The sequence below is a fragment of the Alligator mississippiensis genome, chromosome 1 (assembly GCF_030867095.1).
Source record: "Alligator mississippiensis isolate rAllMis1 chromosome 1, rAllMis1, whole genome shotgun sequence".
Classification (NCBI taxonomy): domain Eukaryota; kingdom Metazoa; phylum Chordata; order Crocodylia; family Alligatoridae; genus Alligator; species Alligator mississippiensis.
The window spans coordinates 200,209,095-200,353,273 of NC_081824.1; the positions used below are offsets into that span (position 1 = coordinate 200,209,095).

The 144,179-nt window shown below is 43.8% G+C and overlaps 1 protein-coding gene across 1 annotated transcript; it reads left to right on the forward strand.

Annotated features, from left to right (window-relative positions):
• The first annotated feature begins 14,253 nt into the window (after positions 1–14,253).
• On the forward strand, positions 14,254–104,630 carry MSH2 (mutS homolog 2). The gene is made up of 16 exons (XM_006273923.4): positions 14,254–14,508; positions 19,078–19,232; positions 20,218–20,496; positions 20,834–20,980; positions 23,106–23,255; positions 28,301–28,434; positions 57,957–58,156; positions 73,833–73,942; positions 85,050–85,173; positions 86,456–86,606; positions 88,667–88,764; positions 91,882–92,127; positions 93,518–93,722; positions 94,290–94,537; positions 99,732–99,904; positions 104,227–104,630. Exons 1-16 carry the CDS (start codon positions 14,286–14,288, stop codon positions 104,395–104,397), a joined length of 2,814 nt encoding a protein of 937 aa, XP_006273985.1. The 5' UTR covers positions 14,254–14,285; the 3' UTR covers positions 104,398–104,630.
• Positions 104,631–144,179: the final 39,549 nt, after the last annotated feature.

Sequence of the window (144,179 nt, forward strand, 5' to 3'; positions counted from 1 at the left end):
TTTTGTATTGATTTGATGTTGTTTGAAGACTATTGAAGAGGGGACAAGAAATCTAGCTTGCAGAGCTGAAACTCCTGAAGATAGAAAATAGAATATTAGAAAAAATTACGTGTTAAAATTGGTTTTGGTGAGGAAGCAGTAGTCTCCACATGTTGTGTTTTTGGGGTTGTTTGTTTGTTTGTTTGTTTGTTTTTTTGCTTTGACCTCTGTTCTTAGCAGAACCAGAGGGCTGTTTTAAATGCCAAATTTAGTGCTCTGTTGCCAGTTTTGGCTATAGAATTAGTGTAAATATTGATTAAAGAATGGGAGAAGGGTATACTTATTCTGGGACAAATTTACTTTGTTCTGCAAAGGCTTGTCCAGATTAAATAAAATCTAGAAGCAGCTGAATGATGAACCAGGTGGACACAACACAGCACACTAGTTAACTTTCTCTCTACTTAAGATTTGTAAGTCTTAGTGGAACATTAATCGGTACATATACTGCTCACATAAAGGCTCTGCTGAAGCACTAGGCAGATAAGCCTTACGAGAGCAGTGACTGATACACAAACTACTTAAGATGGAATGTGCACAGGCCGTGCTCCAGTTGGGTGGCAGAGGGAAGGAACAGTGGCAGCAGACTGGGTCAGGACCACTGGCCCACTTGGCATTTGAACAGGTTTGCTGACTTGTTCCTTTGAAACTTGTGACCATTGGTGTAAAACACAAGATGACAGTGACGTGGGAAGGCTGATTCCTACAGGAAGTTGAAAGATCTTGCAATGGTATGTTAAGTACAAGGAACAGAATGTGTAATGGAGGTGTATGATGTAAATGGAAGTTGTGATCTAAGTATAAAAAGGGAATTAGCCATCCTTGATCTTGGTACTAGGCTGGAGAGGATATCTTATGTGAGTTGTCCTTACACCGTGGCACAAGTATCCAGGGCTAACACCGAGCCTGTGGCCATTCTTTCTATAATGAGGTCCTAAAAGGAACATGTGCATCTGCAGCAGTAATGGCATGGAAAGCGCTTCAATGTAGTGCACAGGGAATTATGCTGATCACATGTATGGAGAATAAGTAAGATTAATTTTTTCTCTCTTTTTTTTTTTAAGTGGTCATTAATGAAAAGCAAGGATTTTTGTGGGCGATATCTTTTATTGGACTAACTGCTTGGTTGTGGAGGGACTTTAGCCTGTGAATAAAGTGCTTTCTTCCTTCAGTTTTCTTTAGTGAAAATGCTTCCAAATACAGAAAAATCTGGTTAATTAGTTGATGCACTGAATCTGTGCCAGAGTCCTACTGATCTAACAACATACTCTGGCTAATTTGTCTCTTTTTTTAAAACATAATTAGTACAAACATACATGCATCTACATCACAATAGGCAGGCAAGGTTTTTTGAGTGATATCTTTTATCAGACCAACTATGATGTTGTGTTTCTTGCATAGGCCTAGAAAGTATATGTCACTGTTGAGGATAGCTTCTTTTTTCTTCATGTTGTGAAGTTTCCAAGTTACTAGGTTTTTGGTTGTAGCTGTGTTGGTCTAAGGACATAGGCAGGCAAGGTTCTTTGAGTGATATCTTTTATTAGGCCAACTGCATCACAATAGAATTTGCTCTTGATAAGTAGTTGTCTTAAAGGGTACTAGTGCATATTTTCCATAGCAAATTAGAATGCATGCCATTTGCACTGAATCTTTGTAATACACTTCATTATACTTATCAAATTATTCTTTTGTCTCAATATGCTAAACAAAATACAATTTGCAGAAAGTTTTAAATAACTTACTACTGATAATTACAGAAGTGCTAAACTTAGTCTGAAGTCAAGCAGAAGGTAGGGCAGAGTGGCACCTTGGGGCACATCCAATGGAGAGTGCATGTAGAGTTTGCGGTGCCACAAACTACATACACTAAACATGCAGGCATTTGCTGTGCTACTAATATGTAGCATGACAGGCTTTTTTGACACGAGGAGATCCCAGTGTAAAAATAAAACAAAACAAAAAAACAGTTCCAAAAAAAATAAAAGGCGAGGGTAGCAGATGTGGTGGCTGAGCGCACCACCTGAAACCAGAGCCTGGCTGGTCGGAGCCATGCTCCAGCTGCCGACTAGGCTCCATGAGCTCGGCTTATGGTTGCTGGAGCCCTGGAAGCCCCCCAGGTAAGACTGCTGAGGCCAGCACAGGTGCTAGCCCCAGCCACCCCGTCCCCATCCAAGGTACCTTGCCGCATGCCAGAGCACGCGTCCAAAGGCATTCCCTGTGGACAAGTAGCAGTGGCACAACTATGTATTGCTGTTATTTGTCTCCTGGGAAACGCATGTGCACACTCACCTGGATGCACTGAACATGGAGGGTGCCCTTGGAGGCTGTTTCAGACAGACACGAGCAATCAGGGCTCATGGTGGAGGTGACCAACAAGATCTTTCCAATGAAAATTTCTTTAATTGCAAGCTTTCAAGCACAGACACCCTTTATCGGGCATCGGAGAAAGACTGAAAAAGTTCTCCTGGATACAAATTCCCGGTGGGCATGAGCTTTCACAGGCAAAAAAAGCTTTGTCAGATGCTACATCCTCCATCTGACTAAGTAGGCTGTTGCTTATGAAAGCTTATGCTTCTCTGAACTAATTTGTCTCTATCTTGCTACCTTGCCCTACTTTCTTTGTGAAAAATTCATAGCTATTAGACCACAATATAATGCAAATAGTGAGAGGGAATAAAGTGTGTAGTGAAAGCTGAACCATAGTTACAAGTTCATTACAATTCTCCACACACGAGTTTTAAATCTGAAAATTGTTCAAAAACTTGAAGTGGAAAATGCCGAAATGTGATCATGCCATAACCACGGCCCCATTTTTTGAGTATTTCATGGTGAATCAATGACGATAAATTATTATAGCGTGGCTATCATTTCAATAATATAGTTTGGTAACTATTTTTCATTGGAACATCTTGGTTTTTATTTGTACCCTTTTTGTAAGAAATGTAATATACTCTGGGTCTTGTCCTTTAGCCATGTAGACATTCATGTGTTGATTTTATTTTTTTAAGATTGCTTGAGTGAAGGGGATGGTCAACAAAGCATCTTAGAACTTTTTAGCTGTAATAGAAAGTGTGATGTGATCAAATACACCATTAATTTAATAAATCTGTAGAAGAATGCACACATACTTTTAAGCTGTGCAAGAGACTCTCCTACTAAATTACTCTCTTAGGGAATAATTTCCTAATCTAGGATGTTTAGGAGCAGCAGTTCAAAATGTATCTATTCTACCATTTAATTAATTTCACTTCTGCTGACTAAGGCCGGGAACTTCAGCCAAGAAAACATTCTTTGCACTTTTAAAATAATTTAAGCTTATGCAAAGTTACTACTGCAGGGCCAGTATCAGTGATGTAAGAAATCAGTTGGGAGCCTGGGGCAGCTGTGATCATGGAGACAGCAGTGGCTTCCAGCTACCACCATGCCTCAAGTGTGATGATGTGGCTAAGGCAGCAACTGCTATTTTTCCAGCCCCCTTCAACTGGTGCCCAGGGCTGCTACCTCCATCACCCCACCTTATTGATGCTACTTCCCAGAATTCATGTTTCTAACATTACAGACCTCAAAACTATCCACTGCCTTTCAGACTGATTACCTTAGTTTTGGTTATCATATTTCTAATCACAAAAAGCCATGCTTCTCTTCCAGGGCCAAAAATATTAGGATTCCTGGTCACTAGTGTTCTATTACTAGCTAATGAATAGTTGCATAGCCTACTGGGAAAGTATGTGACCGATTTTGTTTTTTTGTTTTTTTTCCCCTCCAGTGCCTCTTTCTCTGTGGGGCTAGCTAGCAGTCACTCCATAATGCAAGCAGTAATAGGATCTATGATAGAATTTGAACTCTTTGCCCTTCAGATGCTTATTGGTAATCTGTGTGGAGAGGTACAATTCTTGTAGTGAGAAGATTATACAACAATTTAAGAAACCACGATGACTTGAAAATTGTGAAACACCAAAATATATTTCTTATATCAGTTCTTCACACATTTTGCTTATGTGATCTACTGCTCATGCTCAGTACATTATGTGCACTTCTCTGTGCCCAATCCATAGAGGCTATAACAGGAGTTTCTCTTCAGCAGAAAAAGCACGTACTATTCTATGTAGGTCATTGGTTCACCCTCTAGCATTGGATTAGATGGCACCAATTGCACTTGCAGGTGTCCCATATTAACGTTGATGAAAGTTGAGAGAGATGTTTCTGACGAACAAAGATGGGAGGTCTAGAGGAAATGGCAGTGCCATACACACACCTGCTGGTATAGAACAAGTCTGTGTACCCTGCCATTGCTCCAGCTATTCCTTGCAGTATCCAATATCCAGAAGTCCACAAAAGGCTTTGGGAAGTGAGGGACTCTACATACAGATGCTTCCCAACTACCACATGTTATGGCTTCTTTGCAAAGCAGAGAGGGCTGCTGCAAGTATACTTTGTTTGGTAATTTAAATAGAAACTAACTGTTATAAGGAATATACTGAAGCACATCCTCTTGCACTCTTCAGAAAGGCTCCTGTAATTTAGAGGAGCTTCAGTCAAGCTATCCCTCTCTAATCCCAGGCAAATCCACTTCCTTTCTCCTAATTCTGCAGACAATCCACTGTGATATTTCAAAACTAAATAAAAATAGAAAAGTCGTAAATTGTAACTATAGTGGTAGTTAAGGGTGTGACAGGATATCCTCTATCCATTCAATACCTTTAAAGAGTGGAAACAAGTTAAGGGTTAAACATTGATTTTTAACCAACAAATTGCCTACAGCACTGTACCACTGACAATATACTCCAACACTTCATGAGGCTTTCCATTCCATCACCAACACATGCCAAAAAGCAGCATGCACCTCAGCTTCATTAAACATGTCCTCTGTTGCAAGACCTGAGAAAAATGTCCAAATGTACAAAATGAGTGGTGATCAGGAGTATTGATCTCTTCATAACACGATATAAAAGGTTATGAAGCAACAAGGTTTGGCATTCTTTTAAGTTTCAAAGTGAATGGTTTTTGCTGCTAAATTTAGTTTTTGTTTGCTAATAGTCTAAACTCATACTGCAATAAGACAAACCTTCAGTGACACACAGAAGTCTGCTTTTCTTTATTTTCTTAGGGCTTGTTTACATGAATTTTCTTGTGCAGCTTTAACTCTTTTGGTTTAACTTGTTGGTGTGCATGCAGTTTTATGGGTAGAAAAGCACTACAGTGAGTAGATGATAGAAACTATACCAATAAACCTATACTAGTGAAAACACTTGTATGCCACTATCCCTGCATCTATAGTAATTGGCTTATGCCAAACAAATAGAAGCACTCTGACCTGAAGGCCTTTCAGAGTAAATATATTTTCAAAGTATTTCTAACAGAATGACCTTGGCATACAATAATAAGGAAGCCTGTAATAGGGTGTACAAGACAGCACAAATTAGTGGGTGAAAAGAACAGAAAGAGCTGGCTATGGTGTGAAGGAAGGAGACAGGAAGAGTAATAGAGTGCTTTAAAGGGAAGAAAAGGATACCCTACTATGTACAAAAAAGATAGAATTCAACAGAGACCATTAATGATACGATGTAGTCACAGTGGCAAGGAAGTAAGATAATACAGCTATTTGGTCCTACTGGCTAAGGCAGGCAGTTTGAGAATGGATCAAGATTATAGAAATACATGAAAGATGGTAGTAAGGGTATTTTTTGTAAATGAGAAAGCAGTGGCAAGGTCTTCTGTACAACAGGACAGGAATTATATCAGAACTATCATCTGGATTGTGAACTTGCATAACAGGCTTTACTATGGTAGAAGCTGGAAAGGGCAAACTGAAAATGTATGAGGTAAATTTAGTAATGAATGAGTAAGACTGCTACCATGCAGAGAATACTGAGAGAAACAAGGGGAGGTTAAAGCACCCCTATGGTGCTGAACCTGTGGTCAGAAAGGTGAGGAAAGCCAAAAAAAGCATAATTCTTGAGGAAGAATATATGAAGACATCACAGAGGTCAAACAGAATTAGGCTAGCAGAGACAGTATTAATTCTGCCCCCTGCACACTGAATGAGCCAGAAAAAGTAGCCTATAAGCATGTAATTAAGATCGTATTATAATTCACGTGTATCAGGGGACAGAACAGTTTGCATGGGCAAATGTAAATCTGTCATTTCCTTAATTTTGATTAGCATTTCTGCAGCAAAAATAAGTCTCTTGACAAATGCATGGCATAGTTGCAACAATTACTGACCCTTTACCTAATTTTGTAGGAGGTATGAAAACCAGACCAGCATCCTGAGAGGGGCAAAAGATGTGTCATTTTCAGGCCAACCAAGGGCAGAGGAGGGGCGTGGATCACTCATAAAAGAGCAAGCAACAATGAAAACTGTGGACCTCCGCTCCCCACTTGCCAAGAACTGTGAACCCCAGAAAACTTCTGAAAGTCTGGCTACAGGGAGACACTCTGTCCTTAGGACTGCGTAAAACATTCAAAGTTTCTATAGTGTCTTAACTTAGGCTAGGTTTTTTGTTTTTTTCTTTGTCTTATTTTGTTGTGTCTTGACTTTGGTAAAGCTTTCTGTTGTTTCCTTGTCTTATGCTTAAAATTGTAAATTGCTGTACTGAATAAACACTGCCTTCAGAGAACAGACTATTCTTGTCCAAGCCATTTTTATGACTTCAGTACCGCCACCTAAATTCTATCACTAAGTTTAGGTAACAAGTGCATTAACATTTTCAGCCATCACTTTCCATTGACATCTGGTTTGTATTTAAAACACGTATGTTCACTCTTGTAGAAAAAAACCCAAATAATTTTTTATTTTCAGTAACAATACATAACATTTATACAATATTTCTTGTTAAAAACTCTCATGATTTTCCATACAGACACAAGAGGAAGCCTCTGAGTCACTATTTACTAAGGATTTTTGCTTCTTAAGTACAAAATGAAACAGGTTAAAGATGTTCATGAAAAAACCTTCAGGGTTAGGCATGGTGAGCTCAGTAAGATAAATAATGTAGATCATGGTTTATTCATTTCTGCTTTTTTACATATACCACCCTGATCACCACCCCCTGAAGTGGTATTGGACTCTGGACTGCTTGACATATACCTTTAAAAAAAGCATAATTTATCTGAGAGAATAAAAATAGTCCTAGCAATTCAGTCAGCCCAAGCTTATAGCTCTTACTGACAACTCTGTCTTCTGTCTAACTCCTTAGAACAGTGATTCTCAACCAGGGCATGATAGGAAATCCTGGGGTGCCTTGAGATCCTTTCAAGGGTGCTGCTGGGTACTACACGGGATGCGGGAGCGGCGAGAGAGACGCGCGGGTGAAAGCTCGCTGTGCCCCCGCTCCCCCGAAGCCCCCCAGAAACCCTCCAGCAGCCGCGGAGCCCCCCGCTGACCCCCAGCGCAGCCGGGGTAAGCGGGGCCTGTGGAGAGAAGGGGCTAACCCCCTTAGTGTGTATGTGGGAGGCGGCAGCTGAGTGGAGCCGGGCCGGGTCAAGCCCCGCCCAGGCCCCTACTTCGCCCAGCTCCCCAGGCAGCCACGCGACCGGAGCCGCACGAACAGGCTGCACAAACAGGCCTGCTTCTCTGCCGGCGCGTGAGTTAGCGCGGAGTTCGCGCAGGAGGGCGTGCGGGAGGGCGCCAGACCCTGCCTGCGCACCCCCCAGGGTAGACAGTCCCAGCCGTAGCCAGCCTACCAGAGGCATGACACGGATGGGCACGTGCCGCACCCCGAGGGTCCCCTCGGGCTCTGCGGCCCCCCCCTCTGGCACCTCAGAGACAGCCACCCAGACGGAGCCCCTGGTTCCAGGCTCCACGCAGACGGAGCCCCTGGCTCTCGGCTGCGGGGGCTGCCTGTCCCTTTTTCAGGCTCTGGGGCCTGGGAGCATGGCGACCTCCCCTTGCGGGGTCTGCTCCCTTTTGGGGTCTCTGTCGCGCCAGCTGGAGGAGCTCAGGCCACAGTCCACAGACTGCGTGCCATCAGGGACTGCGAGCAGGAGATAGACTCCTACTGCCAGGCCCTTCTCCCCCGGGAGGCAGAGGGTAGATCATAGTCTCCCTCCAGGCCAGAGGAGGACTCTGGGACCTCCTGCTGTGTCCAGCCAGGGGCATGGACCAAGGTGGTCAAGGGCCCTAAGGCCCGCCACACCAAGGCCCCTCCCCCGCCAGAACTGAGCAACAGGTATGCACCTCTTGCTGCCCCAGCAGAGCCTGCTGAGTTGCCGGCCCCCACAGGCAACATGGGCCTAACTGCAACTCCCGCCCCTGCTCTCCCCAAGACAAAACGTAAGGTGTTTGTTGTGGGAGACTCCCTCCTGAGGGGGACGGAGGGGCCAATCTGCCACCCTGACCCCTTAGCCCGGCAAGTCTGGTGCTTCCCAGGGGCCCGCATCCGGGACATCGCGGAGAGGATCCCCAAGCTCCTCAAACCCACAGACCACTATCCCATGCTCCTTATTCATGTGGGCACCAATGACACGGCTCAGAGCACTCCCAGCCAGGTCATGAGGCGCTACAGGGATTTGGGAGCGGGGCTTAAGGGTCTGGGGGCACAGGTGGTGTTCTCGTCGATCCTCCCAGTCTCAGGCTATGGGCTGAGAAGGGACAGGAGGAACTATGTGGTCAACCAAAGACTGCGGCGCTGGTGTCGTCAGGAAGGCTTTGGTTTTCATGACCACAGCCCGCTCTTTGGCGAGAGAGGCAGCGAGCTGCTGGGAAGAGATGGTCTCCACCTCTCTCCCCTAGGGAGGAGGCTCTTCTCAGCCAGACTGGCTGACCTGCTCCACCGGGCTTTAAACTAAGCCCGCTGGGGGACGGGGGGAGTACCGCCACTGCTGGCCCGCTGAACAATCCTTGCAAAGCCAGTGGATCACGGCACTCAAGGGAGCCCACCCCGGCCCCAGCCCTGGTAAAATCTGTGGGCAAGGAAGGAGCCCCCCAGGGGGCACTTGCCTGCCTGTACACAAATGCCAGGAGCTTGGGGAATAAGCAGGAGGAGCTCATCCTCCTGCTCAGTGCAAGCAATTACGATGTCATAGGGATCACGGAGACCTGGTGGGACTCCACCCATGACTGGACCACGGGGATAGATGGCTATACCCTGTACAGGAGGGATCGTGTAGAGAAAAGGGGCGGGGGTGTAGCTCTCTATGTTAAGGAAAGCTACGCGTCCCTGCAAGTCGATATTGGCGACCAGAGTGGACGGCTGGAGACCCTCTGGGTTAAAATCCATGGGGAACACGGCACAGGGGACACAATGGTGGGAGTCTATTACAGACCTCCCACCCAAAGTCCTGAGCTAGACCAGGAGTTTGCCCAGGAACTGGCTGAGGCAGCTTGCTCCAGGACCATGGTTGTCATGGGTGACTTCAATTACCTAGACATCTCGTGGGAGGATCGCTCAGCAAAATCTGAGCGGTCGCAGAGCTTCCTCTCGTGCGTGGATGACCTCTACCTGACTCAAGAAGTCTATGGGCCAATGAGAGGCAAAGCGCTGCTCGACCTGGTGCTGGCTACTGGGGAGGACCTAGTCGGCGACCTAGTGATCGATGGGAAGCTGGGTGACAGCGACCACGAGCTGATCACCTTCACCATCCGCCGAAAAGCTGGCAAGTCAGTCAGCAACACGGAAGTCCTTGACTTCAGGAAAGCCGACTTTGACAAGCTCAGGAGGCTTGTCAGTGAGGCCCTAAGGGACTGTGACCACAGGGAGAGGGGAGTTCAAGAAGAGTGGTTGCTCCTCAAGGGAGCGATCCTCAATGCACAAACTAAGTCTATTCCATCTCGGAGGAAAGGCAGCAAGAGGGCACAGCAGCCCCCCTGGCTCTCCAGGGACCTAGCAGACCTCCTGAGGCTAAAAAGAAAGGCCTACAAAGGATGGAGGATGGGAGTCACCTCCAAGGAGGATTATTCTGCACTGGTCCGGTCCTGTAGGGAGCAGACCAGGAAAGCCAAGGCTGCAACTGAACTCCAGCTAGCTTTGAGCATCAAGGACAATAAAAAGTCCTTTTTCAGATATGTGGGGAGCCGGAGGAAAAGCAGGGGCAACGCTGGACCCCTGCTGAACCAGATGGGGCAACTGACAACTGACGCCCAGGAAAAAGCCAACCTATTAAATAGGTACTTTGTGTCCGTCTTTCATCAGCCCCATGGGACGCCTGTGCCCGCTACAGGGCCGGGAAGTCCGGGTGAGGGTGATCCCCTGCCCTCCATTAATGCTGACTTTGTGAAGGAACATCTTGAGAAGCTGGATACCTTCAAGTCAGCCAGCCCTGACAATCTTCACCCCAGGGTACTCAAGGAGCTGGCGAGCATCATAGCCCAGCCTCTAGCGCGGATCTTTGAAAACTCTTGGCGCTCTGGTGTAGTGCCCGAAGACTGGAAGAAGGCCAACGTGGTGCCTATCTTCAAGAAAGGGAGGAAAGTGGATCCGGCTAACTATAGGCCCATCAGCCTGAATTCTATCCCGGGGAAGATCTTAGAAAAGTTTATTAAAGAGGCCATCCTTAATGGACTGGCCGACGCCAACATCTTAAGGGATAGCCAGCACGGGTTTGTTGCGGGTACGTCTTGCTTGACCAATCTCATTTCCTTCTACGACCAGGTGACCTATCACCTGGACAAGGGAGATGAGATTGATGTCATATATCTTGACTTCAAAAAAGCCTTCGATCTGGTGTCCCATGATCGTCTCTTGGAGAAACTGGCCAATTGTTGCCTTGGGTCCTCCACGATCCACTGGCTGGAAAATTGGCTCCGGGGTCGGACCCAGAGGGTAGTAATTGATGGAAGTCACTCATCGTGGTGTCCTGTGACCAGTGGGGTCCCCCAGGGCTCTGTCCTTGGACCCATACTGTTCAACATCTTCATTAATGATGTGGACACTGGAGTCAGAAGCGGACTGGCCAAGTTCGCTGATGACACCAAACTTTGGGGCAAAGCATCCACACCAGAAGACAGGCGGATGATCCAGGCTGACCTGGACAGGCTCAGCAAGTGGGCGGATGAGAATCTGATGGTGTTCAACGCCGATAAATGCAAGGTTCTCCACCTTGGGAAAAAAAACCCGCAGCATCCTTATAGGCTCGGCAGTGCTATGTTGGTTAGCACTATGGAAGAAAGAGACTTGGGGGTCATCATTGACCACAAGATGAACATGAGCCTGCAATGCGATGCTGCGGCTAGTAAAGCGACCAAAACGCTGGCTTGCATCCATAGATGCTTCTCAAGCAAATCCCGGGACGTCATTCTCCCCCTGTACTCAGCCTTAGTGAGGCCGCAGCTGGAGTACTGCGTCCAGTTTTGGGCTCCACAATTCAAAAAGGATGTGGAGAAGCTTGAGAGAGTCCAGAGAAGAGCCACGCGCATGATCAGAGGTCAGGGAAGCAGACCCTACGATGACAGGCTGAGAGCCCTGGGGCTCTTTAGCCTGGAAAAGCGCAGGCTCAGGGGTGATCTGATGGCCACCTACAAGTTTATCAGGGGTGACCACCAGTATCTGGGGGAACGTTTGTTCACCAGAGCGCCCCAAGGGATGACGAGGACGAATGGTCACAAACTACTACAAGATCGTTTCAGGCTGGACATAAGGAAGAATTTCTTTACTGTCCGAGCCCCCAAGGTCTGGAACAGCCTGCCACCGGAGGTCGTTCAAGCTCCTTCATTGAACACCTTCAAGATGAAACTGGATGCTTATCTTGCTGGGATCCTATGACCCCAGCTGACGTCCTGCCCTTTGGGCGGGGGGCTGGACTCGATGATCTTCCGAGGTCCCTTCCAGCCCTAATGTCTATGAAATCTATGAAATACACAATGTTAGCATTTTTAGGTGGGCAAAAAATGATTCACAAGATAATCCCAGAGGTTTTGAATAGGAATCTGTTGTGTTAAAAACACCAAGTGAAAACTAAGAGCTGGCTTTTTTGAGGGGTGCTTTGAGTGAGGTGCCCCAAGTCTAAAAAGGTTGAGAAGCACTGCTACAAAGGAGCATCTCTAGCTATACTGTGAAACCTGTGGCCGGGGTGGTTTTCGGTTGCTCGCCACCCCCCTGTGCCACCGCTAGCTTCACATCTGGCCGCTCACCACCTCACTCTCCTGCCGCTGGCTTCTTTGGCTGCTTGCCACCCTCCCCCACCCCGGCTTCCACAGGGCAGGGGCCCCAAAACTATTTCTTGCAGGGGGCCCCAAAAAATTGTGGGCCAGCCCTGTCTCTGGCACACACATGACCATGTATATTTGAAGGAAGGAACAACTATCTAAGTCAGGGAGAAAGCTTACTTTTACAAGGCAAATGCCCATAGTCACTTATGTGCAAGAACTGACATCCATGACAAATGTATGCATTGATATAGTGCAGGTAACATTCTTTATGGGGACTGTTGCTGTGTAGGGTAAAGTGCATTCTACACTGAACTGGCAACAGCAAAGCCACTCCGTAGCTGGGGAAAACAAACCAGCAATTTATGACTGCTCTCAGTTTGGAGTCAAGGTGAAGACAGCCTGTGCCTGGTACTCTTCCTTCCCTGGTGCCTCCATAGAGAGGTGACCAGCTGTGGTTATGCCAGCTGTCCTTCTGGAGCAGTGGTTCTCAACTTTTTTAGACTCTGACTATCCATCCCTGGGCTTAAGGCGTCCCTCAGAAAACATCAGCTCTTCACTGCTGCTGGCTTCTCAGCTATGGAAAAATAATGGAGCTGTTTTTCCCTTGCAAAGAACTGATTCCTGTTTGAAATCTCTGGGCCTGTCATGTGAATGGTGCTGGCACGCACAACAGTGCTGCTGTGGCAGGGCACCCTTCAAAAGCTCTCAAGGACCCCCAGGGAGCTGCACAGCACCACAAGGTTAATTGTGAGGGTGCCCATCCTCCCCTCAGTGCTAGTATGGGGAAGCACCCAGGCCCTGCATCACTGCTCTGAGGGCTGCCCCCCATACCACCTCCTGCAACCAGTGTTGCCAGGTCTCAAATATGAAGTTTTGGTATCGGAAGCTCAAAATTATTGTATTTGCTGAAAAACTATGATATGCTGAAAAAGAAATATGCAGATAAATATGCAAGTGAGAATGCAAATAAACCATTTTCTTTTTACTTTGTATTGCTCACTGTAACTTGCCAGTGAGTGAGAACTGGGTCACCACAATTGAAGTATTTCTTTATTTTGAGAAAAGCAGTCATAAGAAAGTGTTGATAAGAAACCCAAGAGTCAGTTATGCTTACCTGCAGGGGAAATACCATGATTATGATGATAGCAGGGGAAGTACTTTAACTGAAATAATACAATTAAAATGGCACTGTGTAGTACAGGGTTGCACCCTTGTCTTTTTGTAGACAGGACTCCCTATGACAGCCTCATAGTTAGCTTCCCAGTGGCCAGCTTGCAGTGGGAGAATCTGAGTTACACGCTGACTTTTATGGAAGTGGGGGACTCCTCCTTAGCTTGCCTCTGAAGCCTTACAGCTGAGGGCAAACCAAACTCAGGGGCATCTGAACCCCAAGCCTCCAGGTGTGGGCCTGCACATAGGATGCCGGCCAAAGGATTTGGAAACATCTAAGGCCCCAAGCAGGGGTGGAGGATGTTTGCCGGTAATAGGGCCACATTTGGTTCTTGAATGACTCACAGATTTAGCAGATTTGACTTGGAACATGAAACCATTTCCTTAAAAACAACCGCCTCCCACCCAAAAAAAAGTCAGTCAAGGTTTCCTGAGCGTGACTACGCGGCATCAATCACCTGCTTCAAAATTATCGTATATTTTGAGCATTTTTTCTATTATTCACCATGCATCCTTCAAGGGCGAAAACTATGGTACAAATACGTTAATTACTGTACACCTGGCAACACCGCCTACAACACTAGGACGAGACACGTGCTCTTGCGGGGGTGGACAGCCTCAGAGCGCCGGCTCTGCGAGTCGCTGGATCACGCCCGCCCCGCTTAGCTCGGCCACGATCTGCAGCGCGCGGGCCACACGGGGACACTGCAGGTCCTCCTCGCACCATGTGCGCGTGCGCAGAAAAGAGCGCGGAGGAGAAGCATGCACCCCTCCCTCCTAAGCTCAACCTGCAGTAGCCTCACCACAGGGTTCCTACGGCGCACGAGACGGCCCAATCTCCTTCGAGCTCGGCACCAGCTCAGCACCCAGTTCACCCCCCGCCCCCCAGCTGCAACTTCTGAGGGGGGGGCGGGGCCAGAACGCGGTGACGCGAGCGGCCGGCGAGCGCGGAGATTGGCTGTGGGGCGCGGCGGTGGCGGGAGTTTGCGGCATGGCGGCAGCGGAGCCTCCGCGGGATGCGCCGTGGCCCGAGGGCGCGGGGGCCGAGGCCGCGTTCGTGCGCGCGGTGCTGGCGCTGCCCGCCAAGCCCGACACCACCGTGCGCTTCCTGGAGCGCGGCGACTACTACACAGCGCATGGCACCGACGCGCAGCTGGCTGCCCGCCGCCTCTTCCGCACCCGCGCCGTCATCCGCCACCTGCCCGGCGCGCCCGGTACGGACACGGGCTGGCGGAGCTCGGGCCTCTCCCCCTGCTTCTGCTGGGGGTAGGAGGGGGGCAGCCCGCCCAAGGCTGGGGGGGGCAAGGGGCGGGCCACGGGGCCTGGGAGAAAGGCGGCACTCTGCCGGACTCGGGGGTGATGGCGGGGCAGGGGGAGGGCGGGAGGCGCCGCGGCCTGAAAGCACCTGTGTGCACTAGCTGCATCCCACTGTGTGTGCGTGCGCGTGTACAGATACATACATACACAGAGACACCTCCCCCACACGCCCACACAGAGCTACACCCCCCTTGCCCATAGGAAAAAAAAGCAAGCTTTTGTGAACTGCACCCACCCAACCACAAAAAACAAGTTTTTGTGAGCTGTGCTTCCCACACCTGCACAGAAAGAAAGCAGTCTTTAGTGAACTGCACATCCCCCCCACATGCACACCCAAAAAGAAAGTGAGCTTTTATGAAGCGCGCACATGCACACGCACATGCTCTGTCCTGAACTACACTCCCCCCATTAAAGCTTTTGTGAACTACACCCACATGTGAACACCCCTCCACACACACCACATGTGCACACCCCTACACACACACAAGGAAAAGTCTTTGTGACCTCTTAAGTTTACTTCATCTGAAGCCAGGCCTTGCAGTTCTGGAGCTGAGGCCAAAGCTGTTCTTCAGCTGCAACAGTGTTTCTCAGCCAGGGTGTCCTGACACCATGGGTTGTCTTGAGACTCTCTAAAGCGTGGTGCAGTGGGGTGCCATGCCGCGTTACCATTGCATTGTGAATCTGAGTCACAAGATAATCCTAGAGATTTGAAATAGGAATCCATAGTGTCAAATGCATTCTGGCCTGTCGTGGTCTTCTTGAGCTCTTGGCAATACTAGAGCTACTCTATTAGTGTTCTGCACTTGGAAACCAAGTGAAGGCTAATAGCTGGCATTTTCCCAGTCTATTGAGGGGTGCCTCAAATGTAAAAAGATTGAGAACTGCTCAGCTATAGAGTTTTACGTAACTGGTTGTACCTCTGTTCTCCTCCTGGCAGCTTGGCATCCAGGCTGAGAGATCACATTCGATAATTGAGGAGTATAAATTTAGGTACCCAAACTAGAATTTGGAACCAAGCCCCTGTCTAACCTAGTCATATCATCTGAAGAGCAATTCAGCCCTTGGTATTAATTTATTGTGCAGCCAAACAATTTTACACTGCAAAACTATACTGTTAGTGTACTTCTGACAATACTTCTGAGAATAATTAAGCAACATGCTTTGAAGCAAAGATGAATTTTCATCAGTTTATGAAAATTATTATGTGATGTGGTTGCCTTTGATAACAGACCACTGGACTTACAGGGTGCTCCCATTCCTATGTTTTGTGTAATTCCAGGTAGCTGTTTAGCATCTCTAACTGTAAATTCCTGTTTGTAAATCTTATTAGGCTGTCTGCCACAGCAATGGTATGTACTGCTGCAGGATATATGAGTTATATATTGCATAAGGGATTTTTTTTTTCCAAACGGGGAACCTCCCTGTTTATTTCTCTGCGTGGGAGGGAAATGATTTTAGACTTCAGAGCCAAGAAGCTTAATAAGAAAACTTCATTGTGAGAGGCAAACCTATTAAGTTTTGCCTGAAATAGAGAGAGAGATTATGTTCCCTGAAGTTAATCTCAGTGATCCTTCATTGCAATGAATATTTTTCTATGCATTTATATCAAGAGGAAAACTTTGCATGATTGTACATGGCTAAATGGTGGGATTTCTTTTTCATGTTTACTTTCATCAAGCTTCCTCTTGAAGGATGAAGACTTTTACAAAGCATAAACATGTGCATTTATATTCTTCCTGATACCTGGATTTTAATGACGACGCCTGAGGTTTGAGTCGCTAGTTACCAGTTTTAGTTTTAAGATAATAATAATAAAATAATTTTTTTTAACTTATTCTCTTGCATATAACCCACATCTTCTTCCTTCCGCCCTGTAACCAGCTGGGGAAAATTGGGGGTACTTATTACATGTGAGGAAAGGGGATCTCCACAGGTGCTCTGGGAGCTGTGGCAGTTAATGCTTCCCTGAAATTTCCAGGCCTGGGGGGAGTTTCTCTCCCCTAATGTACACTGGATTGGGTTGGTGAGCAGGGTTGGTATGTGGCCATACTTGGCGTGAAGGGTTCAACCTGGCACATGGTCCTGGACCTGGTTTGCTAAGTCTGGCTCCACGTGCTGGCTCTGGAGCCCTTTGCTGGGTTGGTCCCAATACACGAAGTCTAGGACTACATGCCACATCTGGAGCTATGTAGTCTGGCTCCAGAGCTGTGTGCTGGGTCTGACCTTGTATGTTGCTTCTGGGGCTATATGCCAAGCTTGGGACTGTGGTGATCCTGGGACTGCGTGTTGGCTCTGGAGCCACGCACCAGGTCTTACTCCATGCACTGCTGCCTGCCTATGCTGAGTCAGGGACCAGCTGGCTCTAGAGCCCTGTGCTGGGCCTGACCCATACTCTGCTCCTGGTTTTAGGCTTGGCCCATGGCCCCTGGCAGCAGTGCACGGGTTCAGATCCAGCACATGGCTTCAGAGCAATTGCACAGCTCCAGACCCAGTGTGCAGTCCCAGACTTGGTGCGCTCGGTCTGACCCAGCACATAGCTCTGAGGCCAGCATATGGGGTCAGATTCGGTATGCAGCCCTGGACCTGGCATGCTGGATGGGTCCGTGAGCCCAACTGGTGTGCAGGGCTGGCAGCAGGCTTGGGTCCCTAGTTGCTGCAGCCACTCAGTTACCCTGAATGAAGATTTTTTTTTTCCTTCAGACTCTCCTTCCCTTCAAAATCAAGGTGTGTACTATATACATGAGTGTGCTGTCTGCCATAAAATATGCTATTTGTAACATTTAAAAGGAGGTCAGGTATAAAAACATAAGCCCAAAATAAACAAAAAAGAACAACATAAAGAACAAACTATGTATTCATCATGTATCCCAGGTAGCATGTCCTCCTGATCTCATTTTTAAGGCAATGAATTACTAGTACTTGTGCTGCATCAGGTAATTCTGCATTGGCAGAGGAAGAAATTGCTGGTGTGGCATTCATCTACTACTTTGCCTGTCATGTAACTCACTCATATCATCTATTGGTAGCATTTTGAGTGAAGAAAATAAGTAAACAGCAATCCAGATCAGACTACAATTTGTGTGAGAGATTTGTAGGGTAATTTTAAAAAGACCAGACGTGCTGTTTTAACATCTTTATTAAATAAAATGGAGGGGGCAAGCCTCAATTCCTTAACTGTATAGAGGCAACATTAGGAATGTTTTCAGCTATACATGAAAATTGGTTTTAATATAAACTTCTTTTAGATTATGACTGTGTGTGTCCTTGTAGATGATGGGGAAATGTCTCATCATGCAAAGGGAATGGCATTACTTCCTTCGGTGAACAGGCTTTTGTGGTGTTACACAGGTTTTTCTCAAGTTAGCGTGTGCCCTACAACTCTTTCTTTTTATAACTGAATACAAGTCACAATTGCAACCATGTCTTGAATGAAATGGCAACCTTTTTTTTTAAAATAAAAATTCACAGATTAAGATGGATTCTCCTTGGTAGGCCTGCCCGGAGGGAAAGACTGTGGGTTTTTTCCATTATTCTTCAGAAAATCTATTGCGGAGTTTGAAAAAACAAACTAAAAAATTGGAGGGTCAAGTCTATATCAAGGGTCAGGGGGAAAGTAGATTGATCTTGCTTATAGTGAGGATATAGATGCATAGTATGTTTACTACAAAGTAACTGATTCTTCTGAGGAAGTGGAATGGGTGCAGGGTGCATAGCCTTAAGTCAGTCCACTGTGGGGTAAATTTACTCAAAAAGTAAGTTATATTGCTTTGCTTCCCAAATGAAATTCATTGTAGGGTAACTGCTCTGTACAGGCCAGCTTTCATGCTATAATTGTACAGGCAACCCCCGCTTCACGGTGTTTTGCTTAGCGCTATTTTGCTATAACACTTATTTGAAATTGATACCTGATTTCACTTAGTGCTCAGCAAGTTTCAGTATAACGCTTGTGGTTGCCATCTTGGGTCATTCAAAATGATTGCGGTCGCCATCTTGGGTTGTCAAATACTTTCGGTTTTGCTTAACGCTCATTTCACTTAAGGCTTGGTTTTTCAGGAACCAATTAAGAGCACTAATTGCGGGTTGCCTGTACCTGCTTCAGGAACTTGGCTTGGGAGGGTTGAACATGTGTCCTCCTGGCGTAAGATCAGCAGTAAATGACTTTGTAGCGTTTGTTGCTTGTCTTCACTTTTAGTGAGACTTAAAATTAACTTTATTTTTATTTGGGTAAGTTCTTGTGTTTTGTTTAGTGTTTACTGTTTTTAATGCTTACCAATGGAGTTCTGTGGGTGTTTTGTTTTGGTTTTTGCTTTCTGGGATTTTATATGCTTGCTTCACTGCTTACCAAAATAATGACCTTTAGTGTATGTTAAATTTCTTTTTTAGTGCATTCATTTAGAATGTAGGTAAAAATATTAATTATGGTTTAGCTTACAAATTTTTCCTTGTTCTTTCTCTTTCTTTTGTAGGGAATCAGAAACTTGAGAGTGTTGTACTTAGTAAAATGAACTTTGAATCGTTTGTCAGAGATCTACTTTTGGTTTGTCACTACAGAGTTGAAGTTTATAAGAATAGGGCGGGCAGCAAATCTACCAAAGAGAATGACTGGTATTTGGCATACAAGGTATGCTTTTCTATCTCCATTTATAAACACAAAGTAGGGAAAATAAGGGTATTTGCTATATTTCTGTTCACTGTTTCAGACTTTTTTACAGTCTTTCAGGCCTTAAATTGGTAGCATTAATGTAGGTGGTATGTATCTTGACTTACGTTCCAGCACCTCTTGCTTTGTTATAGCATGCTGTGGGGCAGCTCTATGGCAACTGACTTTAGAAATAGTAATAGATTTCCACAAGTGCAAATGGCTTGAAAAGTAAAACTGCTGTCCAGTTTATGTACAGGCAGTATATAATCTACTTATTTGTTGAATATTTAGCAAGTTTGTCCATGCACACTTACATTCTTTACTTTGCATAGCATAAATTGTAGGCTGACCATACGGAAAATCCAGGACCCATCTCCCCACAACACTCTCACAAGTTGACAGGGGTGGGGCTGCATGCCTGCAAGGTGCTCTACCCCACTTCAACTCCTAGTCAGACTATGCCCCACACCCCTGCATTCCAGGACACCTATTACAATTCTCAACAGACAGCTGGGACCAGCGTCTGAAATCTGGGAGTGTCCCAGCTAAAATAGGACATATGTTCATGCTAATAAATCTCCACGCTACCTCAGCTACAATGTTCAATAAAAGAGTTAATGCTGACCCTGAAGACTAGACATCATACATAAGTGCTAATGCTCCCGTGACAGAAATGGGGGGCAAGCAAGTTTATGCATCTTAAGTGGTATGTTAGTTTGTAGCTTGGGAAACCAACTGAGTGGACATGCACAGTATTAGATACAAACTCACAACCATATTTCTTGCTTTTATTTCTGTTTTACTCTAAGACTGAGATGTCTCTAGATCTATGGTTTTTTTTCAGTCCTGTAAAGGATCCCAATTTAATCTACTGTACTTGAAAGTAGAACAAGAAGTCAGGTGTTCTGTAAATACTTCAGAAGAAATTGTGTTTTCTTTCCTAAGTTTTTTCTTTCTCAAACAGGGCTCCCCGGGTAACCTTGCGCAGTTTGAGGAAATTCTGTTTGGTAATAATGACATGTCAACTGCCATTGGAGTTGTGGGTGTGAAGTTGTCCGCTGCTGAGGGGCAAAGAATAATTGGAGTTGGGTATGTTGACACAACACTGAGAAAGCTGGGTGTCTGCGAGTTTCCGGATAACGACCAGTTCTCAAACCTGGAAGCTTTGCTAGTTCAGATTGGTCCCAAGGAATGTGTGTTTCCAGGAGGAGAGACAGTCGGAGACATGGGAAAAGTGCGACAGGTAAGTGGTGTGAATATGTGGACCACTTGGCTTATGGGAAAGGGAAAAGCTTTGTCAGATTTGTGAATGTCATCACAAACTCAGTGTCATCAATAACTAAGGCAAGTGCAAAATTAGTAACTTGAGGAATTATTTGTTGGTGTGTATGTTGTGTCACATTATCAAGAAAAGCCACTATAAAATCAAGGAGCTGTTTGTTTTGCATTTTTGTTTTTCCTATGAGCTAACAATTTGAGCTGCACATTTCAAATTGATTTTGACAGTGCATTGAGTAATGCACTTTCATCCTCTGAGAATTGAGAGCAACTAACCTTTACAACTTTTCAATGCATGGCAGATCATTCAGAGAGGAGGAATCCTGATTACTGATAGAAAAAAGGCTGAATTCACAACAAAAGATATTGTTCAAGACCTTAATCGCTTACTGAAATCAAAGAAGGAAGAACAGGTGACTAGTGCAGCATTGCCAGAGATGGAAAAGCAGGTAAGATGTAAGAGCTGCAGCTCTTGATATACACACTTGTTTTAAAAGTCAGACTATGCCCGGTGTTAAAAGATTTCCAGAGTGCTCAGGGCACTAGTTGTAGTACTGTTTGCTTTTGGCTGAAACTTTACTAAAGATCTTGGATCAGTTCTTTAATGCATCCTGCCCTGATTCCCTGTTGCATGAAATCTAGCTGAAAGTCTGTCATAACATTTGGAGCCCACAATGGAGTTGGCACTGGCTGCCTTGATAGATTTTCCCTTGATCATTTCAAAGAAACTGGCAGGCTACAGGGAAAGGTTTCTAGTTGCAGGAGCTAGAATCTTCATATGAGTTTGAATTAAGAGTTGAAATTTTGCCCAGTGGAGTCATAGTGAGGCTCTGCACAAGCAGGGGATGACTGACAAGGAGTCTGTGCCCCCCCTATTGCTGGAGGCTCGCAGGCAGCCCTGTCACCCTTACTACTTGGCAGCAAGGGTAAAGGGGCTGCCTGCAATTCAAGAACTTTAAGGCTAGGGACAGACATTTAAGAAGCCTGAGCCTGAATTGATTCAGTCTTTCCAGGTTAGTCTAACCTGGCTAGGCTGACCTGGTTTGTAACAGCACAGACATCCCAGACATGCAGGCACATGCCTGCAGTGGCTCAGGCTAGAAGCTGGGAGGGGAGGGGGGGTGCTAGAGCATCCCTCCTGTCCCTTCTACAGCACTTACCTGGTGGGGGGGCATGGTCAGACCCCAGCAGGATGATTTGATTAGCTCAGCAGGGAAATGATAACAGAGTTTTTCATCCCCTAACTCAGTGTTTATCACCTCATTGAGAAAACAACAGAGGGATATTACCAGCTACCTGTTGATTCTGCCTGTTGATTCAGCAGGGACCCTAGCCAGCATGTGGGCTGCTAGCTAATACACAGACACCTCTCAGCAAGGTAGGTGGGGGTGGGAATTCCTGCTTCGCAGGATGTGGTGAGGGAGAGCAGCAGCCTGCAGTCTGTGCTGGAGCGCAGCCAGGGAGCAGAGGGGAGGGGTCAGCCCTGCTGTGCTGCAGAGAGCCCCACCCAGCCCAGAGAGCATGCCAGGATGCTGGGGATGTCTGATTTATTTTAAACCAACAAGGGATTTGGGACAGACATTGCATAAATTGGTTTGACCCAAATCAGTTAAGTCTGATACTACATTCAACCAGGTTTATCTCAAACCCGTTTCAGCTATTTTCAAACTGTTTTATGTGCGCTGAATGTCTGTTCTGTTACAGTTTTAAACCAGTTTCTGATCACTTAAACCAGTTTGTGTAATACCTGTCCCTAGCCTAGAGGACGGCTGAAGCTTGAACTGGCTCTTGAAACGGGGAGAAAGAGCCAGGTGCAGGGAAGTCTGTCAGGGAACTTCTTTACTCTTTTATTTCTTGTGTTTAGGTGGAGATCAACTGGAACTTGTTCTAACTGGAGACAAACCAAAAAGCCCTCCTCCAAAAATGAAATGAAATTAAACCATCCTTTTGTTTTAGTACATAAGTGCCCCATCCATGCTTAAATATTTGGTATGTTGTGACTTCTTAAGTTTCCAGAAATAACTTTTTAAGGAGCTTCTAAGACTTAAAAATAAAAATAAGGCCTGTTCTTCTCTAGATTAGCTGATTTTCAGTTCTGCAAAAAATCCCAATTTAATCTACTGTACTTGACAGTAGAACAAGAAGTCAGGTACTTCAGAAAAACGTTGGTTCCTTTCCTAAGTTTTACTTTCCCAAACAGGGCTCCTTGGTACAGGTTCAGTGCTGTACATCACATGAAGCAATTGCTAAGACATTCTGAATTTCTATGCAAAGATAAAATCTTAACAAAGAAGCTGAGTCCAACAGTGGTGTAGTAGAACAGCTGCTATGCATGGGGCAGCACTGGCTGCTGCAACATTGATTGTCGGGGTCAGCCACTGCTGTGATGATAGCTGTTTTTGCAGCATCCACAGCTGTGGCCCTGGTTGCTCCTCTTCATTTATGCTACTGGCTTTTTAAGGCAACACAACTCTTAGAAGCTGATCTTGGGTATTTTTAATTTTTCAAATGATTTTGCTCAGTGCTTGACTCAAGTGGTAGTTCCTCAATTCCAATTTGCTTTAATTTTTTTAGGTTGCCATTTCATCCCTGTCGGCTGTTATCAAGTATTTGGAGCTGTTGTCAGATGAATCCAACTTTGGACAATTTGAGCTGGCTACTTTCGACCTCAGCCAGTATATGATACTGGATAATGCAGCTGTCCGAGCCCTTAACCTTTTTCAGGTAAAAACATGTGCTCTGCTTGCTTCCAGTTCTTTTCTCATATATGTGCTCGCTACTGGATAGGCACCCTGGCCGTATAAACCCATCCCAGAAATCCTGTGCGTGATGTACCTTCTGTTTCATTTTTACTGTGTGATTTTTGTAGGAGTGAAATAGGGAAAACCCCCTCAAAAGTAACTCTCAGGAGTTTATTAGTCTAGCAAGAAGGCTACAGATACAGGGGTTCTTTGGATGTCCCCAGTATGCAGGATCCCAGGGGGGTCCAGTAACAGAAGCTAGCACAATGTGGAAAAGGAATCTTTATCTTACCCGTCCCTCCTCCCCATATGTACTCTGTTTAACGGACAGCACCAGAGGAGTCCCTAGCTGCAGTGGCTGCATTTATTTGCAGTAGGTATCCTATATTGCGTGTGAGTATGCAGAGGAAAAAGATGCTTGTGATGTACCTCATTCCTTTGAATATAAGATTAACTTGTTTAAACAAAGTATTTCTGCAAAAAATGGCCTGCATTTTTAATATTAGAGTTTTAAAAAAATAAAAAGTTTTTATTCACCAGAGGGGATTTGGCCTTCTAAATGGCTTTTGACTACTGCTACTTCCCTTCCCCCTCCCCAAAGTGAGTCTTAAATATGGGTCCCTCTTAAATTCAAGTCCATCTTGTATTGGAAGGAATATAGTATGATACTCTTCGTGACCAGGCAGTGATAGACTGCCTGATGCAGCAGGCAGTGACAAGTTGCAGATTCCTCATAAATTTTTCCTAAAGAATTGATTAATGTATATAAGTAACTGTGGTCAAGTTTGCCTTCTTTTTTTAAATAAATATCTAAAAAGTTAAGTGTGTTAGACTGCAACTTAAGCTTGCTCTGTGTCTTTTTCCCGCCCCTCGGTGTTTATGCAGTGGTATGTAAAGGAAAGTGTACATTGGTTTAAACCAAGTGTTTATTAATTTCTTCTTTTCTATTTTCCTGTTACTGGTTCCTGTTTGGTGGCTCAGTATAAGGAATTCTATACACAGGTGTTTCAGGCCCTGTGAAAGAAGCCCGGTGAATAGAGCACCCATTCCTTCCAGCCCTCAAATAGCTCCCTGTACATGTAAGATTCTAGGGATTAATCAGTTTGCGTTTGGTACCCAGGCTTGTCAACCAAGAGAAACCTGACTATCCTGTTCTCCTCTTCTGGTTCTGTGCCAGTGTCATGAGAGGGTGACCCTCCTTGCCTTGACTCTTCCAGCTTTGCAGGAATTCTCTGAAATGCTACCAGCTCTACTATTCCCTTCCACTGTATTCCAGAGGGGGGAGCATTTACATGATCTACAAACTCTTATAGCATTTAGATTTTAACTAGGAACTAATGATCTGGAGGATTCTTCCTCACTCTAGTTGAAGTGAGTATGACATAAGTGAGTAAGATTCCAAATGTAGTTCTGAATACTGAAAGGTAGCTTAGTAAACCAGCACCCTATTCTTGGCTGAAAGAATATCGATTGTCCTACTATTTAGCCCTGTTAGCATTTCAGAGCTAAGTCACTTCTTGGAGAGCAAGATGGATTCTGTTGGCTTGCAGTATCAGAGCTTAGTTAACACTAATTGCAATTAGAATATTGTATGAGCCAGAAGGAATGCACCTTGTTGAGCTTCCCCGTTGAGTTTGGATAACTCGGAGAAACTGGTTCTTTGCCTGCAAACAGAACAGACTTGATTCAGAAGCCATTGGGAGATGACACTTGGGGCTTTTCTATATGAAAAATGTCATAAAAAATTATGTTTAAAATAATATTTTGAACTGACAAACCTGGAATCTTGTAAATGATGCACTTTTCCTGAAGCTAAGGGTAAAGCAATTAAACAGCAGAATGGAGGCCTGGACAGCTCTGCTTTTCTCAACTTTCTTATGTCAGGGAGGAATTCTGAGCCTTTATTGGGATCTCTGTGGGCACTGCGCATTAAAGCAGAGCATAAAAAAACCCTGCTAATATGCTAATACACAGTAGAATAGGCTACTGTCCATTGTCACCTAAAAAGCTTGCACTACTGCTCATTAGCGCAGCCTAATGGGCATTTATTTAGTACCTCATATTGGAGGTACCAAATTGAATGCATGTTAATAAAAGTTTGTTAATGCATGTGTAGCTGTGCCCTGTGCAAATCTTTGTCATGATTTACTGCTACACTTGCTGCAATATAGCAACTTTAGCTAGGATTGACAGGAGTTGCCAGGTTTGGGTTAAGTAGGTGAAGTGAACTGGAAATAACTCTTTCCAAGCCTGTTTTTTTTGGTTGGTGCAATAACATACATTTGCAGCGGTGTCATAAGGCTCTCCCTACTTTGTCCTTTGGTGCTCTTGCCAGCCTAGGAACAAAGGATCTACCACATGGTAGCAAATTATACTCTTGCTTATGTGTGGCCCAACCCAGGCCTTTTCCTCCTGCCTATTTTACTCTGCAATTGAGTCAGTCACTCCGTGAAGTAGGTAGTTTCTGGGTTGGTGTAGGTGATGGATGTGGTTCCAGTTTTAGTACATGCTGCCTGAGCTACTAAACAGGAATGAGCAGTTGGTAAGTGGCAGAATCAACATTGCACAGGAAGGAGGTATGAAAACTAGGTATCTCTTCAACCATATGTCAGTTGACTAAGTACTTTTTAAGATCTTTAATTAAATATGATAGAGTAAACATTTTGTATACAAAGTGCCAGTGTCTGCTGTAACATTTGAAGGGTAAACTGTTACACAAAAGGCTTTATGCAGCTGGTGTGACTAATCTGAAATAGCATTGCATCTTAGGTTTCTCAGAGCCTGGTAATTCATAGACATGCAAAGCACTGGGCTGTTGAATGCTGCATATTGTACTTTTTGACAAGATTTTCCAGTCATTTAATCCAGCAGTCTACCTGAATTCTTCTTCTCCTTATTGTATAATAATTCCTTATCCATGTTTTTTGTTATTGAATTTGCATCTTTTAATGGGTGTCTGCTGCTTAATTGTAGATTTTCTTGGCTGAAAGGTTTTGTATTATTGATTTCCTGCATTTTCCTTTTTAAATTGTATCAGGGCAGTGCTGTAGAAGCCTTTTTGTGTTTAAACTAAATCTTAACATTTCTTGCTTGCTGAATCTTAAACAATGTGCTAAAATATAAAACTTTTGGGTGTATGTGACATGATGACTGTGGTTAATTGAATCAGCATTCAATTAGATCAATACTGCAGTTAGAGCAGAACATGTAGCACTTATGGTACCATCAAGATAAGCTTGTAAAATTCAGCAGAAAAATAATATGTAAGCCTTGTGACATTCAGATGCTCTACCAAGTTGCTGTGTTATATGTAGATCCCCTATGTCAGGGCTGTTCCACCTCTGGCTGGTGGCTGGAGCTGCACCACATGGGCACCCTGGCCTGGGCCCCCTCCTCCTCCTCCTCCTTCCCCCTCCCCTCCCCTCATGCAACACCACCTGTCTTCCGGCCAGGTGCACTGCCCTGGCAGCTTGGCTCCTTCCTGTATTGTGTGTGCCAGAGGAGCAAAGGGGAGCCTGGAGACCCCAGCTGTCACCACAGCAGGAACAATGAGGAGGGTGGTGGCCTGGCAGGAGCTCTTAAGAGCTACTGGTGAGCTGCCAGCTTCACAGGCCTGCTCTGTTTCATGTCCCTACAAATGACAGACTACCAAGGTGTCTAGGTAGATAAGCTGTGTCTACTTGATAAATTGACCAGGCACCGATACCCTCAAGGATGTTGCACTGCTTTACATGGGCTGCCTCCTAACTGGAAGAAGGGTAGCCATATCCAGACAACACTGTGGGATGGGCGGACTAGTGTAGAGACAGGCTCATTGGTGTTGGCACTGGATTTAGGACCTAGATACCTTGTTCTGGGGGGACCCAAAACCCTTAGACTGACCACAACCTTTCCATTTGATAATAGGCAAATTTATTGATACACAGTGATGACAGAAAAGAGTAATACAAGCAATTCTATAGCTACCAATCCTAGGGCTGTCATCAGAGTCAAGTTACAGCTGGCTGGGGCACAAGCTTCACTCCGAGGTTCTCTCTTGAATGTCAGGTGTCAACAGCTTGGAGATCAGATGCCGAGACCCACCCCTCCCCCAGTGGGGTGGATAAGATGGGCTGATGGTATGCCTTCTGTTCCTGTGCCTCAGGTTCTCCTTTCGGGGACAGGGACACTTCATTGCTCTAAAGTCTTTGCTTTTGTATTCTTTTCCTCTCCTGATGACTCTTCATCTGTGGCTATTGCTGATAGGTCTTTCTGTGGTCGTCATATTGTCCACGTTCTGTTCCATCAGCATATTCCTTTGTTACACAAGCCCATCACATGCACACATCTTAATTTGGTCTTTCCTGGCCTTTTCCTAATTTGGTCTGTTCCTCCAAAACTGGAACTCTCAGGCCTCCTGCTCTGGGGCCTTGTGAGCTGGTGCCGCCTTATCTCATGTTATGGAACAGTGTGGTACATGCCCACAGTTTCCCAGGCTATGTGTCTGTTGTTGGCCTTGTGCTTGCCTGGGTTAGATACCCTGTCTGACTCGAAGGCTGTGAAAACTGTGTGAGAGACAACCCAGCCTTTAGAAATCAATTAACCCTTGCTGCTGTACTGAACCATTGTTCTAATACATATACATTTACCTACAAGCCAATTCCCAAAAACAAAACTCTATATACCATTTTCTAGCCATCAGTTAGCCTGCTTGAAGCAGTTACGTTACATCCAGTTTGAAGAAGCCCTCCCTATAGCAGTGTTATGTGCTATATTGCCCCACTACCTGGAACAGTAAGCTTACTGTGTAGATATGCTCATAGCTGATTGTAACACAGTGGCAGTTCTTCAGGAAAATGAATACTGGAAGAAATCAACCTAGTGCCCTCCTTGACCCATTCTGACTTCCTTATTAGAAGTGTACTTGCCTTAATGTTATCCTGATTCATCCGGCTTGATGTCAAATTGAGCTAAACAGAATAACAAGAATCAGCACTGCTTACAGCGTAACAGGATTTTCAACACCTTGCTATTACTCTCTTTTTCCAGGGTTCCTCTGAAAATGCCAACAGTACACAGTCTTTGGTTGGGTTGTTAAATAAATGCAGAACTCCTCAAGGACAACGACTGGTCAGTCAGTGGATCAAGCAGCCACTTATGGACAAGAACAGAATAGAAGAAAGGTAAGCACTTGTTGGTATCCCTGTTAGCACTTTACTTCAAGTCTCTCTGTTCTTGCTAGAAATCTGCTCTGTTTTAGCAAAACAAGGCTTGTATGAAACAAACAGCTTTGTGATGTGTATGTGCTTTGTTAGAAGTACTTAAAGGATTGGTTGGAGTTTTCTCTAGATGGTAGCGTAACTTTTTTAAACACTAACTCATCCTATATTGTATTTTCAGTTAGGAGCTTTTATCTCCTGCATTCATTTACTAGTTGTAAATAGACTAATGTACTCGGGTAGGCTGCTGTTGTTTTAAACCTTAGCAATTCTAATCCTTGGTAAGGGGGTGGGGGACACAAGTAAGGTTAGTATTTTAAGCCTTCTAGGTAACAGCCACTTTTTGTTTCATATCTAAGATTAAAATATGCAAGATGAGGTACTTCTAGCATCCTGGTCTGTCCTGACTACTTCCAGTGCCAAATACAGAAATTTGGGCCCTCCTCTTTTCTTCCCCATTCTCTCCAAGATTACTTTGTTCATCTAGACTGCGGGTTGCCAGCCAATGGCCTGGATTACCATTTGGCATGCAAAACAGGGAGAGTGGCAGCCAGGTCTAGAGTGCAGTGCTGGCGAAGGGAGTGGCAGCCTGCCTTCAGAGCGAGCTGTCTTATTTTAGCTCGTGGCTCCAAAAGGTTGCCGATGACCCCTAATCTAGACTGCTCTCCAGAAATGCGTTCTGTTTTAAAATTCATTTTGGAGGGATTTGTGCAACTGGGACTCAGCATCATCTTAGTTACAGGCTCATTATGCAGCTCAAATGCAATCCTTTGTATTTCTCTATTGCTGTAGTAGCTGAATGCTTTGAATACATGAAAGTTGTTATTGGAGCTTGTTGATGCGTCCTCAGTTTAATTTTTTTAAATTTACCTATGTGCTCTTACTGGTAAATGTAGACCCTTCAAATGTGGTGAATATTCAAATTCATTTGAAGAAAGTAGGTGGAAATTAAGTTGTAAATGATGGCTATATCCAGTTGCTGCAATTTACATAGCCTACAGATGTTGGCAAATATCCAGTTCATTTATGTGGCTTCATTGTAAGATAGGTAGCATTTGTTTGACCTACCTCTTATCTTACTTGAATGAACAACTCCGTCACCATGGTCCATGGCAAAGGGAGACAACGTTACTGGTGGAACGGAGTCAAAGCATAGTAAAACCTTCAAAGCTCAGACAATTTGGGACTCTAAGATTAGGCTTCTCTGCTCTGTCCTTGTAGATCAGTCTCTGAACCCTGCTTTGCTGAATTTCCTGGCAGCATTCTTTGTGCGTTTCTGGTAGTACTCATATTTGAAAATGATTATATAACTTAAAAAAAAATCAGGAAATTCTTAGATAAAAACTACATTAAGTTGGAGTGTGACAGAAGGTATTGATGTTGACCTCCATTCTGTAATGACATTTTTGGATGGGAGAACATTACAATTAAATTAAATTAAATTTGGGACTGGTAACAAAAAATTGCCATTAACATAAACTTTGCATGATTGTATAGCATTGCTACAGAGTAGTTGAGGTTGTCAGGGTATCTTAAATAGGTATTTCCATACCTTCACTTTTTTGAATTTCTCAAACGTTTACCTTACCTCTGATGGTTTTGCTCATATTTTAATGTCTTGTTTTGAGGTAAAGTTTATTCAGCATCATCCTTGCAATGTGTGTAATTATATGCTCTTTCAGTGTTTAATACCATTTTAACTTGGCTTGTCTTGGGGCTGTTTTTATACTTGACTGCTTTTTAAGATGCAAAGAATAATTTCAAGACACAAGGCTCTTGAAGGATGTGAGATGTGTTGGTAAACTACCAAAGATGTACATGACTGCTTTTTGGTATAAATTGGGGATATTGAATGTAGGGCTCACAATGCTGTTCCATTCAGCTTGTTTGGGCTACTGATGAGCCAGGGAATTTGGGTATGTAGCTAGTGGGGAGGCAGGGCCTTCTACAGAAGGGGTCCTTTATCTTCGTTGAACAGGGCCCTTAGTAGCATGGGTCATGCAAGGACTGTGGTCCCTGACTGCTCCTACCAATGCTGTCCCTGTTGCTTGCTTCATGGATCTGGACATTCCTGTGACCCGAATCCAGCCTGGTACACAGGGTGAATTTGATACCCGTGGTATAAATTAACAGAGTTGATTGAATTTTATTAGTAGATGTTAATCTACTAATAAAATGCTGAGTAGAATTTTATTAGTAGATAACTTGCACACACAAGTTATCCAGGAATCCTAAGAATTGAATTCAAACGCTAGGAGTTTCTTCACTGACAGTTAAGTCAGCTCTGGGATGACACCTTGTTGCATTCAGTTGATACTACAAGTAGAATTGAGGGAGGGGTTAGGTTGAATCTTAATGCAGTGGACTTTGGATAGAGCGCTAGTGGAGAGAACGTTTTGATTTTTTTGTTGAGGTTCTGTGGAACCACGGCCCTTTTTACTTCTTCCAAATGATATGTTCAAAAAGACAGTGTGTTCCTCATCACCTTGATGAGACACTATCTCATTATTAACTTGAAGAATGCCATACGCAGAATTACTGTTGTCATTTCAAAGCAGTGCCAAGTTCTGTGTTACCAAAAATCTGGGACCATTCAGTCTTTAGAAACACAAGGTTACAGTTTGTCTATGATTAGGACCTTTTTTGTGAGTTTAGACCCAGAATTAAGGGAAAATTAGAATTCCCTTAAGGATTACCATTTTTGTGCACCAAATCAAGATGCAATTGTACTTCCCAGTGATCCTCTATTCCCTATTAGCCGGTAAGGTATTACTATTACTCAAGTCAGATAAGCAATCCATTTATTGATTATACCCTAAAGCACAAGAATGAGCACTTCGGTGTCTCTGAAAAACAGAATATAGCAGCTTTCTGAAAAGCAGAATATAGATTCTCACGTATCCTGCTGGGGAGATACAAGAGGGATACAGGAGGGAAGAGGCATGCAGACTGGCATCAGGTTGTTTTGAATTTGCAATGGTCTCCCCCAAATCCTGCTTGTTTACATTCAGTATTTATATGTGGCTTATTTTAACAAATATTCTCTACTTGCCATGTCCTGTTTCTTTTACTTCGCTGGCTGAGGTGATTGTGACATCTGCAGTGGTATACTTTGCAATGGTTTGGGGCTATATTCAGTTAACAAAGACACCTTTTCGTTTCAACAGGAGTCTAGCTGACTGCATACAATTAAATTGTTATCAACAGGCAAAGTATCAGTTGTTACTTTTAGTGACTATTAAAGTGCTTTCAGGGGGGAGGGGAAAAAAAAGGAAATTATTTGCGTTTGGCCTAGCCTAACATTAGTGGCCTTGGCAAACAGATTCTTATTCTACTTTCCTTTCCTATCCCGTATGACTTAAATGCAAGCTTATTAATTACTGACTAAGTTTAGTGGTTATTGATAACATACCAGCTTAAGCCAGGGCTGTCCAACTGGTGACCCATGGGCTGCATGTGGTCTGCAAGGGGTTAACACGGTTCACTTGGACCACGAGCTGCTGCCCTTTGTTCCAGCTGTAGCAGCAACAACAGCCAGGGTCTTGGGACACCCCTCCCTTCACTGGTTTCTGTTGTCTGACCCACCCTCAGGGAGCTTGGCACAGTGTAGCTGGTGGTGCCAGGTAAGTCAGCAGCTTCCAGTGTTGGTACAGTACAATGCCATAGCCCAGAGGGACCTGCAGGTGAGGCAGGGTACTACTCCCATGTGGGGGCAGTGTTGGGGGTTTCTGCTCATGTGTGCGATGCCACTTGTCCACTCATTTGTGTGCATGGTGCAGCCAGGTGCGGGGTGCCCGTCCACGCATGTGCATAGTGTACAGCTTGGAGGGCTTGTGGGTATAGCTTGGAGGGCTTGTGGTCCCTGAGGTGTGCAGTCTGTGGGGTGTGCGTCCTCGGAAGTTGAGCCACCCTGAGTTTTGCTAGGTTCATAATCTGCACCAGTCAGTGTTGTCTGTCAGTCATTGACAATGTCTGCAGCATATAGATGCTGTCTGTGTTCTGCTTGTTTGGTGTGAGTGCTGTTATATAATACACAATAGCTTTCATATCAGTTTTGTATTTTGGGAGTGGTACAAGTTTTTTTATAGCACTGCCAGCTGGAAGAATGCATGACCTTTTCTTAATGTTTATTCCCGCAGTGCAGTGTATTCAGAAATGGATGTCTGGTCATATTGCAGAAATGGAGCTTCAAAATCTTGTTCAACTGTTGTAAGACCTGCAGGTGGTGCAAGTCATCCTTCAGAACAAAATGGATGGAGATGCTCTGTTGGTTCAGAGTTCTTAAGGAAATAAATTATTTTACCAATAGAGTATTGTTCAGTTATACTTGCGTGCCCACGTGTGTTTCAAGCCCTTAAAGCTAAATACTGAAATAGTAGGAACAGTGCAAATTAATGCATACGTTAATTTGTAATTTCTCTGGAACATAAGTTACCTGGTCACTTGCTGCAACAGCTTTGACTGAATTTGAGGAAGTCCAGGTTCTCTTTAACAACTGGGCTCTGCCTACTGTTTTCTATTTTCCTTTTATATATAAGAAAACCAGCTATAGCTGTACAAAAAATGCTTGCAGCAGAGTTGGAAGCCCAGTGAAGGATGTTTGTGTTTCATGTTTTATAAACAACGCCATTTTGACACTAAACTCTTCCTTTTATAGCTGCTTATTTATAAAGAATAGCCAATGCACATTTTAATCAATTGGTACCAACTTTACAAACTACAGTAATATACTGTAAGAAGTGTTTGCTATTTTTACACGACAGATGTTTTGAAAGCCTGAGAAACTAGAAATGTTGCTGCCTGAAAAGTAGACCTTGCTGTGTTATGCTGCAGGGTGTGACCTCTCCTTTAGGATGTATCTGGTTAGTTCCCTGCATTGGTGGTTCATCCAGGTTCTTCTGGAAAAGTCTCACTTTCTAGTGCACAGAAAGGTTGAGACTCCAAATAACCCATTCATTCTTACAAACCTTTATAATCATGTTGTGGCTTTTGGAGCATCTAGGAGCTCAGCTGTGCTTGGAACTCCAGGCTCATAACAGAACTGTCCTGACCCAGAAAAATTTATGATCGCAGTATACTGTAGGACTGCACAGTTTTACCATTAATCATCTGCTTGTGTTGTTTTGATGTTCAGATTTTGCTTTGGTAGCTACGCGACTTGTCTGGGTTAGGGAAATTAATCCCATTCCGAGCAGCCTTGCAGACACAAGTCTGACAGCTAGATGTTAGAATCTTTTATTTATCTGGGGGGCTGGGATGATTAAGTAAAAGAGAGGATATAATTCCACTGATTGCTGATGTGCTAATGAATGTGACAGGAGTTTATCTAGAGTAGACTAAAACTAGTTTAAATAAAACAGGCACATAGGTCATAGGTAACCCCAATTCTTTTATTAAATTGTTGCAGAGTAGATTTGGATTTAACTTTGAACAGCAGGGCAACATACTAACTAGTTCCTGCAAAATGTTGGCTGTTAAGATTTATAATTTCTATTGCTGTGGTTAGTAGGGTAACAGTGCTTTGGATAGGTGTCCATCTCGCAATTTAGAAGGTGGACTATGTGAAGCTTAATTTAGGCAAGTATTGGTCTGCATTTTCACTAAAGGGAAAATAATCCTGTTTAGGATTGGATTAACTTAATGCTTTTTAAAAGTTAAACCATGAGAGAAGTGCTGAAAGTACACTTAATGACTGCAAAGAAGTTTGGAGATGTAGATTAGTTTCGTTGTCAGGGATGATCACTCCTATGGGTCAAGTAAGGGGTAGTACTTGAGTCTGTTGATGGCTAAGAAGGCTGATCCTGGAGCCACAGACTCTATGGCAGATGCCACAGGGGGTGGTTAAAGGGAGGTTTGGACCACATATTTCTTGGTCTTGTTTCCTTTCCTTTTGCTTTGGCATTTTTCTGCCTCCAGAGCAAGGCGTTTTTCCTCAAAGTAAGATGTACCTTCTCTCAGAAGGCATTGCCATGTAGTCCTGTCTTCAGTTAGTTCTTCTCAGTTTGTGATGTCAATGCTACACTTCTTTGTGTTCACCTTGAAGGTGTCCTTGCAGAGTTTCCTTTGGCGTCTGCATGTCCTTTATCTTTGGCTGATTTGGGAGTATAGCAGTTGTTTTTGGTAAATATACATCAGGCATGCACACTGGATGCCCTGTCTACTGCAGCTGGTGTTGAATAATCAATGCTTCCATACTGGTAGTGTTAGCATCAATAAGAAAACTGGCATTTGTGCGATTATCCTCCCACTTTGCCAAAAATCTTCTGGAAGTAGCGCTGGTGAAGGTGCTGCAGGCTTTTCAGATGGTCCCTGTAGGTCACCTAAGCTTCACAAGCTGTAGGGAATAGTTGTGGTTACCACAGCCTTGTATAAGAGGACCTTTGTTCGAGTCCTCATGTTGTGATAATTGAACACACAATGATACAGTCTTCCAAAGGTAGAGCTGGTACATCGGATCCTATACTGGATCTCCTTGTCGATGTTGGTCTTCTTTGAGAGATGGCTGCTAAGGTATGCAAAGTGTTCAGCATTTTCCAGCTCCTGTCCATCAATGAGGATCTTTGCTGGAGGAGTTGACTGGCCTGGAGTAGGCTGGTGAGACGCTTGTTTTTCTGATGTTAAGGGTCAGTCCTAGGCACTGGTATGCTTGAGGAGAAGCAGTTAATGGCCATTTGTAGGTCCTCCTTAGCATGTGCAAAAGCAGAACAATCATTGGCATACTGATCTCAGTGTTGTTTTCATCAAACTAGTCCTGATGGTGTTGGGGGATAAAGCCAATTGATTTCATGCAAGCCTCATGGATGGTCCCTTTTAGAGCTTGCCAATCTTCCTTAACACAAGCGTTATCATTTTCATTCCTAAAATTGTCGAGTTTCATATTGGGATGTGTTTGGAGGACTTTGGTGTCTAGGGGTCTGAAGGCATTTGATGTTGTACTGTCTTCGGACTGATTTGGGTTGCTTTCGATATTGCGATCCTGATGGACATGACTGATCTCACTAAACAATGATCAGTCCAGTAGTCATCAGCTCCTCTTGCGACATGCATGATGTGGACATCTTTTAGAACACGTGCTCTTACGATGACTTTTGTCAAGGAAGTGACAAAGGAGGTGCCCTTGTTTTGAGCAGGATTATTGCCATATTGTTTTGTACCTGTCATGTTGTCTGAAGCTAGTAATGACAAGATCACGTGCTGCACATTTCCTGAGTAAAAGGATGCCATTAGAATTGACCTTACCCACTCCTTCCTTCTCATTGGGCCCCACCACATGGTAAAGTCCCAGCCAACTCTCGCATTGAAGTCTCTGGATGATCTTGTCCTCTTTTGGGATGAAAGTCAGGATTTAATCAAAGTCAGCAGAAAACAGTTTCATTTGTTCTTCCTGGGCAGTGAGTGTTGGGCCTAGGCAGTAAGTGTTGGGGCATATACACTGATGATGGTAGCAAATGAATTATTGGTCAGTTAGAGGTAGAGAGTCATAAGGCGCTTGTTATTGCCAATAAGGTGCTTATTATTGCCAATAGGGAGTTCAGTCATTCGGTTGATAATCTGGTTCTTAATGGCGAAACCAACACCATGTATTCGCCTGTTTCTCTTATTTTAGAGTGGTGGTTGCAAGACATCACTCTTTTCAGAAGCATGACTCATAATTGGCTCAGAGGATAAATTACTATAAATAAATATGAAACAAGCTGTCAGTCAACTGACAGACATGGGGTGGGTGTTTTGTAATTAGTCTCTACTTTTAAAGGACTTATGAAACATGTCCAGACCCAGTCAATGGTAAAGATTGAGCTGGCTCTTTCTTTAGATAGGTGGATTCATTGCAGCTGCTTAGTGGCTTATAATTGCTGGTAGAGGTATATGAAACTCCCAAGTCATCGTTTCAGAGATTCAAGTCTTTTGCTGTTTGCATTCTGAGGTTGAGATTTGAACAAACGTGTACCAAAACTGAAACTTACCTGAAACACTCAAATTTTGCCTGACTTCAGGCTTTGTCACATTTTTACACTTGAAGCACAAGTAAGAAATAACATGAAAACATTGCTCTTTTCTTTCTTCAGATTTTAGTGGTTGCAAGCATAAGTTTTTGGCTTATGATTTTGTTTCTGATCATTTGGGAGAAATAATAGATTTTTTCATCACTGTCTTGAATAATAAGACTCCCCAGTCAGCCTTCAAAAGCTGAATGACTTAACTGTATGATTGAATGGAAGCTTGTAAGTGGTGAACGTGCATGATTGCTTTGTCATTGTGGAGATTATGATGTTCTGGATTCATTCACTTAATTTAAAGGAGCAGGAGTCTTGCACGGGGTTTATTAGATTAGAGCATCTGTTCTTTTTAATATGCATGGGCAAACACTATGATAGGTCAGAATATGAAATGACAACTAAAAATAACAATAGAGCAATGTCAGATAATTTTAGGGCCTATATTTAGATTGTCTTTAATTTTTATAAATCCTGCTACAATGGAAATGCGATTGTTTTAATATTTTTACCTACACATTCTCCTGTTGTATTAGCAATATAAATATTGGAGCATCATACCAGGGCAGAGAAACCAGAACCTGAATCTCTAGTTTGTTTTAAAATCATGCCAACTTAATGAAGTCTAAGGAGTGACAATCAAGAGAACACCAGTATCAATGGAGATAAGTGAAGTTTAGCTTTTTAGAGTTAGGGTTTGATAATATAAGGTGCTCTGTTACTAATGCAGTTGGCTGTTAAGTGTGTTGTAGAAATGTTTTTCTATAAGCTGTTTTTTAGTGGCATGAAAAATCCGCAGTTATGCATCCGTATGCCTGGATTTCTGAAGCACTTTAGCAGTTAACTTAATTTGCTTAGCACTGGTTGATATTTTGTATGTTGGGAACCAGCTTCAACCGGTTTGGAATTTGTTTTTTGTAAAGGGTGCGGTAGTTTCAGTAGGCCTAATAACAAATCGGCAAATCAATGATTGCTACTCGGCTGCTGGCTCTGTTTGCTTCATTTTAATTATGGAGGATAGCTCCCCCCCTCCAAACAAAAAAAACCCAAACCCCCAAAACCCAGTGAAAGTCTTTAGTGTCCTTTGTTAACATATGAAAGACATTGGGTTTTTAAATAGTTGATAAGATTCAATTACTATGCAGTTTTGTCTGTGAAAAAAAATTTTTTTTTGATGTTCAGGAAAGAAAAACAAAGGAAAGTCTCTCATTCGGGTGTTCCTGTCATCTTTAACAAATAACTGTCTTCCCTCCAGGAATTTGCATTTACAGTTAAGTTTCATGTATGTAAACTACTTGGTTTGAATGGTCAGGATTCAGTCTGAAACGAGGCATTTGATCAGATGCCTGTAGTATGCCACTGGTCTGTCTGCGTGATATTTGGTATTAATTCCCACAACAGTTGGTACCAGTTTGCAATTGTCTACATTAAACAAGAATTCAGGTCCATGTAACAGCTTTCTGTATTGTTGCTCAGAGGATATTGGAGTTGACCTAAATTTCAGTGGGAGTTCATAAATATCTTCAACAATGGAGATGCCTCTACTTTGTGTTCTATTGAGAACAAATTGTATGTTTTCCATGTATATTTTGTGTCTAAGTCTTCTAAAATAGGAAAATATGCCCCTTTACATCCTGAAACCTTGTTGGGTTGTAATTCAATCAATATATTCATTCTTTACGTCAGTCTTTTGTCCCATGCACCGAGCTCGTTCAGTTACTGGTGGATTTGAATTCGAGCAACTAACATTTTACACAGGGTTGTCAATGCAGCCCACTCTTACAGAAAGCTAGACAACTAATGCATTTATAATCTACAGTCTTTTATCATTTACTGAAGTTATTTTTGTAGTTTGAAAACCTAGATAACAACTTATTAAAAAAAAATCCCAAACCAAAAAACCCTCTTCTTTCTCTACTCTTAGAGAGAGTAATTTTGTTAGTTAATTTAAGATCTTTATTTCCATAAACTCCAGCCACTTATTCCTCATAAAATGGTTTCCCAAATGTAGAAGGCAACTTTTAGATTAACTAAATCAGAGATGCATAGCACAAGCTTTCATAAGCAGCAGCTTACTTCATCAGATTCTGCGAAGGGGTGGCATCTGAAATAAGCAGCTATTTATGAAAGCTTAAGTCAGGGATGTCCAGTTGGTGGTCTGCACGTGGTTAATGTGCAGCCCCAAGCTCTCACATGGCTGCTACTCCCCTCTATCACGCCATCTGCAATGGCAGCTGGAGTCTTTAGGCTTTTCCTTCTCTTCTTTGGGAGGAATCAAGTTTGCATACCTGTGCGGGGCAATAGAGGGGGGTGGCAATGCTCAGCGCAATAGTGGGGGGTGGGTGGAGGGATACTAGGTGGAGAAGGATATTAGAACAAATTACCTCGACTGGGCCTCTGGCTTGCAAAGCTGGCGTTCTTCAACAGCATTCCAGCAACGAGGAGCTGCCAGGTGGCAGGGAAAAGCCACTGTTGTTGGTGTGGTGGCAGCTGCTGTGTCAGAGTTCAAACCCACAGCCTGCACCTGTCCCGAGTACAGATCTGGGGGGTTTGGGTCCCCACTTCCTCCCCAGGAGTGCATGCGGTGGTGGGGAGCCAGCCTGCCTGAGCCCGCAGAAGGGGGGAGTGGGAACAGGGAGCTGTGGACCCAGGTCCATATCCTTGGCAGCTGAGGGCCCCCTCTGGCAGGGCTGGGGAAGCAGGGGCTGTGGGTAGGGGGGTGAGAGGCACCAGCAAGGCTGTGGGGGCTCTGGGTGGGGAATGAGGGGCACCAGTAGGGCTGGGGGGAGCTATGAGGGGGGTCATTTTAATCATGGAATTCTATGTTTTTTTAGCAGAGAATTTGGTATTTTTTATCACAGGAAACCAGGATCCCTGGTTATCAGTGACTGGTCTCAAAGTGGGAAGGTAGGTCTACAAGGGTTTGTTCAGGTCACTATTTTCATCAGTGATTTGGATGATGGAATTCAGTAAAAAAAAAATAAGTGTAGAGTGGTGCCCTTCAGGAAAGGAGAAATTAAATGCAAAAACACAAAGTGGGGACTAATCTGGGTAGGCAACAGTACTGTAGAAAAGGATATGACAATGATAGTGGACTGCAAATTAAGTGAGTCAGAAATATGGTGGTGTTTTGGGGACATATTGAGAGGAATGTTGTATTTAAGGTGAGAGAGAATTATTCTGCCCTTCCTGGCAGTGGTGGGTCCTCAGTTGTGCTGTGTCCAGTTGTAATTAACACACTTTTTAAGAGAGATGCAAACAAAATGGAAAGTATAGAAGGGTTTGACAAGGATAAAAGGTCTGGAGAAACATGGCAGAACCAATGTATGGGTTTTGGTTTTAGTCTAGAAACAAGAAGAGGGTGGAGGATTGAAGTATTCCAACTTGTAAAAGGTTGCCATAAAGAGGATGGTGATCCATTGTCTCTATATCTGTTGACAGTAGGACAAGACGTAAACTTTAATTTGCAATATGAGGAAGAGAAGGTTTTAGTATTGGGAAGAACTTTCTAAGGATAAGGATAACTAAGCATCTATTTCTTGTAACCCGGGGGTTACAAGAAATAATGGCCACAAGCTAGCAGAGAGCAGATTTAGATTGGACATTAGGAAGAACTTCTTCACAGTTCGAGTGGCCAAGGTCTGGAACGGGCTCCCAAGGGAGGTGGTGCTCTCACCTACCCTGGGGGTCTTCAAGAGGAGGTTGGATATGTATCTAGCTGGGGTCATCTAGACCCAGCACTCTTTCCTGCCTATGCAGGGGGTCAGACTCGATGATCTATTGAGGTCCCTTCTGACCCTAACATCTATGAATCTATAAGCAGTGAAACAAGTTGCTTAAGGAGGCTATGATGCCTCGTGTTGGGAGGTATATACATGGACAATTCAAACCAACATTTGTCAGGGATGGTTCAAATTAGGATTAGCCAATCTGTGGTATGTGTGCCAGAAGTGGACCAGGGAACCGCTGTGTGTCACATGAGCCCCTGGCACTCAGTAAAAGGAGGTGATGCAGTGGAACTGGGTGGTGGCTTGAGCCTCCAGCCATGTGGAGAAGAGGCAGGATGCAGCTGTGAGAGTTGTCAGGTGCCACTGGTAATAGTCAGCGTAACCCTTTCCTGGCCCTGAAGCCACTGCTGAATTCAGGACTTTAGATCTTTGCTCACTAGGAAAAAAACAAACCCTCCCCCTGCCCCAACCCTCCCTTCATTAAAAAACACGAAATTATGATGATTGCAGATCCTGGGGAGAGTTAACTTGGCTCTTGGTGAGCTCAGCAACTTTGGTGAAGGAACAGTTGGGGACTGTTTAGAAAAGCTGGATGTGTACAAGTCCATGGGGCCAGATGCAGTGAATCTGAGGGAGCTGGCTGATGTGATTGCAGAGCTGCTGGCCATTATCTTTGAAAACTTGTGGCAATCGGGGTAGGTCCCACATAACTGAAAAAGGGCAAACAGTGTCCTTAAGAAAGGGAAGAAGGAGAATCCAGGGAACTACAGACCAGTCAGCCTCACCTCAGTCCCCAGAAAAATCATGGGGCAGGTCCTCAAAGAATCCATTTCTAAGCACTTGGAGGAGAAGGTGATTAGGAACAGTTGGCATGGATTCACCAAGGGCACGTCATGCTTAACCAACCTGATTGCCTGCTATGATGAGATGACTGGCTCTGTGATATGGGGAAAGCACTGGACATAATATATCTTGACTTTAATAAGATTTTTGATATGGTCTCCCACAGCTTTCTTGCAAACAAGCTGAGGATGTATGGGTTGGATGAATGGACTGTAAGGTGGATAGAAGGCTTGCTGGATTGTCACGCTCAACAGGTAGTAATTAATGGCTCAATGTCTAGCTGGCAGCTGGTATCAAGTGGAGTGCCCCAGGGGTCGGTCCTGGGGCCGGTTTTGTTCAATACTGTATCTTCATTAACGATCTGGAAGATGGGATGAATTGCGTCCTCAGCAAGTTTTTAGATGACAGCAAGCTGGAGGGGTGTAGTAGATACACTGGAGAGTAGGGCTAGGATTCAGAGTGACCTCTGTAGAAAAGGACCTGGGCGTTACACTGGACAATAAGCTGGATATGAGTAAACAGTATGCCCTTGTTGCCAAGAAGGCTTACAGCATACTGGGCTTCATTAGTAGGAGAGTTCCCAGCTGATCAAGGGAAGTAACTATTCCTCTCTATTCTGAATTGGTGAGGCCACAACTGGAGTACTGTTTCCAGTTTTGGGCACCCCACTATAGAAAGGATGTGGAAAAGTTGGAGAGAGTCCAGTGGAGAGCAACAAAAATGGTTCAGAAGCTGGGGCACATGATTTAGGAGAGGCTGAGGGAACTGGGTTTATTTAGTCTGCAGAAGAGAAGACTGAGGGGGTATTTGATAGCAGCCTTTAATTACCTGAAAGGTGATTCCAAAGTGGATGGAGGAAGACTGTTCTCAGTGGTGGCTGATGACAGAACAAGGAGCAATGGTTTCAAGTTGCAGCAAGGGAAGTTTAGGTTGTATATTAGGAAAAACTTTCTCACTAGGAGGGTGGTGAAGCACTGGAACAAGTTACCTAGAAAGGTGGTGGAATCTCCATCCTAGCGGTTTTTAAAGCAAGGCTCGACAAAGCCCTGGCTGGGATGATCTAGCTGGGGATGGTCCTGCTTTGAGCAAGAGGTTGGACTAGACCTCCTGAGGTCCCTTCCAACCCTAATTTTCTATGATTCTGTGATTGATAGTGACACCTCTCTTACAACAGTGTCTTGCCCATGTTCCGTGTGGCTTCAAGCATCCTACTTGCCTCCATATTGGTGGACCACAAAGTATACTCTGTTACAGGGTTGGGCAGTTTTTTGGGCCTGAGGGCCACATAGGCATTTTTGGGGAGCTGTTGCAGGCTGGTCAGCAGCAACTCCTTCCTACTGCCTCAACAGCCCAGAGCCCACATGTCTTGCAGCTCCTCCCCACCTTCAGGACCCAGCAGCAGCCAAGTGCATGGCCCTGGCCTGCTCCGCCCCCTGCTCTGGACTTGCCCCAGACAGAGTGGACCAGCTAGGACCCACACACACAGCCCTGACCCCAGTCCGCCCTGTGCTCGTTTTGGACCGGACCACCCATGATGAGCAGTGGCAGCAGCTGGGCAGAAACTGGTGCTGGGTGCGGAGGAGAAGTGACCACCTCCTCCTTGCTGCTGCTGGACCCTTCTTGCTGCAGCCGGCGCCCAGGCTCCCATGTAACTCCTCTACTGCCACCGACCGCTACCCTGCTGGGTGGCTTGGAGGCGGCGCTGATGGTGATGGTGTCGGTGGTGGAGAGGAGCCACAGACCAGCCTAGGTGTAGGTTTCAGGTGGCTGCAGCAAGAAGGGCCTAGCGGCAGCGAGAGGAAGGTGGCCACTTATCCCCTGCGCCTAGCAGCAGCTTCTGCCCAGCTGCCACTGCTCATCATGGGCAGGTGGGTTTGGAGTGGGTGCAGGGTGGCTCAGGGCCAGGGCTGTGCACACAGGTCCCGGCTGATCTGGACCTGGTCTGCTCTGCTTTGGGTGGTTCTAGAGCAGATGCGGGGCAGGCCGAGCCAGGGCCAGTACAAGAGCAATGGCTGTGCATGCAGGTCACTGCCAGTCTCCATGGGGCCAGGGCCAGTGGTGGTAGCAGCTGGAAGGAGCCACCATTGCCTGGGCTGCCTAGAAATGGAGTCCAGCCACGGAGCTGCCCCAGTTTTGCTGTACACCTGGGGGTGGTGTGACGTGCCATGGGCTGGACAGCACCTGGGCCAGGTGGGACCAAGGTACCCGCCATGAGCTGGACAAAGTCCCTCTGTGGGCTGTATTTTGCCCACCCCTGCTCTATTAATTATGCCTAGTGGTTGGGGATCAGAGCAGCACTTGTGGATGTATGGGGCTTAATTTGTGGCATACATACCAAAAAGGTTGGCCACCGTTGGTTTAGATACTTTCTGTCACAACCCAAGGGTGTGATTTTTGTTTGTGTGTGCTTCGGCACTGCTGAATCATTTCCCACCACTCGGAGCTTTCTTTGCAGGGTGCATTTCTTAGCTGCAGAAAAGAGATGCACGTTACAAGGAGTTCCCGCCATTTGTATTCAAATTTGTGCCCCACTATTGGCCAGTTCTAAATTATTCCTACGTGGCGGCTAGTGATTGGTTTGCTAGCCGTATAAAAGGCTTGAGTGGTTTCCGCCCAAGTTGGAGGACTCCACAAACATCAGGAGGAGGAGACTTCACGTCTCGTGAAGATCTCTAAGCGCTGCGGAGCCTATTGGACCCAGTGTGAATATCAAGAAGGCTACAGGGGTCTGATCAGCCTCTCGCCTCTCCCCGTCGCCGCCTGATCCCTCGACGTACCCTTCCCTGCACGCAAAGTTCCACGGAGCCTAGCAAACTTCGTGTGAGTGAATCCAGAGCTCTGTCCGAGTCCTTAAACTGGGACTTAAGCGAAGTTTTCCTGGAAGTTTTCCAGCCTGCACCGCGACCATCTGCGGTGTGAGTAAACAATCTTAAATCAACCATTAAGCGTCCATGCCTAATTCTAGCGTGCCGCCTGCCTTCCCTGACCCAGCGTGTCCAGGTTGCTGGCCATAGCCCGCCGCACGAAAAAAGACCTCAGACTGCTCCCGGCCCACACACTTTCTACACTTTATTGTTAGCGATTTCTTGAGGTCCCTTGTGGCCCTATAGGTTTATGACTATTGCACCAGGATAGTAGACTCTTTCTCTTGGTTTTAGCAATAGGTGGACTAGTTTTGAATACCAAAAGCTTCTTTGGCTAAATCCTTCATTGTTTGAAAAACTTGCTTTCTTATTGGCCAGTGTGGAAGAAAATCTGAGGCAAGTGATAATATGGGATTACCTTAATCCTTTTGCTCCTGTTCAGATGGTGTCTGCATAGTCACAAATATGAAAAAAATTGCTGTTAAAAAGATGCCATCGACAGTACTAAAATTTTGTTCTTTACACTTAGTGATCTGAGCAGTAAAATATAAATGCTTACTCTCGCTTACTGTCTTTGACTTTATAAATTAGTAAACATGAGCTGTTCAGATTATTGTGGAAGTTGGATCTCCAAATTGGTATGCTTAGCTAAATTAGGTACATGAATTGCCTCAGTGTGCACAAGTACTTTATGGATCTCTGCGCAGTGGAATTCAGTATTTTAATTGATTCTTAAACTATATTGCTGGGCTAACAGATTTATTTCTGAAGATATAGCTTGAAGTGTTGACTTTTATGGTATGAAATGCTTTTAGTGGTCTCTCCTAATTTGAGACAGCTCAAGGTTTCTAATATGAGTATGTCTCATTTCTTCTGCAATGCTTAACATTCATTTTTTGTCTCATTTGCTTTTTGTAATGGAAAAAATATTAACCTTCTTTTCCCAAAAATATACTGTGCATCTACCATCTCTCATTGGGATGGGATAGTAGGATCTGGCTCAATAAGTGCTTTAAAATTTTGTGTGTGTGTGCACGCGCGCGTGTGCGTGCACACACATATATATGGTGCAAAAAAACTATATGTATGTGTTATACCAAATTTCTGTCTTCAGTGTTATCAGTTACTAAACTTATTTTTAAAATAATTTATAAACAAAATACATGCCTGCTTGTGGAGATGTTAGTGGGTAAAAGACCACTTGTGTAGAGAAGCTAGTCATTGTGACCCAGGGAGGTTGCTCTTTATTTCCTCTCATGTACCTTACATCCTTTCATCCACCTAAGAATATCCTCTGTTTATTGTTTAATTTAAAATTAGCTTTGGAACATTAAGACTAAATAACAGTTAATTTAGTCCTTGCACAGAATTTTTTTTTCTGTTAGTTTGATTGAATCTTTGTGAGTCTGTTTATTCTTAGGCAAAATTTTGCCAGACTTAATTATATATGCATTTGAAGGTCTTGATTTCCTTTTCTCATTATAAATGAGGTAGCTGATGATTTCCAATAACAATCCATTTTTACTTCTCGGTGAATGGCATAGATGGGTTTTCTGACTTGTTAATACTGGTGATGTAGTAACAATTATCTGTACATTTGGATGCACCGATATGCATGATCCCTCAGAACATCCATTGTATATCTACAGGTGTTGAAAACAAGGTATTTGGGGAGCTACATGTTGGAATTGAGCTGGGAGGGTGTGTGCAGGTATGTCTGTATGCACTGTATATCCAGTACAGTTTCTAATTTTTGTATAATATGGTAACTTTAAGAACTTACTGCTGCATTCTATATTAGATTCAAGTTTACCATCCTTACTCAAATTATGTGGTCCTTCACAGTTTAAGTCATGGGTGGGCAGTTATTTCAGGTGGAGGGCCGCTTAACAAGATTTGGCGAGCTGTCGAGGGCCACATAGGTAGCTCTGCCCCTTGACAGGGGCCCCGCCCCCTGGCTGCCATCTTGGGACCAGAAGTGCCCCCCCAACCCCTGGCCTTTGTCACCAGAAGTCCCTCCCCTTGTCGCTTGGAAATACTGTATTTTCACGCATATACCCCGCCCACGGGTATAAGCTGCACCCACGTATAACCCGCGGAAAATTGTATTTTTGTAAATCCATGTATACACCGCACCTGTGTATTCCCCGCGGCGGCATATACACGGGGAGGCAGCGCAGCCCGGCCTGCCCCAGCAGCGGTGGCACAGCCCAGCCTGCCCAGGCCCAGCAGGGAGGCAACGCAGCCCGCCCCGGCTCCGGTCCCCTCAGCGGCCCTGGCAGCAGCGGCAGCACAGCCCGGCCTGCCTGGGGCCCAGGAGGGAGGCAGTGCAGCTGGTCCCGGTCTCCGTGGCAGCGGCGGCACAACCCGGCCTGCCTGGGCCCAGTGGGGAGCGGCGTGGCACAGCCCGGCCCGCCCTGGCCCCGCCCCCCTGCGGTGGCACAGCTGGCCCTGGCCCCCACATCAGCGGCAGTGGCGGCGCAGCCTGGCCCTGGCCCCAGTCCCCACGGTGGTGGTGGCATAGCCGGGCCCTGGCCCTGCGGGGGAAAAAAGTCTGTGGATAGCTCGCACCCCTGTATAGCTCGCACCCATCCATTTTTTTGGTAAAATTGTGTATACCCCACGGGATATATGCATGAAAATATGGTACTCCTTGGGGGGGAGGGGGGGGGTTGCCATCTTAGAACCAGAAAAAAACAAATCATATGCTAAAAGTCAAACACCTACTATAACATTTAAATTTTATTACAAAAAATATTTTTGTCATGATTTGTGTTTGTGTACTGTATATAGAGTTGATTGCACAATAACTAAAATAAATTCTTAGTCTTTTATATTGTGTGGGGGGGTGGTGGGTGTATGGTAGGGGTTTGTATGGTGGGGTTTAGGGATGTTTATGGTTGGTTGTGGGGGTGTGTGGGGGAGTTTGAGAGGCTGTGTGGCTCTGTGTGGGGGGGCATAAGGTATGTTGGGGGATTTTGTGATGTTTGTGGGGTGTGAGGGGAAGGGGCATGGGGGAGGAAGGGGTGTGGGGTTGGGGAGGAGACTGAGGCCATCACAGAGAGGGAGGGAGTTGGGCAGGGGCTGGGGGCAGCGAATGGGACCCTTCAGCTGGGGCAGGGAGCAGGACAGAGCCATCGGTGGCTGGTCCAAGAGGTGCTGGGGGAGGGGGGCAGCTCCCTGACACTGTGCACCCCCGGGGGAGGCATGCCGGGTATGTGCCCACCCCCCCCTTCCCGATTTGTACACAGGGTGGAGGCGGGCTGCCTACTGCAGGCTTGGGACCAGGGGTGCGGTGCCAGCCTCTTCCTGGTGGAGGGGCTGGGCTGGGGCTGGCTATAGCCCCCCCAAACCCCTCCTAGTGCTACCCTTGCTCAGGGCTCTCAGCTCTGCTGCCTTTCCCTTGGGAGCCCCCTGGTGCAGGGTGGGCAGGGATTCATGGCCAGTGGGGGGCTCCTGAGGAAAAGGCAACAGATTGCGGTGCCCTGAGCCAGGGGCGTTGCTGGGAGGGGTCGTGGGGGGGGGGGCTGTAGCCACTTAAATTCATCTTAGCCCTGCCGTAGCCACCCCTCCCAGTGCAGCCTCCACCTGCCTGCCCCGCTTCTGCCCACTCCATGCCCAGTCCTGACCCAGCTTTGCCACTGGGAAGAGGCTGGTGCTGCCCCTGGCCCCCAGCTTGCAGTGGGCAGCCTGTGTCTGCCCGGCACACAAATCCAAGGGGGTACATGCCTCTCCCATGCTTCCTCTGGGGGTGCACACAGTGGTGGGGAGCTAGCCCCCCTCCCTACTCCCTCCTCTGCACCCCCTGGATGAGCTGCCCATGGCTCTGTCCTGCTCTGGGGCCCTGGGGTCCCATTCACCACCCTGATGGGGCAGGGCCCCCAGCCCTTGCCACTGCCCAACTCCCTCCCTCACCATGGGGGCCTGGATCTGCACCCCCCCGCGCCCCTTCCTCTCCACAGACTTACCTGCAGGGTGTTGCTCTCCACGCTGCCTGACTGTGTTCTGATAAATTGGCTATCAGATTGGTATTGGCCCATATGGCTAATTAATAATTGACTATTGTTATTGGCCAAGAAAATCTTTATCAGTGCACCCCTACCTTATGGTCTTTGTGAGTTTCCCAGGTCCCCTGGATCTAATCAGCAGCAGCATGCTCTGTGTTCTGAGTACTCAGAAGCGAGAGTAGCAGGCCCTCCATACACTAGCTGATGGTTGATTCCCATACACATGTGAATAATAAAGGATTGTTTTACTAGGGCTACCAAAAGTAGTTCACTTACCATTGGCACAATAGCTTTAAGTTAAAATAACACAATCATTCCCATTTCAGCCACACAGGGACATCTAGGGCAGTGGTATGGAGCTGATGTTCCTCAGCTATAGGAATAGATGTCTCCAGGGGCATATTTCATTACTGGAGTTCAGCTCTTTTTCAGGTGCCTCCTGAGTCTGTATATTGTGCAGCTACTAGGTCTTATGCCAGGGAATGGCATCTTCCCACTGAGGCATACTTATTTTGCTACTAAACTGCTTTTTCTCCACAGACCACTCCCATGCTGCTCCCTCTTGCCTGCTTCTGCTCAAACTGACTCATTCATGATCCAGCTCAGCTATTGCTACTTGGGCGTATTTCCCTTCCCTGTGCTGGAAGGATTATGGAGCTCTGATAGGTGGATGTTGCATTGGATGTTAACACAGAGCCCAGTAAAGAACTAGCAAATTCATTCACAAATACAGTGGTATTCATTATAAGCTAACAGATTTGTTAAGAACAAGTGGGGTTCCACAGAAGTCTGTTTGGGGGTCAGTGTTTAATATTTTTATTAACCTCTGTGCAGAAATACTAATATAATAACATTTGAGATGACACAAAACATGCAGTTATAGACACTTTGAAGGATAGGGTTAAAATTCACAAGACGCTTACATTGGAGAGCTGAGTTATAGTAACAAAATAAAATTCAGCAGAGACTAATAGAAAGTGCTACATGTAGGAAAGAAAAACCAAATGCACAAATCGAGAATGGGGCATAAACTAGCTTGGCAGTAGAGCTGCTGAGATGTTTCTGGGGTTTATGGTGAATCGTAAATTTGATCTGAATCAGCAGTGTGCTGTTGCAAAATAAAAGGTGGATATCAAATGCCACTTGGGGTCGTATTAACATGGGAAGCAATTGTACCCCTCTACTTGGCTATGCTGGACCCAGTTGCTCTGGGGGCAGAATCAGGACTGTGGGCCCTCGTTGAGCACCGCTAGTCTAACAATATTTGAAATACAAATATCTGGGTTTAGTACTCTTTGTAATAAAACAAATGGTAAGTTTAGGTGTGGTTTGTATAACCACTCTGTATTCTTTCTCAACTTGCAGTTTAGCTATCTTATGCTTCAAGGGACAAGCCTGGAGACTTATACCTGTATTTAATTAAAAACTTGCTTAAATCAAAAAACCTTGTAGAAAGAAGAGCTCTGCAAAGCAGGATATGTATAGATCAAAATGACTTACTGCTGAAAAGTAGTGCATATGTCCTTGCCAGTTAGGAATTTTCTTATTATGGTGATGTTGACAGTAAGCAGTTGTTGGGTAGTCTTGAATAAAGCAAAAGCAAGTGTTCTAAGCTTTGAAGTTTCATTAGGGTTGTCTTTTCTTTTCATTCAGGTTTGCCCATCTACTATAAAAATATTACTTTTATCTAAAAACATTGATTTTAAAAATTCATCTTGCAGTTATCACAAGTTAAGTTCCATCAGTTCTTTTGAAGGCGAAAATAGCTACCTTAGCAGTTTCATAAAATCTATTGTGGGATAGACTGGAATTAATGACCTTTTGTAATTTCAGACTCTGCACCTTCAATAATAGTGCACTTCACATTGCGAGTTTGTTGTTATGTACCTCTATGCTGTAGCATGGTGCTCTGTTGCTTTTTTCCCTCCCCTACTTGGATACTTTTTGGAGGCAGGTTATTGTCTTCTCTTCTCATTTTTTCTCTTCATGGTTTCTCTTGAGATTGAGAGGATGTTGCATACTAGCATTAGGAATTCAAGTCATTAGCTGGGGAAATGGGAGACCTTGCTGCAGTGTGCTTAAAAAAAAGGATACAAGTTCTGACAATTTTTTCATTTAATATAAGACAGTTTGAACAAAAGACTTGAGCAGACAGTTGCTTGTGCTGGTGTGGCAGGAGAATTTGGGAAGAAGAATGCGTGCTATTTATTAGACATCTGAGAGAGACGTGGATTCAAGAGTTGAACTGTTGTTTTGTGTAAGTAAGTTCTTTAGCAAGGCTAGTAGAAAAGAACTTTGCTTTTGACTATTTTTAAAAAAAGTTTTGAAGGCAAAACATTATGACAAGTAGGAACATAATCAAACAGCAGCAATGTAGATGATGCTACCTATGTTTTTGGATCTAGTGCAGTGCCAGCAATTTCTGGAGGAAGTCTGGTGCACCATCCTGATATCCCACTATTTTATAAAGCATGTTGATCAGTAGCATGCATATTATACCAGCAAAGCTTTACAGACTTTTCCCCACATTTATCACTGTCATGCAAGTTAGTTTTTTCAGGTTCTGATTCAGTTTTGAACAAAGTGTTCCAGATGTTCTTTCCCAGTCCATTCCTGGCAGGGAGGATGTGCTTGCAGTACATCTAAAGATTCATCCATTTAGTCCTATCTTTCTGGTGTTTTTTCTTTCTGACTGCAGAGTGTTTACCATTTGGTGCCAACTTAAAAGTATAAAAGTAAAATGGGAATTTAGCTTAAAACTTCAGCTCATAATATTCATAACAAAGTTGTCATTAGTATTAAATGCATGTTGCTGAATAGAGCAAAAGCTAGTGAGTGCACACAGCGTGTTGGATCAACCATATTTACCAAGTTGCAGACTGCACAAATCTGCCTTCCCTCTCCCTCTTGAATGTCTACTGTGCAGAGTTTAATGTTCACTTTGTGCTGCTAAGCCAAAATTAAATTTTAGCCTTTCTCAGTAAAGCACAGGCAACTGTCCTGTAAAAGGTAAGGAACTTTCGTCAATCTTTCTTCCTTAATTCAGACTATTGCCTTGCATTCAGTTACCTTTTGAATTGTTCCTAAAAATGTCCATCTTGTGTTGCTCAAATTCTACTCTTGACTTCAGTGATCTTAGTATTGCACTAGCTCTTAAGCCTTTACATTTAAAATTAGGTCCTTTATAGACTGGAAAGCTGACAGAAGGCCAGTATTTTTGTTTATCACAGGTCACCTTTCATCTTTATTGTAAATTAATAGGTTGGTCTCTATGTAGACCTTAGTATTGCCACTTCAGTCCTAAGTTCCATATGGGCTTAATTTCTGGAACTGATATGTATCCAGTGCTATTGAGCTCTATCTGTAAATATAATTTACTATCTTTTTAAAATTTAGGCTTGTGTTGTTTGTTTCTCTTTTAGTAAGGGGAAAAATAAGCACCACAACATTTTTTTTTTTAACCATGGTTGGTAGAACTTCAGTAAAGCTATTTTTAGAAATCAGGTTTTTGTCGTTGTTGGCTTTGCAGCTTTGGAAGATAAACTTGAGTTACTAGTTCTTCCGGTACCCAACCACCTATTTGATTCTCTACTCTTAACTTCTACCTCTTACAGAAATAAATAGAAAGGTTGCCCTCTACTGGAGACTCAAGACTTGATGACAAGAGCAACTTTTCAGTGCACAAAATTTGGAAAAACACTTGATAAGGGTTGAATACAGCAGTGGAGTTAGAAGAGAAATAGTACAAAATCTATAGCATTCAAACAGTGAAATTGAATAATTTTGCTTGTATACCTGCTTATCAGTCCTGTTGCTTATAGAAACAGTTCAAAGCCTCAATCAAAGTTATTTGTTCCCACTTATCTTTAGAAAAATCCTTTGTAGGTCAGTAATGAAATGTACTTAAAGACTTGGGACAGTAAGCAATTTTTAAGGTTTTTTGCATTAATTGTAGTGTGTATGATACAGGTATTAAGTCTTCGACAGACAGTGCTGCAATCAAGTGCACCATTCATGTACACTTTAAGTTTAATCAATCAGCACACATCTCCAAATGTGATAAGCAGGATCAAGTTTTCATGTAATTTGAACTGTTTGGAGTAAAATTCAGGTATAAAACACATTCACAGGTTGGTTGGGAACAAGGGAACAAAGAAGGAAGTAAATAGCATGGATCAGCTTCAGGTTCTGTTCTGGTACAGAGCTGTGCTGGACAAGGAAGAGGCAGTCCTTCATAGAATACTTTAGTCCTCTGGGGGTCAGACATTTTGGCAGGTATGCCACTCCAATCCCCTTCCCCTGTCTGATCATCTGCTCCCCGTCCAGTGTGCCACTGTGCTTCCTGTTACTTCCTGATCTGCCACGTGCCACACACACAGGCTGCCTGTACTACTTGTGGCACTTTTGTTTCACATTAGTCACCCCTGTCTAGTCGGTAAGAGTTACCAGTATTTGGCAGAAGAGATGCTTAGTTTGACTCGTATTGTGTCCTGCAGATCTTGGTAACATTTCAGTAATGGTAATAGGAGCCCATTTCTCCCCATGAACACTCCCTTCAGTTTGTTGCTAATGTATATAGCTGCCAGTTAAACAGCCTTAACAGTCTAAAAGCACTTCATCCCTTTTTCCTGTTGTTCTTTTTCCCTACAAAGTACCATTTTTAAAGTAAGTAAACTTAATGCAAAATATTACATTAAAACTAGGAGTTAAAAAAAAAAAAGTAAAGTAAAAAAATTGAGCTCGACTTCTGCTAGTACATGTGAGCCTTAGTACTAATGCCTAACAGTCTTTACGTACAAAAAACTAGAACTCTTGGTTCCAAAATGATACCTTTTATTAGATCAACTGGGAAATCGCAAGAAAAATGTCCTTTATATTTCTTGTGATTTCCCATTTGGCCTAATAAAAGGTATCATTTTGGAACCAAGAGTTCTAGTTTTTTGTATGTCTTCTTGTCTCAGACCAACACGGCTACCAAGTACATCACAATCTTTACTATGTTTATCTTCCTTCGATGGGTGTTTAGTAAGGAAGCATGATGATTCTTTTTTGGGGACTTTTTTTTTTTCCAAATGGGGAATTGAGGCATGGATTTGCTCAATGTCATGCAGAAGATCCATGGAGTTGGAAATTGAACCTGCCAGTCTGGCAATCTGGGCTATAAAACTAGCTGCTCAGCCATTAATGTTACACTTCTTGTCAGATGTTAGACACTTGATCACATGTTCAAATGATCTTGTGTACCAGGAGTTGGCATACATTCTAGAAAAAAATAGAGAATTTCTCCATTAGTGCAAATATCATTCTTGCTTTTGGCAGCCTTTTTTTTTTTCTTTCTTATGCACAGATCAGTCCTGCTTAATACTTTCCTGTCAATTTTAGCAATCTCGCATCAAACTATTTGTAAAAGCTCAGGATTTCAGTTGAAATGTACTGACAGATATGTCAGTGTTATGTCAGCACCGAGGCTGATAATGTTAAAATTGTGATTAAATAGCCTAGCATAGCAAAAGAGGAAGACATTTCTTGTTTTGTTAGGCAAAAAGCTTACAGGCCTCATTGCAGTAGGAAAAAACTATAGCAAGAATTGGTAGTGAAGAGTTGAGGGGGAGCAGGGAATTTGGTCCCGATATAATGAGTGGAACGTGGCAGAACATAGTCTTTGTTATTTACTGTTTTCTGTAACTGCCAGTTTCTTTCCATGGTGTTTTGTGTTAAGCTTGCTTCTGTCCTGGTACCTTGTGGTACAGTGACACTTCGTAGGATGGAGCCGATAGGAAAAAAAAAAATTGAAATGCTAGCAGTTAAGTTCTGCAAAAATATTTGTTAATACTGATTCCACCCCTCACCCATCCAACTGGGAAGACAGCTCCATGTTTAATGCATATTGGTATTATGTATAATTCAGAATAGAGAAAAAACTAGTTTGGAATACCAAGGGGTAAAATATCTATAAAATAATGGCACAGAAAGTCCTGCAAGTTAAGGGGTGCTTAGGAAACTTGAAGTCAGTTGAATTGATTTCAGTAACTGGAAGAATGTAGCAAAGAAAATACCTGTACTTAGTAGCATTAGAACTCGCTGCAAGGGGCATTCTGAGCCACTGAGTCACAGACAGCCATTTACCTGTGATTTCTAAAATAAATAAATAAATAAATAAATTCCACTCCAAACCCTCACGTACAGCAACTCATATATCTGGTTTTATGCCTTGTAAGCATGCTACAGCATGCTGCAGGTAACAAGCAGAGTGAGGGGAAGGGGCAGTAGGTACCCTGCCACTGTGATAGCAGAGGACCAATTGTCCATAATACAAGTTCAGAGGATCCTAGGGATAGGACTGTACCCTTTAATATTACTGAGAAAAACAAATATTTCCCTGGTCCTTTCAAGTTAGACCTGGGTGGAAAATCCCTTCTTTACCCCAGATTGGGTAATTAGCGTGACCCTAAGCAGAATAGCAAAATCCTTTAGTTGGGGATCTCTGAGTTTTCTGAGTACCTGTAGGAGCATCAAGGTACCCCAGTCAAAACCCCTGGACTTAGCTCTGATCACTGCTTCAGAGGAACAGGTGATGAAGATGAAGTCTCCCACCCACACCCTTATATTTATTTCTAGAGGTTTGATTAAGAAAATTTAGCATATGCTTACAGCTATGATACAGCAATATGTGAACTATACAAGTTCACATAATTCACAGATTATTAGCAATATAACTATGGCTACCTCTTGTGTATATATCCGTTATTTACAATTGTTGTTATTTACCTGGTATACCATTATTAATTCAGTCTTAGGTTAAAGCTTTCTAGCAAACTGTTTATACTTTTTTGTTGCTTAATCTGAATTGCATATTTTTGCATTTGCTTAGCTTGGCATGTTGCTTCATTTAATGTCCTGCTGATGTACCATTTGTAATGCTTATCAGCTTCACATTGTGGTTATTTAGAGTTTTAAGATGACTTCAGGCCTATTGCTTAGCTGCACTTCTACAGCCTTGCTTAGGCCATTAAAGTGACTGACATTGGTGACACTGAAGATGTGAGGCCAGCCATTGTCAGGCAAAATACAACACTGAATGCTGTGATCCAGTATGGAAGTCTTTTATGTTCAGTAGTAATTTGGTTTATATAATATTTCCACTTAGGACTTGGTAGAATGAAACTGTTAAGCTGAACTCCTGCTCATCTCAAAACTGAAATTTCTTACTGCATGGCCCATTGTAAAAGACTGCTAGAAAGAGAAGTTTATGAGAGAGTTTAGTGTTTTCTTCACAACCCCCTTCAAGATATATTCTGCTTTACTGTAGCTCTTGGGTGTCAAACTCATTAGGCCCTGCGGTCCAGATGAATCACCTAGTACCAGTCTCTGGGCTGGATGAATGATGTGAGACTGGCCCTGCGGGCTGAGCTGGGTAGTCAGATCTAGGGCCTGGCCTGGCCTGGATCAGCTCATTGTGGGTTCCATATGAAGTGCATGGAGATAATCCAACACACATTGCATTTGGGTCAACCCCAAGACCCACAGGCTCCACTGTGAGCCAGGTGATAGGGTCCTTTGGTTCATATCTTTGATACCCCTGCTGTTGCTCAAATAAAGCTGACATAGCGTCCAGATGAATGCATAGCAAATCTCCAGTTCTGAGTTTGGCTCCATGTATGTCAGGTAGAAGCATAATCCTTCTCCCATGCTTTGAATATGGAGATGCAATAGTTGCACATTCTCAGATAAGGATGTGCAAGTCGGTGTAATCAGAAACCAGTGGCATTTCCCTGGTCCTGCATCTTGTATCCAGATTGCCCAAATATTTTTCTTCTAAGCAAGTGATACTTTATGTTTAAGGAGGCTGTTCGGTCACGGGAACAGAACTGCTGGGTCTGAGCCTGTCATACCTAATTGCTACATAGAGGGCTACGACCAAGTGACTGACCAGACCGCGGAACAATCCTGAATGACAAGTGACTGCTAGAATTCGGGGAGCTCCAGAGGTGGTTTAAGAGCAGCCAGAAATTGTTTGCCTAGCAACTGCAGCCTTGCCAATCTAATGCATTTCAGAACCATTATCGTAGGTCATGTTGCTACTTAGAGCAGTAATGTAGATTAACGGGGATATTCTAATGGATTTCAGGTCACTTCCCACCACCTCTGTTTACATGCTTATATTTTTAATAACGTTGTCTGAAAAAAAGTCGTAGGTGTCCAAAACGCTCAGGATTTCTTTCCTAAGTATGCACAAATTTCCTTTCCAGGCTAGTTCACATTATAGAGGAGCGGCCTAGATTTCAATATTTATCTGAAACCTATTTAAGGGACACTCTTAACTACTTTTTTTCATAAAGTATTTCAGTATGGATTTTGTTTAATAGATTCATTTATAACACTCTGATTTCATAGGAATGGTTGAAATGGAACATTTTTCTGCAGCTTAGAGATGCCTCCATTAAAATCTTCATATATTTAGAAAAAATGTATGTTCAGCAGACCTAGGGGTTTCTACACCTTGTTCTAGAAACTCATTTAAGAAAATGACATTTCTGAAGCTGTTGTAACTGACTGCCTATTCAGGCCACAGTACTTTGTTGCCAGCTTGCAGAGCAGCAGCAAAAAAGCAGTGAAACTGCTCCTTTTTCCTCCCACATACCACCATAATATTGTTGTTGAAGTAAAACTCTTCTGTGTTGATGTGATTTTAAAGAAGCTAGCTCAGCTGTGCTATGTTTTGATGTCAAGTCTTTCAAAGTCGCTTGACTCTGTCCTTGTGCATAAACCTAGGTGCATCTTTTAATGCTGTTAAAGGTATGTTAGTATAATTCTTTGTTTCTAATGTAAACTCCTAAAATATGAACAAAGAACAACTTGGTACACACAGGTAGAGGACAAGAGTCCTTTAGTTTCCTGCAAAAGCAAGAAAATAAACATTTTTTAAAAGATGTTGATGGGCACTACATTATGGGAAGATGAATTATTCTCTAGAGCAGGGGTGGGTAGTTATTTTGGGCAGAGGGCCGCTTACTGAGTTTTGGCAAGCCATCGAGGGCCACATGACAGGCAGCCAGGGGTAGATAAATATTAATTCTCTAAATTTTTTAGGGGCTCTACGGGCCGGATAGAATGGCCTGGCAGTCCACATGGCAGCCCATGGGCTGCCTTTTGCCCACCCCTGCTCTAGAGGAATCTGCAGACTATATTACCTTGTGGTGGAAAAATATTATCCAGTACTCCATCGATTGTCATAAGACGGCAGACTTGCTTCTTGTTTTACAACCCTTTAAGAATATTCCCCCGTTTTTGGCATTTTGTAACTGTGTTAAAAATAATAATACTTTATTATTAATAATAGTTTATACAAATATAAGTTAGTTTTTATCAAGCATTTTATTTTATCATGACAGTCCCTTTGTAGATGAAAAGCCAAAAGCTTTGGAACGCTCCTAGAATTTGCAAAAGTATGGAGAGCTGGTTGAGGAATTAATTATCTTCACCTTTTTGTTGTTTATCTTTCAATTGTTGTGGCATCTCACTGCAATGAAAAGGATTTTCTTGCATTGGAATAGTAACTTTTTGATGTTTCATATTGTATAAAGGTTTAAATAGTATGTGGTTTTTGTGCTCTTTTCTCTTTGCTAGAAATATAATAGAATGTAAATTCTGCCTTTCTCAATTGCTGCTTTGGGGAGGGAGGTGGGGGCTTAACCTCAGGAGAGGTGTATTGTGAGTTTTCACACCTTTGTTGCAGAGGTGGGGGTGTTTTGATTACTTAAGACATCTTCTCTTTGAAACGTTCATTAGGCATTCAAGTTGTAGATGTTACCAAAACCATGGTTTAAATAATCTAAAAATCGTACTTGCTCAGTCTTGTCTCCTGCATTGTCATAACTTCACTGGTTCAATTTATAAGGGTTGGCAATGGGTGTGACTAAATTAAAAAGTATATTTAGAGGTCTTATACACTTTCTTCTTTTACAGTTCAGTAGAACTTTTCATTTTGATTTACTCATATGAAGGCTTGCCAATTTGCACTAATTCTTGTCTTGATTTATTTTCATGAAGGTTAAATTTGGTGGAGACCTTTGTGGTAGACACAGAGCTACGGCAGTGCCTTCAAGAAGACCTTCTGCGTCGTTTTCCAGACCTCAATCGGCTAGCAAAGAAATTTCAGAGACAAGCTGCAACCTTGCAAGATTGTTACCGAATGTATCAAGCTATTAACCAGCTGCCTAATGTTGTTCAGGCACTGGAAAAACATGAAGGTAACATGCGTCCCACCTTTAAGTGTTTTATTTTATGATATATTGATAACATCAAGAAGTAGTAGGTGGTTTTCTAAATATGGCTGCCCTCTAGTCTGTTTGAGAGTAGAAGGTCTCTTAAAGGGAATTTAAAATGCGTTGCAATTCTGTAATGCCCGATAGGTGCTTTGAAATTAATTTAGAAAAGTCAATTAAAGAAAAGTGTCCCAATTACAATGTAAGCTAGAATTCTGCTAATATATTTTGTAGCTATCAGGTAGCTAGGATGGAGAATTTTCAGTTTTTTGTCTTCTGGGGAAAAAAACAATAAGACTGTCTGTAGAATCCTTAGTAAAATTTTATAGATATAAGCAAGTTATGCCATAACTTTTACTAGAAAAAGTACTGCTGCCAAACTCACTATGGTTAGCGTATTATTGATTTTTGCTTTTTGAAGGAAACTTTGTAAATATTATCTTATTCAAATGCCAAACTTAACTCACAAAGTCTTAAAATGTTGGGAGCAAAACTGGGAATGCTTTTTTTCTGCTTGTTGTTATTGTGTTGTTGGAAGCGGAATCATAGATTCAACCAAAAACAGAGCTGGAGCTAGAGAACCCCTTGAGGTCTGTTGAGGTCTTTTCAGTCCCTTGCTTAGATGAGAATTATGCTCATCTAAGCCATCCCATACAAACATTTGTTTAACCTGCACTCAAAACAAACAAACAAACCCTTCTGGTGAGACTTGCATCCTTTTTAGATAGAGGTGCACTGATACATTTGGTCCGATATCGGAACGGTACCGATATAAAGAAAATTGTCTATATCAGATATGAGCCTGATGGGGCCAATAATTTGGCTGATAAATGCCCGTGCTGCATTGGAAGGGGAGGGTGGAGGGAAGGGAATATGGGGGGCAGATCAATGACCATACAGTGAGGGAAGGAGGGGGCAGAGTCAGGCACTGCCCAGGAGCGGGGTGAGACGGGGGTGGTGGGACGGAGATGCGGCTCGTGGGGTTGGGGCAGCTCCTACCACTGCTTGCAGCCATGCCAGATTTTGCTGTGCCACTGCCCAGCCCCAGCTGAACGCCCCACCTCCACCCAAGCGCCAGGAAAAGCCAGGGCAGTGTGGGGCTAGGAGTGGTGCTGTGGTGAAATTGGGGGTGGCTGCAGCCTTCTTCCAGCACTGCTGGAGCCCACCCTGAGCCCAGCCTCCAGTAAGAAAAGGTCCATGCAGTGCCGGCTCCATGCTTCAGCCCGCACTGTACTGCACAGATGCAGGGGCATATGCCTGTCCGTCTCTGCCATGCCCCCCACCTTCCCAGGATCCAAGCAGCAGCAGGAGCTGTCTCCACCCTGTGAGCTGTGCCTCCATCCCACACCCTTTCCTCTCCCCAGCTGGGCAGTGCCTGCCCCTGCCTCTTCCTTCACCATGGGGGGCGGGATGATGTTGATCTGCTCCCCCCACACTCCTTCCCTCTCCTTTCACCACACTGGACTTACCACCTGATGGCAGCTGTATTGGATATCAGATCAGTATTGGCCGATATGCCTCCTTAAATATCAGCTGTCAGTATCAGCCCCAAACCTTCTATTGGTGTACCCCTATTTCTAGATGATCTGTTTCAGTGTTTAAGCATCTTGTGAGTTAGAAAGTTCTTTCTAATATTTATCCTAAATCTAATTTGCAGTATAAACCCTGTGTTTCTTGTCCTGTATGTATCCCTTTGACAAGGAAAGCAATTCATCCCCATTCTTTCTCAAATTTGAAGACTTACCAAATTCCTTTCAGTCTTGTCTTGTCTTCTCTTGACTAAATAGAGAAGCTCCTTTCTTCCCATTTTCCTCCTATGTCATGTTTTATGAACCTCTAATCATTTTTGTTCCTCTTCAGTTTGGCCACATCTTTCTTGCCAAAAGCCCCACAGGATACTCATGATGAGGCCTCACCAATACTTGATGAGTGTGGAAAAATCACTTTGTGAGACTTTTATGCAACACTCTTGTTCATATATTCCAGTGTGCTCTTATCCTTTTTTGAGATGCTGTTACAGCAGTGACTTATATTTAGTTTAGCTAATCCTTTATCATCCAAGTGCTTTTCTGCCTAGTCTGTTATTCCCCATTGTGTATTTGTGCATTTGACTGCTCCTTCCTAATTGTGGTACTTTGCACTTGCCCCAGTTGAATTTCATTCTATTTCAGACATTAGAAGAAAAAATAATTTAGGGCTGCGTACATGCATTCAGATGTTTTGTTTTGGTTTATTGAGCTAGCAAGGGACATGGAAGGCATGGATTCTTCTATTTAAGTGTATAGCGACGGGACTGAAAAAGGCTTTTCTTCACTTGCCTGGAGTATGCATTTATCTAAATGCCATTTAAATGGTACTCATAAAGAACACTGCCCTTAGGGCTGCTCATAGCACAGCACTTGAAACTGATATGGGCCCCTTATTTTCAAGGCTTCTAATAGCCTGTTTTGGGGTTGCTGTTAGAAGCTTTGAATATGAGGCAAGATAACAGCCACGGTATTGAGAATGTCCCATCATTTTCAAGGCTTCTAATTCTTTGCTTTCCCATTCAGTCTCTCTGGTGCCCTTAAAGGGAGTACATTCAGTTACCTAACTGGCACATAAAGTTACTGCGCAGTTCATTGGAATATGATTAAGTTGCAGAGTGGGGCTCAAAGGTTGCATGTGCCCAAGCAGTTTGTATATTTAACAGATGCAGAAAGTAGTTGTCTAATATAATGTAAACAGTAGACAACAACTCGGGATTGGCTAATGCAGTTAAGTGAATGATGCACTTATTTGGGATGCATGTGTGGAATACACTATTTCCTTCATGCCTTGCCTTTTCTGTTTTTATCCCAGTATGCTCTTTCTCTTCCTTTTACTCTTACATATGTCCTTAGTACTTCTGCTTTTGTTAAAGCTGTCCCACATTTTAGGGGATAACAGCTGAGTATGTATTTTCTGATTCCTATTAAAAAGGAATCTTATAATGTTACTTCCAGCAGGTATTTAGAAGATGTGAATTTTGTATTTCTTTTTGATTCAACTGAATGCATTTAATTCCCTAACTAAAAAATGTATTGCTGTTCCTTGATGAGAGAGAGAAAAATAGAGGAGATCGCTACACAACAAGGTATAGCGTTAGTATTAACCGGGAGATTTGCTTCTTGGTATTAGTCTAGCATGCAAGATGGTTCTTAACCTCCAAAAACTTCTGTCAACACTGAATTCTGGTTTTCTGTGTCACTATAGGAAAGAACTGATTGAGCACATCAAAAGCTGACATTTGTTTCCTTTTAAAAAGTAAATATTAAAAAAGTAAGGATTTTTTTTTTATCAGGAGCTCACTAAAAATGCCTTTATTAAAAAATAAGGTGTTACAAACTGGTAATGCAAAGCCATATTTGTATTTATGGAGGTATAATATGGAGGTAAAAGGAATTTTTGGCAGAAATGTTAAGCGTAAAGTAATTTTTATCACCCTGTTTTGGTTGCAAAAGTGTATAGTTTAGAAATGGGGAAATTGTGGACCACTCATAGGTTAAAACTTAATTCTCATAATGTCAGTTCAGGACTTTTATTTCAATCTCTCAGTTTTTCCATGCCTTGAGGGACACTGCTGAAGGACATAGAAGATAGTCATAGTAATTGACTAGGCATATTTAATTAAGAAAAAGAGAAGAAACAAATAGCAGGCAAGCATTAAGTGATGGCTACTTTGGCACAATCTCTTGCTATGTCTCATGGTGGAAAGCTTTCAGAAGTGGTCTACCATAGTACATTTAGTACCAGTACTTTTTCCCCCCTATTACAGAGTCAGGTCTGTTTATCATGTGAGGGGAAGAGGGACAGGTAAGGACAATTTATTTAAAAATTGGCAAACCTACATACCATAGAGGAAGAGGTATGTGATCTAGCTAAAGCGTATAAACATGAATAAATATTTAACTTGGTTGCTTAAAAGAAGCTAGTGAAGTGCAGCTCATGTAACATAATGATACATACCCACCAACTTGCTTTAAGGAACAGCTTTGAAATGGCTATCTTGAAGTTTAAAAATCTTGAACTAAAATTAAATCTCATTCCTTTTCTGTTTACCAAGATTAGCTTTTATACTTTATATCCTTGCAGAGAAGTTATCTGGCATACAGTTGAAAAGGTTTTTAATATCTTAAACTTTGCTGAAAATCCTCTTCAAGAACAAACTAAATATGATTCTCAGTAATACTTTCACAAATTCCATCTTACCAATGGCATTGAGCTTGCTCTGATGTCATGTTTGCCAGTACAGTACTGGTTTTGCAGGCTGCTGCTGGATGCTGCTTTCTGGCTTCATGGGTCTTTGCTGAAGTTTGGAGGATATGAGATGATGAGTTGAAGCTGAGCCAGTATTTTAATTTTGAAACTTCACTGAATGTGGAAGGTAAATCTTTCATAGGTCTCACAGGATCCAGCTATCAGCTACTGTCACCTTTTTTTATTGGCAGCACTTTCAATCCTCAGGCTGCCTTGGTAGAATCTTCTGCACATCAATATGCAGTTTCCTAAAGTACAGGCAGCAAGGTTAATTCTTTTAACTTTTGGATTATATTGTTTTTGCTTTATGGTAGAGATGTTTTCAGAAGTGTTCTGAAGTTTATATCTTAATACTTTTTGATACAGCATGCTTTCTATTAGACATAAAAAATACTATCTTAATCATTTAGTCTAGGGACAGAAGTTGCACATACACTGGTTTAAGTGATGAGAAACTGGTTTAAACCTGTAACAGATTAGAAGCTGTTTAGAAACAGCCATTTAGAAACACACAGCCATTTAGAAACACAAACCAGTTTCTAAATGGCTGAAACTGGTTTAAGATGAACCTGGCTGAATGTAGTATCAGACTTAACTGATTGAAGCCATACAGGTTTATGGAACTTCTGTCCCAGACCCCTTCCTGGTTTAAGTTAAATCAGAGTCCCCCAGCATGCTCTGCAGCCCCGGGCTGGGCTTTGCTGTCTGCTTCAGAGACATGGCATGTCCAGTCTGGGGTCTGGGAGAGGCATTAATCCCCCCTTCCCCAGCTCAGTGTGCTGGCTTCAAGCCCTACAGGACCAGACTAAGAGGTGGGAGGTGTTGGCAAAGACCTGGCACAATCATCATGTGTGTGGGCTGGAAGATGGAGCTAAGGCAGGGGTGGGCAAAATGCAGCCTGGCAGGCCATTCTAACGGCCCGCAGGGCCCCTAAAATTTAGTAAATTAATATTTATCTGCCCTGGGCTGCCTGTCATGTGGCCCTCGATGGCTTGCCAAAACTCAGTAAGCGGCCCTCCGCCCAAAATAATTGCCTGCCCCTGAGCTAAGGGAACAGGAGAGGGTCACAGACCGATTGAGCTAGTGTGACCAAAGAAAGCAGAGAACTACATTTGCATTATAAAGGAGAACTTGTAAACGGTGGGAGACTGGAATACCTAAGCAAGGACTTTCTGAATACCTGGCTGTCAGGAGATACACTGCCCTCAGGAAAATGTAAGACTTATGTAAGGCTTTCTCTGTTGTCTTGGTTGATTTACATTCCATTTTAAGTTAATCTAAGTTGTGTGCATTCTCACTGTGTTTTACTGGGTTGTATCTTAGCTTTGGCAAAGGTTTTTGGTGGTTCTGTCATGTGCTTGATGTTGCAAAGTGTTGTGTTCGATACATGTTTGCTTCAGAGAAAGGACTACTCTTGTTCAGACTTTGATGAATTCAATACCACTATCTTTTCCCCCACCCCCCTCCTCAGTCTGGTAGTGGCTGCGCCCCTCCCTTGAGTGGCAGTGGGGGTAGAAGCCTGGCAAGCACTGCCTCCTCTCCCCTTTCCCCATTGCAGATCTGGGCTGGATTTAAACCCCCACCCTTCCCCTCCTGCAGGGAGGGGTGTGTGTCTTGGAGGGCTTCTGTCTTTCCTTCCCTTTGGCAGTGGCTGGGAGGCATGCTCTAGCACCTCCCCCCCCAGCTCCGCCCACTCCCGCTTCTGGCTTGAGCCACTGTAGGCATGTGGCTGCATTTCCTGAATCAAAAGTGACTGTCTATTTGTTAATTGGTTCAATCTGCACATTTTAGACTAACCTGCGAAGACTGAATTGATTCAGCTTTGGGCTTTTTGACGGTCTGTACCTAGCCTTAAGGAAATTAAGCATGGTTTTCACCTTAAGCTGGAAGCATGACGTTTAGAAGTAACCAAATGCTTCCTTTACTATATATATATATTTTCTTTAAAATTAAATGAATGATGTCTTTAATATGTATAAAATTCCTTTCAGTAAGAAGCTATGTAAAATTAATTGTGTGAATTTTAAACTGAAGCCTTTCTCCTTGGGAAGGGAGTAGGGAACCTTGGTTTAGCTTTTTGGCTTTGGTACACATGCATCTTCTCATTGAAAAATCCTAGTAAAAGAATATGTTCTCATCCATTAACAAAGGAAAGCTCTTGGGGAAGCCCCTTCTATTTAATATTATAGCAAAATAGAAGCTACAGAACTGAACAGAGCCTGGAGTGCACTTGAACCTAAAAATATCAAGCACAGTTTTGTGGTCATGAAGATATTCTATTTGACCCTTTTCATGCCTATTGGCAGAACAGAATTTCCTATGAGTTTCTTTAATTTCCTTGAACCTCTAATTTAATAAGATACACAACCAAAAACATGCATGTGAGCTGCTAGTCCAAGCAATGTGTGTTTCCTTTATTTGATGATAAAAAAAAATCCTTTATTAAGTTTTGGGAAATACAGTGTAACGTCATAAATCTGGATATCAACAATCTGGAATTCTCAAAAATCCAGCACTTTTTAAGCTTTCCCCCTCTTCTCCCCTGGACGCAGAGGAGGAAGCTTGAATGCAGCGGATGCTGCTGCCATCCACCACCCTGTGCTGCCACTCCATGTGTGGCCTCTGCTCTGGGACTGGCTGCCACTCCTCCCTCTGCCCCTCTGCCATGGAGGGGGAAGCTTGCGGTGGCTGCTGTTGCCATCCACCACCGCACTCTGTGTACAGCTGCTGCTTTGGGACTGGCCACCACTATCCCCCCTGGTCTGTGACCAGCCGCTGCTCCAGTTTAAAAAAACCAGAATTTTCAAATTTCTGGCAGGTGCTTGGTCCCAAGCATGCCGCATTTATGAGGTTATACTGTACTTAGTCAAGTCTGCAAGAAGTCTGATACAGTAATACACTGTACCCCCTCTTGGCTCTTCAGCCACTTGTTCTAACAAGTTTATGCCTATCTCTTGGTACAGAGTAGTCAAGTTTGGCATCTCTTAGCAGCATTCACTTGCCCTTTCTCCCTAGCTTGGTTTTGTTGAGCCTGCTAGCTGCAGCTTGTTTTTAGTTTTGTGCATTCCTGATTCAATTTTTTTTCTTTTGCCTCAACAGTGTTACTTTGTAATTACTGGGGAACATCCTTGGATATGAAACTAATACGTTTTTAGGAGTCTTGAGGAGCAAGCTGGCTCTGACAAACTCCTACAACTACTACAAATAGATTTTAAAAATGTTTTCTCTGTCTAATCTATGAATCTGTCATCCATAGGAGATTAGTTAGCTGCAGTATATCTAAAATAATAATTTGAATTAAATTAAATGGATTTAATTTGTCTCTGGATTTAGCTGCCCTCGCTTAATTTTTTTTGCGAGTATGGCCTAATGATTGCAGATGTATGCGACTCTATTTATTATGTTGTAATTCAGTCTGGATCTGATTATTTTCTTATTTAGAAGAGCTTTCAACTCATCAGGAGATAGAATGTCAAAAAATGTTTTCCGGCAAATTTTGAGCCACTGCCATGTTACAGAACTTCATTTTCTGATTAATGATTAATGATTCTGGGCAAGTAGATTAAGTGTACTGTTAAACTGGCAGCAGTGACTGTTTCCCCCCCAGGGGGTTGGGGGGGTAAAGCATCTCATTGTCATTCTTCTTCTTATGGATTATTGGAAGCATTAGAACATAGATGCCAATTTTTTTAGCAGCCAAAATTACACAGGAACTATAAGACTGAAAGGAAGCTTCCTTGGTTAAGTCTAATCCCCTGTTATTGCAGGCAACTATGATATATATCGCTTTCAGAAATTAATCACACTCCATGTTAAAGTTACTTAAGGTTTCTGCATCTGCTGTTCCTGTTGGATGGCTCTTCAAAATCTGAATGCTCGGTAGGATTGGAAACCATCTCATCTCCAGTCTAATTTTATTTCTGTCCATTGTATGCCCATCTGTTCTTGTGCCAGCATTATCCTTTAGCCTAAAGCACTCTTCTCCCTTCATGTTTACCTTCCGGGATGCAAACAGAAAATAATGGTATTTTTTTTTTCCCCAGGCTTCATTTTGCTAGGCTAAAGAACCCAAAGGATTTTAAGAACCCAAAATATTTTAGTCTCATTTTATAAGCCCTTGATTCCTCTGATGGTCCTGCCTGTTCTTGGTACCTATTTTTGTTTTCATGTAATCATCCTTGAATGCTGTACCCAGAATTGTACGCACCATTCCAAGTAAGGTCTCACCAGTGCCTTGTACAGTGGCGTTCATATTTTTCAACTTTAGTTGACAAAAATACCTCATCTGATGTTATTTTTAGTATCACACTTATATTTTTTATGACCACAACATTCAGGTGGCATCACAGGATAACTAATACACCCAGGTCTCTCTCATCTTTTGTTATTTCCAGCTTATCTCAAAATTCTTGTTGTTTTCTAACAGTTCAACCTCCTGTTTTCATGCTGCAAGTTTCATGACACCTCTGCTGGTTCAGTCCTTGGGGTCGTAACATTATTTTTGTAAGATATTCCAATCCTTGTCCATATCGATGCTAATTGACTCAAAGCTGAGAGGCATTTACATTAGAACATCTGCCTTCTGTGCAGAGATGAGTCTTTGAGGAAACTCACCATTCAGATCCCTCCTGCCCAGTCCTTCCTCTTTTAGAGCTACCTGTTGTCTCCCCTTTAGCTAGTTATTTACTCAACTTTACCAGTTTTGTACTAATCCCTGTCTTCTCCCATTCAACTAATTTTCCACATGGAATTGCTTCATGTGCTTTATTGAAATCCAGATTAGATATGCAGCATTTCTTTTGTCAAGAAAAACTAGTTATTCTCTCTCAGAAGTGGGTACCCTGGCAAAATCACTTGTTGATAAACCAATGTATTTAATTCATTTTCATTTGCTGCCATGTATTCTTTCCATGCACTCTTTTCCTAAAGTCTTCCTTGTACATTACTGACATTGGACTTGAACATGTTAAAATCTATGAATTTTGCATCCTACCTTGGATGTGGAGATTTTCTTTTCTTGTCTTCACTCCCATTAGCCATCTTGTTAACTAGTTTTTGTAGTGTTTTAGGTTTATAATCTAAAGTATTAACTTGTAACTTTTTTGCAATGTGTATCATTTTAAGCTAATAGATGTAACAAATTGCTACACTGGGTATAATGACCCGTTTTTCTTAATGGCCATGATTCAGTTTATCATGGAATTGTGTTTTAAAGAAAAATAAGAGGAGTAGTACAAGAGGGTATTGAAATGAGTTAATACCTTTTTCCTTTTTTGCCTTTGGAGGTATAGAAGTCTGTTCTCTTACTCGGTATATGCATAATTCACTTTGGCCACAGTGGGAACTGGTGTGAAGGGTTATTGATAGTACATGTCCTAAAGGAGCTTATAAATGCAGCAGGTGGATGGTTTGATTTGGAGTTTCTCAATAACACTTCTTTCTCGTATTTATTCAATGCAAAGCATTATGCATTAGTAAAAAGTATGCATATAAAATTGTGATTTTTTTTTTTAATAACACCTTGACATTTGCTGACTCATACTTTTTTTTTATCTCCATATCTTAGTTTCTAGTAATGAGTGGAATGAAAAAATGGTTCCATTTAAACTAATTTAACAATGTCTCCGTGTTGATATTATGATAAACATGGATGGAATTGGTCTTTTCTTATTTTTATATTTGATTTTATTGTGAATTTAGGCATTTGGTTTCAGACATCCAGAAATGCGATCCCATTGTGTATGTGTAGGTGTTAAACTTTGGTCATTCTTTTAAAGAAAAGTTACTTTATAACTTGCTTCTCTAGTTTCAAAGGCCCTGCCTCCTCCTTTGGTGCATCACTTTTCCAGATTAGTTCAGGTCTGTCTTCCCACTATAAAATATTAGTTTCAGAAATCTTAAAAAAAACAAAAAACCAAAAGTTCTGTTGATTATCACAATTTTTATTGGAACATCAAATTTACAAACTGCTTCAGTATCAGATTAACAGGAACTTCTGGAATTAATTACATGATAATGTCACATAAACCCATGGGTATCTATTTTCTGTCATTTGCTCCTGGTTTTTTTTTCTCAACATTTTCCATATGTCAAGCTTTTAAAATTCTGCTTCTAGAAATTCAGTCACCCTCCTTAATAAAATGGTCTAACTTGTTAGCCATTAATAGATATATTTTAAAAAATCATTTCAAACCAAACCTAGGAAAAACAATAAAAGCATAGAAGAAATCTGGAGAATAAGAGGAAGAAAAACAATTTTCTTTTCTTTTGGCAGTCAAGATTCTGCAATAAAGACTAACCTCTCCCCACTCCATTCATGGCCTTGCTGAAAGGGATGCTATAGGGATGTTACACAGTGTGTTGGTACATAAGCATCTCATTTCTCTGACAGTGTGAACATTGGGAACTTCTTGCTGTGGGCCCAGAAGACTTGAATGTTACCATTTATTGGCTCTTCTGCAGTAACTGTGTGCCATATATACACTTTACCTGAGCCACCTGGAAGCTAAACTGGAATGGTTGAGTTTTCAATTAAAAAAAAAAAAAAAAAAGAATACATTACCACAATTTAGCTTTTATTTACCACAGGGTAATTAATAGGTACTGTGGAACAACTAGGCTAAGTACAGACATTTGGGAGGTTAAGTCAGGTTCAAAATTGGCTCGTCCCGGTGCTGACCTTACACTTAGAGACCTGGCCTCAGTGACCAGCAGTCAGTCCAAACCTGTTACACTTACAGAAGATCCATGCATGCAGACTGGTCTAAAAATTGCAGAACCCAGTTTAAGATAAACATGGATCTATGTAGTATCAAACTTATTTGATCTGGGTTAGACCAGTGCATGGAACTTCTGTACACTTTCCCTGTGCAGTCCCAGGGCTGGGAAAACCCAGCCATTGGCCCCAGCCCTGGGGCTGCTCTTTTCACCCCCCAACCCCTGCCCCCACTCAAGGCTATTTTTAATGCAGCTTTTTCCCTGCAGTATGTTAATCATATGCCTTTATGTTCAGGCCAGGGCCAGGCAAAATACAATCTGCAGGCTGAATCCTACCTGCCATGCCATTGTATCCGGTCCACGGGGCCACTAAAAAATTTAGAAAATTAATATTTATCTGCTCCTGGCTGCCTGTCAAAGATGACAGGAGCCAGGGGCAGCAGGACCCAGCAGCAAAGCCTGCCCAGCTCCACCCCACCCCAGCCCTCTCCTCCCTCCCGCCCTGAACCGGAAAGCAGAGGCTTCTGGCTTGGGACCATGGGGCTGTTCCCTGTCTGAATCCGCTGGAGAGGGAAATGCAGGTAAGAATGCTGGGGTGGGGGCCCACCCCTTGGGTCCTGGCTGGGCCGTCTCCTGCTGAGTTCTGTGGTCGCAGCCATGCAACCAGGAACCATGTGGTGCCGGAGCACTGCAGCGGCGGGCAGGAAAGTGCACAAAACAGTGCTGGCAGGGTCTCAGAGCGGATCGCCAGGAGCACGGGGTCCGGCACCAGCTGTGCTGGAGGGGTCCGGCGCTCCTGCTGCCTTGCCCTGGGCCCCCGCTGGTACTGGCCTCTGACACCAGCGTGGGCCCTGCGCTCCTGCTCACTGCCACTCCCCCCCATCTGCCGTTGCTTTCACCTCTTCTCTGCCTCCTATCACTGTGCTCCAGCACCATGTGGTTTTTGGCTTCATTGCTCGACTGCAGAAGCTTGGGGTCTACACTAGTACCCCGGGACCAGGAGTGGGAGGAGAGGGGTGTGTGCATGTGCACATCCATGTGATGAGGTTGGGGGTGGGGGGGGGGGAGAGACAGAGGAGCAATGAGGGAGGGAGGGGGGGAGGTTGTGTGTGTGCGTGTGTTCATAGGGTGAGTTCCACATGCACCCCCCACCATACACATGTACCCACACGCCCCCTCTCTCTGCCATTCACACAGACCCCCCCCACACAGTCCTGCCACAAACCCCATACCTACCCACACCCCCACACCTAGTCACCCCGCCACATCCTCCCCCACATCCCCACAGCCTGCCACAATGCTATACCCACCCCCCACAATATACAAGAGTAAGACTTCATTTTAAGCTATTTTACAATCACTTCTATATACACTACACAAATGCATGTAAATCAGGACAAAAATATTTTTTTAAAATCAAATTAATGAATGTTGTAGATGTTAGATTTTTAGAATATAATTTGGTATTTTTCTGGTTTCTGAGATGGCAAAATGCCTTGTTTAAAGGAGTACTTGTGGGGACAAGGGCAGGGACTTCTGGTGGCAAAGGTCAGGAGTTAGGGGGCAGGATTTTTGGTCACAAGATGGTGACCAGAAGGCGGGATATCTGTCAAGAGGTGGGGCTACGCATGCAGTCCTCGACAGCTTGCCAAAACTCGGTAAGCGGCCCTCTGCCTGAAATAATTGCCCACTCGTGCTTTAGGCTGTTTAAGTCCTCTTAAGTGGTAACTATCTGGTCTGATAACCTGTAATAGTTTTGAATACAGGTTGGAGAGTTGGAAGGCTTGAACTCTGATGTTGAGCTCTCTAGTCCCCTTTATCTCTGTCTCTTTCTGGGCCTAGAGGGAAAAGGCTTTAATAAAAAGGCATTTACCATGTATACCTAGTGTAGATGGGATTTAGCACCTTTAGCAATACTTTTACAAAGTGTTCCAAAAGAAGTAGCAAAGAATAATTCCTGTATCAGGTTGGCTGTGCACTGTTAAATGATGAAGTTAAATGAGGATAACTTTCTAGCCACATGTGCACATTTCTTTTTTTTCCTTTTTACCTATCTGAAAAATAATTAATGGATCCTGGCAGCCTAGATAATGTAAGTTTTTGACATGTTTTCAGCATAATGCTGACCATGAAGATCTGCATAACTCATTATGTTTAAAAAAATGACCATGTCTGCAGATGCCCCCCTTTTAGTTCATATCTGTGCTTTTGCTTTGCAGAAGTCCCATGAACGTGGTGTTGAGAATAGTTTCTGGAAAGGTATCCTAAGAAAACTTCCCACCTAGGTAGGGGAAGCCTGTTTCCTTTTCCAGTCTTTTCAAATCTTGCACTAATGAGCATTGAAGAGACAGGGAGGCAGAACAAAGAAGAATTGGAGAGTATCAAGAGGCCATCTAGTTTGCTACCTTCATAGATAGAAGTTCATGCAGAAAGGAGGCTCTTAGTTATCTTATTAGAAGTGAGCTTTCCAAAGCTGGATACATTTCAGTATTTGTTACTACCCTGCATCACTTAACCAGTTTTGAGGGGCATATAAGAAGAACTAATTTAATTTACCATTACCACAGACATGCCTTGAAGATATATCGTCCATTGTTTCTCAGGAAGATCACTCTATGTAGCAGGTAAAATACTATCTCTTGAAGAAAATTTAGACTTTTCAGATGCATTCCACCATACTGAAAGCTGGGTGCTTAGAGGGGTTGAAATGCTAGATGCAGCAGCCAAAACATTGAGGATTAAAGCATACTGCTGCTTGCCTCTCAAATCCCAAAGCAATTAAGAGATGGAAGAATCATGAACCATTGTGCTTCATGAAAATGGCATCTCTCCAAATAACTAGGGTGAAAAGATGGGATGCATTGTGTTCCTATGAGATTAACAAACCTATTTCCTTTTAAATTGAGGGAAAAGGATCAAATTGTAAAACAGATCCCTGTAGGGAATAACTGGCTAACAGCAGCCCCTTCTTTAAATTTAGGGTATTCTGGCTCAAGCATTTGATGGCAACTGCAGTACTGTTACAGGGGAGAAGAGTAGTCCCTTCAGATAAATGAATCTTAGACTAGTGGTTCTCAATATTTTTAGATTAGAGGCACCCCTCCAGAACCTCATAAATTGAGCAGTACCTCATTAAAAAAATAATTCTGTTTATTGTTATATAAAAAAATAAATCGCTGTTTTAGACCATTAAGGGCAAGTAGGCTGGTTATTGTTCAGTTATTAACATCAGTGTCATGTAAAGGGTGAACTGAAGCAAACTTCTTGAAGGGGAAATCAGGGATCTTTCGAAATAGGTGTCAAAGGAAGTAGGAAGTTCTGATGATAGTACCTAGTGTGGTCTTCACCTGTTTATGTCTGGGTCTTACCTGGGTCTAGGTGCATATTTAATCTGTACTGCGCTTAGTTTCATGGGTGCTGAGTACGTGGGGGCCTGAGGGCTCTGGACCCCTCGGGAAGAGTGCCGTCACCAGAAATGTATGAAGCTTTCCACATGTCCGTCATCTTGCCCCTCAACCCCCCACCCAACAAAAATTAAAAGTTGGTGCCTATGCATAGTTTACCTGCTGCATGTTGAAGAGTTTTTTGTGATCATTCATGTAGTCAGTAACACTATCTTTATTTGTTGTGATTAAATTATAATTTGAGTGGTTGCAAAAATGTAAATGCTTATTTACCAATGTCAAGTGTTGACAGCTGGGTGTTGTATAGGCATGCAGCTGCAGCCCTGGGAAAACGTTGCTGTCACAGAACTATTAATGTCTGCAGATGTTAATAGTAAACCAGTAGTTGCATCTTACAATAATCCACAAGTGGTAAAATGTATACATACTACATACACAATATATTTGATTTAAAAATACTGTGGATATTTGTGTTTGATCCATTGAATCTCATAAAATTATTGTGTTTTGTATTACATACATGGAATAGGTGTTGCCAGCAGCTCCAATTTAAGTTGCACCTTTTTTGGGAATGTTTCAATGTATTGACTTCCCATTTGGTATTCATTTTAACAGAGTTAAAGCAGGATAGTGAGGAGGGGATATGTTCTAAAATAGAATTTCCCAGTGATGTGACTCAGACTTCAGGCAACTTGTAGCAAACTGTCTAAATTTGAGGATTTGGGGGCAGGGGGCTGGACTTGATGATTTTCCGAGGTCCCTTCCAGCCCTAATGTCTATGAAATCTATGAATTAGCTGTTAGAAAACCACATTGAGTATGGATGTTTGAAATTTTTCCATGTATTACATTTTAAGAAATTGGTACCTTTCAGAAGTTTGAAGTCTTATCCAAAGGATTTTTTTGCTCAGCCTTCTCCCTAGCAATATTGTGGTCAAATAGCTGAAGTTCACGTTATAACCTTTACCTACATGAAGTTCTGTTCACGTTCACAGTTAGTTAATTAATTGATAGCACCAAACATGACATAATAGAGGTATACCTGATTTAGCTCTTGAGAAAACCTGTCAGATGACATATAAATAGAAACAGTTTCTGGAATAAGTAGAGTCCGTAAAGTAACAATTATCATCAACTTTTTCCTGGGAACTGCTGAATTGTACACTGGTGCTATTTTGTCTTGAGCACACAAGAGTTCAACAGAATATTTAGAAAATATACAGGTTATTATGATGGCTTACTGTCTCTTTTGTTCTTTGACAGGAGTGCACCAGATGTTGTTGTTGACAGTGTTTATAACACCTCTTCATGATATCTACTCTGATTTCTCCAAGTTTCAGGAAATGATAGAAACAACTTTAGACATGAGTAAGGTATGGAACAGCTTATTGACTTAATGTGAAATTTCATGTTGAACTGTAGTGATCTGATCCAATTTGAATAAGAAACTTAATATTTGAGCCATATATAAAAACAAACAAACCCAGACTTTTTGTTACAACAAAACACTAGCATGTCAGGGTAGTCTCATGGGCATAGGTAGAATCTTACTTGAATTGGGGATCTGGGAGGAAAGTAAATTTAGATGAATTATCTAGGTAGAAAACAGGCATTCCTAATTATTAGTTTTAAATTTAAAATACTAGGTAGTTTTCACAGGGGACCTTGAAAAGGATGGGAACTAGGTTCAGTACCTAAGTGTAGTTTTTAAATTAGCTTACAAGAATAGTTCAATTCAGGTTCACTTACCGTCCTTTCTTGTAAAGACATTAGAGCAGCTGTTGAGTCCCTCAAATTGCTCTGTAGCATAACTTGCTGCAGTTTTTCAAAGTGTACGTAAATATTTTGCATAAGTACTTATTTTTCTCATCATATGTTTTGTGCAACAACCCATCTTGACCTTGGAGTGGTCATGTCCTCTGAAGTATTCTGTAGTTTTGCCCAGCTGATAAGGATTCAGTGCACTGTGAAGCTTTGAAAACCTTAAATTCATAGGCAGGTGACTTTTCATTTCAAAGTCAGAATAGAGGATATGGCAAGAATTGTTTGGTGGTGGTTGTATTGACTTTTCCCAATTGAAACATTTGAATTATATCTTTCTCTTCCTAAATTAAACACAGATTTATAAAGAGCTCTTGGGGAGCCAGCAGCAAACTGAGCTGTAGAAATGGAATGCAGAAGTTTTAAGTAAAAGCACTTTATTTTATGCACATGAATGTACTTGCATTAAGAGCTAAAGCTCTATAGCATTGGTTCTCCAACTTGAGCAGTAGCAAATGAATGCAACATACATTTTAAAAAATGAGAGAGGAATTTTAAAATCTCATTTAAAAATGTGCTCCTACTGCATTCACATAGTTGAGGATTTTTCCAAGGATAACTTCTCCAAAGTAGCACATTGCTCAGTGTAACTCAGATGACAGTGACCATGACATGATAAAATTCAAGATCCTAAGAGGAGGAAGCAAGGAGAGCAGCAGAATAAGGACACTTCAGAAAAAGAGAATTTAACAACCTTAGGGAACTGGTGAGCAAGATCCCCTAGGATGCAATTGTGAGGGGAAAAGGAGGCCCTCTTAAGGGTGCAGGAAGAAGCTATCTCAATGCAACAGAAGGATGAGAAGTACAACAGAAGTCCAGTCTGACTAGACAGGAATCTCATTGATAATCTCGTGGTGGGGCATGGTTTCTACCATTGCTTGCACCCCAGGAAGGGGTGTGTGTGTGTGTGTGTATGTGTGTGTGTGTGTGTGTGTGTGTGTGCCCCCCAGATCTGTGCAGGTGGGTGGGCTGCATCCGGCACTGTGTGGCTCTTTTTGGTGGGGGCTGGGCTCAGAGCAGGCACCAGTGGCACTGGGAGCAGCTGCAGCCCAGTGGTGGACCTACAGGGGGGGTTGGTTGGTTGGGGGGGGGAGGGGAGAGAGCCATGGTCCCTGAGTGCTAGCCTGGGGCGGTGTGGATCAGGCCCTTCAGAGCCGGGTGGAGAGGCTGCGGTGCCCCTCGCATTTGGTGTGTAGCCCACCTGGCAGATTGTAAGTTTCTTTACCTGTTACAGCTGGAAATTTCGGCCATCACCCTTCCCCCTGCGTCCAAAGTGCCATGCTGTTAAGTTCCCCGCAGAAGTGCCGTGGGACGGGAGAGGGGGGCCCACACAGGCTGATTTGGCCTGGGCCTTGCATCCTGCTCAGATTGTCCATATGGGGGGGGTGGGGGGGGTGCAGAAATGCAGGCATTGGTTCCAGGGAGCCAGAAACCTACGGTATGCCACTGCTGCAGCCACCCCGGGTTTTGCCGCCACTGCCACCAGCCGCCTGGCACAGCCTCAGCTCTTCCCAGCACGTGGGTGGAGGCAGGACATGGCTGGGCTACGCCTGGCAGCACGGTGCTACAAATGGAGCTGTGGCAAAATTTGGGATGGCTGCAACCCCTCCCAGTGCCGCCAGCACCCGCTCTGACCCCAGGCACCCCCAAGAAGAGCTGTGCAGTGCCGTCTGCGGCCTGTTCTGCCTGCCCTGTGCAGATCCAGAGGGGCACACCCATTCCCCGTCCCTCACCCCCCATGTCCTCTTGGGGTGCAAGCAGCGGCAGGAGCCGCTCCCCTCCACGAGCCACAGCTCTGTCCTGCACCCCTGCCCCACCCCAGGCAGCCCCTGCCCTCTCCTTCCCTCACTGCAGGGGCTTTGATCTGCCTCCCCACGCCCCTTCCCTTCCCTTCCCTCTCCCCTTTTGACTTACCAGCTGAAGGCAACTCTCCATGCTGCCAGCTCTGCTCCGTGCTGCACTGCAGCTGTGTGCAGCATGGGCATTTATTGGCCAAATTATCGGCCCCATTGAGCCAATATATGATACAGCAAATTTTCTTGATATTGGTACCAATCCAATATAGGACCGATGTATCGGTGCATCTCCAGTCTCATAGGCTTGTGGGGAGAAAATTAGGAAGGATGAGGTATGATTTGAGAAGCAATTGGCCGGGAACTTAAAGGACAGTAAAAAAGAATTCTATAGTTATGTTGCAAGAATTCTACAATTATGTTGTGAGGAAGAGGAAAACCAAAGGTTTTCCGCAAGAGAAGGTTGAGAGGCGACCTTGTAGCTGCCTATAAGTTCATCACGGGGGCACAGAAGGGAATTGGTGAGGATTTATTCACCAAGGCGCCCCTGGGGGTTACAAGAAACAATGGCCACAAGCTAGTAGAGAGCAGATTTAGACTGGACATAAGGAAGAACTTCTTCACAGTTTGAGTGGCCAAGGTCTGGAACGGGCTCCCAAGGGAGGTGGTGCTCTCCGCTACCCTGGGGGTCTTCAAGAGGAGGTTAGACGAATATCTAGCTGGGGTCATCTAGACCCAGCACTCTTTCCTGCTTATGCAGGGGGTCGGACTTGATGATCTATTGAGGTCCCTTCCGACCCTAACATCTATGAATCAAAGAAACCATACATCTCTTACAGAATGAGGCAGGCAATCTAGTTATGGATAAGGCAGAGAAGGCTCGAGTATTTAATGTAGGGCTGTCAGTTAATTGCAGTTAACTTACAAAGTTAACGCAAGTACAAATTAACGCATTAATTTTTTAATTACATTAATTGCGCACATTGCTTTGACCAGAGGGGTGGACCATCCAGAATTTGTGTGCACAGCCCTGACCCCAGCCCACCCTGAGCCTGCTCCAGATTCACTTGCCCATGCTGAGCAGCACCAGCAGCAGTGGTCGGGCAGAAGCTGCTGTTTGGCATGGAGGGAAAAGCGGCTCCTCACCCTCACCACTGCTGGAGCAGGTGCAGGGCGGGCTAGGGTCGGGGATGTTCACACGGGTTCCAGCTGCTCTGCTTCGCCTGGGGCAAGTCCAGAGTGGGATGGGGTGAGTGGGGGGTCAGGGCTAGGGCTGTGGCAGGGAGGAGCCACAGGGTGCATGGGCTCCATGCTGTTGGGTGGGGGCTGCTGACTGTTGCTTAATTGCAACTAATTGACTTTTTTTTAATCTTACAATTAATTGCGATTAATTTTTAAAATTGTTTGTCATCCCTAATTTAATGCCTTTTTTATTTCAGTCTTCACAAGTAGGGACAGCTACCAGCTGACTAGTGCGTTTGGTAGCAAAGATGGGGAAGGTGTCAAACAGCCTAGGGTGAGGCTGGCCAACCTGCAGCACATGTTGTAAGTGGCACGGGTGGTTTCTGTATGTGCTATGTGGCAGACCAGCAGGGCAGAAAACAGAGCAGCAGATTGGGAAAGGGTGTTGGAGTGGCATACTTGCCACAGAGTTTGGCCCCCACTGTCCTAGGGTAATAGCAGAACAGATTGGGGGTTATTTAGAAAAGCTAGCTGCTTTCAAATAGGTAGGGCTGCATGTGATGCATCTTAGGGTACTGAAGGAATTGGCTAAAGTAATTTTGGAGCCATTGGCTATCCTCTTCAAGATCTTGTGGAGGTTAGGTCAAGTCCCAGGTGACTGGAAAAGGGCAAATATAGTGCCCATCTTTAAGAAAGGAAAAATGGAGGGTCTGGGGAACTACAGACCAGTCAACCTGAACTCTGTACCTTGAAAGAACATGTTGCAGGTCCTCAAAGAATGTATTGTGTAGCACCTAAGGGAGAGCAAAGTGATTGGAATAGCCAATGAGGATTTACCAAGAGTAAGTCATGCCTGACTAACCTGATTTCACCTAGGATAAGGTGATGGGTTCTGTGGATGGGGTGAGAGTAGCGTGTGTAATATACCTTGACTTTAGCAAGGCTTTCAACACTGTCCCTCACAACTTTTTAATCAACAAACTAAGTGACTAAATAAAAGTACTGTAAGGTAGATAAAGGATCTTTGTGCTCAGTGAGTAGTCATCAAGTAGGTTGGGAGGAGGTTTTAAGTGCGGTTCCCTCCGGGGCCTGTCCTGTGTCTGGTACTGTTTAATATCTTCCTTAATGATTTGGATGGTGGGATTGAGTGCGTGCTTAGCAAATTTGCAGATGATGCCAAATTCAGTAGAGTTGCACACACTTTGGAAGGTAGATCTAGGATCCCAAATGAGCTGGATAGACTGGAGCAATGGTCTGCAGTCAGCCAAATGAAATTCATCAAGGACAAGTACAAAGCACTTGGAATGAAATAAGTGCATGCAGAAATACAGACTGGAAATGGCTGGTTAGGCTGCAGTACTGCAGAGAAGATCCTGGAGGTTACAGTAGACCAGTGGTTTTCAACCTTTTTTCATTTGTGGACCCCTAAAAAATTTTGAATGGATGTGCCAGACCCCTTTGGAAATTTTGAATGGAGGTGTGGATCCCTTTGAACTTGTAACTGTGTATTTGCATACTTTTGATTTGATCATAATCATCTTTTTTGAACCCCTTGGACATGGTTTGTGGACCCTCAGGGGTTTATGGACCACTGGTTGAAAACCACTGCAGTAGACCATAAGCTGAATATAAGCCAACATCATAGTGGGCGCATCTGCACGAGATGCTATTGCGCAGTCGTTACTGCTCATTTATCTAGTACAAAGAATGTATTGTGTAGCACCTAAGGGAGAGCAAAGTGATTGGAATAGCCAATGAGGATTTACCAAGAGTAAGTCATGCCTGACTAACCTGATTTCACCTAGGATTAGCTAGTAACCGGAGTTACTGCACAGTAGCACCAGTGAATGTTTTCTAGGTGATGCTACAGCACAGTAGCCTACTGTACAAGAGTGTATTAGCACTGTCCATGCTGTGATGAGGTACTGCACAGTATTTTTCAGCTATTGTGCAGTCAGCGTCTCCTGTAGATGCACCCACTGTGTTGTATCAACAGGTGTGTCACTTGTAAATCAAGGGAAATGATTCTTCCACTCTGTTCAGTGCTTCTGAGGCTTTACCTAGAGTACTGTGTCCAGTTTTGGGCCCCACAGTTCAAGAGGAATTTGGAGAGGGTAGAAAGAGTCCAGCTGGGAGTGCAACAAAAGTTACTGGAGGCCTACAGAAAGGCTAAAATAATCAGGGTTATTTAGTCTGGAGAAGAGAAGACTGAGAAGGAATGTGATAAGTCTTCAAATTCCTGAAGGACAATTTATAGGGAGGGTAGAGATGTGCCCATGGCCTGTGTCTCTGTGGCTGAAGGGGAGAAGACTAGGAGAAGTGGCCTTAAGCTGCAGCAGAGCAAGGTTTACTTGGAGATTGAGGAACTTTCAGACTATAAGGGTGATCAAGCGTGGGAACAGGCTACCTAGAAAAGTTGTGGACTCTACCTGTGGAAGTTTTCACGAGCAGCTTGGACAGACATTTGGCTGGGATGGTTTAGTTAGGGCTGATCCTGCTGTGAGTAAGGGGCTGGACTAGATGAGTGGCTCTCAACCTTTTTTGTACCAGCACCCATTTGTAAACATTGATGTCCAGTCCTGACCCAGTAAATAGCTTAAGTAAAAAACAGGCCCCCAATCCTGCTGGTGCCCCTCACTCCCAACCCACTGCCCCCAGCCCCACAGTGTGTGGGGCAGGGGGTAGGTGTGTGGAGCAGGGGAGGTGCACATACCCCCCCGCCCTTCCTCCCCAGATTTGTATGCCCACAGCAGACATGGGGCTGAAGTCTGGTCGGATTGGTACAGGCAGGAGCCACCTCCATGGCTCAGCGGTGAGGACCCAGTATGGGAGAGCAGAGCTGGGTGGTGAGACTTGTTGCTGCAGCCACCATTGCCAGGATCTGTGCGCCAGCTGTGCTGCCAGCAGTGTAATGGATGGGAGGGGGCCTCACTGCCCTCACCTCCTTGCACCAAGAGTCATTAATGAGCTGCCACCCGTGCTTCCTGCTGCCCCACCTCTCCGGGGTAGAGTCATAACCTGAGGGGAGCGGCAATGGCAGCAGGAGCTGGGCCATGGCAGCAGGGTATTGCCTGATGCACCAAGCAGCTGGCATCAGGAGGAGTTGAGGGTTGTGGCCTCCTCATCTGGTACTCCTTGTGCTGCTGGCGGCATGGCTGGTGCAGCAGCTGGAGCAGGGGTCCTGACAGTAGTGGCAGCAATGAGTCTCGTTGCCCTGCTCCACCCTCCTGTGCTGGGTCCTGCCCAGTGGGCTGTGACAGTAGCTTCTGATCATGCAGGTCCAGCCAGGCTGCACCCTGGTGCCATGTGCGGGTACTCAAATCTGGGAGGTCACGTGCCCCACCCTCCTGATGTGTTGCATGTGCCCCCCCTGCTCACCTAGCATATCGTCTATGTCCCCTGCCCTGTAGATTTACCTGCGGGGAGCTGCAGAAGCTGCTTTCCACACTGCCTGGATGCCACGTGCCTGTGTGCGCACACATGCATGTGGCACCCCCTGCCTGATCACCTTCCTTCCACTCTCCCAAGCACCCCTGTGCAGACAGGAACTCTGCCAGCCTGCAAGGGGAAACCCAGAGTTTCCCATGTTTTTCTCCTTTCAAGGAGAATCTGTTTTTAAAGTTCGATCCATTTTTAAAGTTTGTTCACAACTGTTTCATATATTCTTGCGACCCACTTTTGGGTCGTGACCCATGGGTTGAAAAATGCTGGACTACATGGTCTTGTGAGGTCCCTTCCAGCCCTACTTTCCTAAGTTCATATTAAATAAACTACTCACATACTTTATGTATAGTAAGTTACTGTGCTTTTTTTTTTTTTTAAAGGTGAGTTTATGTATAGCTCTGTTGCTACACTATGTTAAACTGTCAGATTGATCTGCTAATTAATTTTTATTAAGTGACACCTAGATGTCTCGATGAAAATTAGAGCCCTAGAATTTATAATTTTATGCTAGTTGGAGACCATCTGTTTATGTAGTTGTATGTCTTGGGACTCTTGTTTTCTTATCTAAACCAAAGGCTTGTCAGATAAGCCTTTACCTTTCAGGGCTCATCTCTTCAGATCTTTTTTCAGCTTTTTTTAGATAAGTGTTTTTACTGCACTTCAAACCAAAATAATTACTTGGATATTTTTAATGATGCCCTATAAAATGTGTCATGTTGGATATGTTTTAAAGGCAGCGGAGTTAATTAAACCGGCTATTGATTAGCCAGCTGTGGATTTACTGAACAGTAAACTTTCCTCAGAATAAGCATTAAAATTTTAACCTCTTGGCTCTGCTAGATTCTTATAGGATTTAAATAAAATGTCCAACTCTTTAGCAGAGAATAGAGTACGATAGACTTACAAGTTGTCATAGCAACCAAATTGTATCACAAATCCATTCAAAGTAAGCTTCCTAGGGTAGGGATCAAAGATCATTATTTGAAAACTGCCACATATTTGCAGTTCCGTATAATTTAGTCATTTAACTAGCTGTATTAAATGTTAATAATGTTTTCCCTTCCTATCATTAGTTATCACTTTCCATAGACTTGATGTATGTGGTTTTGACTGTTCTATGAAAGTATCTAGTGTGTGGTGCTGTATGGAAGGGTTCAGTCAAAATTAGTTTACATATTCTTTGATTCTGCAAACACCTAAACACCTGTAAATGTATCCATCTGAATAGCCCCATTGAGAAGACTTCAGTGAGTCCACTCATTTGAGTATAAATGTATTCCTGTACTTAATTGCTTGCAAATTTAGGGTATTAGGTTGGTATTTATCCATCTGTTTAAGTATTTTAATTTTATACCTTTTCAAATTACTGGAGAGAAGTTCAGAAAAAATAGATTAAGGGCCGGATCCAAATTGTCCCTCTAGGTGCGTAAGCATTTTACCTACTAACATGTCACGGTATCTAATGTCTTTACCTCTGGAAGGTGATCAAAATAGACAGGGTGAGATGTGTAGAGTTTCTGGGCTGTAAATGAGGAGATGTGAGTGCCCCCTAAGGGTGATTATGACCTCACTTGTTACACCTGATGATAAATACTAGGGGTAGAGATGTGTCTGAGCTCCTTTTCCTCAGAGTTCAGACATTTGATTCGGGGCTACAAGCAAGGCACATCTGGCACCCTGGACAGCCAGGCTGTTCAGAGTGGCAGGCACCTACCTGAACCAGAACATCTTAAAAGACAGGCACATTAAGTGCAGAATAAAGTACAGCACTCCCCAAATCATTCTTAAACAAAGTGGGCAACATCTTGCTCAGTAGTCTAGTAGGAAGCTCAGTTCTGTGGGGGACACCTGGATGCTAGGCCTTCTTTAGCTGAGTGGGGGACAAACCCAAATTTCCCATCTTACAGAGTGATCTAACCACCAGGCTACAGGCTAGACTGAGAAGAAGGTTCCCCTCCACTGCTTCCAATGAAATCGAACTTTTGGGCAGCTAAGAGTGCAAGAATCATGAGGCTAGGACAAGAGCAAGTGAGGGAGGGATCATGATCCGTTAGCTGAATTAGGAGGGAACTTTCTTGGGGGAGGGAGCATTGGTCCAGCCATGCTTATGCTTTGCTTTTTTATGCGAGCAAAGTGTTATATGCGTTTTCCACTGGAGTATCTGGAACAAGGGACCTTAGTGGTAATGTCACAAGTAACAAGCGAGGGAAATGTGAGATGGTTCCTGCCATTGTGGATTAAGAGGTTTGCCCGGTGCTGACCTTGTTTGGGCCAGGGTAGAAATAGCTGCAGCTTGAGATCAATCAGAGCCCCTTGGGTGAGTGAAATTTTGTCTTGCAGGTAAATTTACCTTACAGTGGAACTGTTGCAAGAGGGTCCCTCTGAGAGCTTTAGGCCCCATCAGCCAATGCCCAGTTCTGTCTGGCAATGTACCAAGCCATTCGGGACTGTGTGCAAAATGGCAGCCTAGCAGACTTCCTTTATGGGGAGAGGGCAGGGGTGATTGTCCTCTGCTTAGGCTCAGGCAGTTGTTGAATTAGAGAATTAAAGCTTGAGTGATGAGGGGAGCCTTGCAAGAGGGTAGGAATGTTTGATGCATGTTCTGGCCCTTGGATCCCACCCCTTGTTTTGCTAGGCCTTTTATAAGCACCCTGAGCAAGGACTTGGACTTGCAGAAGGGCCAGATTTAGCATCTGACTTTACTGTTGACCTCTAGCTCATCACAGAGGTAGAGAGGAGTCATCTTCTTCATCCTAAAATTGTACTTATTCCAGGGCTCAAACAGCTGTCTCCCAGAAGCCTGAGGTGGTAGCCTTATCACACAAGTGACATGTTGCCCAATGAGAGATAATTCTCAGGTGCTGCATGAAGCTGGCTACCCCAGAAGGTCTGGGTGCATGAGCTGCCTGTCAGCTGCTGGTCTTGGTCTTGGCTCTTTGTGGGTATTTCTAGTAACACCCTCACTGATACTGCTACACTGACACAACAGCTGCTTTTCAAAATTTAGGACAAACCCTGGCAAGCCATTCTTCTTGCCATCCATTTCAAGAAAGGGCTTTTAAAATAAATATTACCCTTATGGGGAAGTTTCCTCAGGAAATACTGGGTCGGAGTCCAGCACTGTCTTTCACAAGTCTTGTGTGTTCCCAACTGGCCATTAAAAATCCCATAAACCATTGTTTCAGGTGATGGTACTGGGAACTGTGTGTTGGGCATTTAGATAGCGATAAAGGCTGAAACTGCAACTTAGGCAGCATGGTCAGCATGGGCACATTGTACCGCTGGTATTTTCCAATTTGTTTTCTTACCAAAGGTTTGGTTCTCTAGTGTAAGTACAGAGCCAGTAAAGTAAAGAATATTGATGCCGAGGTACTGGTGGACCAGTATGGGACTAGCAGCTCATATTGCATATGCTGCATTGTGAAGCTTCATATGGGAACTTATTTTGGTGGCTATTTAGCCTTTTAAACGTGAAATACTTAATATAGAATCTTAAATCTCTAGATTGCATTACCAGTTCCAACTGTGAAGTCACTTTAAAATGGCCTAATATGACTACAGGGAACCTATGTATTGTGCAGCTGTACAGAAAAAAAGACATGGATTTAAGTTGAGTGGAGGTCCTTTCTAGCCCTACCTTTTCCTGTGCTTATGTTGGACTATGGGTTTTGGCTGATGAGCAGGAAAGTGCCTTTCCATAACCCTGTGGAGTATTCCTTTGTTAGAACTTTTGTAGAGAAGCAGAAGCTCCTCGTTTTAGAAAACTTCCTGGTTTGTAACCCCTTCCCCCCACCCCTCCAATACTTGTTTGTTGTCTATCTCTAGAAGAGAAATAAATCTAGGATGTTATGCAGAATGAGAGTCATGTAACAGTCTTTTCATCGCACTTGGCAAATTTGTCTGTTTGCTAGTACTGAGCTTTGTGTATATTCAGATAAATCAGTCTATCTTGAAGGTAAGTGGATCTGTTAGATCGGTAATTTTTTGCCTGTATGAAGAATGATGTATTTGTATTAACAAGCAGATGTTTGGGGGACTCATTTGCTTTGTGGGTGAATTAGTCAAATTCCAGTCAACCAAGGATATAATCTAAGGTGCACATTAGTGAATGATGAAATGTACCACAAAAGATTAAACAAATCGAAATAAATGAGCAACATCTAATTAGTGCATAATTTGTGTCATAACACTTTTCGATTGCTCTTTATATTTATATTAATTATTTCACTCTGTTTTCCAGGTGGAAAACCATGAATTCCTTGTAAAGCCTTCTTTTGATCCTAACCTGACAGAGTTGAGAGAGAAGATGAATGAAATAGAGGAGTCAATGCAATCTTGTCTTAAGACAGCAGCTAGAGAGCTAGGTATGGTGGGGTAAGATTTTCTCTGGGATCTACTTCCTTTGTGAAGTGTTTCGAAATCTACTGATGAAAATTGATATGTAAAAGCTTGGTACTGGTATCTAAGCTGGTCGGTGGAGACTAACAATGATTTTAGGCCCAGATTATTTTTTAACAAGGGTAATGTTCCACAGGTAACCAGACATGGCTCAGGAGACTGCCCAGTTCATCTGCCATTAATGTAACTTCTTCTAGCCATCTCAATTTCTTTTTAATTTAAATTCCATGAAAACATGAATCTTATCTTGTCCATTCATTTAGGTGTCAGTTTTAGAATGGATAGTTTTGTGTGGTAAGAAGGTACACATCAATGTACCTTCATTGGCTGAATTCCTTTGAAGCATACCTAAACATTTTACAGGCTAATATTTATTGTGTAATACAATCAAGATGAGGTGGTGGATTTAGTCAGTGATAGTCATCTGCTTAATGAAAAAAGTAGCAGAGAAAATTGGCACGGCTTATAAAGTATATTAATGTTTGAGATGATGTTCAGTTTTTTTTCACAATATGGCTTTGCTCCCATGAACTTGTCTCTCCGTTTTTGAAGGTTTCAAATGTACCCTACATAGATGGTATTCACTATTGCGTGTGTGCATCTGCAGGTGTGCATCTGTACCCTTCCTTGCAGTATGAAAAGCATGAAGGATCATACCTGCCTGGTCACCTACTTCAGTCTGTAGCTGAACTTGTTGTGTTCAAAAGATGGCACGTAATTTATCTTTAGGGACCTACCTAAATTGTGACTGAAGTTAGCGGTGCCTTTAATCTCATTTAGTTGCCCCCCCCTCCCTTCCCCTCCCCTCGGAGGCAATTCACAGAAGTTTAGGGCTGGAAGAGACCTGGTGAGATCATTAGGTCCAGTTCCCCTGCTCTGGGCAGGAAAGACTGCTGGGGTCAAATAATCCCAGCAAGGTGTGCATCCAAAATTAATGAATACTGTGGTTTTTGCCTCTTGGCTGCTGGGGGCGTGGGGGGTGGGCCGTGAAAAGGATGAGATCTTCGGGTGAGATTTTAAAGGTACTGTCACAATTTAGGTAGGTACCTACTTTGGCTTCTTTGAACTGATAATAATTAAGCATGTCCCCAAAAACCCCCTTCATGTGACACTTAGTTCTGCTGCCCAATATAATTTAAAGTGGCAAGTAAATTAACAATGTTCAGAGAATGGAAATTAATAAATATAGATAACACAGTGATACGTACTCATTCTTCTCCTCCTCTCCCACCTTCCCTCTATCCAAAGGGTTGGAGGCTAGCAAGAGCATCAAACTGGAGTCCAGTTCACAGTTAGGGCATCACTTCCGAATCACCTGCAAAGAAGAGAAAGTCCTCCGGAACAATGCAAAATATAAAATCTTAGACACCCAGAAGAATGGTGTGAAATTCACTAACAGGTATTTGAAGTGTCAGCTATTTCTTAGGTCTGTTAGGTCAGACCTGATAGATATCCTTTTTGGTTGTTTTTGGCATAACAATACTGGTGCCATATTTAGGTGTTGAAGTTCTTGCTTTTCTTCTGCCTCTTTTATTTGCAAAATGAAACATTGAGTGAGATTGCTAAGTGGGGAAAAGAAGCAGAAATGCATGCATACTGGCACAACCACACTTCCAGCCTTCCCCATTTATACCAACTACTTTGGCTGCTTTGATTTTGTAAGCATCTGTGCTTAGCCTGCAGCCATCAGCGTGTTTCCTGCCTTCATTGTAGCAGTGCATGTATTTCTGTAGGCTGCTGTACAAAACAGCCATTTATACTTGTTCCTGAACAGAACATAGCTGACTGTTGGTAATCCCCTTTCTGTTCCTTAGTACACTTGGCTGAATAAATTTTCTATTTGTGCACATTAGCTATGACCTGACTGTGTACCTGTGGCTGTTGATGATTTACATTTAAAGTAACAAGCTGTCGCTTGATCTGCTCTATTCTTAATGCTGTTCCAAGCATTCTTCTAGTTTACTTAAGGAGCAGAATGCTTGGAGCAATAGTGTGCAGCAGGTCAAGTTTGAGATAAAAGCTCTTTCTCCTTTGGACAAAGTGTCAAGTGGTGTGAGGTTAATTATGATACGCTTTTCCTGGTTAGTGAAATGGGTCTTAACTGATAGATCTGTATGACGAACTTTGCACCCAGTGCAAGCTGGTTTCAAGCTAATTCTATTAGTATCTGTTAGTCACTCACTTTCAGGAGCAATAAATTCTCTGCTTTGAAAAGAGGCATGAGCCTACTGGCTAAGTATACTTTTGCACCAGTTTTTTTAGTTATGGTCTAGATAGGCCTACAAGGTCTGTTGAAGTACACTGGGCAAGGTATGTTGGCTCCTATAAGCAGTTGCATGCAAATGCTTCTGACTCCCCAGCCTGTGTGAACATAGCTTTGGTTCAAAGCAGGGTTTGAACTCATACCTCTGGACCTGTTGTGAGGTGCCTTAACTGCTCATTCCCACTGCAGCCCTTCTGATTTGTTTAGATGACCAAAATCAAAAGACTGAGGACAAGAACATTTGTTGAGTTGCAAAGAGAATAATGTTCTTCAAAGCAACCATGAAACATAAAGCATCTCCCTCTTGTGTAAAAACTTTTTACTTTGTAGATCTAAGCTGATGTTTGGATTTAGGCTCTTTCACATCAACAAGTGAAATATATTTTAGTGAATAGTAATTTCTAAGCAGTTTGCCCAAGAATCACTTACCAAAACTGATTTTGTGATTTGGTTTGGATAAAGCCACTCAAAGCAGGCTGGGCACCGGACCTCGGGCTGAACTTCTCAAATAGTAGAACTGGCACAAATCACAGTGCAGGCTTTCATGTATGGTCTTGTTAAGTCTAACCTGGAGAAGAAAGATAAAAGGATAGTTGAAGAGTTTGTTTAAACAGTCTCTTTGAACATGAAGCATTAAATCAACCTTATTTGAAAACTGAAATGTTGCTAAGGTGCAGTTACTTAGGATCTCCAAATGGAAAACTGAATGTTGGTATAAATGCTTTCTTTAAAGGAGTCCATAGTCCTGTTGTGACCCCTCTATGACACTGGGCAAATCAGTAACCTGCTTGGTGTTTGGTTTTCCTTCCATCAGATCTTCCACACATCAGAGTACCTGGTAGGTTAGCCATGAGTCCCACTTTGCATGCAGTCCTTTAAAAGAAAATCCAGTTGCCACACTTTGCATCCATAGCAAACATATAGACTGCAGGACTTCAAGAATAGTTTTATAGTGATGTAACACTTAGTTTTAAGGGTCACAGCAAGGATCTTCAGCTGGAAAACAGAATAAGCCATTTGTTCATGCCAGCTTATCTGTGCCACATCTTGATGCTTAAATTGAAGTCCCCTGAGCAAATACCTGATGATATTTTGGAATGATGATAGCTTGTCACAAAGCAAAAAGACAAAAATGAGCAAAATATGGTAGAAACTGGGAACATCACAAGTTGTAAACATTGTGATTTTTTTCACAGTAAATTGAGCTCCTTCAACGAAGAATACTTAAAATACAAAGAGGAGTATGAAGAGGCCCAGGATGCCATTGTTAAAGAAATCATCAACATTGCTTCAGGTAATAGGGCAGTGCTAACGCACAAAACATTGGAGAGCTGCTATAGCTCTTCTCTTGGTTGCCACGTATGTGACGGGTTACTGTCAGTGGTTCATTTTGATATCCTCCATGTTGTGGTAGTGTTGGGGTGTTGTAACTGTGATGGTCCATTAGGGCTACAACATTACCTCAGCACTACTATATCTAGGATGTGCAGTTGGTGTCAGCACAGGTCCCTGTCACTTCCAAACTGTTCTTGAAAACAGATTCATCTGTTTAGATATTTACGCAACGTGCTAAATATTTTGTTTCACTGTATGTTTAGCACTGGTTACCTGCACTCGTCTCCATTATCTGTCCGGATCCTCTTAAAGGATAAATAGAAGGGGCCAGCAGATAAAAATCATTGTTCCCTTCATGGAACAGTACTAGAAATGAGCTACTGCATCAGGTGTTTCTGTTTGTTCAGTCAGCTTAAAGATACTCCGCTAATAGATCATCTTAATAATGGGATGACTTTTGCTCAAATAATAATAGAGAATTTCTGGAGGAAGAGTTCTGTAATATTTTAGCTTATCCAGAGGTGTAGTTTCATTCAAAGCAATCACTGCATTGTTGAGGGGAAAAATCCGAAGGGGTTAGTAAGCATAAACCTGCAGACAATAACGTAAAGTTAAACATTTGTTTTTTTTAAACCTATATGATTAGCTACTATAGCTTGGGAAAAACTGGGAATTGGGTATCTTTTAGCCAAAGAATACTGAAGAAAATGTTAGAAAAACAGGGTATCAGTGTTCTGTGCCTTCATGAATACTTTTTATGCTGTAAGTCCAGCAAATGAGTTCTGTTAATTCTATCAAGTACTGTTTTTGAGAGCTAGCTGTGATGATTTTTCTGGACATACAGGCTAGGGACAGAAGTTACACATAAACTAATTTAAAAGATCAGGAACCGGGTGAAACTTGTAACAGAATAAAAGTTCAGTGAACTTAAACTGCTTTCAAATTGGTTGAAACTGGTTTAAGATAAACCTGGTTCGATGTAGTATCAGACCGAACTGATTTAGGTCAAACTGGTTTATGCAACCTCTGGCACAGGTCCCCTCCCGATTCAAGTTAAGTTGCAGACCTTCAGCCTCCCAGGATGCCGTGCAGCCCTGGGCTGTGCGCTCTGCTTCAGCAGAGCAGGGCTGGCCATGCCTCTAGCTGTCAAGGGGGGCATTTTCTTCCCCTGCAGCTGGGAGCCAAGCCAATTCGCCCAATCCAACCGCCTCCTTGGCTGGAGGGATTGGTCTGGCTCAGCACCGTACCTAGACTCCTGGTGGCCCTGGGTGAATTTTTAGTACTGGGCCCCCCTTCACCAGAGATAATGATAATAATAATTTTTAAATTACCATTTTCAGGCCCCCTTTCTGTCCGGTTCCTGGGTGGCCACCTGGTTTGCCTGTGTCTGGCCCTGGACTGGCTGGGGGGGGGAGCCCCCCAGTTTGAATTTCTTCTCTCCCCCTCCCCAGCCCCTGTCACTGGGCACAGCCCAGCAGGGTCAAGAGCCGGGGCTGTGCCCACTCTCTCCTCAGCTATCCTGCTGGCTAAAGTGGGCATGTGGCTAGGTGATCAGTCCGGCTCCTGGCTTCCAGCTCAGGCAGGGGGAGTAAAGCCCCCACGGTGGACTCCCCGCCCCCATGTGCACTAGGCACAGCCTGGCTGAGGGTTTGGAGCTGGGGGGTGGGAGCAGGGTGGGTTTTTCCCACACTCCCTCCTCAGCTGGCTTGCCAGCCAAGGAGGGGACACAGTTAGGGGACTTGCCTGGCTGCAGGTGGGTGGCATGGGTTGAAAAATGCCCCACTGGGGGCTTCCCCCTGCATCAGGGAGACCCTGGCTGGTGGTCTGGTGGGGGGTGGGGGGGTGGTTCCACTCATGCCTGCCCCATAGCCTTCCTGGGGCTGAGGACAGGGTCTGGCTACAGGACTTGCCCATAGCTAGACCCTGGGAATGGAGGGGCATGGAGTGGGGCAGGGAGAGATACTCATCGCTGGGGGCTTCAGCTCTGGGCATGGAGGTGGGGACAGAGAGAAACTCCTCACTGGGGGCTTCCTCTCTCCTCTCTTCTCTTGTGCCAGAAGTGAGGGGGTCGTGTCGTGTCTGTCGTTGTCCGTGTCCCATCCCGTTCTCCTCCCCCCCCCCCCCCCCCCCCCCCCCCCCCCCCCGCAAAACACGTGCTTCCCAGCATCCAGAGGCTGAGGAGAGGACTTCGTTAGGGGAATTGTCAGCTCCAGGCTGCCTGTGGCCATCAGGCTGGGTGGCATGCTCTAGTGCCCCAGGTACTGGTATGGGCTGCTGTAAGGGTCAGGATGCCTTTTCGGTTTGAAAAGTGAACATAAGTTCACTTGCTTATCAGTTCAATCTAGGCAGTTTAGAGAAACCTGCAAAAATTGAATCGATTTAGACTCAAGCTGTTTGACTGTCTGTACTTAGCCAGAAATTTCTCTCTGTTCTGTACCCAGCTGTGCAGCAACACGACAATGGAGTGAGTTAAAACTTTGCACAGCAAGATATGTCTGAAATCCCGGCAAAATTGCCCAACAGCATTTTCTGAAATGAACTTTCTGCAGTACACTAATCATTTCTTCTGACATGTTATACTACTTGCAGTGTTAAAGTAATTATAGTTCTGTGGCTTAATGACTACAGATTCTAGTACAGTTAACACAGCGCATAAAATTTAAATCGTGTGCAGTATGTGCTCTCAGTGGCTCTTGCCTTCCTTATGTGTCCAAATGACGAGTCACTATGCAAGGGGAGAGATTTCTAACTATTCTGTTCTGTACATTTGTATTCCATATTTAAATAAGCTTTCCTTTTTCCTCCTATGTCAGTTGGGAGCAATGGGTATGAATATGGTGCTTCCCCTTCAAAGAATGAGAGCACCCTTCTGTAATCATGCGTAGAAGTTGCACGATAATTTCTTGACTTCTGTGGCGTGTGGGTTGTCACTAATTTATCAATTTGTTTTACACGTGATGCTGTTGTATTTCACATAAGTGAGAGATGTAAGTACAGTGAATTCTGATTTATTTGTAGAAACAGGTCGTACTGTCAGTGTGGTTAATACATCAAGTTTTGCCTTTTTTTTCCATAGGTTATGCAGAGCCAATACAGACAATGAATGATGTGATAGCTCAGTTAGATGCTGTTGTCAGTTTTGCTCATGTATCAAGTGGAGCCCCTGTGCCATACGTCCGCCCAGTCATTTTGGAGAAGGGACAAGGACGGATTGTGTTGAAAGGTTCCAGACACCCTTGTGTTGAAGTGCAAGATGATGTAGCATTCATTCCCAATGATGTCACCTTTGAGAAGGGCAAGCAGACGTTTCATATTATTACTGGTAAATGTATATGCAATATTATTTTCAGATTTTGTTTTCAAATGTTTCAAATGGCATTTCTTATGTTTTACTTGTGGGACATGCTACAAAAGAAAAAAGTCAAACTGCTGAGTCTTTAATCGGTAGAAGGAAGGGAAAAGCAGTTATTAATTTACTCATACCTGCATTGGCATTTGGGGGTAGTTTTTATGTCTGGCTTTTGTAACCTGTTTTACTTCATGTGTTTTATAAAACAAAGGGTGACTATTATGCCTTTTTATTAAGCATTTCCATTCATGCTGGGTGCTCTGGTAATCCAGCATGCATACATTTCCAAATGATTGTTCATACAGACTTGTAAATAGATACTAAGCCCTACATTCATGTGTGACACCATTTAAGCCTGTTGAAGTTGCTTAACTAGTTAGGTGTTGGGAAATCTTGACCCATTTAGGTCCTTTAGAAAATTCCATTAGCTACCTCTGTATTTTTAGGTGCTGACTTGTAAGTACTTTTGTTTTAGGACATATTGGGGTAGATTTTTGATGGTCAGTTCACCAACTGCAGCTACTTTTTCCTTTGTTTTTTCAGTTTTAAATGCAAAATATGCTTTGATAAACATAGCTTGTTCTTGTACATCCAGCCCAATTAAGCTGGTTATATTGAAATAACGCACCTTTTAAATTATATTCTAATTTCCATCCAAATGCAGCTTGACACAAATCATGAGTAAAATAATAACAGCAATTTATTGTACAAGAATGTGAATAAATGGATGCTAAGCTACATCATTTCTTAAATGTGCCCAGATACAATGGTTAGCAGAGTACAAGATTTAGTACAGGCTTCATTTGGCTGCTAAGTAGTGTCTTTCACTGGATGCTGCTTTAGGAAAAATACAAAAATCAGTTATTTAAATCCAGGTTTCTTTCTTATGCTGGTTTCAGTCAGGGAACTTGAATCACTTATTTCAGTCAGTCTACCCTTTCTGTAAATAAGGCTCTTTATATAGAGCAGATTGTCAGTTGCTGCTCTTCTAGGTTAAAATAAACTGCATTAATTGCTTAAAGGAAATGCTGTCATGATGGATGGGTATAAAATTAGAGCCTATGAGCTTTGCTTTGATTTTTCTGGTATGAACATGCACTTCTGATTGCTCATATTTTTGAGAAGAAAACTACTCTCCTTTCAGAAGAACTGTATTTGGGAATGGGAACTATCATCAAATCCATCCAAGCAGCCATTTGTTCCACCAGAGCTAAAGGTCTTTCCCCTAGTAGTAGCAAGAAAATGCTTTCAGCTGTGCTTTAAGTTCAGTTTGGTCTTCGATTTGTTAACCTTAAAGCTATAAATCATATTAAACAGAGAGGAAGCTGTATTCCTTAATATCTTTGTAAAATTAATTCCTTAGGCCCTAATATGGGAGGGAAATCTACATACATTCGCCAGACTGGAGTGATAGTTCTTATGGCCCAAATTGGATGCTTTGTACCGTGTGACTCGGCAGAAGTGACTATTGTGGATTGTATCCTGGCTCGGGTAGGAGCAGGAGACAGTCAATTAAAAGGAGTCTCTACTTTCATGGCAGAGATGTTAGAAACTGCTTCAATTCTTAGGTAAGAGGTATACCTGCTTTGTTTTCTTAAAAATCTGTAGGACACATTTTAAATATGATGTTTAAAGTTAAAGTGATCTTTGGTGAGTTCTTACATTCTACTGTCTTTGATTACTTAAGGCACTGCCTCTTAAACTAGGGATTGTTACCCCAGGGATTGCAAGATCCTTTCAGCTGAGATGTAAATAATTGCCAACTTTTTATTTATGTGAAGTAATCATGTGGGGGGTTGTGAAGTAATCTCTTGTTATTGGGAAGGTGTTTCAAGTTCAAGTAAATTTTGAGAGTCCTGACCAAAAATGTGCAGTTTAACAATACCAGGCTGTCCTCTTGAGTACCTGTCAAGTTCCTTTACTTAACATGGATTTTGTTTTCCTTCACATGTCATGCCAGCACGATAATTGGGCAAAATATAAATTTGGTGTGTGTGTGTGTGTGTGTGTGTATTAGTCTAACTGTATTTAGTGTTAAAACTTTGAATTTCAGAGTTATGTGTCATTAAACTTTGAATTTCAGTTTGTGCTATTTAAACTTGGAAAAATGATTTTTTTTCCTTTCCTCTTTTTAGGACTGCCACAGAAAATTCTCTGATAATCATTGATGAGTTGGGAAGAGGAACTTCAACATATGATGGATTTGGGCTGGCCTGGGCAATTTCAGAATACATTGCAAGCAAAATTGATGCCTTCTGCATGTTTGCCACACATTTTCATGAACTGACAGCACTTGCGGGCCAAGTGCCAACTGTCAGTAATCTGCATGTCACAGCACTTACTGCTGACGACACACTGACTATGCTTTACCGTGTCAAAAAAGGTGAGATCTAAATGCTAAGCAAGGTAAAAATGTGTCAGATGCCAAGAGAGAAAAGATATGAAATCTTCCTTTTTCTGAGGTTCAGCGCGGGTGGAAGTCTACATTTTATGAGATCAACCTACTTCTATAACAAGAGTGGGCAATTATTTGAGCAGGAGGGCCATTTAGGGAATCTTGGTGAGCTGTTGCGGGCCAGGTCAGCAACCCTGCCTCCCCCTCCATCCCACCCTGGCCTGCAACAGCTCACCAAAACTCCTTAGTGTCTCTGCCCTGGGGCCCGGCCCCATGCTGTCACTGCCCAGCGATCCTGGGGTCTCCATGGAGACTGACCCACCTAGGCAGGATACACTCAGTTGGGTGGATGGGATGGGGCTGGGGATGGGCAGGGAGCAGTGTCTGGGAGTGGGGTGGGCAGGTGGGGCTGGGATTGTGGAGTTGTAACAGCATGGGTTTGGGGCCTGGGGCAGAGCTATGATCTGCTCCTGGCTGGAGCCCCATGCACTGGGGCAGGAGCCCTTTGGCTGCAGCTTCCCTCCTTGCCTGGCTGGGTGGTTCCTGGCATGTGTCCCCAGGGCTGTTGCTGCTTCCATGTGCTACCTTCTGTCTGCAGTGGTGCAGGAGGAGGAGCTGCTGAAGACAGTGGGAGCTGAGCAGTACTTGGGTGATGGGAGCAGCCTCACTGGGAAGCTGTGCACACCGGCCAGGGCTAGAACGTCGGGCAGGAGCGTGTCACAGCCAGGAGCAGGTGGGGCTCAGCCCCATGCTGAGTGTTGCATGGGTGGCTTCAGGCTGGATACAATCAATTGGTGAATGCCCTCAATGGGCTGGATCCAATCAGTTGGCAGGCCGGATTCAGCCCATGGGCCATATTTTGCTCACCTCTGTTCTATAACATAAATTGGTGCCCATTTTTAATCCTGCTTTTTTTTTTCTTTGAAGCTTGGTTTATGAAAATAAATTCTTCCAAAATAATTTCACTGCTCTCCACATTTCAAATTAAACTTGTCTTTACCTTACCAAATATTTCAGACCTTTTAACTTTGTTTCAAAGGAAATTATTTCAACATGAGAGATTAGAGATCGACAGAACAGTTCAATTAAGATGGAAAAAAAATGAAAGAGTAAATTTATAGGTATAGGCATCTTGAGGCTTTTATATATTTATTTTTTCAGTGATTAGGAAATAGAACTTTATAAAGAGACTTGGGCCATTTTTACATATGTAGGCACCACAGCACCGGGTGCTTGGAAAAGTGCCTGGCACTGTGACACTTGCAGTTGTATAAGTGGCGAAATGCACGTCAGTGCTTAGAAAATGGTGGTGGTGCGCTTTTAAACTAAAACACATAGAAAGTACTTTAGTTCAAAAGCTCACTGCCACCATTTTCTGCACGCTGACGTGCATTTCACTGCTTATATAACTGACTGTGACACAGCACAGTGTGTGTTAGCTCATGCGTGGATCTCTGGTGGATCTCCGGCATGTCACAGGACCAAAATGTATGTGTATAAATGCCCAGTATCACTGAAGACATCACAGCAAGCCTGGTTTAGCAAGGCTGCTTCGCCCCTCACCCCTCTTCTCCCTGTTCTCAAGGGCACATTAGTGAAGCAACCAGTATTCTCATACATTTCCATGCTTGAAATTAATTATAGGCATATTTGGTTGGAACTGACAGTACCTGTTATTGGATCAGATGATTAATTTTGGCTTTAAGAGTGTAAACTCAACAACCTTTGAAGTATAATCTGGCAATAAACTCTAGTGTTTAAAGCACTGTTGTAGCAAACCTACAACCATGTCTCTTGCTTTTTTTTAAATCAAGGTTAACAAGGTCTTTTTAAAAAAAATGCTAAAGCTATATTAGCTTACTGCATTATCATTCAGGATTTCTCATTTTCCTTTTTTTTATTCCTTTCTTTGGAAGACTAATCAAAATGAACATTTTTTAGCCTGGTAAAAGAATAGCATAGATCATTGGGGTTGAACCTTTTCCTTTGGCAGGCTGGATAGGCAGTGCCTGGTCCATCCACAGGCCAGATGTGGCCAGTGGCCCTGATCTGGTGCCCAGGGCAGGCACAGCAGTGTCCCATCTATCTGAGATGGGGAGGCGACATGGCCCAACCTTGTTTCAGCCCCACAGGGAGAACTGGTCATGACCCAGGTCCAGCCCAGCAGTGTGGGGAGAATGGGGTGTGGCCTGGTGCTGATTCAGCTGAGCGGGAGGAAGGGAGTGTGGCTTCACCCCAGCTTGGTGGTGCAGAGAGAAGGGGGCATGGACAACCTGGATCTAGCTGTGTTGGCAGAGGGGCTATGGGAATTTGGTGGTGGGAGAGGGTGGCCACTGTTCCCCCACCACCAAATTGCCCAACCTGTGGTGGGCCCCATGTGTCGGATGCAATGGCTCCATAGACTACATTTGTCCTGCAGGCAAGAGGTTGAGCACCCTGGAACAGATGGTGTAAAAATAGATAGAAACATAAGAATTCCTGTACTGTATCAGATCAATAGCCAATAACTAGTTTCCAACAGAGCTAGTATCACAGGTGCTTCAAACATGTTATAAAACAGTCATAAGATGCTTAATATGTTGCCTAAGGGAGGAAGTGTTTCTTTCTCTGACTGAGAAATCAATGGGTGTCTTGCCTCCTGAAGCTTGGGGAGCATCGGTCCTAAAAAATTGTGTTCTGTTAAGGTTGAGACTAAACCATCCATTAACAGGTTTGTAAGCCCTCCTTGATTTTTACTAAGATCATTGCCCCCATATAAAATTTTACCATCAATGTACGTGACGCATTTTTAAATGCATTGCTTTCTTTTTCTTAGTTCAGCTTAATATCTTTGATTTTTACTGCCTCTGCATATAATAAAATGGAAGTTCTCTTGCAGCTGTTCACTATGACACTCTTTTCTTCTTCTTCTTGACTTTAGTATTTAACTTAGAACCCATGTAGGTTCAATTTATTCCTTCCAGAACTTTTATTCTAAAATTAACTCATCATTGTGTTGTCCGCTTACTTTTGAAGTAAGGGTGCACCAATAGGGATTTTGGGGGTGGATACCGATAGCCGAAATTTAAGGAGGCATATCGGCTCATACTGATCTGATATCCGACACAGCTGCCTCCAGGTGATAAGTCTGATGTGGTGGAAGGGGAGGGAGAGGGCAGATCAATGCTCCCCCCCATGGTGAGGGATAGGGCAGGGGCAGAGGCAGGCGCTGCCCAGGCAGGGCAGAAGGGGGTGGAGCCGCGGCTGGGGGATGGTGGCTCCCGCTGCTGCTTGCACCCCCAAAAGGCATGGGGATGGGGGGAAATGTGCCCCCTGGATTTTCACGGGGCGGGGTGGACTGCATGTGGCTGCTCTCAGTGGGGGCGGGGCTTGGAGTGGGCACCGGTGGCGCTGGGAGGATGTTGCATTTACCCCAAATTTCACCGCTGCTCCGCTCCCAGGACCACTGCCACCAGCTGCCCGACACTGCTCCGGCTCAATGCCCTGCCTCCACCCAGATCCAGGGACACATACCCCTCCCACCCCCACCATGCCCTCCCAGGCTGCAAGCACGAGCCGCGGCTCTGGCCCTCCTCACCCTGCCTGGGTAGCGCCTGCTGCTGCCCCTGCCCTCTCCCTCACTGTGGGGTGTTTGTTCTGCCCCCCCACACACACACCTCTTCCCTCCCTCCCTCCCCCCCCCCCCCCCCTTCCACCACACCGGACTGTCCAGCTGGAGGCAGCTCTCCATGCTGCTGGCTCTGCTCCTGCCTGCTTGAGTGCTGTACTGCAGCTGTGTGCAGCATGGGCATTTATCGGCCTCATTGGGCTGATATCCAATACAGCAGATTTTCTTTATATCTGTACCGATCCATCGGTGCACCTCTATTTTGAAGTTCTTCAATAATCTCTCTAGGCCTCAGTAGGTCTTTTCCTTTTCAGTCTTCCCACTCACTATTTCCTTCGTCCTTTTAAATAATTGATAAATATATTCATTATACACTGACAGAACCTTAGTCCTGAGAGACTTAGACTGCTTTTTCATCTCTCAACCAGTTTTTAGTCCATACCTACTAGTATTAGCTCTGGTGTCCTACTTGGATTCTTCACAGAGTAGGTAGAGGGCCCGTCAGGCCTGGAGTTGATAAGAATGTACCAAGAAGGGCTACTAATAATGAAAATTGCTCTTTAGGTGCTTATTCTGACATAAGAGCAAATGAGATATTTAACAATCAGAGCAAATGAGATATTTATTTTTGTCTCTTACACATCTCTGTAGTACTCATGGTACTTTATGTTAGTGAATTTAATAGCAGTGAGGTGCAAAGTAAGAGGTTTTGGGATACCTTAAAAAAACAACAGCAACAAAACCCCCCCATACTTCTGTACTGGGGAAATGTGTACTATTAAAGTAACTGCAGTCAACAAGGATGGGTTTAAATCTTGGCATAGCTGATAATATGCTGCAGAGCTGCGTACTGAAACACTTGATTGAAATTTAGGAAATTCAAATACACTAAAAAAAAAAAAATATTTTTTAAGGTGTTGGAAACATTTTTGTACTTAAAGAAATTTTCCCTTTTATCTGTTCGGCTAGGATTGTAATCAAACAGAAGGCATGGTAGAGATGCACCTTTAGGACTTTTACATGTGCTCTGGAGATGGAGGGGGGTGGTGCTTTAATTAGAGTGGCGACGAGAGCCTCTGTAATTAAAGCACCATAGTGTCTCAAGTATCAGTGTCCCTGCATTTAAAAATGGTGGCAGCTCGTTCGACGAGCTTTAGTTCAAGTGCCCCTGCCACCATTTTTAAGTGTAGGGATGCTGATACACGAGATGCAGGAGCCTGCAGGAGCACAGTAACTACCCTACTCCAGCAGACTAGATTAATCAAGTCTGCTCTGATGCACTGTAATTAAAGTGTGTCAGAGCAGCCTCCCTACTCATGTATAGGCACCCCTAGAGACTAACTAAGTTTAGCCTTCTGCCTGACTTCAGACCAGCTCAGCTTAACTACCTCTCTGTAATCAGATAAATGCACATTTCCTTATCAAACATAGATCAAATGTTTGTAAATTGGAAGATATTAGGAGAGTCAAACAACATCAGTCAGCTCTTGAAAACCGAGAGTTTAGGGATTGTTCATGTGATCTAATACATCATACATATTGTTTCCTGAGAATTGACTAGTTATTTTCTTCCAGGTGTTTGTGACCAGAGCTTTGGGATACATGTAGCAGAGCTTGTTGCTTTTCCAAAACATGTAATAGAGAGTGCAAAAGAGAAAGCTCTGGAGCTGGAGGAGTTCCAAAACATTGGAGAACCCGAGGAATCCGAAGGAGAGCCAGCAGTGAAGAGATGCTATCGAGAAAAACAGGTTTGCTGACAAAACTATGTTTAAGCTAGACAAACTGAAACTGAATAGCTTGGGAACAAAACTTCCCCAAAGCACGTTTCATGCTAAAGTGCCAGTTTGCCGCATTATAAAAATGGTCTGGCTACAAAGTTCATTCTTGAAGTTCAGTGAGTATTTAGAGAGTAGGCTTTGGTTCAGATTCCTCTGAATTTAAATGGACCTAATTAGGCATCTTCTCCATAAAAATAGATTTCACTTTGGTGACTCCTTCGTGTAGCTTATTTCAATAAGTAATACTCTGTCAGACTAATTTTGTTGGGCCAGTAGCAAAAAGTAAACCATAGGAACGTAACACAACCTTTCTAATGTGGTGATTTTGCATTAGAAACCTGATGGTTGGCAAACCTATCATGCTGTATCCGAGGTGTCAAACATATGGCCCATGGGCTGGGTGCAGCCTATGGAGCCATATGATCTGGCCTGTGGGTCACCCATATGCTGGCTACTACCCCACATGCTGCGTTCAGCACACGGGCAGGACCTGTCTGGTAGTGGTGTATCCAGCCTGTGTCCCAGACCTCCTGTGCCCATGCACAGCTCCCAGTCCAGCCCAGGTGCTGTAGGGCTGGTCCCACATGCACAGGAAGCCCTGTGGCTGGCCTGTACTGCATGCAGTTTGTGGGGCTGGCCTGGCCACACGTGCTGCATACAACAAAGGGGGCTAGCATGGGGCGTATGCTGACCATGACAATGCAGGTTGGACCCAGTGCTGCTCACAGCAAGGGATCTGGAGCATGGGTGGCATGTGGCACCCTAGACTGGCTCCAGCTTGTGGGGCTGAATGAGTTGGACCCCACTGTCTTATGTGAACAGACAGGTGGCAGAATTGAATTTGTTTTGGAAGTGGGCCAGGAAAACTTGTAAAACTCAAATATCAGCCCTCTAACTGTACTCTAAAGAAGCTGTGCCTCCACTGTCCAAGGAAACCATTTCTTCTTAATGTATCGGTCTTTGCATTGCAGCCTGTTCAGCCCAGTGATGCACGTACATCCCACCAGACCCAGAACAGCTTCCACATTTTAAGATACTTCTTTTATTATGGAGAGAAGCTGCTAGCTAGTGTTTTGTCATGATGTCTGTGCTATTTATTAATTTTGTAGCTGGATCTGGTACATGATATTTAAGAATATGTCTTATCTTACTTGAGGTTTTTTTTTTTTTACTTGCTACTGTCACAGGAGTTGGGGATAAAAGTGAGAAATTGGTCTCTTAGTACCAATCCATGGGCTATCATATACACTTGTTCTAATAAGAACAATAACAACAATAATAAAATAAACCTATCATTATAATAATTAACTAATAATTAAGTAAATAAATAGTTTAATAATTTGCTAATACATCCATATGCTTGTTGTGGAATCACAATTATGTGAAAAGGCACAGAAGTTTGGTTGAGACCTTGGTCTTCAATAGCATGCCCTTAAGTCCCAGCATTTACCTCTGCTAGGGGGCACGCATGCAGGTCCGCTGTAGGAAAGTATTCCAGCAAGACATTGAAAATACATGTATTTTTAATACATCCCAGGTGTTTGGAGTCTGTGCAGGCTACTCAATTTAGGCAAGTTTCCTTTTAAGAGCTCTTTCATTGCATCTTGCCTTAAAAGGTTAATGTGAAATATTATGAACACCAAATTGAATCCAACCATGAGAAACAATGTCGTCTCTTAACTTGATCATTAAACTGTTTGTAATACTTTATTCTCAGGTGTTGTGAATTACATTTTGTCCCAGAGTTAGGCTTTTTAGAATGCTTTTGGGTTGAGAAGCAATTGAAGTACAGAGCTTCAGATAGCTTCCCAAGCTAGTTGCTTCTACAACAAGGCTGGTGCTATTATATCTCCAAGTCCCTTGGACTGGTGGAGATTTCCACGCTGAACGCTTACCACATTAGTTCATATTAGTAAGAGCCATGGTATTAAGCAGGTTTCTGCCATGGTGTCTTACAGTGCATATAGATTTATGTGGAATTTTGCATTCCTTATTCCTGACACATTGTGTTTCCATTACAGGGCTTTTGAACACCAGTCAGCAAAATGTGTTTGCTGTTCGTCATATCTAGTTAATGTTAATTATCACCAGGGATCCGTGTTTTCCATTTCCCATGGAAAAAAGGAAAAAACTGTGGATTTTCCCTTTTACCCTAGAAAAATGCAGATTTTTCATTTTAATAGAGAAATGCATAGATTTTGTTTTTTTGCAGATAGCTCTCTGCAGGCTGGCAGAGTTTCTGGGGCTTAGGCCCAGTGCTGCAATACACGGCTACAGGGCCCTGGCAGGGAGTGGGACGGCGCTGCGGGCAGCTCATCTGGGAGGTGGGGGGGAATGGGGACAGCTCCCTGCTGCTGTGTGCTCTCCTGAAGGGATGTGGGGGGATGCTCCCCAGATTTGTGTGCAGGGCAGGGGCAGGCTGCCCTCTACAGGCTTGGGCTCCCCACCCTGTTGTTCTCCCCCAGGGCCTTCACAGCCTGGTGGGCAGGACCTGCCCACCCCGGAGCAGCGAGGGGCACAGTCCCACACTGCTGTCCCCCTGCTCTGGGGCGGGCAGCAAGCTCATCACCAGAGCAGCATCGGGCTCACAGCGGCTGCAGCAAGCTTCCCTGCCTAGCCCTGCTGGGCTGCGGAGGCTCTGGGAGAGGCCCTGTGCACAGATCTGGGGCCACGTCCTCCCTTTGCCCCCTGGGAGTGTGCGCAGCAGCAGGGAGCCAGCCCCAATTCTCCCCTGCCTGAGCCTGCAGCAGGCAGCCTGCACCCACCTCCCCCCCCACATAGGCTCCACTTTGGCCATGCTGCCTATGGGGGAAGGGGAGCCGGGGTCCCTACTCAAGATGCAGCAGCTGTTGCCTCCTGCGAGTGGCACCCAGGGCTCAGGTGCTGCTGTGGGGGACAAGGGTCTGCAGACCAGGGTCCCTGGCCCCATAGCCCTGGCAACTTGGGGCTCCCCCAGCAGGGCTGGAGGGGTGGGAGGTAAAGGACACCAGCAGGGCTGAGGGCGCTGTTTGTGGGGAGCGTGGGTCACTAGCAGGGCTAGGGTGCTGTGGGTGGGGATTGAGGGGCACCAGCAGGACTGGGGGATTGTGGTTTGGGAGTGAGGGGCCTGGACCTGCCTCCTGGTAAGCTAAGGGGGGGCAGAAGGAGCCCTGATTTTCCATGATAAAGAACCCCAAATCAAATACCAAAATTTATAGGTACTTAGAATTTATTTTACTATAGTGATTGTAGGCTTCCAAATGCTTCCAAATTGCTTTAAAATTATAAGTATATCAATAAAACACAGTGTTCAATTGATACCTATATATAGTAGCATTTCATTTTAATCGTGGATTTTGGGGTTTTTATCAGAGAATTTGCAAATTTTTTTTATAGAGAAAACCAGGATCCCTGCTTATCACTTAAAAAAAAAAAATTCCACTTTTAGTCTTTCCTTAAAGGCAAGTACATAAGTCTTCATTTTAACCTGTTCTCCTTAGTGACTGCCAGTCTTTGGTTGCTTGGTAACAAACTCTTCTTTCCCTTGGAATGTTAAAAACATTTTTCTGTTTGCAGTTTAGCATCCCAGTATCTAGTCGAGGTGGTACAGCTGCTGCTGATTACAGGGGTTGGACCAGTCTTCGTATGCACTTGGTGCCCAGCTCCAGAACTAAAATTATGAGCAGAAATTAAATATGAAACACACATAGTAAATTCAGCCTTTCAGACTATCAGGTTCTTAAAACATATAGCATTTTCCACACCTGGCAACTTTAATCATAAGATCATAGATCAGAGGATTAATCATAGGATCATAGAAAAGTAGGGTTGGAAGGGACCTCACAAGATCATCTAGTTCAGCCCGCTGCTTCAAGACAGGATCATCTCTGACTAAACTACCCCAACCAAGTGTTTGTCCAAGCTGCTCTTGAACATTTCCAAGGATTGCGATTACACAGTTTCTCTAGGTAGCCTGTTTCAGTGCTTGACCACTCTCATAGTTAGAAAATTATTTCTAATTTCCTATATAAATATCTTCTGTTGCAGTTTAAGGCCATTGTGCCTCCTTCAGTCCCCTGCAGCCACAGACAAAAGCCTATCTCAACATAGCAACAAATGTTTTTGTTCACAGATTGTTAAGTGAAAGTGCACACATTGATATAGCTCTTGCCAAAAGAGCAACAAATGCCAAAATACCAGCCTTTGACCTTCAGACATTTTTTTACTGCTTAACAGAACTCCACTGTTTTCTTGGAGAGATGTTGGAGGGAGTAGGCTTAAGGACTAATTGCACATTCATTTTTTTCTTTCAGGAAGGTGAAAAAATAATTCAGGACTTTGTTTATCAAGTGAAAGCATTGCCGTTGACAGACATGTCTGAGGAAGACATCAAAACCAAACTGAAACAACTGAAAGCTGGAGTGCTGGCAAAGAATAACAGTTTTGTAAATGAAGTTATTGCCCGAACAAAAGCCACTTCATGAAAAAAGCTGATTGAGACATTTCATTGAGAGTATGTTTTAAATTGCAAGAACTATCATTTTCTGTCTTGTATGATTTAGACGTTATAATACTTTGCATTGATCACTAGTGCAACTTTTTTCTCTCAGTATGTAAAATTTTGAAATTATCAGAGTACATACTGTACTGGCTTCATAACTTAGTAATGATTATCTGCAATTTTTTTTCAAAATTTTCAATAAAATTGTTTTCCTAATGTTGGGAAAGTATTAATGCTACTTCAACAAAAAGCCATAAAATCTGACTGAAACAGGATGTGCCAAAAAATGGAACTGTTCAAATTACATATAGCAAAGTGTTGTATATGGTAAGAAAACCATCTGCTCAGGTACAAAATTGACACACGTTCTTTTTCAGGATTATTTATTGGTAATATTGCATCTCCTGGTCAAAAATGTTAATATAACTATGTTAGTGCTATGCTTAAATTTTTTTTGAGGTATTACCATTTACTGACTTGATATATAACTGAAACTATTTTTTAAAAAGGTGAGGAGAGTTAACACTTGCTTGAACTAGACATAGTGCAAGAAAGTGCTCTGCCAGCCTTGCACACACTACTTCCTGTTCAGTGACAAACCTTCATTGTCCAGAGACTGACATTTGGGTGGTAGTTTTGTAATATGAACAACTAGTGACTAGGACAGTAACAACAGTCAGTTTTCACGTGTGTATTGAAACAGATTCATGGAGGCTGAAGGGCCAAGACTAATTCATGTTAATACACTCCATGAGAGGTTTCATAACATATCAAGATGCAGGTTTGCCTGCAGTTCTTGCCTAAATCTAGCACATTCCTTGGTGGTGGTAGAATGCTTTAATTATATAGTTAGAACTGTCAATTTCAGAAGCTTTATAGAAAAAAAAAAGTGGCACTCTGTCTTTGAGACTGCAAAAGTAAAATAAAATTTATGCTGCAGATGACAGAGATGAATCCTTGATGTGTGCTGTCCAGAGATTAAATCAGTGTATTCTAAGGATGTTGGTGGCTGTGAGCTGCTAAAAAACCAATAGCAACAAGTTTACCTGGTTAACCTTGAAGTTGGCAAAAAATTTTTTAATGAAAACAAGAATGTAGAAAACAAGCGTAGTATTCCAACTGTAATAGGCAAAAGTTGGTTTGTTGTGAAGAACGTTTTTTTGCTACGCTTCTTGGCTTTCTTGGCTCAGATCAAGTGTAGTTCCCGAACTCTGCTATAATGCCCTGTTTTCATTTTAAAATAGAATACTGTACTAAAAAAGAAAAGATTGCCCACATAGTAGAGTACAGTCAGTGCATATATTCAGTTTACACAGGTTTGCCAGGCAATATAGAATTGAATAAAGTAATGCCGAAGTAGCTACATTTATAATCCATGTAGGTCATATGCAAATATTCGTAACCATATATGTATTAGGAAAGAATCAACTTAAAATACTGTGGAATTAAAATTCACATTGGAACACAAGATTTGCAATAAAGCAACCTGCTTTTGCTGTTTCTAGAAAGAACTAGCAGTCTTTGAAGTCTGCAAGTGATGTTAACCTACTTAAGCCTCTAGGAGAATGAGCTGGTGGGCTATTTGCTTATGTGAAGTTACAGTATTCAAGTCGATTTCTTTAGCAACAGCAGTAAGCCCTGTTCTTTATTGGAATGGTGATACGATCCAGTAGGCAGATGCTTGTGCCACCTGCTCCCCTCCTCATCCATTGAAGAGTTCTACATCTGCAGCATGCTCACCCATCTCCACTGCTGCCCTATGTGGGGACTCCGCAGAAGTCCTGCTCTACTACTAGAGCAAATGGAGAGCAGGAGTTGGCTTGGCTTCTTCAGACACAGAGAGAGGTAGTTAGCCATGTTAGTCTCAAGTCAGGCGGAAGGTGGGGTAGGTCTGCACCCCATAGAATCAGAATATTAGGGTTGGAAGGGACCCTAGGAGGGCATCTAGTCCAACCCTCTGCTTAAAGCAGGACCATCCTGATGAAGTTTGTTCTAGCCAGGGCTTTGTTCAGCTGAGCCTTAAAAACCTAACAAGGTAACTCATTCCACTGTTTCGCCACCCTCCTACGGAGAAAGTTTTTCATACTATCCAACCTAAACGTCCCTTGATGCAACTTGGCACCATTGCTCTTTGTTCTGTCATCACTGAGAACAGTCTAATTTGGGGGTTTTCAAACTTTTTAGGTCAGTGTACACCTGGTGGCTGACCGAGAAGCAAGGAGTCCCCCAGTGGCCAGTCGATGAGCAGGGGAGGCCCCCCCCACGGCCAATTGGTGGTGGTGGGGGTGTTCCCCAGTGGCCAATCAATGAGTGTGCTGGTAGCACGGTGGTGGCGGAAGTGCCGGTGGCGGTGCCCACTGCCAAGTACCCCCTCAGGCCATCCCAAGTACCCCCAGGGATACACGTACCCCTGGTTGAAAACCCCTAGTCTAACTCCAAAGTTATCGACTAAGTGAATCAGATTTAGTCTGTTCAGCCTGAAGTAAGCAGCAACTTACTTCATCAGGTGCTCTGAAGGGACTGCAGGAAGCACATGTTAATACAACTAAGCTAAAAACAGAGGTGGTGTTGGAAGCAGTTCTTGCGGATCAGCGTCAACCTGATACAAAAGAAGAGTAGCACAACCATTTACACATGTAGCTTGTCCTTGGAATAAATGGCAGGTAACTTAAATGAGCCTTGATTGTCTGGGGGGGAAAGTGTTAGTGTGCATTATCTTGCATACCTCACAGGTCCTTAGAGTGGGACAGTGGGATTGTATGGATGCAGAATCCCAGGACAACAGGCTTTCTCCTTGGAGAAATCTGATGTCTGGTTTTAGTCCTAGAGACTTATCAATTTAAGTTGCTTCCCTGTTTGTACTGTAGAACTTCCCTTTTGAGAGGCTCCAGAAGCAGCTGAGGTGATGATAAATCCTAAGAGTACAGCTGTTTTTCAGGAGCCAGTGGTGCCCAGCATGAAGTGAGAAGAGGATACAGTTGGGGCAGTACATAAGCCTACTGGGGAAATACCCCTTTGCATCTGTGGATGGAAGTGTTGCTATAATCCCAGGCTGCACCTAGGGGTTGGCAAAACCATTCAACAAAAGAGAGTAGGAAATTCTGTCAGTTGAAGCTTGTAATGTCCCCTTTCTTATTGATGCATTGTTCCTGTGAGGGGTAGAATGTCCATTTGTTCTAAGTCAAATTAAGTTGCTTTTTTTTCCTTTTCAAAGGAGCTGTGCCAGGAAATCATCTGTAATGACAATGAATGTGCCAAGAATACAAAGATCATCAAAGCTTCCAAGCTAAATAGTGTAGTTATCAAGAAAGTTTAAGGCCCCTTACTGTCAGTCTTGGGTAAAAAATGAAATTTTCTTTTTTTTTCTCAATTTGTATCAGCATTCTCAGAATGCTTGGCACTGGATCCTTGTTGAATGGACAATATCTGTAATCTCTGCAGTTGCTTTTCATTTAGAAAGTTGTTTAAGAAGAAACTATTTTTGGAGGTGAAAAGAAAGGTCATTATTGAACACTGCTGAAATTAGTTTCTCTTGAAGATGCCATTTTTTCCTTGATTACTTTAACTGCTCTTCATCAGAATAGATTAGAATAATAGGTGGCTTTATAGGCAGATTTATTTTTGTATTGCAGTAATAAGCAGGGGAGATGCTGGTCATTGGTAGCTGACAAGCTTCTCAGATTTGCTCGATAGTAATAGAAACACCAGTACCCCCAGACTCCTGTCTATATTATTGGTGCTGTTGGTGCAGTACAGCTGTGGACCTTTCTTCCTAGAACTGTACTGTAGACAGTCTAAATAATGTGCATCCAAACGCAGTAGGGAGCTTTGGCCAAATAGAATAAGACATGCAGTTTGGGCAGGGAGAAATTTTACATTCCGTTTAGATGAGTTAAATGTCTTGGGGGTGAAAATGTGGTGAGAATCTGGCTTTTTATGGGATAAGGTGTGGGGAGTGCACTGTGCATCTGGGATGGCAGCTGTTTATAGCTGTTTTATAGGGTGCAATTGTTCTGATTCTGTAAGGAAGTTGTGAACTTGAAAAGCAGGTGTGCCAAGCTGAATGCAAGCAAAGTAAATAGCTGGCACTTGCAAAAGCATCTTCCTGATGATCTATTTGGTCTTAATGTCTATAGTTAAACCATCGCTGGTTGCTTCATATTGTGGTAATACATTCAAACAGTTTAAAAACAAATAAGGCAATCATCACAGTTATTACCCACTGAGGTCAGCATGACTTTAGGTTTTGACAATGCAAGAAAGAATAACCACAGGAAATGAAAGATTTAGTCTGGATGACAGTAGCAATAGGAACCAAACTTTTTGGCAAGTGTGCCACAGATTAGCTCCATACCCTCTGCAAGTGCCACTGCAATCCCCTTCCTCTGCCTGACCTGCTGCTCTGCTTCCTGCTCTGTACTCTTCCCAATCTGCTCTCCTTTCTGCCTCTCACTACGTGCTCCCTACCCATCTGCTGCTCTCTTTTCTGCTTCCTGCCCTATCTGCTATTGTGCTGCATGTCTCTCCTTGTTCTTCTTTGTGCCATGCAGAGAGGCTTTCCATGCTACTTTGGCATGCTTGCCACAAGTTGGCCACCCCTGTACTAGGGAATCAGACTCACTGTCAATCTAGTCCAGTGTCCTGGTTCTGAGTGGGGCAAGAAACTGCGGTGAGCAATTTCTAGATCACCTGCGCGTTGGTATTTTTCAAGCCCTTAATACACTGAAAACCTGAGGGGGGGTTGAAATCTCAGCAGTCTCTAATGTCAGTCCTTTCATGTCTTCTAGCTTGTGCACTGAAATGGTGCCGAGCTCCTTTGTGTGCTGGTTTAGACCTCAGTTAACAGCTTTCAAACAAAAATGTTTGTGGGCTTCAAACCTACTTCCTGCAAAGCTGTGGACACTGTTGTGACTGTAAGAGGAATCTTGTAGATGTCAGTAAAATTGTGTAAACACTCTTCAGATGTCTTGCCCTTTTATCATGGAGAAATTTGGTACTGTCACTTACAAGAAACATCCCTCCACAGCAACTTTCAGTAACTTGTTCCAGTACCTGCTGGTCAAGAGACTCCCAACTATTTAAATTTCTCATTGATTTATTAATGCAAGATTCTCAGAGGGACTCAAACCACTGGCTCTACTCATTCTCTTCTGCTTTTATCTCTGACATTTTGCATTTCAGTGCCATGTCAGGCACTTGACTAATTTTGGGGCCAAATATTGCTCCGGATCCCCTGACCGAAGTTAGGTCTTTTCTTCAACAAAGACCAAGAAGCCAGAATAAAGAGTGTGTCCATTTCTACAGCCTCCTATTCATTTTTCTACCTGTGTAACAATGGATTTTTATGCTTATCACTCAGTTTCAAGTCTGATTCTCTTTGAGGGGGTGGGGAGAGGCACTTACATAAGTGCATTTTGATATCATATTTTTCATTTCCAAGGCTGTTGTGATGCATCAGAAGTGCAGTGAGAAGTTATTCCCAAACAGATGAAGATCAATGATGATTAAAAAATGCCTAGCCACTTGGTCCCATTTCCTGAAAAGAAAGTGTATTGAAGCAAAATGATCAATGATCTGGATGTGGAAACGAGCAAAGTCACAAGCTGTGAGAATTCTCTCAGATCATGCATGGCTGTTTGAAGTCCAAGGCTCAAGCAGCCCACGGGGTTGCAAGGTCATTACTTGGTCCCTTTCTAGCCTATCCATTGTACAGGACTCCAATGAATTGTGACAGATGTCACTTCCACAAGGTCTGGTTTGGGGTGAATGCTGGGGAGAAAGTGAAAAAGCCTGCACACACGTTCACTTCCTGGCAGCAGGTTATCAGAGGGGCTGCTAGAGCCTTGAAACAAAACTGTTATGGGCTGTCCTGTCCTAGCAAGTTGCATTATAAATGGGTGTCAGAATTGCCTGGACCCAGCACCCACCATCCCCTTGTCACCTGGCAGCACGAAGAAGGAAAGGAGGAAGAGAAGCAGCAGCTCCCACCTACTGATGGGAGGGAAAGGGGACATGTCTTGCCCCCATCAAAGCCACACGCTAACTTAAAGGGTGCATGTCTAGCTCACTGGCATAACCACTTCTGACCTTGGGCTTAGCAGTTTAAGAGCCATTTTGCTGTGCTGTCTTGTTTCCACGGTGTATCTTGCTTCCTTTTAGCTCCAACAGAAGAACAATAGAAGGCGATTTGCTTGACACATCTCAATAATGTGGGAGCTACACAATAGTAATTGCATGTTTTATTGCATAGTTGCTATTGTGTGCATTACATTGGCTGAAACTTTCTCTCCCCTCTGGTGATGTCAATCACTTAATTTTATGTTAGGTACCATAATGGTCCTATGTAACCAAACAATTTAATTTAAGGCTAATGATACAATGTAGCTTAGTTTCTCAAAGCAGGCAGGAGCTCTGCACTTCACCTGTATAGGACAAGGTCTTGATCCTGTCACAGCCTCTGCATGAATTCAGGGCTTTTCCTGAGGGTATGGACAGACATAACATTTCAAGTGCTCCAAGTGTCCCCAGAGTGCTTCAAAAGGTGATTATGCAGCAATTGAAGCACTTCCAATAGGGCTATTCCACTTTGAAAGCTACCTTGTGAAAAACAGAAACAGCTTCAAGGAGTTTTGTTGTGAAGTGCTTCATGCTACATTTGCACCTTCCCAGTAGAGTAGATAGGGACTTGGTTGGTCATTTGGCATCCCTCCCACCTCCCTTCTCCAAGTTGCTGAGTGAGTGACTCGTGGAGCTCTTCTGGGGTCATGGAACTGACCTGGCATATCACCTCTGCTGTTTACAGAGTGCTGGTATATAGTGGAAAAGATATTGTATGTGCCTACCTGGAATAGTCCCCATAGGCAAGACTTTGCATGTGATGAGTAGGAGTAACACAAAAAAGAAATGGGATTGTGCATCTGAACTGGATGAAGGCATCTCCCTCCAGCTATAAGCAAGAAGTCTGGAAGGTGGGATTTAAGACTCACCCTTAGCCATTTGTGTCCCCTGTTGCCTGGTTCTTTTGATGTTAGGTGGTTGCTTTTAGGTGGTTGAAATTGATACAGTCGCTAGGGCTAAAACCAGACATAATTTGTCGCTGGACAAAGCCTGTTGTCCTGGGATTCTGCATCCATACAATCCCACTGTCCCACTTTAAGTACCTGTGAGGTATGCAAGAAAATGCACACCAACACTTTTTCTCCCCAGACAGTCAAAGCTCATTCGAGTTACCTGCCATTTATTCCAGGGACAAGCTACATGTTTACATGGCTGTACTTCTCTTCTCTTGTCCCAGGTTGATGCTGATCCATAAGAACTGCCTCCTACACTACCTCTGTTTTTAGCTTCATTGTATTAACATGTGCTTCCTAAGCTCTGCTTCCTACAGTCCCTTCAGAGCACCTGATGAAGTAAGCAGCTGCTTACGTCAGTCTGAGCAGACTAAATCTGATTCAGTTAGTCTATAACTTTGGAGCTAGACTGCTCTCAGTGGTGGCAGATGACAGAACAAGAAGCAGTGGTCTCAAGTTGCAGCAAGGGAAGTTTAAGTTCGATATAAGGAAAAACTTTCTCCCTAGGAGGGTGGTGAAGCACTGGAATGGGTTACCTAGAGAGCTGGTGGAATCATCCTTGGAGTATGTTGATTTCAGGTGGTTCACTGCTTAGAGTTACCTATTTTGAATCCCATTCAGAGGTGCCTAACTCCCTATGCACTGAATAGGGAGCCCAGGTGCCTATCACAAGTGTCTGGATTCTACATCCAGGTCCGAGAGGTGTAGCATAATCCACCGTCTGGTCCTTTGTCCTTGTGCATTCAAAGGATACACACTGCAGTTCCTGATGCCTCATGGATGCTTCAGTTCTATTCTCATGGTTTTCCCTTAAGTTCAGCTAAGTCACCTGGTATTGAATGCACACGTTTGCTTAGTCTACATGGAAACGTACTGCTTGCTAAGGAAGTGGGCTTGAGGCGGAGAGGGCTGTTAAACACTCAGCATGGTCAGTTATCTTTCCTAAAAGGAATTAAGTCATTGGGGGTTGGAGATGGGAAGCATGTAAGTTGTTTTTGAAACTGGGAGGTACTGAGCTGATTTTATTCTGCAAGTTTCCATAAGGACTCATTCACAGACAGTGATAAGAGGAAGTCACCAGATTCTCCTGTTTTTAATCTGCCTTCTTTTTTCCTCAGTAGTGATGAGGGTTTCTTCAGTTTGGCATGAGAGCAGATCGAGTAGAATTAAGAGTGTGATAGACAATTATGCCACTGAAGATGGGGGTGAGGGGTGCAGGGAGACTTTATCATGATTCAGCTGAATCTGCTATAATTGTTTCGTCTGCCATTGCCTCTCCTGGGGTTAACAGAAGTTAAACCAGGATAACTTTTTCCTGAATGAACCGGGGTTACATTACCATGACTGTGGGATACAGACAGAAGTAATAACTAACTGTTCATCTCTCTGTTCCCCGTAATAGCCCTATACCTGATTAGGGTTCTGTTTCTGGTTTCCAGATGCATCCTTTACAGCACAGTTTAATGACCCAATTTCTTTTTTGTCTGCTTTGATTCTTCCAGGGAGGAAATTAAGTTGTAGAAGGAAAATCTTTCAGGATCCTCAGTTCATTGCTTGTTTTAAGGATTGGGTGTTTTTAATGTGATGTGTTATGCTACAGCATTCTTAATGAGAATAACTTCAGTATTGTTCAGCTTTCTGCTGTAAAAAGATGCAGGGTTGTAATTTTCTATAGTCTGCCATAAGGGCTAAACACTCAGTATAAACTGATGTAGTTGCATTGAAGTCATTGGAACTTTTCCAGTATATGCCAGTTGATAATCCTGCCTACAGATCCATGCTAATGCTATTGTGTCTTTCTTAGTTCTTAATGGTTTAATTCTCTCCTAGGAATAGAACATGTCTGTGGATAAGTAATTTTCACCCAGGAAAGCTAAAGGAGCTGATGTTCAAAGCTCTGGAGCACTAGATGAAAAATTTGTTTGAATTGCTTTAAAGAATTCCAGCAGACAAAATACTATTGTGATGGGACTTGCCATATCCAGACTAACTTACACTGGTTTACCTTATGGGGGTGAGGGGGAGAAGGTGAGGTGGGGAAGAATAAAATAGTTATCAAAGGCTGTGGTTCATCCTCAGTGCACAGAGAAAAATACACTTTTTATGACATTTCTTTTATTTCCATATCAGAAGGAATCAAATAAGATGCCAAACAGTACAAAGATACTTTGTGGACAAGAGATTCCTCATTTAAATGATCTCTTCCTTGTTTTTATTCAAACAAGATCTGAAATCCTGGCTGCTGCACAGGAGTGCCAGGAAAAAACTGCTCTGGGTTCCCAGCTTCTCCTCCCCTGCTGTGGACAAGAGCCATAAATGTTTATTTCCATGTCAGGTGGAAGTGTCTATACAGTCCCCTTAGGCTTTTTGGCAAGAGAGTCTCAGGGCTGGGGATGTCCCATGTACCTTATCCTCTGTAATAGTTTTATTTTCTGGCCAGAGCTGTACCTGATGTCTTTACCTGTTTTTGTACTGTTGAAAACCTAATGCTGATAAAACAAATCAAAGCAAGTTAACAATAGCAAACTACTAGCAGCCAATGGGTAAAATGCATGCATCTAGGGTGAAGGCTTTAGGGGATGACCTGGCTTGTTAGAACAGACAGGAGGGCTACCCTAATTTTAGTTGGGTAGTTGTTGATAGTGGCTGTCCCTGAATTTCAGTGATCTTCGGATCCCATAGTCTCTTTGCCCTCTCAGAACGCTTCTTTCTGCTGTGGCCTTTGTGACTGTACCTTCTTGGTGGCCCCTTTTATTAACATTTCAGGATTTTCAGTGTGTGGCTGAAGAAGCTTGTCAGATGCAGGCCCTGAAGTTTTTATCCTTTTCCCTGCCAATCTCTGATGAGCTAACAAAGCAGAGCAATTTGCATGGTAGTGTTCTGCCAAGTGTTGCAGCTTGAGACTATCTGCACCTTTGTCCCCTCACTCTCTCTGACTGCAGTCGCACAGGTGCCAGGCTTCTTGGCTGTTCCCCATGGCATGGTACCCCAGGGTTCCCACGCATTTAGAGCTGGTACTTGGGGTGCAACATCCTGTTGGCCAACCATGATTACTCCACAGACCTGCCTGGGATCCAAATGCCCTCCCAGGATTTTCTTCTAGAGCAGTGGCTGGTGAATGTGAAGGCAATGCTGAATTTTAAGAGTAAGAATCAAATGACACATGAAAAGGGTTTTTAATGCAGCAGCCTTACCTACAGCTTGAGTAGCTTTAGTTCATCCAGGCATGCTCCCTCACCTCTGGATCTGCAGACTTAGTTTGCGCTTCTGTAGCATCTGCCTGTTCGTCTCCTTCAAGTGTTGCTCTTGGTTGTTCCCCTCTGCTTCTCCTGAACCAATTCAGGTTGGTCTGTGCAACCCTTCTGGTGTGATTCCCTACCAGACTGCAATCTCCCCGGTCAAGTTAAAGCTCTGAAGTAGGTGATACCTTGCATTTCTCTTTCAGATGTCCGTGACTGGTGGTATCTGAAGTTTTTCTTCCCGACTTACCTCCTGGCTGCTCCTGTCAGTATAACTGTGGCATAAAAAATGGCCAACGACAGTCCCACACATGCAATTCATATTTTATCAATATTTCATTTTCCACATCCTTCCTTCTAAGTATCGATCCTTTGATTTCCCACTGGTTTTTGTTTATTTTTAAGGCACATCCCTCCTCCTATTGCTGACACCTCCATGTGGGAAATGCTTTTTACTGACCCAGCAACTACCCACTTCTGTTTGCAAAGTCAAGACCCTTTCTAAAAATGCCCTCTTGTTGTGACTGGGGTATTAGCAGTACTTCCAATAATCTGGTCTCTAATGCATTTGGGGTGGGGATTATTTAGTACATGCATGTAGTGCCTCCAGCAATAGTGCTTCAATCCCTGACTGAGACCTTTGGATCCAGATAAATAATTCTGTTCAAATTCAGGCAGAAGACAGGGTTGATTTGCCCTTTCTAGACTAAATCAGAGATGCATAAGCTTTCCTAAGCAGCAACTTACTTCATCAGATGCCAAGAAGCTCTGCTTAGGAAAGCTTATGCATCTCTGATTTGCTTAGTCTGTAAGGTGCCACCCAGCCCTGCCTTCTGTCTGACTTCAGACTACCCCGGCTAACTACCTCTGTCTTCAAATTCATATCGCTTACCTTTATTACATAGGTCTGCAGCCTAATGGCCTAATGCTTTTAGCTGAAGTCTGCAAGGGAAATATGCCTGTCCCTATCTTACACAGGTCTTCTTCATACTCTTGCATTCATTACTTTGCAGTTGCCTTTGTGCTCTCTCTGGCTTGCACTGTAAATCGCTAGTGCTTCTACACCTGCTACACTTCGCTGTTGGGAGGATTTTTCCCTCTCCAATTTCTCTTCAATGCTACTCGCTGCCAGGAAGCACAACAGCAAACTCCTCGGTTTTCCTGCCAGGTTCCCTTCCAGAGCAGGTGAAGACTAATTCAGCTTCTATCTTTTGGGCAGCTTCAAGTCTGCCCATACAGGGAATAGAGAAATGGGGATGCATAATTTTTCTTTCCCCTGCAAGACGATCCCAGGCATGTTTCTGTTGCAGACATCACTGAGTTTATTAATCCATTGTTTGCCTTGCGGCAGCACCACATATCTGGAGGATGGATCAGGGCCCAGCTGAGCCATGCCGTGAACATACTGCACGCAGAAGTGTTTACAGTGTAGCCAAAGGACCTGCCATTTTTCCTGTTGTCAGCTGTCTGTTCTGCAGACTCTGATTGTTAACTAACTATGACTCTTTGGCAAAGGCATAACTAGCAATGTTTGCATCCTGGGCAGAACTATGTGTGGGGGGTGGGCAGGGGTGCCAAACCCTGGGCAAAACTGTGGGGGTACTGGTGTGGGGTGGGGGGGGGTCTCATTCCTACCATCCCTAGGAACTCAACAACCCAGCTGTTACTGGTACAGAGCAGTCTGCCTTGCCTTGGTTGGTGTTGTAGCTGCTGCTGCTACAGCAGTGGCATACAGTCTTTGCTATAGCCTAGCACAAGACAGCACCATAGACTCCACCTCTCTCCCCCCCCCCCCAAATGGGTGCCTGGGACTGGTGCCTTGCTCACTGATCCCTTGTTATGCTACTGCTTTTTAGACAACTAGGGTTTTAGTTGCAAATACTAATAAATTGACATATTGCTTTTGGCTTGTCCAGCAACTGACCATTAATTGAACCATGATAAAAGAGAATGGGGCATTTAGCATGTTACTTTTGTGGGTGTGTAAAATCTGATTCTATTCTCAGTGAAACTATGAGCAGTCAGGAGTAACCAGAAGTCTATGGAGGCACACTGTATGAAGTTGGTGCAAAAAGAGTAAGGTCCTGTGTGGGTTCAGTATTTTAATCCATTCCTCTTCATGTAACACATCATAACAAAAGCAGCTATGCAGGATTTAGGTACTGAAGAAGATGGGCATAATAGATCTCTCTGAGAAACTATGTCGCCACATGGTAGCATTATAGGAATCACTAGACTGCCACCTTCACTTACTGAGGACGGTTACAACAACTTAAAAGATTTTGGCAAGCCTCTTGTTTCAGTTGTGTTCAGAGGACCCTACATGTGGAACTGTAGTATAGCGGTGGCCAACCTTTTTGGCTGGCATCCTACAAGTTAAGCCCTTCCTTTCCCCAAGTGCCTCTCTGATCCCTGCCCCACAAAGATGCACCTGATAGAGTTTGTGCCCTGGGGTGCCAGGATGGGGGCAGAGGGGCTCAAGTCTCCAGCAGTGCAGAGGGAGCAGCACTAGGACTCTGCCAAGAGAGGAGGTGTCACCGCCAAGGGCCAGGTTAACCCTTCCTTGGCTTTGCAGCCACAACAGTTTTATATGGTGAGTGAGGTTCTAAAGCAGCTGCAGGGGGGCCAGTGAAGTCTTAACCTGGCTGTTCACAGTGATGCCTCATCTCACAGAAGCATCCTGCCAGAGGCTTGAGCCCCCTGCCTCCCTTCCAGCACCTTCTTTACTGAGCACCTGGGGTTCATATGCTTCACACTATGGCTGCCTGTGCCACATGCTGTGAATTGGTCTGTCCTGTTTTATTGCTTTGCATCTCTTGTGCTGAGAATGAAAAAGCATTTCTTAGAGGTGTGGAAAAACACTGCTGCGTGCTAGTCATACATAGGCTTTTTGGCGAGAGAGTCTCAGGGCTGGGGATGTTCCATGTCCCTTATCCTCTGTAATAGTTTTATTTTCTGGCCAGAGCCATTCCAGATGTCTTTACCCTGTGGCAGCCTCAGCTGAGGCACCTTGTAAGCTGTGTTGAAAAATACTTTCAGTGATACATTTGCCACATGCCCCAGGACAGCTTCAGGGATATCAGTTCCCATGGGATGGAAAAAGCAGGGCCCTGCCTTCCTGATAAGGTGCTGCCTTCAGCACCAAATGCACTGTACGATATGTTGGTACCCCCCATGCAGCACTCTGGCATCTGCAGGGCCTTATGAGGTGGCATCTTCAGAGCCCATGACTGGCACCCTTAGGCACCTGCACTCCAAAGGCTGCCTGTGAGGTGTCACTGGGGTCTGCTGGAGCAGGCTGCTCCCCAATCATTGGGAAGCCCCATCAGTGAAAGCTCTCTTAATTGGGTGCAACTGGGGGCAGCCCTCAGGGCACATCAGGATGATATGCATAGGGTCTGGGCAATTCAGGTACTCCAATTCTGGGCTCCACAATTCAGGAAGGATGTAGAGAAACTTGAGAAAGTCCAGAGGAGAGCCACATGCATGATCAGAGGGCAAGAGAACAGGCCTTATGAAGACAGGCTGAGAGCCATGGGACTCTTCAGCCTGGAAAAGTGCAGGCTCAGGGGGCACCTGGTGGCTGCCTATAACTACATCAGGGGTGTGCATCAGGATCTGGAGGAATGCCTGTTCACCAGAGTGCCCCAAGCGATGACCAGGACCAATGGTCACAAACTCCTCCAAGACCATTTAGGCTGGACATAAGGAAAAACTTCTTTACTGTCCAAGCCCCCAAGGCCTGGAATAGGCTCCCTCCAGAGTTGGTGCAAACACCTACTCTGGACTCCTTTAAGAAGCACTTGGACACTTATCTTGCTGGGATCCTTTGACCCTAGCTGACTTCCTGCCCTGGGGCAGTGGGCTGGACTTGATGATCTTCTGAGGTCCCTTCCAGCCCTAATGTCTAGGAAATCTATGAAATTCCATGAGGCTGTGGGATGAGGTTTCCCCAGGGGCTGGCTCTGGAGCAATGCCACCCTGTGGGATCCTAGCATCATGACGGGGTACAGTGGAGCTCAGGATTCCTTGGGGAGCAGTGACATTGGGACCTCAGGACTGGGTGTAATTGGGGCATCCGGGATGGAGGATGCCTTCAGTGTGTGGAGGCACCAGGACACATGGGACTGCATAAGGGATGCCCTGCTGTGTCTCTGGGACACCAAGCATGGAGGACTTGGTGAGGGAAAATGAAGGAGCTGGTCTAATGCTGGAGACCTGGAGCTTGTTGCAAGCATCCATATCCTAGTCTGGGACTGCCAAGCTGGGCTGGGTTTGAGCAGAGGCATAAATAACAAGTTTTGTGCTCTGGGCCAAACCTCCATGAGCCTTGAGGTGTGTGTGCAAGGTGCCAAACAACAGGGAGAGGGAAGGAGGATAATTAATCTTATCTGTCCCAGGGACACTAAACCTGAGCTGCTGCTGCTGTGTCCTGCACCCAGCTCCTACAGCCGGGCACCACAGGGCCGTTCCCTCTTCCTTTGAGGCCCATCTCTGCCTGGTGGCCCAGGGCTGTTCTGCCTCCCATACCTCTGGCCAGCCAACATGGGGCTGTTCCCAACCAGCTCCTCCCGCTGAGCCATTTGCAACAGAGCAGCCAAGCGGTTGCCCTGCACTGCCCTGCCCATGTCCTCCCTTCCCCTCTTTGTTCCTAGCCCTCGTGTGCCACACACCGTGGCTACACATGCCACTTCTGGTATGTAGGGAACAGATTGACCACCCCCAGTGTAGTGTGTGTATATCTCATTACACTCTAATTTGACTCTAATTTTACACTGAATATGAAAGCCCACACATGTAGGTACTTTTCTGGGGCATAGTTGATGAAACTAGGAAAATATTAGGGCTTGAATAGCTTTCTCTTTCCATTTTAAAAGTTGTAAGTAGTTTAGTCCTAACCTCCATTGCATTTCAGCACCAAATTCTCTTTTCACAAAAACAGCAAACTGTGGCAGAGATGGTAAGCTATTTATCCTGAACCTATTGGAGTCATTAGTTGAGCTTGGATTAAAATGTGTGAACGTGTAGCTCCCATAATTGCTCAGGCCTAGCTCTGAGCTTTTATTTAGTTAATTAAAAAGGCAAAATAGTAATTAAATGTGAAGCACTTGTATCCAAAGCATTCTTGGTATGTCAACAAGTTAAAACTTAAAATATAACATGGCACCATGCTCAAAGAGAGAAAAGAGCAAGAGCAAGTGCTTTATATCCACCCCAAGAAACTGTAGGGAAATTGCCACACCTTCAATAGCAAAAAACAAGAAAAAGGAATTCAAATGTTCAAACACTCCATTGTACCTCTCTCCTCACGGAAAAAACTCTACTGGTTTTAAATGACACCCTTCTTTGCCCTTCCTATCCCCTGCTCAGACCTAGACAGGGAAAGCAGTTCACACTGAACTTTTGAGGATTGATTTCCCACTTTCTATTTATGTCAGACACTAGACACTAAAGACAAGGGGTCAGATTGTCAGGTGCCTTCCAGCTGCCAAAGGCAGTGTCTGGTCATTTGAGGATTAGCCTTGCCTTGGAGAGTTCTTGGAAACTGGCATGGCAAGTCCCTGCAGTGCGTGCAGCTCGGAGGCAGGAGGTGCCCAAGGGACTGGGAAAACTTTGGGAACCAGTTTAATAAGCAGAATTCTCTGTGAGCAAAGTATTGTCGAGATGGCTTAAAACCACTTCTGCAGTTCATCTCCTTGAGTGATGCAGTTGGGGTGCAGGCCAGGGTATGGGCTATTAGATGTGCCAGTGTGTTAAAGAGCATTAAAAACCATAACAGGCAGGGTTCACACCCTGGGCAAACCCCACAAGAGGCGGGTGAGGGCAACAGGAATCTTATCCAGTCCCCTGCTGCTGCTGCCACATGCTCTGCCCATCCTGGCTTTTGCTCTTAAAGCAGCAGCAGAAGCAGCAACACCTCCCACCTCCAGAGTTTTGCCCAGGGCTGCTACTGCATGAATAATGCTGTAGGATTGCTCTTGCTGTCAGGGCATGGACTCTGGAAGGGTGGGGGGCAACTTCGGCACGCTTCTTAAGTCAGCACCTGTGGCTGGTGTCCCTCTTGCCCACTGCTAGTTACACTATGGAGGAGCAGCAATACTAGCTAATGGCTGAAGTGCAGCCCTGGGGCCAGCTGACATGAATCCCTTTCCCACCCTTAACCCACTGAATTCAAACCTGCTTTGCAAATTCCTGGCCCTATTCTCCTCTTACATGAGTTGGTGAAAACAGCAGTAACTCGGGTCAAGTCACTGGAGTTGCATTGGTGCAAGTGTGAGTAAAGTTAATCCTTCAACATGGGCTGCTACTTTTTCTCTAGTGCAGAAGTTGGCAACCCAAGGCCCACAAAGGTCTGACTCAGCATGGGGGTATCAGTGGTAAGGAGCTGCGCTGTGTTGCCCCCTCTCTACAGGCTCTACAGCTGGGGAGAGCCCTGTTGCTTTGCTACATCAGTGCTTCCATCACTGAAGAGGGTCCAGGAATATGGAGCAAGAGTGAGTACAGGCAGCTGGCTGCTTTGGGTGGCAGAGACTTCTTCCACGGCTGGTTTGCAAGCTCCAGTTTGTACTGGCAAAAGGCTGCTGGCCCCTGTCCTAGTGAGCCATTGCTCCAATTTGTTCATATTCCAAACATTAGTTCTTAGTTTACATGAGACATTTACTGCAAGTTGCCTAACTACCTCCACAGTAAATGTATTGGCATCTACACATGCAGTGCTATTAGGGCAGATTAAAGTAATTAACTCTGCCACAGGTTAGTACTTTAACAAAAATATATTATCCGACGGTGGCGTTTTTTACTCCACAGCAATGCATGTGTAGATGTTGATGCGACTGGCTGAGACAAAAAGGTGCTTCACTGTGGGGGCCTGCCTGCTGGCTAGCCCCACACTGGAGCACCCTCATGCCCCACCTAGTCCCTCCACACCATGCTGAGCTGAGTCAGAGCAACACCAGGCTGGCAGGCTGACCCCCCAGGACTCCCTGCCATCCAGGGCTAATCCAACCTAGCTCAACATACTGCAGTCCTGGGTGCATGTGTAAGTGTGGTGCTCAGGATCAGTAAACTCTGGCGCAATATGTGCCAGAGTTGATTGCTGTGCATTAATAGCATATGTAGATGTGCTCACTTAGTTCCCTATTAACCAATTAATCCTTGTATAGAATGTGACTATACTTCTAATGCTAGTGTCTGCTATCTCTCCACCTGTGTCATTTTGGTTCAGAAGGAAAGAAGGCAGAACATGTAAACGACCTGTGAATTGCAAGGTATAGAAAAGGCACCCTGGTACCACAGTGAAAAGGAACTGTGTAAGAACCTGCATATAATAGACTAGATGTAGGAAAAAGGATTGAAAGTGAGCCCCAGGTTGTTCCCTGCTCTGTGTTTTCTCCTCCTGTACTGTCATGTGGTTCCAAAGTTGTGTGTGCCCATACTATTTTTCCTTTTTCTTTTGATGTTGAATTGTAGGTCAAAGTCTTTCAATCTTAAACCCCAGGAATAATCTTCATGCTTAAAATAGTTTAACGCTATTAAAGGGAATCTCAGGTGAATGGCTTATTTTAAAAATAGGTGTAGTTTTTAGTTATTTATACGTTCCTCCTAGCAATGGGACTCCTCACATGCCTACAGTTAGGTCCTTGCTTAACTGCATAGTTCTGTATGGGCTAAAGAAAACGAGAGTTTTGCTACTGTATCCAATAAGTTTCAGGGTTAGATCCTAATTGCTTTTGACATCTACATGCGAACAGTTACTCCAAGAACATAAACCCATTTCTCTAAAGCCCCCAGAACAACCAGCCAGAAACAAGGGTCAAACTCAAACAATTCCCCTAGCCATCTGCTAGTATATGCCTTCCTCAAGCCACTCTGTAAAGTCAGGAAGCAGATGAATTTTCTGAAGTATTTGATACAGAGTGTAGAACAGTTAAGCCAAACTATGGATTCAGCAGTTTTCACTCAAAATTGGTTTTTTGCTGATTTTGCTGAAGCAGGAAAAAAATAACTTCCCTAAAGTAACAAAACGAATGTTTATCTTACAGATTGGAATGAAATGTAGCGTGGTTGTGGGCCTTAAAATAAGATTGACTATACACAGCTTTACTTCTTACAGAAGGAACCTGGAGCTTCAGCCTTAATTAAATTGTATATTGATCCCTAGCTCCCCCTCTCATGTAATAAATTCCATTGCATTAGAGCTATAAGCGAAAAGTACTCAATGCAGCAGCGTGTGTCAAAAGAAAAGGATGATCTGTGTGCCATACTGGTTCCTTATTTATGCTCCAAGAGGCAAATGGGAAATGGGTATTTGTTTCTAACCTTGAATAGTTGAACAGCTGGTTATTCATAGATTGCAGGGCTGGAAGGGACCTCGGAAGATCATCGGGTCCAGCCCCCTGCACCAAGCAGGAAAGATACCTGGGGGTCAGGTGACCCCATTGAGGTGACCGTCCAGTCTCCTCTTGAAGATTTCCAGGATAGGTGATTGCACCACCTCTGTAGGGAGCTTATTCCACAGTCCAGACATCCTGACTCTGAAGAAGTTTTTCCTAATGTTGAGCTTAAATTGGTCTTCCAGGAGTTTGTGGCCATTACTCCTGGTTTTCCTCTTGGGTGCCCTGGTGAACAGTTGCTCACCGAGCCCTTGATGCGCACTCCTCTAGTGTAATGGTAAGCTGGTACCAGGCCCCCTCTCAGCCTTTTTTTACTCAGGCTGAAGACTCCAAGATCCCTCAGCCTTTTCTTGTATGACTTGCCTTTTAAGACTTGGATCATACAGGTGGCTCTTCTTTGGACTCTCTCAAGCTTGTCCATGTCCTTGTTAAAGTGTGGTGCCCAGAACTGGATGCAGTCTCACCAGTGCAGAGTAGAGCGGAAGAATCACCTCCTTGGTTTTGCTGGAGATGCATCGATTGATGCATGCCAGAGTATTATTTGCCCTACTGGCTACAGCATCGCACTGCCGGCTCATATTCATACTGTGGTCTATTGTTACCCCTGGGTCCCTTTCATTCGCAGTGCTAGTCAGTTTGGTGCCGCTAAGCCTGTAGGTGTGTTGGGAGTTGCTCGTCCCAAGGTGGAGCGCTTTACATTTCTTGACATTGAACTTCATCAGGTTCTGATCTGCTCAACTTGCTAACCTGTCTAGGTCCACCTGTATCTGTAGCCTATCATCAAGTGTGACCATGCTCCCCCATAACTTGGTGTCATCCACAAATTTAGACAGTGAGCTCTTCACCCCCACATCCAAATCATTAATAAAGATGATGAAAAGTATGTGAAGGTGGATGGTTGCAAATGTGCTGGGTATTTTTTCTTTTTTCTTTTTTATGGTTGTTTTTCCAGGTATGTTCCATAAAGATTACAGAACTGGATGAACCATGGGTGAACTGTGCTCAGAGCAGCACCCTGGTAAAGATGTTGCTTTCATGTTTTGGGAGCCCGTTCCCTTGAGGCTAATTTGCTAGTATCTGCATTGGCCCTGTAGGAGGTGTTATACTGGTCAAGAATGGCAGAGGCTTAGTGTTCTCCTGTTTATGTTTTCTCATTCTCTATTATGCTCTCTAGAGCATATTACAGCAGTTATATTCTGTCCTGAGACTTCCCGACACCCAAAGTATCATTGTTTTATTACATAGGTTAACTTTTAGACTCCAGCACTCTAGTGGGGTGGCACCAAGACTGCCTCAACACCTGAAGATCTGACCTACTACTTCAAAGATGAGAAAGTTTTAGTTGTCAGCCAAACTCTTCTTGCTAGCTTGAATAGGGTCAAAGCATAGGTGCCGGGATTAAACAGCAAAACAAAGTAAATTTGTATAGGGTCAAGCAAATTGTCTTGGCCCGAAGGTTGAAATGCTATGCTATGCCATCCAGGAAGAGCACACACCAACTGCTGAAGCTTCCTTAGCCTGACGAAGGGTTTTTGAACCCGAAAGCTTGCTTAATAACCATTCTCCAACCATTTGGGTTGGTCTAATAAAAGATATCAAATTCACCCAAGGAATCTTGTCTGCCTATGCTGAAAATAATTAATTTTCAAAGCCTTTTGTTTTAATGCTTGATCGTTATTGAATCGGGCTGCAACTACAGTTTGTTTTTAGTCATTTATTTTAACATAACCTTTATTAAAATAACGGGGGGAAGGGGTTACGTATTAGATGCTTGCACAATTTGTTTTGGTAAAGCGAACCTTCTGGTCAGGCACTCCAAATTATTAGATACACTCAACATCTACATTTTCATCCCTTACTTCACTAATGCTTGCATAGTGACCTAAATAGCATGGTGATAATATAGAAATGTCTGTAAATATGTTCTAAAAATAATCTAATCTATAAAAGTAAATAGTGTTCTAGCTCAGCTGTCAACTCATCCACTTTCATCATGTCTCACAGAAAACAACTGGCCATAACTCTGATGAGACTTTAAAACAGGAAGTCCATTGTTTATGAATTTGAAAACAAGGAAAGAACAACTGGTGTAGAGCGAGGGACCCCTGATAATTCAGAAATACAAAGTTGATTTAGGATTTGTCATACCTATTTATTTTACATGGAAGGCACTCAGGGCCAGATTCATCCTTTAAATCATCTCAGCACTTTACTCTTGGGACAGTTTCATAAGGGAGTGTGGGTTCATATCCCAGCTGGCAGGGGGGGCTGGCAAAGATACCATCACCATCTTCTGCTCCAGTTGTCTGTTGAAGCCTGGTTCACCATCCCCACCTCCAACTCTAGTTGCAGCCTGATTCAATAACAATCAAACATTAAAACAAAAATCTTTTAGGGTATTCAGAAACCTAAGGTGACTGAGCTTCCAGCTGAAGCCACCTAAGGTACCTAAATGCCTTTAGGCATCAGGGCCCTTTGATCTATAGTCTTGAGATAGATGCTGAAGTTCCCTTTAGGTGCAAGGTTAGGAACCTCAGAATGATATCCATGAAAGACAGCTGGTGGAGTGGGGAACAGCCAAAGCCAGCTGAGATAAAATGTGGGGGAGAGGTGATGTCTTAAGTCCCCCTCTTCTTAGGGATTCAGTGACAATCCCTAAGAAGAGATTCCCAGTGAGAGGGAGATGTCTTTCTGGTGCCTGGAATCTGTCACCTTCTGCCTCTTGGGTAATGGTTCCCCAGAACCCAATCCTGGTGTGAGGAGGGCAGGAGGTGGTTGTACTAGCTCCCTGGGATGCAATCCTAGTGTTAGAAGGATGGGAAGGAGCAGTACTAGCTCCCTCAGGACCCAATCCTAGTGTGAGGAGCATGGGAGGGGGTGGTACATCACCCAGAGTCTTCTCATGGAATTGGGGCCTCAGCTCATTCTCACTCGTCAAAAAAACAAAACTACCTAGGGAGAGATCAATTCTTTTTTTTTCAACAGATAACTAGAGGGGAAAGGGGGTGGTAGTGTCTTTGCCAACCCCCTCTGCCAGCTGAGATGTGAAACCCAACTTCCCGTGTGAAGTAATCTAATCACCATATAGTTGATGGGAGGGTATGCTTCTCAGAGACATGGGTTCAGATCCCTCAGGGTGGGAAATTGAGCTGAGGTTGTAGGATTCTGAGTGAGGGTCATAACCATGGCATTCTTGGCTAAAAGAAGGCTCTTTCTTCCTTCACGGGTGATTTGTGCAGAATCTGAAAGGCTAGGTGTGCTCTCAAATTACCTCCTGGAATGAGCCGATAGACAAGGTGGGGGGATACATATTTTGTGAATCCAACAGATTCACCAACCTGCTCAGCACTGCCAAGACTGCAGTGCTTCCGAGCATCCAGGTTTACGTTGAAAATGCAAACTGATGCCTATGGACTTCAGGTACCTACACGGCTAAGCAAGTTGTGAGTTTTCAAAATTCTCAGTTTAGGATTTGGGAATGTAAAGTGGCGGTTAAGAATCCAAATTCTGCATCAGTCGATTTGTGGAAGGCAGCAATATAAAACCCAGAGATAGATAGTATGGTGACATTTAAGGACCAGATCTTCAACTAGTATAAAATGACTCATAAAATCGAAGGCAATAGATACGTCCACTTAACAGAACTGAAGTTGCTGTACTTCTGGTTAAAAACATCAAAAAGATCTTTTATAAGCCTTTTGAACACAGTAGAAATCAATGTGTATGAGCTGGGTTAGGCAGTATGGGATCCCACCAGGTAGAGATAAAAATAGGTCTGTTAATAAGATTTTTGATTTCTTCAAAGGGCAAACTTTGAGAAATAAAAGGAAATAGTGAAGTCAACTGGACTGAAGAACTCAGTGACTTGCATGTATACAAGTCTTGGAATTTCTTTACACCAAAAGTACAAAAATGTACCTGGAATCTGTATCCTAAGCAAGAAAAAACCCCATTAGGGAAGGACCCCAGACACAAGTAAATGATTAACCACCAAAAATATAATATTGCAGTACACAGCCCAGAGGCATACCTGGACATTTCTGCACCTAGGGGCTGGATTACTGGTGTTAGGGACCAGCCTGGAAGTGCAGCAACTGCTGTTTTTGTATATCCTCCACAACTTCGTGCCCAGGGCTACTGCTCTGGGCCCCCTCTTCTCCCCCCTACCTACTGACACTGCCTATGAAGAATGGAAAAAAGGCAAAGATCAGCAAAAATATACACTTTGGAGGTCAGAGAGTGGATGGGAAGGCTAAGGTGAGACTTTCCAATTTCAAGCTGAGGTAGGTTTTGCAAAGATGTTTAAAATAAACAGGAGTTCCTTAGCTAAACCAAGAGAGCAAAGAAAAGAAGTAGGGCTGCTACGCAGTGAGAATGGGGTTCAGAGAAAAGATAATCTAGGTAGTGCCCCAAACTAAATTAATACATTGCCTCTGCTTTTAGTAAAGATGATAAATTAGAACCTGATCCCAATCTGAAGAATGAAGCGGACAGGGAAAAGAAAAACTCACATTTATCCTAAAACAAAATCAGCTGTCCCTAGTAGCATGCTAATATAGTTTTAAAGCAATATGAACAAACTCAGGCTTGCATCCTATCCAGCATTACAAAATAGGCTGGATAACTGGGTAAACTGGATTAGCTGATCCAAACAGAACAGTAGGTACCCAGCTGGCAGTTACTGCTATATCACACTGTCATTGTTATACGTACCTGCTTCATTCAGAAAGTTGTTTTCTATCTTCAAAAGCTTCCCTCATTTCTTCTATGCCACTCTATGCTTGTGAAGAAATTTTGACAATCCCAGGAGAAACCATTTTACTCTTTTGAAATGTATAGCTGTATGTATTCCTGCCAAATGAGGTCAGCCAGGCAATAGTATGCAGGTAGTATACTGAGGCTACTACCTTTTAAGCAAAGCCTGTCTAAGGTCTTATTACCTTGTTGTCTTGTTCCCTGACTCCCTTTGTGTGGGTTTCCATCCACAATTGCATCTGTTTGGTTTTTTTTTTAAAACCCTGAATGGTGAACTTTTTGGTGGAGGGGAATCTGCGATGATTCTAATGTGTATAATTTAAAAATTCGGGGTTGCTATGGTCATTACCCTGCCATGAAATACCTTCACATTCAAGTGTGTCCACTTTGGCTGACAAGGCCTCCAGCACATACTTTCCAGAGGAGGGATAGGGGAGAGTATTTAACTTTATAGTGCACTGATCAACAATGGGTATGTGGAGGAAGCAGCTGGAGCTGGGAGAGAAAATTACATTTCCTACTACTCAGGGTGGAAATTCCCCAAATAGGACAAAGAAATAAAGACAATGACAAAGGAGGTTTTTAAAAAGGACTCGCAGAAAGAACAAGAGGAGGCTTAGGCTGGAAAGGGAAAAAGACAAGATATTTTGTAGTGGGGGGGAAAGGTGTATTATAAATGTGGAACCAAGGAAGATCAGACAACGTGAGCAGAACTTGAAGGACTCAATGGTCTAGAAGACAAACCTTGAGTTTCACAGGATTTTGGACAACCCAGAGGATCTGACCTGAGCCCAAAGGAATGCTTCTCAGGGGTGAGGAAACCAAGATAAGGAAATGTATTTAGGTTTTACTGTTTATGTCTCTATCCATATGGTTCTCGTGCTCCCCATGCTGTTAACTAATAAGCAATGCTGTTTTCAAAAACTCTGTGCCAAACTTAACTCCATGGGCATGCGTAAGTGGATGCATACACACCAACTGTGTGCTCTGAACTTCTTGCCTAGAAAGCCCAGAGAGCCACAGCCATGGAGCAGCCTGAGGGGTCAACAATGAGCCTAGTGGTTAGGCTGTTGGAGTGTGGTTTCCAGCTTCCTGGAATGGATGCTAGACAGAAGTTTTTCCCCTTGGGAATGTGCCTCAAGCCCCCAACCTACAATTATTGCTTGGACTTTATTTGGAGGCTGGATATTGACAGTATGAATTTGAGACACATCTGTAACCTTCCCAGGGTGCCTTGAGGTAGTCTGCTGCTCCTTGGTGGTCAGTCCTAGTCTGTTGACCCTCCCTATGTCCCAAAGTGTCTACCAACCTCTCACCTGCTATGACTTGGCGATATTAAATTTGAGGAGTTTAGGCCTTCAGTTTGGAAGAAGAGAAGCAACTTTAGGTGCCTCCCTCTATATTCACATCCCTGGGCCACATTTGCCCTGCCCCAACCTGCTGTCCAGTGGGCTGGACTCACTCAGTTTGGTTCCTTAAGTAGGCCAGAACCAAACAGCTTGGATTAGGCCAGGCCAGCCTTATTATCTTGATATTGCTTCTCCTTCTTGACTTAGTCCTAGAATTCCTACCACTGCCACTCCAGGTCAGGGCTGAAGACAGGCATGGGTGAACCAGGTGGCTGCCGGGGCCTGGACAGAAAGGGGGACCCAAAATGGTCATTTTTTGATTATTATCATTATCTCTGGCAAAGGGGGGCCCAATACTAACAGTTTGCCTGGAGCCCCCAGGAGTCTAGGTATGGTGCTGCTCCAGGTACTCAGTTCCATAGGGCTTGGCTGCCCTGCATGCAGTTCCAGCCAGGAGCAATTTTCAGCTCTTCTCCGGCTTTCATCCCAAACCACTGTGGCCATCCCCACCAGTCCTCCTGGGCATAATCATATGAACCAAGTCAAAGCACTGCTTCCACTCTACTTGTGTCAACCAACTTCCCCGCTTTGTACAAGGAGCTGGGCTTGTATCCCCAAGGCCCACCTCTTCCAGCTTCCCGGCAGCTCACCTGATAGTCACAGGCCCCATTTTCTTGCAATTACACTAGTAAGAGTAAGGATTCTCTACTAACAGGGCAGGGTTGCCTTTACATTAACTCATTAGCCTTGTAAACACGAAAACAGGGGAAGCTTGTATAGGTCTCTGCCACCATCTTGGTGTTTCTTTTTTGGCCATACCCTGGTATAACACAGACCAGAGTGTTTTTGCTATACAAGAGTGACATACCTCTCTTGGGACTTAATTCTGTCCCTTTTGTAGTCAGTAGTGACAAAGCCCTCATCAATCCAGATAGAGCAGAACCAAGCCCTAAATGCATGGAAAACTTTTTGAATTGTTTGAATTGTCACTTAATTGTGACTTAAAAGACACACACCAAAGTCTTCAGAGTCAATGGGTAGGTTCCTAATGTTATGTGTGGGGTGGGGGAGGATGGACTGCTGTCCACAGCCTGTGACACTTGGCTGTTGGTGAGACATCATTATACAGCATTCTTGTTGAGCAAAAATGGAGGACAGGTTCATGCAAGGAAGTGAAGAGAATGGACAGTGCCTGAGGATCAGTCTTTGTTGGGTGTGCTCTTGTTGTCTCCTGCCCTTCCACACCTATTGACTTTGTTCAGCTCTCCGTTGGTGTCCTGCTTTCTTTCCGTTCCCCTATTCGTACCTTCCTTCTGTCAGTGTCATCTCTTTCCCGTGTTCCTGCTGTGCTTTACTGTATTGAATGGTGTGCTTTGCTTCACTCCTCTGTGTGTGTGAGCTAGCAATGCCAGCACCAATAGCCACATCCATTAAAACAACCTAGTTTCTGGGCGGTTCTGGATGGGAGCCAGTTTCAATGACGCTGCTACTGCGACTGCCAGTACATCCAGCATAAAGCAGAAGGTAGAACAGCAGGACTGTATAAGAGCAAGTACATTCTGCTCTATTTAGGGCTTTATCCCATCCTCATCGCTGTGGGATCTGGACATGGGAACACAGAGGACAGAGGCAGGACCAAGGCTTCCAATAACAGTTGTAGGAAACAGAAGAGCAAAAAATATCCATCTCCACAAATTACTTTTTTTTCTGTTTTCACTAAATGATTTTATTCTTTGTTGCTTATGTCTCTATAGTGCTTGGCTACCTTAGTCAGGGACCAGTACCTGCTTGTGGTAAGCACTGGACAAACACACAACTAAAAAGAAACCCCCAAAATGTTTATGATCTAAGACAAGAGACAACTGATGGATACAAACAGACATGAGAGCACAAGGAACTGACTGATTGTGGTCAGCATGATAGGCAGTGGTCTCAGTACTTCAGCACTTCTGGATTGTCATGTTTTGGTAGTTGTTATAGCAGAGGTTTTGAAATAGGGTAATAGGGTGGATTTGTAGATGTTTACAAGAGTTTTATCCCAAGTATGAGGAAAAGGTACAAAGATACATGTTTAAGTGATAAAAACTGTCATTGTGGGCTGACCTTTCAATACTGAGTGAGAGATGACAGGTAGGGAGGAGGGAGGCTATTGAGTGGCTTTAAAAGACAAGTAGATTGATATGATATAGAAAAAGAGCCAGTATAGGGAGACATAATGGGCTGATATGGTCAAAACAGTGGGTAGGAAGTTATCTTAGCAGAAGTGTTCCAGCTGGATGCAAAAGGGCTGGGACTGCTTTTGTCAAGGACAGAAAAAGGGGTGTTGTAATAAAAGAGCTAAGAAGCACCTGGGCTGGAGTTTTAGTAGCATGAATGGCCAACAAAGGGCACAGATAGAAGTGCAGCTCCCTGCTGTAACTGGGAATGATTTGCAGGAAGTGGTTTGAGTTACAACGATCCCCCAGACCAAACAGAAGCTCACTGTTTGTTCCAGCGGGGAGGGGAATCTATCTGCTGGCTTCAAGCCTGCAGCTGATTTCTCCTAACAACTGCCCCATTTTCCTCTCAGGCTTTGCTGTTTTCAGAATGGGAGTGGGGACAGGGAGCAGAAGCAGTTCATTCGGGGGAGAGAGAGTAGATTGGAGCCCTTAATACACCTGCCCCACCCTCTCCAGCATGGGCTGGAAAACCCCAGATTCACCTCCCTCTGTTCCCCTTCCTCCCTCCCATTTTGAAAACAGCAACAGGTTGGGAGGGAGTGCAGACACAAATTACTGAACATGCTGTTTTGAAACATCTTCATCTGACCCTTCATGCAATGAGGGGTCAGATTTTTGTGGGATCGGGCCCTTTTAAAGTGCTTTGCAGTCATGCACTTCTGTTTGGTCACGGCTATAGAGTGCTTTCAGGGGCCAGATTGGGTGAAAATTGTCACTTCTACTTGTACCCAAAGGCTGTCTCACTGGTGTTATGGAGAAAGAATATGCCAGACCTAGATGTAGCCTGGATGGGAGGGTCTAAACCAATGTTTTCCAAACTTTTGAGACCTGGGGCACACTTTTCTGGATTAAAATTGGTGGCACACTTCATTCTTAAACTTGGACAAGTATATGTGTTTATATGCAAGGACAGATCCTGCAAGGTGGGGGAGGAAGGGGGAAGAGGAAGAATTTGTACTGTTTGATTTCTTTGATTCCTGCTACGTCCAAATTTTAAAACCAGCTGCTTGGGAGAGACAGCCACATCCCTATCCAGGCAGCACTATGGGAATCATCATGGCTTGTTGTCACCTCCCCGCTTTGCTAATCTCTCTCCACTCTATAGGTAGTAATGACCCTCCTTTCTAATGGTCTTGATGTTCCACTATTCAAACTATAGTTTCTTCAGCTATTTTTCTGTCTGTTAGCCATCCCTGGCAATGTGTCTCTTCTATTCCACAGCCCTGAAGACTATTTTTAACTTTAGCTAAAAAAAATAAATTTGGGTGTGGTAATACTAACTCAGGTGTAGAAATGTCTGACATTAAAGTATTGGAGGCATTGTCAAAACACTCAAGAAGACTAGATTCTGTTTTATGAATCTGAATTAGTGACATGCATTTAACTATAATGACTACAGGACCAGTGAAACAATATCTTTTGGCTACTTTTTGCCTAGTTTGCTTTTTTAAAACTGTATATATAATCTAGAAAATTACTGTACATTCCAATAAAGTTATATTTGTTTTCACTTTGACCTTAAATTGAATAACATAGTATAATGATAAAGCTTCTAATTTCTCTTTAACTAGAGAAAAATGTTATGCTATACGAGATGTGCCACCCTATTTGCACCCTGCTTTTCAAAAACCTAGATTTACCCGTGTGTGTGTGTGTGTGGATGGCTAACAAAGACATCTATACAGGCAACCCTCACTTAACACTGTTTTGCTTAGTGCTATTATGCTGATTTTAAATTGATACCTGATTTCACTTAGTGCTCAGCAAGTTTCATTATAACGCTCATGGTTGCCATCTTGGATCATTAAAAATAATTGTGATCACAATCTTGGGTCATCAAATACTTTTGGTTTCACTTAACACTCCTTTCACTTAATGCTCATTTTTTCAGAAACCAAATAAGAGGGCTAAGTGGGGGTTGCCTGTATATGCAAGATTTACTTGTCAGTGGTGCCCATGGGCCAGATGAGCAGTGCTGGGTTGGTCCATGGGCCAGATCTGCTTCATGGGCCCAATCCTACTGTGGCCACTGTGGCCTGATATGGCCATGCAGAGCTTGGAAATTTGGCAGCAGGGGTGTTAATAACTACTGTTCCACCAACACCAAATTTCTGGACCTGTGGGGAGCTCTGACAGCTGCATCTGATACTAATTAAGTATAATTTTTCATGGCATGCTTCTGCCAATCTCATGGCATGCTTGTGTACAGCAACACACCCTTTGGGAACCTGGTCTAGACAGAGAACTCGGTTGAAGATGACACCCAGGATATAGCCCTGAATAATGTATATCCTGATGATGTTGTACACAGTAATTCAGAAAGGCCATAGCAGAGAGGAAGGAAGATTAAGCTTTTTTAAAGCTGGAGTTGACAGCTAGTCATCTACAAGGAGATATTGGAGAGACAGGTCAAGAGATTAGATCTACTTTGACAGCCACTTTTGCTCAAGAAAAGTGTTTTCACTTGGATACAGTTTGGCTTTTGTTTGAAAACAAATTGCTTACCTTAGCAAGAACTTCAGTTCATACTAACAGATGAAAAACACTGACAAGATGAATGAGCTTGAACCTATTCAGGTTGGTTGGCTCAGGGAATTAGATGGTGGTGCTTTTTATGATTAGGTTGCTAGTTCAAGCTTGACCTAAGACACATATGGCAGAAAATTGTGCTGAAAAGCTATTTAATGACATATAGAAGAGTTGTTGCTGAACCGCCTGCCTATCAGATGAGTAATGAAACCAGAACTGGTGCCTTTGCTGCTTTTAAAGAAATGTAGGAGATTTCTTCTGAAAGGAGACTGAGCTATTGCTTGTTCTTCTAGGCACAACCTTGGCTTTTGTTGTTGCTGTAGTTTGGGCTGAAATGGCTCCAGTGCTTGGGAGAGAGAAGACTTTTGTCTCCCAGGGTGCTCTTTCCAGGTCCCCAGTACTTGCTGTAAATTCATTCAAAATTATAATAGAAATATTCTCATCCTATATCCCATAAAAATGTTTGTTTTCTCAGTAGATGGTCTGCCACCAAAAGGAAAGACGGTCTTATAGTTCTGGAATAGGAGTGAAAAATCAGGAAACCCAGGTTGTTGCTTTCCCATGTGGCCTTGAACAAATCACTCAGGACTGGATGTTGCTGGACAGCTATGTGGATGCACAATGGCAGGGAAAGGGAGCACAGATACTCCTCCCTTCCCCCCCAGGCCCGTAGGCATCAAAGCCAGACAGAACAGCAGTCCCTAAGCACAACAGAAGAGTTCAGGGTGTCACAAAAGAGAGGAGAGAAGATGCATCTCGGTTTAGTTCTTCTAGAGCTCACTGGCAGTGTATCTTCAAGGCATGTACCAGTTTACATGACCTCCTCCACCTGACTGGTGTTCCATGGTGCACTGTTTTTTGAAGCCCATGTCTGCATAGCAAACTCTTTACAGTGCCTAGAAGCATAACCCTCAAGTTCTCCACACTGCACTGGCTGGGCTGCCTCCTAAACTGGAATTAGGGTAGGCTCAGTGTAAAGCACTGAAAGCAGCTAATTAGCATGGGGTGGTTTAATTAGCTCTGTCATTACTTAGTGCCACATGGGTAAGGCTCTGTTCCCAGTTTAGGAAAGAATGTGTCCTTCACTTTCCCTGGCACTGCTTTCACTCGAGAGGGCTTTGTCTGCAAGGCTCTACCTGAACCTTAATCTTTTCTGTACCTTTCAAGTTGAAGCAAGAGAAGTTTAGGTTAGATATCAGGAAAAATTTTCTCACAAGGATGGTAGTAAAGCACTGGAACAGGTTACCCAGAGAGGTGGTGGAATCTCCAGGCTTGGCTGGGATGATCTCCTTAGAGATGGTCCTGCTCTGAGCAGAGGGTTGGATTAGATGACCTCCTGAGGTCCCTTCTAACCTTAATTTTCTAGGATCCTATGACTCTCAATTTCTGCTCTTGGAGAAGGGGGCTATAATACAAGCTGACTAACACAGGGGTTGGCATCCTATGACTTGCAGGCTTGATTTGCCCTGTGGAGCTATTGTATCTAGCCAGTGGAGCTGGAGCTTTGGCAGTGTTCGGTGGTGAGGGCATTGCCCATGCTGTGCCTCAGCTAGGCTCAGGGTAGAAGCAGCGGTGGCAGTGGCTGAGTCTTAGCACTGGCTCATCTTTGACCTGAGCTGGGATATTTCAGCCCACTGCTGGAAAACATTGCTGAATGTGGTCTAAGGAGTTTTGGAAGGTTTAATTTATCATGGGAAAAATATGGGTGGAAAGTGTTATAGGAGTGCAAAGCATTATTAGTACTGATTGCAGTTCACTGCCTGCCATTTCTGTTCCATCCCTAATTGGACACTCATTGAGGGATGGTTGGTGCTTGAAGCACCTGACTTTTTTCAATTTTTCCTTTCAATAAAACCCTTTAGAAACCACACTTGCCTCTCCCCCCCCCCCCCCCAATTCCATTCTTCAACATGGTTATTTTAATTTATATTTTTAGTAGCCTACAGCTCTATCCACTCTCCAGATTCAAGTACCCATCAATAATGTATTAAGTTTTGAATGACTGAATTCGTTGAACAGCGGGGGAAGAAAATCCACATTGGGACTTGTCACTTGATTCTCCCTGGGGCAGCTTTCCACACAATGCTGTTTAACTTCAATGGAGCGGAATTTTATAGTTGAAACTAAATGCATTTAAGAAACACGCTGCATATTGGGACTCTTTCCTCTTATGTTTGGCATCCATTTTGCAATCATTTTAATTGTATCTACAATAAACTTTCCGTCCACATTAAAATGCACTCTGAATCACAGTCGGAGAGGAAATCATTATGAAGTTAATGGTGTCTAGATGCCATACTCCTCAATTTAAACCAATATTTCAATGACAGAAATGGGAATAGGGAAGAGATGCAATAAAAGATTTGAGTGGAAGTTCCAGGGGCAATTGTTAAATACCAGGTGTAGTGTTCTACCTTTTGGAAGAAAGAAAAAATTGAAAAACAATTTGGGGATTCTGCTATAACTTGCTAGGAGCACATTCTGTTCTATTTAATTCCTGATCTGTGTATCCAGCTCCTGGCCTCCAAAGCAGTTCATATTCATAAGTGTCAATAGCGATTTTTAAATTGTTTTGCTTTTTGGCATGGAAGGCTCTTTCAAATGGATTGAATTTTCTTCTGAAAACACTAGCCCTTGAGTCCACTTCCCAGCCAGCCAGAGTACTCCCAGTGCTCCATCTCCCAGTAGAGGTGACAGAAATAGAAGTTTTTGACTTGTTAGAAGATTTTTCCATTACATTTCCATTAACAATTAAATTAACTTGTCATTTCCTGACCTGATTCTTCATTTATTTATAATGAAATTAGAAGCAACTCCTGAAGGCAATTGTAGCAACACTGGCATGAATGAGAAGAACATTGGTCTTACTGAGTCTTTGTTTTTGTTCTCACTCTTTCTCCAATCCTGCAGTCTGGCTGCATCTACACAAGACACCGACTGCACAGTACCACAATACTACTGCGCAGCAGTGTTGTGAGACAAAAACCATGACATGACACTACTGCACAGCAGTATTAGGCTACTGCGTAGTAGTGTCACAGAAAAGATGTTCATTGGCACTACTGCACAGTAACTCGGGTTACCGCACAATCATTTAGTACTTGTATAAATGACTGCTCAGTGAACATCTCACATAGATGCAGCCTCTGTCTCTCAACTGTTAACTGACCTTCCTTTCTTCCCTCTCTAAAGTCTCACTCCCCATTCCCATCCTTCCAGTTTTCTGGAAGGCCCCAGGCCTCTTCCTTTTTGCATTTTGTCTGTTCCTCTCTTTAGCTCCTCCCTGCTCTCATCTACCCTTTCGTCATCTACAAAATTTAAAGCTATCCTCCTCTTTTCCTCCCAGCATATCCATAACCAGCTTGTCCCCCCTCTCAAAAACTGATCCTCTCTCCTCCCACATTTCCCCCACATCACATTGGTTACTTGTCCTCCTAGTTTTCCCACCAAGAGACCGCTCTGTCCCCCTCAGACTTTTCTCCATACTCTTCTCATGCCCCAGTAGTCTTTGCAGGGGGTCAGGGAGGTTTATTCACATAGGAAAAAAGGCAAAGTGCAGCTGAAAAGATAATAAAAAATATTCAATACCAGTAATGATGCATGAGAGCTGATGAGTAAACAATTACCAGGTGTGTTAGCTTTATGCTTAGTGACAATGTTCTTGTCAGAGATGTAATGAGCAAGATTTGCCCCCTAGGCAAACCCTGTGCGAGAGTGAGAGGGGGCAGGGAGGTGTTGCTGGATGTTGGTGGGATGTGGGTTCTGAAAGTGGGACTCTTATTTGCTCCAGGGACTCAAAAACAGCCCCTGACTGCTGTTGCCACAGCCACAGTTGGGCTGCTTTTGGTGCTGGGGCACAGACTCCTCAGGGATAGGGGCACCATTCTGGTGCTTCTACTAAGTTGGTACCCAGGTCTGGGACTTGTGTCCTGGGGCTTACCCACCTCAGGTTATGCCACTGGTTCACGTAATGAGCCATCCTCAATTGCTTTTTGGCAGGTGACAGCAACTATTTAAGAACTCTTTGATCAAATTCTTTTTAAAAGTCAAGTATCTCCTTTTTTGTGTCAAAGGCCAGCCACAAAACTCCTTCCAGAACTCAAGTGAATATATTTGAACCTTGGCCACACTATGAAGCTTAGCCAATGCTGAAGCAATACATGCAATAGAACTGAAGAATTCTGAGGTTCTTTCATACGTTCCTACAAATGGCTGTCATCATCGGCAATCCCTCACAGGTCAGGATGGTTGTCTTCCATGATCATCTTATCTGTGGGTCTGAAGATGGCTGACAAGGTCAATCCAGGATTATGTTGCCAGTTATGTTTCAACATAGGTTTCCTGATGCAGTGCATGGTTCTGGATTCCTGATCCCAGTCCGTGACACTTTGTTTCTGCTGCTCCTGGTTTTCTGTCTCCTGTTGTCGTCATGATATTTCAAAGTACTGAGATCCTTGCAGGAAACTTCCTCCACTTGGGGCAGTCCTCGGTAATAGCCTCCCATGAGTTGATGTTGATGTTGCATTTTTTCAAGTTGGCCTTGAGGACATTCTTGAAGCGCTTTCTCTGCCCTCCTCTTGAGCGTACACCTTGACTAAGCGAAGAAAATAAAACTTGCTTTGGAAATTTGGAGTCAGACATCTGGATGACATGGCCAGTCCAATGATGTTGCTGTCAACTGATCTTTGCCTTGATGCTCATGTTGTTTGCTTGCAAGAGGATGCTAATGTTGGTGTGTTTGTTTTCACACTGGTTTTGAAGGATTTTCTGAAGGCAGCATTGATGGTATTTCTCCAGCAATTTGAGGTGTCACCTGTACATTTTCAATGCCTCAGATCTGTACAGTAAGGTAGAGATTATAACTGCTTGATAAGCCATGAGTTTGGTTTTGAATCTAATGTTATAATCTTCAAACACCCATTACCTCAGGCATCCAAAGCTGTACTTGCACATTTGAGATGTAATGATGTAACAGTGTTGGATTTCTTTGTCAATGTCAGCCTTCTGTGAGAGATCGCTTTTGAGGTATGGGAAATACTCACTAGGGGTGTGCGAAGTGGGCCCTATTTGATTCGGATTCAGATCTGGCCCAAATCAGGGACAGTGATTTGATTAATTGATTTGCATCACTGTCCTTGATTTGATTAGGCTGAATCCGAATCTGAAGATTCAATGCTGATTTGGAGGATCAACGATTCAGACATAGACACAGCTTTATATGTTTTTTCTACATACCTTGAGGTAGCAGGCGCAGCTTGTGAATGTTGCAATGCTGGGGCAGATGAAGCATCCCACAGGAGTGCGGTGGGGCCCTCCATGTGCTTGGCAGTGAACCTGGAAGTGGACTGGAAGTAATTCCAGTCCACTTCTGGGTCTGCCAGGGAGTGCACTATAGTGCCACTTATATCATGGATGTCAGTGATATATTGAATCTCCTTTGCCTTGTCTTCCCACCATCTGTTCTTTATATCATGGATCCTCTTTTGGACCTCTGCCTTGGCTTATTAGTGATTCAATTTCTTTTGCTTGGAGTTGATGTCATTCTGCCAAGCACAAGAGGCCTTGTGCTGCTTACTGTTAATCAACTCTTGGATCTCCCAGTCATTCTCATCAAACCAGTCTTGATGTTTCCTGGTTGTGAATCCAAATGTCTTTTTGTAGGCACTGATGATGGCAGACTTGAAGGCACCCCAAGCACTGCTGACATTATCTCATTGTTGTTGATTGGAATTTGCCTGTTTTTCATTGAGGCGCTGGTGGAAGAGGTCTTGCTTGATTGGGTCCTTGAGTCCTTCAACGTTGACCTTCTGCCAGCATTGCTTCTGCTTCAGCCATCATTTGGGAGCCAGCTTGAGTGACATAATCAAGTGGATGAGTTGGTGATCAGTCCAGCAATTGTCAGCTTCTAGGATAGCTTGAGTGATGTGGACATCTTTGTGATACCAGGCACGAACAATGATGTAATAAAGTGCCAGTACTTAGATTGTGGGTGTTGCCAGGATGTCTTGTATCCATTTTTTCTGGTGGAATAGGTGTTGGTGATGATGAGTCCATGTTACACACATTTGGTCAAGAGGAGGATGCTGTTGGAGTTGACCCTTCCCATTCCTTCCTTGCTGATGGGTCCATTTCAATGGTTAAAGTCCCTTCTGACTCTGCCATTGGAATCACTGAGCAGAATAAAGCTTTCTGTTTCTGGAACAATAGAAAAGACTTGGTCAAGGTTGGCATAGAATTTCTCCTTGGTTTCATCAGCAGCATCAGGAATCGGGGCATATGCATGGATGACAGTGGCATATTGGGTCCCTGCCAATTTAAGATGGAGATTCATCAGGCACTCATTAAGTCCAATAGGGAACTTGTTGAGCTGGGTTATGAGTTCATTCTTAATGGCAAAAAGTCAACTCTACGAAGTCAGTGTTCCCCTTCCTGTTTACCCTTCCAGAACAGAGTATAACCATCTCCTTGTTCTTTGAGCTGCCCATCTCCTGCTCACTGGGTCTTGCTCAGTGCAGCAATATCAATACTGTGTCGTCTATATTCTTGAGCCACGATTGTAGTGTGTTGCTCTGGGAGTTCACTATTAGGGTTGCCCGTGAGGGTCCTGATGTTCCAGGTCCCAAAACTGATTATGTGTATTCATTGTTTTTTACCTCAGTAAAAGAGATTCCACTGGATGTATTTATCCACCCAAGAGAAGGGTGGGTAGGCAGACTATGTTCAGGGCACCTTTTGTAGCTCTCTCCCCATGTGGGGTGAGCAGAGCAGATTCTAAAAAAGGCTGGTCAGTCACAGTTACAGTTGCTGAATCACACTCCTCTAATCCAAGTGCTAGATGATCTTTTTCTAACTGCTGCTTTCATGCCAGTTCATGACTAGGGAGCTTCTAGGCCTCACAGTCCTACTCCTATCATAATTAGCTGGTCACTCAAGACTGTGAAAAGTGTGCTAGAGCTTTTTTCATGGAAGGCACCTGTGCGTAATTTCTTTTATCATGGAAAAGCTGCTGCACATCAGTTTCCTCATGCTTCTTGACAGAATGGGATCTTGATCCAATGGCAAGGTGGCCAAGACAATTGGAGATCCCATTGTGCTGAAGCCTTCATTTGTCTTTGCAGCCACTGAGATTATAACATCAGCTTCTGCCTGTTCCACCATTGAGGACTTGTAGACCCAGGGCTGGGGCCTGGACAGGCTTATTATAGTGGCAACCTGTATTCACCATGTCACAGCACTGTCAGAGGATATATGTGGCTTTTTAGGAGGGAAGCATTGCCACCTGATATCTGTACCACATCCTGGTGGTGCTGCTGTTGCTTGGTCCACAACTGCTTATTCATCAAAGATAACTCTGCTTATTTCACAGCTAACCTTCCCTGAAGGTCATTTCACTATCTGCCACCCGTGGATGTGCTGGGTAGCAGCATAGCTCTGCCACCAGGAATGGATGTAGATGCATGTCAGCAAAACAACATAAAGGAAAAAGGAGTGGGGTAGGAGGGGGGACTGGAAGGATTTGATGGGAGGAACATATGATGGCCAGCTACATTGGAAAAAACATTAGGGCCAGCTACTGTAAAATAGGAACCATTACTTTAATAACATATAATTAGATGGGCAGAACCAGCAAAGGCTTCTTTTATATAGGAACAGTCATGTGGCTTATTTCATATGGTGTTAACACAGACATCCTGCTCTTTCTCTGGAAACTAATGGCAATGCTTACGGTAGCTTTAACAACCTGTCTTAGCTTGAAGGACCACAACCCCTATCCACTTCATTTCTCACCCCTATGGTTGTGTATTGTCCAGTTTGTTAAAAACTCATTCTTTTGAGCACTTCATTTATCCTTGAAGCAGAGCCTAAAAAGAATTTTGATCACTAGAAAGCAGACATTTCTGCATGGATTTTTCCCTTGAAAGTTCTTATGTGAAATAACAATGCTCTCTGAAAGCAATTTTTGATATTACAAAAAGTTAACCTTCTAACTTCGGATAGATGATCAGTACTAAATCCCGATAAAATACAAAGGACAGAATCTGTGAAGTTATCACTTATCTTAACTCCAGAGCTGCCTGGGATTTGGGAATACTCATCATTTTGAAGGATTAGGCCTCTAAAAAGGAAGCAGAACCTCCCACCGTTGCCCCCTTCCTCCCCCCGTACATGTTGTTGGCATGAAATGCAAAGAACACAAACCAGTGCGATATAGAAGATGTGAATATCTAAAAAGTGCTTCCAATCAAGGTGCCATTCCCAATTGATTGTGCCAGTCTTGAACAATTTCAAAATGTCTTTTCTTTAAGGTACTGTCAGTTTTGGCTGTTTACTTCAACAGATCCTAAATACGCTCCTCTTTAAAGACATGATGTTCAGGAGACCTCTGCAATTACTGGTGCTGCAGCAATTAATCTCCCTGAAGTGGAGTTGAGATGCATTGATTTAAATCAAGCAATTTAAAACATGGAAATCATGATTGAAATGAATCAGTGAGCAGAAAGCCATAGTTTAAATAATCAATTTTAATCTTATTTTACATTTGTATTTTTTATTTATTTTCTGAAAGAAAGGTTGAGTTGTTGGTTGGTAGCTCTTAAAACATACTGATAAATATAGCTGTAACATTAATTTGGACACTTCTTGCTAACTGGGGAGATGCTATATCTTGTCATACCTATTTAAGCAATGATATAGCTATAATTCAATATTCATAGTTCTTACTTTTTACATATTTGTTTAGGAAATGTATTCATATGTGAATACCTTTTAGTTTTACATTTTTTTGTTTAAGGAATGGTTAAAATACAATGTTTTTAATACTAGACGATTTATTCTTTATTCATTTGTATGGAACTATTCAATTGTGATATAAAAATTCACAGAAATAGAATTTAAAATTTCCATTAGGAAAATAAAATTGCATTAAATGAGCCTGATAATCAGAATAAATAAAATCCAGTTTAAGCTTTGTATTTTGTGTTTATTAAAAAACAGTAGTATCTGGAGGGAGGAAATTGAAGTGAGAGTTTATAATTACCAAGTCTTTCAAGACTTTAGAATGAACAAATCATTTTATTGACTAGATTAGGAGACAAAAACAAACTTTTTTGCCTTTTCAACTGCTTATTAGTTTATCTGGTTTGATAAATGTGTCTGTGAGATAGTGGCACCTACCATATTTAATTGATTTAACATGGGGGGGGGGAGCCCCTCATCTTGGATTTGAGCTGGGGGTAGGGAAGGTGCCTCTGGTTCCAACCAACCTGGAGCCAGGGCCCCACTGCCTCTCCCCCCTGCAGCCTTGTACTCCCTTACCCCTTTATCCTCCCCACCACTGCTTACCCTTGCTCCAGCATTGCAGGCTCTGTCCCTGTGCCAGGGCACAAGTCATGCACCTGGCCCCAGCCTGGCCCTGTAACAGCAGTGGAAGCAGCAGCTTTAGCCAGACCCCAGAGCCAGGGCTAGAGTTCCTATGCCACTGCTACTGGGCCAAGCTGGGGCAGAGACAGATCCTGCAATGCTGGTGCAAAGGTTTAGTGGTTGGGGTCGGGGGGCGTTCAGAGCTGGTGGTTTAACAGAGGCACTGGGGGGACAGGAACAACAGAGGCAGGCAGCGGGGGGGCAAGTGGTGAAGGGGATAGGCATCAGGGGGCAAGGTGTGGGGGGCAAGGGGCAGGGATCAAACTGCTCCACGCCTTCACCGCCTTCTTCCCCACTTCTTCCTCACCACCTGCCCCGCTGTCATTGCTTTCCCTGTTGCAGCAGTGGGGAGATAAATTTAAGATGGCCCTCCAATAATTAGATTCTATACATGGAAAATTATAACAAATTTATAAATGTTCATATATAGAATCTAATTACTGGGGGTAAATCAGGGTCATCTTGAATTTGGGTAAATATGGTAATTCATAGTTTTACTTTATGTTCAAACTATATTCAGTGCTGGCCAGCATGGAAGCACTCTTACCTGCACCCATGGCTTGAGTCATTTTATTGCTGGCTGAACTTTGACAAATATAACATATTCTAATAAAATAAGATTTAAAAAAATATTCTTATTGCAGCTTCATAAGAGATTGCTGTTGTCAAGAGCTCATTTAGCACTTAAACTCTGGTTTGAAATGCTTTGCCAGTGACTTCCAGTGCTTCAGTGGCTTGACTTTCTTCAAAATTTTAGCACCAAACTTTTACAAAATAATTGATTTATTGGT

Bases quoted from the DNA above. Each gene is read 5' to 3' on its own strand.
- MSH2 (XM_006273923.4), top strand. From the start codon at position 14,286: ATGGCGGCAGCGGAGCCTCCGCGGGATGCGCCGTGGCCCGAGGGCGCG. The intron at 92,128-93,517 runs GTAAATGTATAT...TTAATTCCTTAG, and splicing joins GACGTTTCATATTATTACTG to GCCCTAATATGGGAGGGAAA. The intron at 93,723-94,289 runs GTAAGAGGTATA...TCCTCTTTTTAG, and splicing joins GAAACTGCTTCAATTCTTAG to GACTGCCACAGAAAATTCTC.